This window comes from Anastrepha ludens, chromosome 2 (genome assembly GCF_028408465.1).
Source record: "Anastrepha ludens isolate Willacy chromosome 2, idAnaLude1.1, whole genome shotgun sequence".
Taxonomy (NCBI): domain Eukaryota; kingdom Metazoa; phylum Arthropoda; class Insecta; order Diptera; family Tephritidae; genus Anastrepha; species Anastrepha ludens.
The window spans coordinates 67,122,275-67,266,453 of NC_071498.1; the positions used below are offsets into that span (position 1 = coordinate 67,122,275).

Genomic DNA, 144,179 nt, shown 5'->3' on the forward strand with positions numbered 1-144,179 from the left:
TATAAATTTAGAAGAGCATTTCACTAATTCAATAGGCACCAGATGTGAAGAACATTAAATCGGTTTTACTGCTGGTAAGAGTGGATTTAGAAACATGAAATGCATTTAAATTTTAAAATAACTTCTTTAAAACTAAAAAAAATATAGAAGCTGTGGCGAGATGGCACTTAATATACCTAAGGCGAATTGATTTTTGTAATAATTAATTAAGTAGACGTTAACGATGAAGTTTTTAAATAATAGATCCCTTTAAGTTACCCCGAGCTCCGCCTCTCATTTTAGGTACCCGTCTTTTCATTATCAAACTTTTGGAGGCTCAGTTTTTGGCACTCTCTAATAGCAGCCGGTTTTTATGAGAAATCATTTTATGGCACAAATGCGCCCGGAGGATTGCCAATGGAAGCCGGGCGTCGAGTAATTAAGGAAAAATAAAGGATTTATCCAACGCACGTTTTAGATCTTCTTCTTCTTGATTGACGGGATACCCGCTTAAACGACTTTGGCCGAGTTCAACAGATCGAATACTTTCAGAGCGAGAGCGTTTGTATACAATCGGACGACATGAGCCAACCAACGAAGGCGCTGGATCTTTATGAGCTGCGCTATGTCTATGTCGTCATAAAGCTCATACAGCTCATTGTTCCATTGCCTACTATACTCCGAGCCACCAACGCGCAAAGGTCCAAAATTTTTCCGCAAAATATTTCTCTTAAACACTACAAGGAACACCTCATCGAATGTTGCCATCTTCCGAGCTACTGGGCCATCCGATAGGACGGGCGTGTTGTAAGCCTTGTAGTATGTTCGTTTTTTTCGTCGAAAGTGGACTTCACTACGCAATGTCTACTTAGTCCAAAGTAGCACTTGAAGGCAAGAGGGATTGCCATTGGATGTCAGAGCGAACATTATTATCGGTATTCATGCTGGTTCCTATATAAACGAGGTCTCTCACAACCTCATTTTAGATCAGGTTCCTTTATTTACTCTAAATTAAAATGGGTTTGCAATAATTAGACTTAGACTAAGTTAACTTAGGTTACGTTAGACGCGCTGCTCTTGAAAATAACACTCTCAGTGGCTAAACTGAATGAGCATTAAGCATTTTTAGAAAAATTTCGAGTATGCGTTTTTATAACCCATTGAATTTAGATAGAATAAAATGCAAGTTTCAACAGACTCGCAAATTACTTTGATTTTTCAAAAATTTTTTTTTTTTTGGCAAGCGTTGTTGGGTATTTTCTGCCATATAAAAAAATGTTGAGCTTTTGTTATATGGAGAAATTCTCCGAAATTTCACCTCTTTCGACAGTTTTAAAACTATTAAGTGTTACCGTTTCTTCTTCGATTTTGAAGAATCAGCCCAGATTGGAGGAGTTGAGGGAAGCTAACTGACTTCTAGACCTCTGCAGCGCACCTCTCTGTTCTCTTGGTTATGCCACTAAATGCAGCTGGCTAACCGTTGCAGCAGTTATACGTAACTTATTTGACTCCTTTTGAAAAGTTTCTTAATAAGGCCTCTAATAGACGTAAACCATGCCCACAAGCATGTGCTTTGAAATGTCCAATTACATGCCTAGTAGTTAAATTAATGAATTTTCTTGTTATTGGCGATAACTTAATTACGTGAACAGCAATGCCTTGTAATCGCAGGACATACTAGGTAATCGCTTGCCACTTCAATTACTTGCTTTGTGTAACGTTTACTCCCACAACTTATTAGGGGGCGTAAGGAGTGCGTGCGTGTGGTTTGTAAGGAGGTACTGAGCTGTACGTAATTTAATAATTTATGCCTTTATATGCTGAGTATTTTTGTATGTAATAATATGAAGGTAATTTACAGCTTATTATTAATAGGAACAAGTTATTTCGTGAGAATTGAGAATTAGGAGGCATAATTTAAAAAACATATGGTTCAAGCAGCTCACAACGTCCGGGATTAGCCCACGTATCCTCTGGGTAGCTTCCGAACACCCGTTCGGGAGTGAGCTAACGTGGAAGGCGAAGCATTCCAGGATAGCTGGTTGTGCGCTGGGTTTGGGACCCGCCACTTAAAAATCCCCCCCAATGAAAAGAACTGCAAAGCCTCGAATGAGACCTCCCTATACTGATGGCGACCCCTGCAAACGAAATAAGGAATATGATTTGAGCGCATGCACCTGGAATGTCCGGTCCGTTAATGGGGAAGGTGAATCTGCCCGGCTGGTTGCTGTCCTCGTGAGAGTAAAGGCTGACATCACTGCCATCCAAGAGATGCGATGGACGGGGCAAGGTAAGAAAACCATAGGACCTTGCGACGTCAACTACAGCTGCTATTTAAAGGAGCGCAAATTCGGTGTCGGATTTGTTGTGGGCGAGAAACTTCGTCGCCAAGTACTATCGTTCACTCCGGTGGACGAGCGTCTCGCAATAATCCGCATCAAGGTGCGATTTTTTAACATCTCGCTAATTTGCGCCCACGCCCGACGGAAGAGAAGGACGATGCGGCCAAAGATTCTTTCTATGAGCGCTTGGAACGTTCCTAAGAGCGCTGCCCCCGCCTCGACATAAAAATCGTGCATGGCAACTTCAACGCCAGGGTGGGTAAAGAGGGAATTTTTGGTCCCACAGTCGGAAAATTCAACCTGCACAACGAAACATCCGGTAACGGACAGAGGCTGAACGACTAAGCCGGGACCCGAAACATGGTAGTCTGCAGCACCAGATTCCAGCTTAAGAAAATACACCAAGCAACGTGGCTGTCTCCTGATCGGAAAACGCGAAACCAAATCGATCATGTTGCGATAGATGGTAGATACGCTTCTGGTGTTTTAGATGTACGTACGATCCGAGGAACCAACATCGACTCGGATCATTACCTTGTTGCAACCAAACTGCGCACACGCCTCTGTGCAGCGAAAAGCGTACATCTGACTTCACAAAGAATGTTCGACATCGAAAAACTGCAATCACAACAGACAGCCAGAAGATTCGCCACTCGACTCTCACTCCTGCTCTCAGAGAGTACTGCCCAACAAACCGGCATGCACGAGCAATGGAGCAACATTTCTCGTTCTCTACGTACCGCCGCCGAAGAAGAAATCGGATACCGGCGAGCCCGAAAAAACAGTTGGTACGGCGACGAATGTCATGCTACCGCAGAAAGAAAGGATGCTGCAGAGCCACGCTGCGATCGAGCGCAACGCGAGCCATGTGGGATCGCTACAGAGAGCTGAAAAAGGAAGAGAGACATATTATCCGACAGAAGAAACGAGAGGCCGAAATACGTGAGTGCGAGGGGCTTGAGATGCTGGCCAATAGGAACAACGCCCGAAAATTCTACCAGAAAGTTCGGCGGCTTACAGAGGGTTTTAAGACCGGGGCGTTTTCCTGTAAGAACAAAGACGGCGATCTGGTGACTGACGTACAGAGCAATCTTAAATTATGGAGGGACACTTCTCGAACCTGTTAAACAGTGACAGCTGCGCATGTCATAGAGAATGTGAAGATCGCCATACCCCAATCGTTGACGACGGAATTGTCGTTCCGTTACCCGACCATGACGAAGTGAGAATAGCAATATCACGGCTAAAGAACAACAAAGCCGCGGGCGCCGACGGACTGCCGGCTGAGCTATTCAAATATGGCGGCGGGGAGCTGGTAAGGTGCATGCATCAGCTCCTATGCAAACTATGGTCGGATGAAAGCATGCCTTCCGATTGGAATTTAAGTGTGCTCTGCCCAATCCATAAGAAGGGTGATCCTACAATCTGTGCCAATTACCGCGGGATTAGTCTTCTAAATATCGCCTATAAGGTTCTAGCGAGCGTATTGGGTGAAAGGCTGAAGCCCACCGAACTGATTGAACCTTATCAGTGTGGCTTTAGACCTGGAAAGTCTACCATCGACCAAATATTTACAATACGCCAAATCTTGGAAAAGACCCACGAAAAGAGAATCGACACACATCATCCTTTCGTCGATTTCAAAGCTGCATTCGACAGTACGGAAAGGAGTTACCTGTATGCCGCTATGTCTGAATTTGGTATCCCCACAAAACTAGTACGGCTATGCAGGGTGACGTTGCTCAACACCAGCAGCGCCGTCAGAATTGGGAAGGACCTCTCCGAGCCGTTTGATACCAAACGAGGTTTCAGACAGAGTGACTCGCTGTCGTGTGACTTCTTTAACCTGATGTTGGAGAGCATCGTACGAACCGCAGAACTTAATCGCTCAGGCACAATATTTTATAAGAGCGTACAATTGTTGGCGTATGCCGATGATATTGACATTATCGACCTTAACAACTGCGCTGTTAGTCCTGCCTTCTCCAAACTGGATAAAGAGGCAAAGCGAATGGGTTTGGTGGTGAACGAGGACAAAACGAAGTATCTCCTGTCTTCAAACAAACAGTCGGCGCACTCGCGTATCGGCACCCACTCCACTGTAGACAGTTATAATTTCGAGGTTGTAAAAGACTTCGTTTATTTACGAACCAGCATTAACACAGATAACAATGTCAGCCTTGAAACCCAACGTAGAATCTCTCTTGCCAACAAGTGCTACTTTGGACTAAGTAGGCAACTGAGCATTAAAGTCCTCTCTCGACGAACAAAACTAACACTCTACAAGACTCTCATCATGCCCATCCTAACGTATGGTGCAGAAGCTTGGACGATGACAACATCCGATGAAGCGACGCTTGGAGTGTTTTAGAGAAAGATTCTGCGTAAGATTTTTGGGCCTTTGCACGCTGGCAACAGCGAATATCGCAGGCGATGGAACGATGAGCTGTATGAGCTTTACGACGACATAGGCATAGCGCAGCGAATAAAAATCCAGCGGCTACGTTGGCTGGGTCATGTCGTCCGAATGGATAAAAACGCTCCAGCTTTGAAAGTATTCGATGCGGTACCAACTGGTGGTAGCAGAGGAAGAGGAAGGCCTCCTCTGCGTTGGAAAGATCAGGTGGAGAAGGACTTTGCTTCACTTGGTGTATCCAATTGGCGCCGGTTAGCACGAGAAAGAAACGACTGGCGCGCTTTGTCAAACTCGGTCAAAATCGCGTAAGCGGTTATCGCACCATTTAAGAAGAAGAAGAATTTAAAAAACATTGTTTCAATTTTATTGATCACTTATAGTTGCCAATTTTCAGTAGTTTACGAATTCATATCCTCAAAGCATCTTTGTCAAGTGAATAATTCCTAGACGGTACCTTTTTTCATTTCATCTTTGACATTTGTCAAGCAGATAGATGTACCTACAATTTTACACGATAGAACAACGCTTTAAAATTATTGAATCTTATTTTGAAAATGGTCGACCTTTAAAAACAACATATCACGAAATTGGTGATTTTTTAGTGGAAATCATCATCAGAATGAGTCGACAATTCAAAGGTTGATGAAAAAATTTCAAGAAACTGGTTTTCTCGAGGATAGAAAAAAGACTGGCAGACCAAAAGCTGGACGTTCTGTTGAGAATTTTGCTGATGTAGCGCGAAGTGTTGCTGAACAACAATTCATGAATCAACTATTTGGCTGGTTTAACCTGTGGACCTGCTTTTGGTGGACATTTAAATTATGACATTTTTCACACAATTATATTTTGAATAAAATAGTGCAACCTAAAAGAATGTAAATTTGTATATGTTTTATTTTAGAAGAACATCTAGGCGCGTTTTTTGAAAGACACTTTTGTGAATTTTTCTGAAAATTTTGTTATTTGCAGGCTGGAGTATAATAAAAATTAAACTAAAAAATATTTTGAAAAAAATTAATTAATAATTTTGAAAAAACATTATAATGTTGAGATTTAGTCAAGGTGCAAAATTTTTGTCTAGAGTTACTGAAATATGTTCGGTTCTTTTTAAATTTTTTAAGTATATATTTTTTGGATAAAATATATTGGGAGGTTGAACTAGTTTTAAAGGTTTTTTTCGAAGATTTGGGGCTTTATTGTGAAAAAACGGTACAAAACCGACCTGATCCCACCAAATGCAGAGCATGATTTTCTTGCCGTGAATATTCTGCTTGGCCGTCGACGTTGATGCGTGGCCGGGCAAACCCCATGATTTTTTGCGTTTTGGGTTATCGTAGTAGATCCATTTTTCGTCGCCAGTCACCACCCGATGCAAAAAACCCTTCCGATTTTGTCGCTCGATCAGCAATTCGCACGTAAAAAATCGCCGTTCGACGTCGCGCAGCTTCAACTCGTACGGGACCCAATGTCCTTGCTTTTGGATCATTCCCATCGCTTTTAGACGCTTGCAAACGGTTGATTTATCAACGCCCAATGATTCAGCAAGCTCTTCTTGGGTTTGGCACGAGTCCTCGTTTACCAATTCCCCCAATTCCGCGTCCTCGAACTTTTTGGGCTGGCCAAGACGCTCCTTGTCTTCGGTGTGAAAATCACCACTTTTGAATCGTCGAAACCAGTACTCACATGTTGAAATCGACGGAGTATGGTCTAGGTAGGCCTCCTGCAGCAATTCACGGGATTGGGCTGTATTTTTTTTTTCAAATTGAAGCAGAAAAGCAAAGCTTCCCGCAAATTGCGTTTCGACGGCACGAAAGTTGACATACTCGGAGCACGAAAACACTGCGTTGTTTATACTTCAGCGAAATGACAGATACTGATAAACAAAGCCTAGGGATGAGGCTTTGTCATGAATATATATTCAGTATTGCCAACGCGATAAAGAGATAAATAGCGCCATCTGTGTGTCACCTTTAAAACTAATTCAACCTCCCAATACTTTTTAAAAAAAATTTTAAATTTATAATTTGTATGTATTTTTTTTTCAATTATGTAAAATAAAATTTACTTTTTAAAGATTTTTTTTTGGACAAACAATATTCTTTTTGTTAAAAATGTATCAGAAAAAATTGTTTTGTCGTTTTTGAAAAACACGCCTCTAAAATTTTTTTCATATTTTGTTTCATTATGCTCAGTAGTCCTTGAAAATTTCATAGTGAGATTCCGTAATTTTTCGAGTTATATTCCAAGCCGTAGAGGGTAAACGAATCGCTCAATGATAAAAAGTAGTGCAAAGAAAGGCTAGTACGAATTTTGTTAAAAGTGAACTATAAACACAAAGCAATTGAACAAAATGAATTTTTTTTTGCTATACTGGCATATTCATTTACCGTTTTATGTAAAATTAAATTGAAATTGCAGAGAACAGAAGGTAAACTAACAGCAAATGAACTATCTCGGAGAATACCGCGTACCAAAAATATTGGAGAAAATCTCCAGCCTCAGGTTAAACTTAGATCCTCTCAGATATATGGGTCTATGAATTATAGTGGATTATTATTGTGGCAACTTTTCTGGATGGAAAAGCTGGGCAGTCAATAATTTGATAATAATAAACTCTTCATACTACAAATCGCAATGCTACCTTACTACGAGTTCTCAATTGATTCAGAAGAGTTTTGCCATTGTACACAAACTTCGGTAGAGTCTTAAGGCTTTTGGAGTAGCCTGACTATCTGAGATGATAAGTATTATTTGCGAAAATTCGCCCAAAATATGGTTAGGTAAATTGTCATTAGCAGAGTTAGGGAAGTTGATACCAGTAAGGTCTCGGAGACACAAAAGATTCCCAGTGACGGTGTTGGTTGTTTCCTTTCTATACGAAATGTGTAAAACTGTCTAGCATTTGCTATGTGGGAGCAATGTATAGGACCCCCAGAAAGAAAAATTATCAAAAATCAATACGATTTTTGAGCCATTTGAAACTTCCGAAATATTGTACAATGCAATATAAAATTAAATACGCGATTTTTTTTCAATTCTGATAAAAAGGTGTGAAATTTTGATGACAATTTTTTAAATATTTTCTTAATTTGCAGAAAGGTTTTTACTTAAATTTATATGGTATTTGTAGGAAAATGAACAAAATTATTAAAATTAAAACAGAAACACATAAATTGTAAAAATAAGTCCTAGTACTGTAGTGCTGTAAAAAAAATTATTTAAATTAGGTAAGAAACAAATAAATTCTCAAAACTTTTCAAAAGTCCAAGTGCTGCAGTTATTTCACTCAGTGTATGTGCCCCACTTACTTGTCGCTTCTTAATTCTATATTTATGTACGAAATGCCAAAAAAATGTTAATTAGATAAATTTTCGACGAGGTCAATCCTTCTTACTTACGTTCCGTTCCGTTACGTTACTTACTCATCTATCAACTTATGTAGGAATCACATGAAAAGCAATACATACCTGAAATGAAAAAAATAGTACAATTGAATTAATATTTTCAATGACTTCATTATTTCTACTCTTATACTGATATATAATTAGTAAAAATAAAATCAATAAATAGAAAATCTTTAATATAAAAATATAAAGAAAATAATTTTAGATAGTTCCGATATCTATTTTCAGGGCCAAATGGTGTCATAAACGTTTATTTTGCATACGATCAGGCAGCTGGCATTTTCGATCAAGTATCCACTGGTCAGCAACCAAACACTCACACCCAAGGCAAGGTAAGCAAGCGAGCTTTGATATGGCGCCATTTCACCGTATGCGGTTCACTAAGGTCTGCAGCGAATATTTCTTAGTTGATGCAGCTACAAGCAAGTTCTTAGAAGCAAACGACTCGTTATATAAATATACTCATTTTAACATTCCCAAAACTAATTGCTATGCTAAGTTAGAGACCCACCTCATACAGGCAAATAAAAATAACGAAAGTACCCTCATGAAGATTTCCACAAACGACACAAGGAAAAAAAATCCGTCGAATAGTAAATTACTCTCTACTGGCTCTTTATCCAACTGTTGAAGTCCTGGAAAAACAGAATACTGGCAGGAAATAAGACAGAGGGGATATGGCTGCACGATAAGTGAAGCTAATTGTGTTTCTTCTAGATGCCATATCCATGTTGACACCGGTGACTATCATTATTATTGAGCCCTAATGCACTTACAACTCTATTGTGGTCTATTGTGCTTGACCACGAATCTACAATTGTAAGCTTATGTTGAATTTGCTATGCTCCACGAGGAGATCAGAACAGCAGCAAGCAAGTAAGTTGAATTTGTGCTCTTCCACAGATTGTTTGTTCCATATCACCAATAGATTTAGTGACGCACCACCTAGGCGTACGAATTTTTGTCTTGCGAGAGCTGCACATTCACAGAAGATGTGCTCTAGAGTTTCATCATCCCATTCGCAAAACATGGCAGACGTTTGTTTCTACTGATTTTACAGGGTTTGATTGAAAAGAAATGAGCCTTCCCGCACGCAGCGGCTGCCAAGCGATCAACCTAATCGGCTGGTGGGGGAAATTGATCGTTGGACCTTCCCCTTCCACTAGAAACCGGTCCCAGTTCGCTTGCAACAGCAGTGCAATCAACATCGCTCCGCGCGTTAAAGCTATTTTAAAAGTGTGTTAGGATTTTGCAGTGGCGAAAATGCAGCGGTCGTTGGAGCAACGTTACTCGATCAAATTTCGCGTAAAGCTAAACAGTTTGTACCTCCAGGAAGCTCTGTAAACGTGGCATTTTACAAAGAAGTGCTCCTTCGGCTGAAAAACCGCGTCGCCCGGATTCGGCCCGACCTCGTCAACAATTGCACCCTTCATTACGACAATGCGCCGGCGCACACCGCCTTCCTCTGCACCCCTGCATTGGCCAAGATGGGGGTTCCGGTGCTTCCCCACCCTCCCTACAGCCCAGACCTGTCCCCTCCTGACTTCTTCTTGTTCCCGTGCCTGAAAAGAAAGCTGAAGGGGTGGCGTTTCGACTCCATCGAGGCGATCCAAAAAACTGTAAGAGCCGAATTGAACGCGATTTCGGCGGATGAGTTTAAAAAATGTTTCATGCAGTGGAAGGACCGCTACCAGCGGTGTATTGACGCTCAAGGGTAATATTTTGAAGAATATTAGTTATATAAGTCAAAGGGTTTGATAAAACTGCTTAAAGAAATAAGGTTCATTACTTTTCAATCAAACCCTGTAGTTTGCTGAAATGATAACGAAGTCTACGTGGCCCCGTGTAGTATCCAGTGAGAGTTCCTAAGTTCTCTTCATTTCAGTTTAGAAGCTTATTTGATGCTCTTTTGGACGGAAGGGAAAACTGTTTAGCAGCCGATGTTCTGGACTTCCCATCTAGTGATTCACGAATGTGGGCTTTCATGGTCGTTCATGAACCTTCATGTGATCTTTAGTAAGCCACTACTTCGTGAGCGATTTATCACGGCCTACATCGAAGCTTACTTCAACATCAGTGAAGTTTATTTGAACGCACGTTCCGATAAAGACGAAGAGTGACGAGGCCAACCAGCATTTCTATAAATGCCTGTAAAAAACTTGCAAGTAATGCATTGTTACTTTAGTAAAATCGTGAGTAGGCCACTTCAAGACTGGTTGAGCGATTGAGGTCCCACAGTTGGGAAGTCACGTTCTAAAGGAAATACCGTCCGTACACAATGAAAATCGAATGAAGGACTTCACCGCAGCTTACAACATGAAACGGCATCAGATATCAGCATCGAATCAATCCTCCAAATAGATCAATTTGAAATAGATCGAATGTACGCTTCGAGCATGCAGATGCATGGTTGTTTTAAGGAACGCGGATAAAAAATAATAATTGGCGCACCCACTTTTGTTAGGTGTTTGGCCAGTTCCCTCTCCTATTTGTGGCGTGAGTCTTGATGTTGTTCCACAAATTTTTTTTTTTTTTTTTTTTATTATTATTTACATTGTAACTAGTTAATAAATTATAAACTAACGAACAATTTGGATTTATTTTTGTACAATACAACTAAATTAAAAAATACTCTGCATCAGGCTTGCAGGGAAATGGGCTACTGCGTGAGTTGGTGCGGTTTTTTTCGTTTCAGCCTTTCTTTCCATTTAACGGGGTCAATTAGGGCTGAGGCTTCGCTATTTACATGGTGGCGTAGTCTTTCCATATGAGACTTAGCGTTGATGTTGATCGAAGTGGCAACTGATTCGATGCCAAGGTCGCGTTCGATATCGGTGTTACGGACGTACCATCCACAAATGGATGGACCCACAGTTTAAAGCCGTCTCCGAATAGTAGATGGTTTTTTATGAGAAATTTTTTCATTGCAGAAATACACTCGGAGATTTACCATTGCCTGCCGAGAGACGAGTATTAGAAAAAGATTGTCTATAATTTTTTGGTGTTTCATGCACGGAGATTCGAATCTACTCACTCCCGAACGGTAGTCACGCACCAACAAATAAATGTGGTTACGGCGGCCGGCACGCGGACAGCTCTGTGCAAAACTTGCTTAGTGCTAGGCAGGACGTTGAGAAATAGCTATCAAAATGACCAGCTGAGAATATTCACCCGAGTATAGCTACACTCTTCATCACCCACTTATAAACGAACATTTAAGTCCCTTCTCCCAGCTTTCGCTACACCGAGATTTTTGAATATAAAATTCAAATATAAAATTAAATAGGAAACTGGTTTCAAAATATCCCCACCTGTTTATGCATAAAAGGAATCAGCTTGCAATGTTTTTTTAATTTCTTTATAGTCCATCCTATACGTCTACTCTTTGTCTTAAATAGCATCAATGCCTCGTTAACAACACTTTCTTCCACTTAAACCTTGATTGGCCAAAGCAGCAACTAGAACGGCAAATAGCCGACAATTGGCCGCATGCACCAACACAAACAAGTGTTTAAGACAACGGAAAATGGCTAGCCAATATTGTGTCACAAGACAGTTTGTGATGAGAATTTTTTATGGCGAAAGCAAAGTAAAAAAGAACCGAAGAACTTTAAATGGCAATGACATTTGCAATATTTACTTCTATGGAAAATTGAGGTAAAAACTTACAAGAATATTGCCCGGCTGCTGCAGCGCCTGCAATGCAATTTTTCCCCTAAGTCAAAGTTTAAAGTGCAATGCACGCGAAATTTCTTGGCAGACAGCTGCTGGCAATCGGACGCATACAAACATATACGTATATGTGTAATCCTTTTTCAGCTTTTTTTACCGTTTTGTGTAAACTGTAAACAACTAAATATCGTAGTGCAATGATGCAATCATTCGTAAAAAGGATATGCACTCTAGTGGCATTGCTTGCCAGCAAATAAAAATTATGGCGCAAAACATAAATAAATTGCCAAAAAAAAGTGGAAGCAAAAAGTGTTGAATTTTGTTTTGGTGCTTGTATTGCTTTCATTTGATATTGTATTTGCTGACTGGCATTCGTTTGGCAGCCAATGTTGCATGTTGCCGACTTTATTGAATTATGTGGCAGGCAGTGTTGCATGCAATGTTATGTACCACAAAGCAATAAATAATAATTGTTGCAGCAGGAGCAAATCCGATTGTGCTTCTGCTCACATCAATATACATATGTACATGTGTTGTACTGGTAAGGTTGTTGTTGCTGCTCAATGCTTAATACTGATACATACCTACTTTTACATATATACATATTTACCCAGCATGGGGAAGACATTATTTTATTAAAGATTTTTTATTTATTTGGAAATTTCAACTTTCATTATTGAAATGGTAAATATTCATAAAGAATTTAATGTTTTTTGATAAAAGTAATATTGTATTAAGAATGGAAGTGTAAAATTTAAAATTGTATTTGATAATGGTAATAAGAAAAATAGTAGTAAAAGGTTACGCATTTAACGACTAATATTTTGTAATATATTGAATAGCAGGCGTAGGAAGAATAGTAGTGAAAATTTAACGTTTATATTACTAAAACATAGTACCTAAAAATAGTACTGAAAAATAGTACAAAATAATAGTACCAAAAAAGTACTACAAATAGATCTAAAAATAGTACTAAAAAGTAGTACTGAAAAATAAAGCAACAAATAGTACTAAGAACAGTACTAAAGATAATTCTAAAAATAGTATTAAAAAAGAATACCTAAAAATTATACTCAAAAATTCAATGTCTTAACTGATAATATAATAATAAAAGAAAAATTCTTCAAAATATTTAAATTCTAACAGACGTTTTAGTAAAAGGTTATGTTTTAAAAAATGTGTTTAATACGTACTAATATATTAAATAGTAGATGTAGGAAGAATAGTAGTGAAAATTCAATATTGTGGTCGATAGAAAATGATAATAGCGGTAGGAAAAATACTACTAAATTTCTTAACTGATAATGCAGCAACAAAATTAATAATTGAAAAATAGATGTAAAAATTTTAAATTCTATTTGATAATAGCAAAAATAAAAATAGTAGTAAAAATGGTAATAAAATATGCAATATTTTAACACAGAATAGCAATATTTAAATAGCAGTAAAATGCTACATTTTGTAGCTGGTAATATTTAGTAAAATATAAAATAGTAGTAAAATATAAAATATTTTAACTGTCAATGTAACTGGTAGAACAAATGTTACTAAAAAACAAGAGTAATGTTTCATCAAATGATATATTAATAAACATAAATTAATATAAGAAAAAAAGCAATAGTTAAAGAGTACTTAAAATTAATAATTGGACTGGTAATGAACAATTTATTATTTTAACTGCATACAAATAGTAGAAATCGTTAATGATAATATCAAAAATTTAAATGAAATGACAGAAGTAATATTAAAAATGGTAATATAAATTAAAGTAATAATAAAACTAGTGCTAAAAATCCTGCAGAAAAATAGTAATATTAAAATTAGTAGTAGTAGTGGTAAAAATACATTTAAAAAATTTTGGCATTCACGTCAAATGATTTGACTGGTAATACTAATACTAGAAAAGCAGCTTTAATTAAATGTTCGACATAAACGAACAAATGACAGGAAAAATCGAACAAATGACAGGAAATCAGATTTCTAATTTTCTCGATATTATATTGATGTAACGGGTCACCCTGGCGTAAATATTCTTCAACGACTTCCCAGAAAAATTGAAATCGCTTAAACAACTCCAAAGAAAAATTGCCTGGGATAAATATTTATTTCCTTACTCTTATTTCAACACATTTTATTATTATTATTTGTTACTCTATTATTGAACTTAAGGGGTCTAGAGCTCAAAGCCTTAGGGTGTTTCCAGGAATTTTTTTCACAACACAAAAAATTAAAAACGATATTTACATTCTTTAGCTTTTTATTTAACTTCTTTGACATACAAAAATTTAAAAAAAATTTTAAATTTAATAATTATAAAATGGCGCTGAAGTTGACCCTCCCGAAAAATCGGATCTGTACGGTGTTGTCCAGTTTGGCTCTTCTATTTATATGAAGCACAAAAACCAAAAAAAATTATTAATCAGTATGACTGTAGTTATGTCTCGTACTAGAAAAAAAGAGAGGTGTGTGTGTCAGCTCCGACACGCGACTGGAGTTTACTCCTTAAGAACGATTACCGTGATATTTAAAAATATATTTAATATGCAAAAGGAGTAAATGAAGACCTTTTCTATGTCGTTGCAATGTCCACTTATAATAGCACTACAAATATCAAATAGGTATTTTTGATCCGTACTTAAATCTTTTTCATTGGATATATCTGGTAGTGTGAATATAATTGGTTTATATTAATTGACGAAAGAAAGCTTCTCACAATCCTTCAATTTTTTCTCTATTTCACCGTTAAAGCTTTCAGACGTAGAGCCATCAATGTTTTCAAACAAATGTCTAAGCGGTAGTTCATTGGCGTGTAATTGGCAGATGAACCATTGTAAGGGTTTTTGAAGACAATCTCCTCCAAAGGTTCAGACGATATCACTGGTATATGTAGGTTCTCAACGAACGCACAAGCACTAGATAGGAAACGGAAATAAGCACCAAAATGTGGGCAGTGTTATTTCTGACTAGAAATTAGCAACCACAAGGAAATATATATTTCCTACAAGTTTGCACCAACAACCGAGCGCTACAAGGCAGGCAGTGCTATTTCTCATTGGAAATTAGCAACCAGAAGGAAATATATATTTCTTACAAGTTTGCACCAACAAAGGAGCGCCACAAGGTAGGCAGTGCTTTTTCTCACTAGAATATAGCAACCACAAGGAAAAACTCAGGAAATAAGATGAGTAGGGAAGGGGCATTGAGAAAGGGCAGTGCGTCACTTCCGTCAGCGTACGCCAGTGATTCACACGATTTTACTACCCATATTTTTTTCATACCGTGGGCCTTATATATCGTTTCTTAAGGAGTAAACTCCAAAAATTGACAAAATGGCGCAAAATTTCACAGGTTATTTTTAAGATAATATACTTTCGAAATATCGAAAAAACAAAAAATCGATTTTTTGAAATTTCCAGCCCACCGGCACTCTTTAGAGGCAAAATCAAAAAACCACTCGAATGCGAATGAAACCTATGGGTAACTGTTTTGCAGAGTACTGGTTTACTGAAGCGAGAGGTTCTGTATTCGAAAGAGCAGACTTCATACCAAGCAGCTGGTGGTCGCTGTTTGCTACCTCCTCGTTATTTGATGAACACACCTTGCATTTTGAAAATATAATTTTTAATTTATTATTATGATTTATTTATTAAGTCGATTAACCTACATTCTTACAGTCAACGATTAGCACAAAATAACTTAAAACTAAGAGAGCACGGATTCACATTACGGCGAAAATAATGCAGGGGTGGCAACATCCGCGAAATGCTATTTTGTTCTAAGTGAATTTGACAGGATCAGCTTATTTGCTAACGTAATACTATTAGTTTGGGAAAAATAAACCCATTATTCTTGCATAAAATTTATTTCAGTAAACTTCGATTCATTCTGTGATTTTATCGACATTTTCAACGACATAAGCATAAGGCCGTGCGAGATGCATTTTTAATATTAAAAATGCCTGAACGGAATCGACGAAACAAAAATTCCACGTAATTAGCTGTTCCAGTATCAGCACCATAAACACCATTCACATCATTTACAATTTCAGCGGCCTGGCTTGCATTTTCGCCTTGCGCCTTTATAAAAGAAAAACACTAAAATTTACCGAATTTTCTCTTTGTTGACTTCCAGTGCCAACACCCTGCAACTCACAGCTGAGTCGAACAAACAGAAAACAGCGAAAGCATTTTTTAGCGTGAAATGTCGCCTTTACAACGAGCATACACTTTAAATTATTGCGTCGATAATATACCAGATATCGATCACTACAGTCATCTACCGATAAAATAATGGATTTGTTTTTGTTCCAGAATTCTTATGGTTTCAAACCATGATTTTGGTAAACCTCTATCCTTTTTTCGTATTGAGTTTGCTAACTTAACCTTGCGACCCGCACTTTTTCGGATTTCCGGAGCTAAAATTCATGGTAGATGATCACAGACAATGGAACTCTATGTTTTGTAACATTCCTAAAATTACAGTCCAATTTCAGTATTGTGAAGTAATGGAATCTTATTTATGCTATGTACTGTATGTACACCACACGGTCACTAACTTATGCGACTCCAGTTTTCACAACTAAAAACATTTATTACCCATTTTATGCCAAACCAACTGAGACACTTTTAATGAAAACATAAATTTGTAAACCCTTTTTTTAAATCCTTTTTCGCTGTTTTTTTTTTGTTCGTACTCTGTGCGTTTGAAAAAAAATTATGAAAAAATCACAACGCATCGGCACAGAAGTCTGCAAATACATTCAAAGTTACAAAGTGAACATTAAAAACGGCAGCAAAAAACTGCAAAGTTGGTTGAGTGCGAAATTAGTAAAAGAGAGTATTGAAGGCATAGTACGAAAGAAATAAAATGAATATAGTAGGAAAATAATTCTTAATTGAATTTGTGCAATTCTCCGCATTGCTGTGCACTTTTTGTTGTAATTTTTTGAGTGCAGTATTTCTTTCCCTTGACTTCGCAACTTTTCAACTCCTTTTTTGAGTTCGTTGGTACTCGCACTCGTACTCGCACAGTTGCTTGTTACTGGGAGGAATGCAGGAGGGGAATTTGCTACAACTACTTCAATTACAACACCAACAATGCTTGCAAAACTGCCAACAATTTGTAACTGGTACAAATAATGCAATTGACCCCAATTGATGTTGGCCACAGTGATGATGTAGCTGCTAATGCTCGTTATGACGGTGCACGATGATGATGATGGAGTTCTTGATAATGGAAATTTGTGTGTATGTATGTATATGATAATACCGCTGCAGCTGACGCTCCGCTTATAGTCATTATAGCGTGTATGTGTGCGTGTGCTTGCGAAACGTAGCCGAATCATTTGTAAGGGATATTCGCCTCAACTTGCCCCGATGATGAAGTTCATCGCAACTGAGCGAATAAGTAAATAGTTTCATGAGTTTGTGCTATGTGTATGGCTATGACTAGAGCTCCCGAGGGTCAAAGAAAACGGACAAAAGTCAACACTTTGTTACAAGTTTTTGATACTTCCCTAACTAAACGATCGCTAGTGGTCCTTTTCGTGGTACAATAGAATGCATAAATGGGTTAAAACTACTGTGCAAAAAAAGGTAAATGAGTACAAAGTAAGTAGTGAGTCGGAAAGAGAGAAAATGAAAAAATTCACAAACTTTTAAGTGCAAGAAATTATCACTGAGGTCAAAAGGGTATTATAAAATATTGCAGTTGGTCGTGGAATGGGTTGGCCAACTAATTGGTTTGCTGATATTTGATGCATGGCATTTAATAATGTACGAAATTGAACGCAAATATTTTGAAAATCTTGAGAAAAAGTTAATTGGCGAAGCAAATGAAAGGAAAATGATAAATGAACTGATAAAAGCTGAATATAAAGCCGAGGAAAATTTACAATTAAGCTACTTGAATTTATGGTCATGATTTTATGAAGCATAAGTAAGGTTTTGCTGTGCGTATCGACCGGCACTATTGAAAATATTGAGTTTGTAATTTTAAATTTTTAGATATGACATGATGACGTATGTAAAATACATATAAATCAAGATATACATATTTTATTATTTTTTTAATATTTTTATTGGATCGCTTTCTTTCTTGTCTGTTTAGTACAAAATTTAAAGTGGATTTAAACTACATATTTAAAAAAATTTATCCACTTAGCCCTCGAATGCATTTTAATATCAAACAAGAATAACTCCGCTAGGTATACGCAGAGGTCGGTATATTAACGTGGAATAAAATATCATCAGAGTGGAGAAATCACTAATGCCCTGAAACTATTCGATGTGATATCTGCTGATGGCAGCAGTGGAAGACGGAATCAACCTTTGCCTTGGAAGGAGCCGGTGGATGTATCACTTGGTGTGTCCAACTGGCGCCTGAGAAAGGAACGACCAGCTTAAACTGCCTTGTGAGATCCACGTGTTCTTGGCACAATTACGTTCAAACAATTGTAGTAGGTTAAACTCCCACCTATCTAGAATCGACGCCGACATACTCCGGCATGTGAAGGTATTCTGCGCGATACCAACCACCTACTCACATGCCCCCTTAAACCTACTCACCACCTAATACCGTTCTTTCTTTGCAGGCAACCCGTCGAAACAGCGTGTTTCCTGAGATATATGGAAAAGACAGTGACTATACCGTACTTTTAGGGCTAGGACGAACTGCTACAACAATAACAACAACCAGCGAGCTTTGTTAAGCTCAGCCAAACCATTTAAGCTACCATCGTGCTGTTAAAAAAAAATTACTTTGCAAAAAATTTAGTCGCTCGATAGTGAGTGTCAGATTTAGCAGATATTCAAACAATTTGTTACCGCTTCTGTGGTTGGTATTTTAGTACTGATAAATATTCTGATACGAGGGTTGCTTTCATATTTTGAGCCTTTGCAACACGAAATGTGATATTTTTATCGAAAACCTTGATATTTTTTAGCATAAACTTACATATGAAATTAACTCGGGAAAATTACCGTGCGATGATTTATTACGATTTCCGTCTTGGATTATCGATACAGGTGAACATTGATCAACTTACTTAGGCATCTGGCGTCGATCCTTGCAGAGTGAATTTCGCAAAAAGCAGCCCAAACACGGTTGTGGCGCCAGAAACAACCGATGCTGTGCATCAATTTATAACGTAAGATCGTCATGTGACAAAAAGCGACATAGAGACACTCTTGGATATTAGTGGGACTAGCCGACTTTCAATATGGCATAGACATTTGGTTGTCAATAAGATTTGTTCTCGTTGGTACCGCATTATTTGACAATTCCTCAAAGAAGAACTCGTGACGCTTGGTGTAAAGAAATGTTGAATAAATTCAGCCTCGATGGTGCAAAGTACGTCTATGATATCGAAACAGGTGGCAAATCTCGAATCCATGCATATGAGCAACGACAGTATAAATGTCCCAAGACGAGTTTAATCCAAAAAAAATTATTCGCAGAAAAAACAACCTGGCCGCCTATTTTTTTCAGAAAATTTGGTCATGTCAAAACTATACCACAAGAGAAACTTACAACATTCAAATCTGAGTGATACACAGCTATTGATGAAATTTTTAGCAGCATTAATCATCCTGCATCGGAAGAATCATCTTTCACCAAAACAATGCGAGCTCTCACATATCGACCTACACAAGAGAGGTCTGCCTTGTAGCCCTGATTAGGCACCTATTGATTTCTTTTGAAGCCTTTTAACAGCTAATTTTGAAGGTAACCACTTCTGAGTGGCAAAAGTGCTTTGAAAACTGATTCAAAAAAATGCAGGATTGTTTTAATCTCCAAGGAAAATATTTTGAAAAACATCAAAACCATTTTTAATATTATTTTACCGTGTTTTCTTTATTGAGCGCGAAATATAAAAGGCAGCCCACGCATGCACAATATTGCTTTAGGTAGATAAAATTATCAATTAAAGGCACGACAAGGAAAGAAAAAGCGCAATCAGGTTCGATTCATGTAATTTCCGGAAAAGGATTTAAATCGATTGAACATTTCCACACACATATCGAACTAAAAATGAAAAAATTATCATTTAATTGAAGAAATAAGTGAACGAACCTGAGGACCCGATTTGCGTGTCTTGCTTAGAGGAGCCGGCCAGCATTTTCTCTCTCATTTTGTCCTGCCTTTGCTAGAGCAAGGCTACAAATTTTGGGTTCATGATGGTGGGATGCGTAAAATTCATTCTTTCAAACTTGAAAATATTTTCAGATTTGCCAAAAAAAACTGGACAGTTCTCACAGTACTAGCTATCTCTGCCCTGACAGCCCTGTCTCTGTCTCTATTCTATCATATCTCTGTCTCTGTATCTGTCTCTATTCTATCCTATCTCTTTCTCTCCTACCTCCTTTCCTCCTTTTACTTTCCAGAGCTTTGAATATAGGGCGCTTTAGCCTGAGTGTTTTGAGAGTTACCATTCTGTCGGTGCTTTTTGTCCCGCCTCTTTCAAATTTCAATTTTCAGGAACTAGATGCTTTGAAGTCACAGACAAAGAATTTAAGACCATGTATATTTTGTTTTTTGGTTTTTTTTTTAACAAAATCAATACCTGAATTTCTTGTTTCATTGTTACGCTTCCGTAGACACATGTTTTTTTTTTTTTTGTGGCGTAAACGACACGCTGGGATAAGTTGCATCCAGTTCATAAACTTTTTTCCACAAACCGAGTTGAAATTGTTATATACACTTGTTTTCTTGTACGTATGTAGATAAAAAAATTTATAGAATTAATAGAATTACAGATAATTAAAAAACATGCCCGGATTTTATTCACATAAAGAAAATGTTTATCAGAAATAGAAACAGAAACCACATCCAATCAAACATTTTGTGGATAGAGTGACTCACACCCCTGTGTCTGACCTTGAGCGTACAAAATAAAAATACGAATACATAATATTTGGAGATCATTAAAATAATAGCTTGATTCACCAAGCCGGAAATGTGTTTATAAGTTCACAATTATTCCACCAGTAGATGCTGTAATGCCACAGATGTGCAATTCACTTCTTCTTTACGGTCTTACCTTGAACTGTCAGAACCAGAATTTCTTTACTTAAACATCAGCTAAGCCTCCACTCTTTGATTGCAGAAGTAAAGCGAAAGGCAACATACTTATGAAATCAATAAGAGTTAGCGGTTCCTTAAAAGTATTTACTGCCAAGGGCGCTTTCAACATCGTTCCATTATCCAATCTAGATTCCCATAATTTAAACCATCTCAAATATCTGGTACCAAAAATATGTAAGTAAGTACATAACCAAATACGTAACCTTTCTCAAAAATATTTAAGCGAGTTATTCGCTACCACAAACTTACATATACACAAAAGCCACACTGAGGCCAGCAGGGTCCAAAATTATCTATGACAAACCGCATTTTTACCCTCAAAGTGAAAAAAGGTAACCAGAATATTTTACACTCTTTCACTCTCTCTCTCCCATTTATCAATTCATACGGCATGCAACCCGCTGAGACACACCGAAAAAGGTGCCCGCAGTGAAAAAGGGCCAACGTGGGTTGCACTTGGGTCGCTTACGGTTACGAAAAGGTGCATTTGCGGTTAGCAAAAGGTCAGTAATTTACTGAAAAGGATAAAGAAGTGCATAAAATTTGAGCAATAAGATGAGGCAGGAAAGCAAAAACTAAGTTTGGTTAAATGCAATGGGACAAAATTGCAAATTTTATAGTTTTGGGTTTGTTGGGCATTTACTAATGGGCCCCACAAAACTTTTCACCAACGCCTAAGGGACCAACTGTATGAATTAATGGTTGAGGTACCTTTGCTCGTAAAAATCGTAACGGAGTGTAGGTGCACAATTACAGCAAAAAGGAAGGTGAGTAAAGTATTGCTGTAAATGCCTGCGGCGGCTTGGAAATCGTTTAGAAATAATAAAAAAAATATCATGCAATATTTCATGAGCGAAACTTGAGTTTGTGCTCTATTGTGGGGCGCCTGATTTTTTAACGGCTAACATTTAAGACTATTCGCTGGAGTTTTAAAATTTAATAGCTTACCTTTTGACACTTCTGGTATAGTCGATAAAAGTTTTGCAATAAATTAGCGAAACAGCATCGTTTTGCGACACAAAAATGCATACATACATGCCCACACAAATATTTTTCTTAATATACCTAAATGAGCGCGTGATTACGTAAAGCGAATTAAAAAAATTCATTTCAATTTATTCACTTCAACCATTTTTCCAGCCTACCAGCAAACAATTTAATAAGTTCATAGTTGGTGAGCGGAAAAAATGTGTAATGCAATAATGACAAGAAAATTGTTTCTCCAAACCCAAATTTCAGCACTTAGAACAGTTATTATTCAAATAGTATTTTTATTTTTTTTATTTTTTGGTTTTTCTTTACACCCGCACGCAATGACAGTTTGTCACTTCAAGTACTAATCAATCACGTGAAACTTCGGCCATCAACCGGCCACACGAGTCCATCAACTAAACATTGAAAATGCGTGGGTAAGAAAGAGTTGGCGGTTGATGGCGAAAAGCTCGAAGACACTAGACAAGTTTTACAAAAAATTTTGATGCAAAGAGAGCGCAAGGGAAAGAAAGAAAGAAATCGACTTGAAATAATGGAGATAGATCGGCGTGAAAAGACCAAATGGTCGGCTTGTCATGTGCACACATGAAAACAATGTAATAAAAATAGACCTTGGAAAATCAGAAGAAAAAACGTTTGACCCATGCGCCATCCCAGGCGCGGCGAAGTGAGACGAAGCGTGTCGAGGGAAAATTGATAGGGTTGAGTGGGTGATATTTGCTTAGATTGCAACGCGCAGTGTTTCATTTGCACGTTTATGTAAATAGAAATTCAGATCTTAATGGGCTTATTTGTGGTTTTATGAAACTCTTCTCACACATTAGAGCTTCGGCACTCTAAGGCATATGAAAGGTGGAACAGTTTTTGAGTTTAGGCAGGACTACAGCGGAAGTACTTTGAGAGGAGGTAGCTGTAGCTGAATGGGTTTGTGTATGACTGCCACTAACTCACAAAAAGGTCGTCTAGCTCGGCTAATCCGCTGCTTATGTTTTTCTGCTTCTGCATTGTTCGCTCATGTTCGCTATAAATCCTTGTTACAGGGAATTTCTTTCAAAAGGCTGGCCTTGTTCAGAAGCAGGAATATCTAGCGCAGGTCGTCTATTTGCTTCGGCTTGGGATGGTGTTAGAGAGGCGTTAGCTTCTTCGATGTTTCTGACTTTTTCACCAAGAATTCGCGGGGACGAATATTGAATTTTGTTTATTCGTCTGAAGGCTTCCATATCTTCATGTCCAGGTATTCCTCTCTGTTGCAATGGGATATGTTGTTTACTTGTCGGTATCCGCTTCAAGTATCTATCTCTGCTCGATGCACAGTTGCCGCATTATCGCCACGTTTATCTTTACAATGCAAGGAGGCCGTGCAAGGCCCTCATGAGCTATTACGTTCACGCGACGTTGCTTTGAATGTGCTTGAAGACCTGCCACGGGCTTTACATGACAGAGGTGGTCTACAATGTTAACCAGGACTTCACTCCTGTTTACTGAGGTAACCGAACGTTGTAGCCGTCAACCCAAAGCCAACAAATCCAAATCGTTTGTAAAAAATCTAAACCGTTTCGTTGCCAGGTTCATTGTCTAAATCTCAATCCACGTGTGATGGTGTGGACACAGGCTCCTACTAGAAGAGCAGACGCTGACCAAGGAGCCACTCACTGTATGTCAGACGCTTATAGAATGTTTCATGTTCATCATCGGGCTTGCTATATTTTGTACCGTGGCCTATGTTTCAGTCCCTCCTTGTCGGGGGTAACTTATTTGTTAAAACTTATTCGCAACTAACCTGCTACTAGAGGCCTTCCGGCCTACCGACCCTCATGTTGCTTAGAACCCAGATTAGCCGTACGATCCCGAAAGAGCGCGGGCATCCGGAAGTCCGAAACTCTTTGTGAGTTTGAAATACCAAATAATACAAGAAATTTTTCTAATAACCATCGCCGCTCGCCAGACAATGGCAAACCTGCGAGTGATTTCTGCGATGAAAAAGCTGAAGCAGTAATGCTTAGCTGTTGTCTTTGCCGTAAACCAAGTAGCCATTAACATGCCTGCCGAATATTTAGATCCATGTTCTATAAATGAGCTTAAATCGTTCCGATCCGTTTGGATATATTTATGAAATTGTTATTAAGCTACATAATGAAATTTTGCACCCGCTGGAGATAAATGCGTTGCTGCGAGACTACTATTCGGAAGTACACGGATTGGAAACTTTGGGCACGAAACATCAAAAAATCCTCATAAAAAACCATCCACCAATGGAGACATCCATCCATTTCTGGAACAACATCAAGGAGAAGAAGGAGCTTGGCCAGACTAGGTTAAGTTAGCCAAGTTGCTTGCCTAAAACAGACACTTGGGGTCCCTAAGGCCCATTGTGATACCTGCATATATGTAAATATGCGTGAAATTTAATATGAGTCGATCTACCTCTACACCTGTATTCATAAGAATAGCAGCGTAACATATTGCAAAGTTTTGATTTATTATTTTTTATTTTATTTTTTTATTAAAATATATTGCAGTTAAAAAAAACCATGTTGTACCTTAAACTTTCGGACTTTGTAAAAATTAAATAAAAAATCATCAAAATTTCCAATTTCGAAATTTGTTCTAGAAAAGTTCTGTCTATGCAGTTATTTATCCTATTAAATTTTGGTACAATAAAATGAAAGCCTTAAGTAGCTCAAATCCGCGTTAATTTTTAATAACTGTTTCTGCTGATAGGGATGCGCATTATTTCCATATAACGAATGCGCGGTATTGTTTTTGAAGTGAAACTTCTTTACGCGCGTCAGAGTATAATTTCAAGGCCGCGTCACACGAGCTAGCGTTACGAAAAACCGTCACGAAATGGCATACAAGCAATTCTCTTTCTCCGCTTTGTGCGGTGCTTCGTAGTCTCACCACTCTGTAGATACGTACTACAGAGTATGCACAGACATTATACACTAATCCTATGCCATATACTGCAGCCTACGGCCTATGTTATATGGTGACATTCGTATACACGCGCTTGCGCAGGGGCGAAAAGACGGAGACGCCTAGACACGTAGAAAACAACGCGGATTTGTGTAGTCCACGTGCTCATCAAAATTAGTATTATTATTAAATAATATTTAATATTTAAATATATATTCAGTGAAAGTGAAGTTAAAATTTGCAAATTAAGTTCCAGTTAGAACAAGCATGTATTGATAAATTTTAATAAATATACTATACGAAGAAATTAAATATCAGTATATTGCGATAATGAAAGATCTATCTTACACAGTTCACAGGTACTGTTGAGGATAAAACTGCTGTGCCTTACTAAACCCGATTTGACATCACTAACTTGAGTATTTGTAAGTATTGAATCCAGTCATGGAAAAATGTAGTGTGGTAGTTTTTCATGAGACTTGGTTGTGTGAAGACGAGGAAATCAGTTTACCGAATTTTAACTGCATCATCCAGCGTACTCGTAAAAGAAGTAATGTTCGAACCGGAGCAGTCGCTATCTACCTCAACAAAAATGATACTGTGAATGTCCTCATACCACACTTACGATTTACCGCTGTAAAGTTAACATCAAATACAGCTATAGCAGAAGATGTCGGTGATATTTGTATTTCTGTGTGCCGTGCGATAAATGGACAAAACATAGTAATTGTGGGTGTCTACATAACTCGGAATTCACATATCAACGACATTATCGCATTTTTACATGGTTTCTTATTAAGATACACTCGTGATGGTGGGAAACTTCTTCCTCAGCGCGACGATCTGAAACCTCTCATATGAACTGGAGATTTCAATGTAAATTTTGCATCCGACACTTCCATGAAATTAATAGAATTTTTAAAACATCAACTGAATTTACAAATGAGTAATGGCCGCTATATTTCAACAACAAAATCAGGAGCAACGATAGATGCCGTATTTTCTCTCTATTTCAGTTACCACAAACCGATTGTATCTACTGCTGCTATTGCACCATCAATACAAAATGTACAGGCTATTGAAGCACCGACTAATGTACAAATTTCAGAAATAAATGAATAATAATATTATCCACTATTATTGTATGTAATTTTATAAAAAATCATTTCAATCCTCATTAAAATACTTAAATTTAATCCAGAAATTAAGAAGTTTCACTTGAAATATGCGCACGCATGGAGAGAAAATTGGCAACATCGGCAGATGTGTGTTTATTGTGAATACTGATTTAGATAGCTTCACTGTACGGGGTAGAGAAATTCAAATTTTATTTAAAATTTCAGTAAAAAGTTTCGTTTTTGTAACGCCATCTCTCTGTTTGTTTTAAAATATTTTTCCGCCCATTTTTTGTTTATTTAAAAATATCTTTCTGACCATTTTTCTATTTATTTAAAAATATTTTTCTGCTCATTTCTCCATTCAATTTAAAATATTTGTTGCCTTTTTATTTATGAAGTGTTTATCAAAAATACACCACTGTAGCTTTCCACATGCTTATTGTGTATACAAATGCATGTATGTACGTACACCCAACTAGCCATGGGCTCGAGAGGAGGGCATTGGGTCGAACCGAAAGCAAATCTAATAAAGTAACGCAAATCAAATCAGAAACATGCAAACTAAACTCAAATTACAATAAACGAAGCCCACTGAAAAGGAAAGGCGAGAATAAATAAAAACAAATAAAAGCTAAAATATCCACATCTGAAGGTCACACAAACGCATACACACACACACACACACACACACACTTGTGAAAGACGTAAAAAAGATGTACAAATCGAAATAGGGAGCCAGCGGGGCAAAATATGCGAAAACAAGCAAACACTTTCATACTCACCAAAGTTTATCCGCCCTCTGCAACAAATAAATGGGTAAACAACAAAAAGTACACATCTCGTTTGCGGACAAGTAAACAATAAAAAGGATATAGCGAAAGTTGAAAAGGATATGCAACAAAAATGGCAAATGGAAATGTAGGAGTGGAAACAATCAGTTACAGCCGTTATTGAAAGTGTAAGTGCCGAAATGAGTAAATTTGCACGAAGCTGTCATAAAAACGACCTCGCATCTCGAGACATGGTGAATGAACAATACGGTATATTATAGCAACCGGACGATCGAGCACTCCGTTAGCCACTGTCCTCGAATCGAATCGTTGATAGGCGCCTATGAAGTGCCTGAAAAGGGTACGCAACGGCTTATTTATAGTGCCAGAGCACTTCTGCGGGCGTACTTGAAGATTAATAAATGAGGAAGTGGAGTGAAATCGGGTGAAGTGAGGGGGTTGAGTGTGCCTGTCAACGATAAATAACCAATTCATCATAAAAGTACTTACAATGGAAGCATGTGGCGGATTTTGCGGAGAGATGAGCAGCGGAATATTGTTGTAGATAGTTTAAATATGTGTAATAATTTACATATACCAGTAGGTATGTATGTGTGCGTGGGTAAGTGCAGGGACGCATATTGCGGTAGTTTATGGGCATTTGTGCAACTTATTGTGTAAAATTTGCAGTTGTGCGGCTCGATGATTAACGTGAAAGCAAGGCCAGCGCGCAGGGATAAAAAAGAGCAAAAGAAAATAGGGTAAATAAAATGCAACACGATAATTTGAAACTATTCTATAATACGTGAACTGTGTTAGTCTTCAGTTATAATGCCAAATAGTCAACTATGTGGAACTACGTGCCGGCGCATGATATTGAAACGAAAAAACTATTTAACCGAATCATCTGAAATTTTAATATGTTATTCACAACATCAATCGCTATCGCCCGTACTAGAATCATATTATTATTTCAATTATTTCGTTTGTTTTTTATTAAAAAACTGAAAAAACCGATTTTTAGAGGGACAAATCGAAAACCGCGCCATTTTGCCAATTTTTTTTATATTTTTTTTTTTTTGCTCTAGTACTGGACAGGGTCAACTTCAGCGCCATTTTTTAAATTATTAAAACTAAAAAAAAAAAATTATTTTTTTAAATTAAAAAATTATTTTAATAAAAAAAAACTTAATTTTTGTATGTTAACGAAGTTAAATAAAAAGACTAAAAAATTTAAACAAGGTTTTTCATTTTTTTTATTCTAAACAAAATTTCTGAAAATACCATAAATTTTCGAGCTCTAGACCAGCGGGACGCCTGAAAATACCAGAAATTTGGATCGAATGCCTAATTTTAGAGATATTTAAAACAACTAAAAAACAAATAACAAATACAAATTCAACTAAATAATATTTTTTTTTTGCAACACAAGGTGGCGTAAAATTAATCACACTATCGGAAGATTTTTAACTTTTGCAAATGGCGTCGTTCGTGAATCATATTAAATAGTTGTGAACTAGACAGCTGAAGTGTACAAAGAGACAAGCAATGGAGGCGTAACTCAAAACCATTTTTTTTTATTCAGTCAATTACGCAAGTTCTGCGAAGTTGCCAGAGATAGTCTGGTCATGGCGGTGGTGGATTAGAGCCACCCTGACGGTTTCATCTCTCCATCAAACTGGAAGATTGTGGAGAGAAAACTTCAGTTAGGCTACCTGGACGTTCTGAAGCGGAACCCAGGGCCCCCTCCTTTCTGCTCTGACGCGAAATGGTTCCAAGCAAGGGTCAAGTTGATCGCGTGCTCAGATCAACGTTCTGTCAGCCTGTACAGCAAGGCCCACAACCGACTCGGCGAGGTATGGCTCGAGGCGAATCTCCAGCTCTTCAATAAGAGCGAAATTCCCAATAAACGGGAACAAATTGTGGGACATCAAAATTCGTTTTAGAGGTATGGTTCCTTCGGCAAAGTTTCTTATTTTGAACCCTAGAATACGATTTTCACAGAGCAATGAGCGATTTTTATATCGACCCGCGCTACTATATAGTCCTACGGCGCACAGATATGAGGCTGCTCCAGTCAAAATAATATTCAACTTCTGATTAAATTTTTTTAAATATTGATGAAAATTTTTCGAATTTTTTTCAAGTTTGGACACCGTGACCATATTAATGTCTTTGTTATAGAATGAACTATAAATTTATAAAAGCAATATCAGAAATTAAAAAGTAAATTAATTAATAGTCAACTTGTCAATATATGGTGCTTTCAAAATTTTGTCCGCACTCCACTGCAGACATGAATATTTCTACATGCTTAAATTGTGTATATGTACCTACACTAGGGCGGGTCAATTTGTATAAACCAACTTTTCTCGACATCGTTCCTAGCAGATTCAGATTCTTTATACAATTTTAAGAAAAACAGTCCACTAGAGCATAGCTCTAAGGTCAATTTCGAGCAAACCAAATTTTGAAGGAAGCTATATTTAATAAATACGAGGAAGCTATGGCGAAGAATATGAAGATAAAATGTCTATAAAGTAAGTGCATCTCCTGTTTGTAGTAAAAAAAATCATTCGATCGGGCACGAGTTTTTTATGTTTTTCAAATGCATTTTATTAAAATCTACCAAGCGGTTTTTAATTTACAGTTCAGTTTTTGTTTTAAGTATTTGAATAACTCGAAAATTATTCGTCGGATTCACTTCAAATTTTCACACAATATTTTTAAGATAATAAACTTAAAGAAAATGCAAAAGAATCCAATTTTTTGAAAACTTTTTACTACCCCAAACGCCTTAAGTCTACTCTGCTGAACAAAAGTAGCTTTTCACAAATTCCTCTGTCTGGAATTGTTTCGCTTTTCGATGACCGATAGAATTTCGCCAGTGTTCGACGAATTTCTTCGTCTCCCACTTTCCGAAAAATTCGTTATTGTGGCCTTTGTAAGTCCACAGAAAGGCACAGGACCAATTAGAGGCATGTTTGTAGATGGTCAGCCATTTCATTTTCATATCACTTATGCCTAGGAACCTAATACTACTATGTTGAAGTTGCCTACAAGCTTTGAGAAGATTCAGGCAGTCATATACCATTTTGAGATGATTATAGTTGATATTAGATAGATAGAAAGTCGTTTGACTATCTGAAAGTATGAAAGTCTGGGTTCTTCTCATGTTCCTAAGGAGACATTCCCTCACATATGTCTCAATCGCATGTATTTCTGCCTGAAAGATTGTAAGATAAGAATACTTGGGAATTGATTTTTTGAACTTAGACCCATTTGATTCCCGCCCCTTAACTAAAGATAGATCAGAATTTGGAAGGGTGGGACCGAAATTGTCTTGGCTATATTGGATTTTTAATTTAATTTTATGTAGAACCCGAATCTTCTATGAGCGATGTGGAGAAAATGTCCAGTCACATACACGTAAATATGCTCGCACACATATGCTGCCTATATATAAGCTTTTAAACGCCTAAATGTACGCTACCTGAAATCATCTGCGGCATTTAGAGTTTATCTACAATACGTGCCGAGCATATAAAGCAATGCGAATAAAAAGAAAAGAAAGAATTATCGATATTTCAAAGGCTAAGTAGAGAGTCCACACCCATACACATATGTATGTATATGCATAAGCAAAAGTTTACAGTTTGTATGAGTAACACAAATCATATAACAAAAACCAACAACGCCAAGATAACAAAAATCCAAGCTCTATTTCAAGCAACGATGTCAATAACAACTTCATTAGCAATGGCGATAGTACGAACGTATTCGATAAACAACAAACATTTTTGTTCCCTAAACCAGTTGTAGCAATGAATTTAACAAATGAAAAATTTAACAACATTCATTTATGCAACCTAGCAAAAATGTTCTCAGTTGCCTACTTCAAGGCGCCAGCAAGCTATTTGAATGCTAAGGTGCTGCATTTATCCAGATTTGTTTACCAGCGTTCGAGTCATCTATGTATGTATTTGTGTACATCTCTGCGGACGATTTTGCGAGATATGCATGTAGGTGTGTGTGTTCCACTTCCTCACTTGCCTCGATTAGTTGCGTCTTCATTTATTTGTTTTCGTTACGTGCATGAAATGGCTTAGTGTTGCAGCATCCTTTATAGCGCTTTGCATCCTTTTGCTTTTCTTTTATTTCATTTTTCGTGTTTTTTCTTTGGTTGTATTGTTTATCTCGATGATCTCCAATTTTCAGTTAGATGAACGTGTGGCAATCGTAAAAATGTGACATGAATTTTAGTATTTAAAATTTAGCTTGTCGTAAACTTTTATTGATAGAAAAGTATTTGAAGTCCTATCGATGCCGAGTTGATTGTGCCTTAAACGATATGCTGAGAAAAACAACTCAGCAGTTTCCTACTGGTGCGGCGTCGCGTATTTACCTTAGAAGTTACTTGAAATATAGAAAAAATTTCCTATGTCAGCCGACTAAATTGGAAAACGGCGTGAGCTGCTTTCAATTCATCAACCACCTGCTGAGTAGTAAATAAAACTTAAAATGTTCCTTAAATCTCATCTGGTTTGGTAGCACTGCATTAATTTCGCTTTGGCAATCTCTTCTGTGATTTCCATTGCTTTTCAAGGCATCTCTTTAAAATATATTGGGAGGTTGAATTAGTTTTAAAGGTGACACACAGATGGCGCTATTTATCACTTTATCGCGTTGGCAATACTGAATATATATTCATGACAAAGCCTCATCCCAACATGTGAGTACTGGTTTCGACGATTCAAAAGTGGTGATTTTCACACCGAAGACAAGGAGCGTCTTGGCCAGCCCAAAAAGTTCGAGGACGCGGAATTGGGGGAATTGGTAAACGAGGACTCGTGCCAAACCCAAGAAGAGCTTGCTGAATCATTGGGCGGTGATAAATCAACCGTTTGCAAGCGTCTAAAAGCGATGGGAATGATCCAAAAGCAAGGACATTGGGTTCGGGGGATCGTTACCGACTGCAATTGATGCGTTTAAGCCGGGCATTGAAAGAAAAACGGCCGGAAACGGTAAAAAGGCACGACAAGGTTATTTTGCAACATGACAACGCTCGGCCGCATGTTGCTCAACCTGTCAAAAAATACCTTGGAACGCTTGGCTGGGAAGTGTTACCCCACCCGCCGTATAGTCCAGACATAGCTCCCTCCGATTATCATTTGTGCCGGCATATGAGTCTCGATTTGGCGGACCAGCGGTTCTCCTCGTACGAGGCTACCAAAATATGGGTTGAGTCACGGATAGCCAAGCAGCGGCCAGAATTTTGGAGAAACGGCATCCGGAAATTGCCCGAAAGATGGGCGAAAGTTGTAGCTAGCGATGGCCAATACTTCGAATAAAATATTTTGTACCGTTTTTTCACAATAAAGCCACAAATCTTCGAAAAAAACCTTTAAAACTAATTCAACCTCCATAATAGAAAAATATCCCTATTTCTACTTGGAAGCACTGGCGGAAGCATATTGCTTGTAAATTAAGCGACTATAACCAAAGTCGCTTTATCATCACCAAATTATTTCTGTTTGTTTGCTTAAAGTTACTGTTAACTTCACAGCCGTAGAAAGAAACGTAAAATTTATGAGCATCGCGTCGGAAGCAATTGGCAAATTTTGGTAAGAAAAGTATTTTTGAACAAATTGATACACATACAATACAGTGTACTCTCTCCTAACGGGCACCTCTTTTAAGTGGACAAATCCTTAAGAAATTTTTTAAATACTTTTCTCTCGAGCGAACAACCCTCCCAAAACATATTGTTAACTTTTTTTACACTTTTCTCATAAGCGGACAAATTTTTCAATTCTTTAAGTGTCCGCTTAAGAAAAATATAAAGCAGATTTACTTTCACTTTTTTGCGAAGACGTTTCAATTAAAAATATCACATCTTCGGAGTATTCGAACTCTGGCACCCCACTGGCAACCAACTGTTAGTTTTCGCTCAATTTTAAAGGAGATCTGCATTTTAAATAGGAGTAAAAATGTTGCCAGCGTGTTGCACGGTGTTTTCAGTGCTACTACATAGTTCACGGCAATGCAATATGTATCGGTTTCTTTTCCTGTGAAACGCGAACTTAGTACTATGCTTTAGCAAGCAGCGACTTCCCTACCAAAATAGTAAATGGAAAGCGGCATTTGTCATGTAAGGCAGTATAAGACAGAAATTATCTTACGTATTGTTGGTCGCCGTAGCCGAATGGGTTGGTGCGTGACTACCATTCGGAATTCACCGAGAGAACGTCGGTTCGAATCTCGGTGAAACAAGAAAATTAAGAAAAACATTTTTCTAACAGCGGTCGCCCCTCTGCAGGCAATGGCAAACCTCCGAGTGTATTTCTGCCATGAAAAAATTCCTCATAAAAAAATCTGCCGTTCGGAGTCGGCTTGAAACTGTAGGTCCCTCCATTTGTGGAACAACATCAAGACGTACGCCACAAATAGGAGGAGGAGCTCGGCCAAACACCCAAAAAGGGTGTACGCGCCAATTATATATATATATATATATATTGCTGGTACCAGCAACAACAATGCCAGCCTTGAAATCAAGCGAAGGATAACTCTTGCTTGCTAACTGCGCAATTGAGTCGTAAAGCGCTCTCTCGGTGAACGAAAAAAACACTCTATAAGACACTCATCATCCCGGTTCTTCTGTATGACGCTGAAGCCTGGACAGTCAAGCCATCAGATGCAGTCACTCTAGGAGTTTTCGAGAGGAAAATTCTTCGCAAGATTTTTGGCTCTGCTGGCATAGATGACGGTTACCGCATGAACTACGAGCTGCATGAACTTTACGAAGATATTGACATAGTGAAACGAATCACCTTGCAGCGAATAAGGTGGCTGGGTCATGTCATCCGTGTGGAAGGAACGGCTCCGGCCAAGAAAGTGTTTGAGATTGTAATTAGTCGAGGGCGTGTCCGTTGGAAGGACCAAATTGAAGGTGACCTGGATTCTCTAGGCTTAGGAAACTGGAATGTACGGAAAACAGAAACGCCTAGCAAGGCATTACTCGGCAGGTTGTAACGGGTTGTTACGGCCGATTAAGTAAGTAAATAAGTAGGCGCCGGTATAATATCTTCAAATGCTAAAATACGCTAAATCATATCTCAAATCAACAATTCAATAAAGTCGAAAGGGAAAAATTGCACACCAACTCTTCGAAAAGCAGTCATAAATTTGCAAACGACTGGATTATTCTGCAGATATTATGAAAAATTATGAGTTGAAGTGTTCTGAATTATTTTGCTGAGTATAAAACAGCAGGAAACGTTCCAGAAAAAAACAAAGCGCAAAATACTGGCAGCCAGATTGATAAGATGATCAATTGTGAAAACAGGATCCTAGGAAGCGTGCTGCTGACATCCAAGCAGAATTTTTTTTCACCTAGAAAAACACAATAACGCTTCGAGTGGCAGAAGCAGGGCTGTAAGGTCGATTGGAAGGAAGTCGGTAGAAGCCATTGGTAACAGCACATTTCCTATACTCTAAATCAGTGGCGTTATATTTTATTCAGCTATGAAACGAAAAAATTAATAGAGTTCGTCCAGACGGTAGGAAGAACATGCGGCGTCCAAAACGTGCAGCATTCGTCCCGAAATTCATCTCACCAATCACAAGGTACGGAAGAGGCTCAATAATGGTGTGGGGCTGCTTTTCACGGAACGGTGTCGGGCCAATTCATCATATTAAAGGTAATATGGATGCAATCAAGTAAGTTCATATATTTCAAAATGAATTTACCGGCGGTTTGGAAATTTTAACAAGACAAGAATCAGAGGCACATTTCTCATGATGCAAAAAAGTTTTCCGGAGAACATTCGATCACAGTTCTGGGCATCTTCAAGTGCCGACTTAACTACAGTAGAACATCTTTGGAAAGACGTAAAGAACGCGACGCAATCAGTACGCAGAAAATCCCAAATTTGGATCAGTTATTTGAAAAGGCCAATGCAGCGTGGGAATCCATTACTGTTGAACGTTGCAGCGATTTAATAATGTCAATGTGAAAGCGTTGTGCGGGAGAATTTTAGGAAAACGGGCTTTCAACAAAATCTTAATGCATACTTTTCGCTTTCGCCTGAATTTTCTATGATTTGACTATTATTTTGCTTTGCTCTTAAGTATTTTTCACAAATGAAATTCGCTTTGTATTAACTTTTGTACATGAAGTAAAAAAAAAATATGTTTTTCTTGAATAAAATGGCTAATTCAGATTGCAAGCATTTAAAATTTATAAAATAAAACTTAATACTTAAAATATTAAGTGATTTTATTGAAAGAAGTCTCAAATGGAGCGAACTGGGCATCGTTCTTAAGTATTTTTCAACGGCTGTATATATTTTTTTCCTTGTTCACTCCACCCGGGAGCATAGAGCCTCGACAAGACTCAGTCTTGCTTTGGTTTCGTTAATCTGTTTTTGATTTCTGACAGGGTAGGTGATTAGCCTGCTACCAGTCCCACATTTTTCTGACAGAAGGATCGCACAGATGGTTAAGGAATTCGCTAAAATTCGTTCGTCTGCGCTATTACCACGATTGCCGGCTTCCTCTTGCTGGCGCCGCTAATGCAATGCCACTGACTTTGCTTGTTTTAACAGTCACAGTGCCAATAATGCACTGACTATTATGCGGGACTAGGGATACCTACGTTTTTCGGGCTGAGGAATGAATTTTCTTTTTTGTTCTTTTTTGAAACATGGGGGATTCTGCTGTTTCCGTGACGCCGCAATATTATGGCGGATTCTTATAGAACTCGACAAAAGAAAACGAAATGAAGGAGTAACATTTTTTGATATCTCGCTTAGTATTCGAGATATTGAATAAAAATACTGTTGATTGGGTAGTCGGAGTTGGACTGATGAGGGTTTTTTTAGCGCGGGATATCGAAAAATTGTACTCCTATAGTTTGTCTTATCTCGCCGAATTCTATCGAAACTGAAGAAAAAAATATTATTACTACAATATTTTTTTTTTTTTATTTAATATCTCGAAAACTAAGTGAGATATCAAAAAATTGTACTCCTTCATTTCTTTTGTCGAGTTCTATAAGAATCCGCCATTAAATTGCGACGCCACGGAAACAGCAGTATTGCCGAAACAGGGAAAGTAGATAAATTTGGAATAGTGCGAGGACCGTACTTTACGTGGAACCCACAACCTCTGGGATGGCAGGCTAGGGCACTTATATGTATATGTATTTTAACCTTAAAAATTTGAAAATGTTTTTATTTTAAAAATATAGTAGAAAGTTGTACCACTTCAAATCATCCACTGAACCCATTTCTTGCATTTTTATTTTATTGGCATGGCAATTTATATCTAATAAAATAATTTTTTTTTTAAATCTGTAAAATATGAAATTCCGTAATTATAATATATATGTACATACAAATGTATGTATTTGTATTATATGAAATTCAATTAAATTTTAGTTCGTTGAAAATTCTTATACCTTTTTAAATGAATGCAGAAATGCTCACCCCCCACCTGTCCGATTTTCTTTGTTTTCTATTTGACGTCAACGTTCATTGCTTTCCACGTTATGTACATACATACACATACATGCATATATACACGGTATACAAATACATATATTTATGCACATATCTATATTCATATATACCTCAATTGCAGTTCTTCTGCGGACATTCAACAACACTTTGATTGTCAAAAGTATTTCAAGTGCAACTGAAGTCTGCTAAGATACTTCATCGTTTCCTTGGTCTAACCTTGGGCTCAACATTTTCCCAACTACTTTCTTTACTTTGATATTTCTACTGGCATTGCTATCGTGTTTTTTTTCGTTTTCTTTTTCTATATTTCTGCAGCTTTCGTAAATTTTGGTAATATTTATTTGCTGATTCCCACACTCAAGTGCTCATATTGTTGTATGTATGGATGTATGTATGAATGTGTACAGTGTGTTTCACATGAATATATGCCAAATGGGTTTTTCATTGAAACTTTCGAGCAAAATGTTATACCAAATTTCAAGCTCTTTGGCTTATCTTCTAAACAAACTTAAAAATTGTCACTGAAAGAATTATTTATATAGAGAAGCATGAACTGTTCTAGGTAATTTTTTTTTTGTTTTTGTCAGTAAGGAATGGTGTATTTCTACAGGTTGGCGCAAAATTAATCACCCTATCGGAAGATTTAGAATTTTTGCAAATGGCACCGTACGTGAATCATGTTTGAAACTTGTGAATGAGGCACCAGCAGCCTACAAAGAGGCAAGCAATGCACCGCGTAAAGGTCAAAATAAAGATATCCATCACTCAAAATAATTTTTTTTAATTATTCAAAAATAAAAATTGCAGGCTTAATTTTGCATTATCTAATAACAAATAAAAATTTCTTTTTTTTTAATTCTGAATAAATAAATTTAGATATGTCTGATGTGTTGGTTCTGTCAAAACCAAATTTTCGATGCATGTACTGAAACCAATTTTGTTTTTTTAAAGCGGTCTCAATGACTCATACGTTTGAATCAAAATTGGCAGCTAAAAAGGTAGCTTTTAAAATTTATCCAACGTACTTTGTGTGGAAGAAAATGCATGACACTGTCAGCGAAAAAATTGCCAAAAATCAACGGTAATTTGGATTCAAATATCTATGAACTAAAAAACTCCATACTCGAAATCTTTGCAGAATTCTGATTAAAAAGTATTGGTATTTGGGAACTATTATATTTGGTAATGGTGGCTTAAGAGAGGGCATCAAAAACCGTATAAAAAAGCGAAGCAAGCTTTCGGTGCTCTAAATGCTTTGTGGAACTCCACGATTATCACAAAAATAAAAGAATTTAACTCCGATGTGAAATCCGGTTTTCACTAATCGTTGTCTCCGCAAAATATTGCGAATTTTCTTACCCGAAACGATCTCAAGCACTGGCCTGTGGAATCGTTATAATCAGGCCTGAAAGGGAAGTGGAGCTGGCTCGGGCACGTGTTAAGAAGAGACCAAACTACCATCACCCGCAGCACAATCGACTGGAACCCTCAAGGCAGCCGTCGTAGAGACAGACCATAACTGACCTGAAGGAGGAATCTGGCAGCTAACATATTGAAAACCAACGAAACTTGGCGCAAAATCAACCCAAGAGAAATACCCCAAACTGGTGAAAATATCACACACCTATTTTATTGTGCAAGAGTACATTTGTATATATGTCTCAGGTGTTTTTTAGGTGCATAAGAACTATCGATATCGAAACCTATGGTTGCAAGTCGCTGTGCTGACATTTCTGTTCAGTGAGGTTTGGCAAACATCATGAATTGTTTAACGCCAGAACAAAGCTTCCAAAATATGGAAATTTACTTAAAAAAAAAATAAATCTCTTTGTGATGTTCATAGAGTTTGTCGGTCCTTATTTCGTTCGAAATGGAGTAGAAGCTGCCGTTACGGTAAATGGCGTACGATTTATTGGAAAAAGTTGTCAAAAATTTATTATAATAAAAAAAACTATAATAAAAAAGATTATAATAACAAAAATGTAATAAAAAAAGATTATAATAAAAAGAAATTATAATAAAAAAAATATAATAAAAAAATTACAATAAAAAAAAACGAATTAAAAAAAACTAATTATTAAAAAACAATTAAAAAACTAATTATTAAAAAACAATTATTAAAAAAAATTATAATAAAAAAAGCATTCCAAAAAAAAATTTTTTTTGTATTATCATTTGAAGTTCTCATCTCAAGTTCTCTCAAAAACACCCGATATATGTATATATTTTCGCCATAGGCCGCACTCTATTCCAGTCAAAGGGCATGCGTTCGTTCGGCCATATTCTGTACAGGAGTTAATACTCCACGCCACAGTACTTCAATAGCTAAGCCAGCGGCCACTTGACTCCCGTCGCTTTGTTATTTTGTAGCGGCACTATATACTTCTGTTCATATTGCCGCTCATTGGGGTAACGTCAATTCTGTCTTCAAAAATTGAGGTCCGGGATCTTCAACTCCTTCACGATTTCAACAATTCCTACCATTTAGTAAGCAGAAGAGATGTTGTCTCTGCCATCTCAGTCATGGACATCAATCACCAGGTTTTTATTCATCCTTATTCTTACAAAGGATCGCTCGAATTATACAAAATTTTGAAGAAATATATTTAAGAAATTAACATTTTTAATTCAAACCTTACCTAGATTTTCTATGGAATAGTTCCAAAAAGCACAATTATCCAAAGCAAATTAAATCAAAACAATTTAACTAATATTCAAAGCTCACTTCACTGCCAGTTTTATTAGCAGAACGTAAACTTCTTATGTGCCTCAATGTACATAACATAACATTACATATCAACGCATAAGTGTGAAAATATCCTTTAGCGTCCTTCGCAGCTTCACACTAAGCTCTGTAGAAGAAGTAAGTACACAAATCAAGCGAAAAATTAAATAAATCTTCTCCACTTTTCCGGTTACGCTTTTGTTGTGTATACACATACATACATACATGTGTTGGTATTTATAAGCTTTTCTCGTACTTTTATTAGTCGTGCACTCCCACTCAACACGCCCCTATACAGACATATTTATTGCACACACACTTTCGATTCTCTTATTGTTGTTGTTATTGTTATTGGTTTGGAAATTTTGTTCTTGTGTAATTGTTAGTACTTTCGTTGGTTTCATTTTATTTGCCCCTCCTTTTGTTTCGTTTTTATTTAAGTACTTGTGAAATGACCATAATTTATTTGTCATAGAAAGGGAAATTTCGTACGATTTGCCCCGCAGACTTCCACAAGCACATTCTTTGTGAATTTTTGGCATTTTTATTTGCTCCCATGTGGTATTTTTCATAGATGATATTTTTCCTTTATTTTGCTTCCTTTTTTTCTGTGTTGTATAACAACTCCCCGAAAATCGAGTGAATAAGTAAATATTCTGTTCGGTAGACGTGTTCGTTTTCGTGCACATAAATTCCCCTTTGAACAGTTTTAATGTCCTCTTGTGTGTTGCGGTTTGTTCGGCTACACTGTTGGTATTTTTATGGATCCTCCTATCTTTCCAATATGCTTTATGTTTGTATTCGTATACATTCTTATTTTATCCTAACACTTGTGCCTACGGCTGCTGTATATTTTACATGTATGTTTGTTTGTGTTGCCACATAATTATCTTGATAGAGTGCATTTAATTATGTTAAATGGCTGATATTAATTGCGGCAAAATCTTCTAGATGATTGAGGTCACGCCCTAATTTGCATGCGAAAATTTCTGCGAGTGAAGGCTACGAAATGTGTGTGTATGTATGTATGTGCATATGTAAATGTGTGTGTAAATGTGCAAACACACAGGGGGAATATGCAGACCGAATGTAATAATTTGCCGCTTCTAGCAGCAAATTCTGTTTTAATTTGTAATTTTAGTATTATTTTTTAAAACTCATTAATTTCTCAAATTAAAACGCGAAACAACGTAACTGCAGTGAAATCATCAAATATTAAATACTGTATGGACTCAGCAGGATCCGCCTTATCCTAAAAAAAGGGGATACGCGTTATTTTAAATAAAACTTTAAAGAGAGAGGTAGCACAGCTCAACGACACGATAAGACTCTCTATAACCCTTTAAACCTGTAAAAAGTCCTTAACCAAATGTTGGGTGAAGATCTCCAGTACTAGCGTTGCGTTCATATTATCGTCGTTTCGATACATTCTTCTATATATACATATCTGGATTGGTGGCATAATGGCCCGCCTTGAGCTGGGCGGTTGGAACCCCGATGTATAGAAAGCAGAGGTGTGGGTAACATCACACCGTTAACCGGCTCTCAGCTATTTTGAAGGCATTAGCTGATTGACTGACGTAATAGGGGGCCTGAGAGCCCTTTGTGTCCGAAGAAACTGAGATTGTGTGAACACAGCCTTCGCTCATGTTACTTCGTTGCCGTCTGAAGAATGAGTGACTGTACGAGTGTGTATGTATGTGAATACGTGTGAAATGAGCAGGAAGAATTCTGCCACCGAATACCCCATGACGTTGCAGCCGAAGTTACTCGCACAATTTTGCCTCGGATGGCCAAACGTCGTAATGTATCATCACCGTTACCTTCGGCCTGAGTTCGCGCAGACACATACATATGTATTTGCAAGGGAATGGATTTCTAGCCTAAAGTTTTATTTACTGACGAAACGAAGTTATATTATATCTGGAACTGATGGCCGAGCTGAAATATAGACGAGGAAAAATGCGGATATGGAAATGAAAAATTCGACACCTACTATCAAGTACGGCGGTGAGAGCGTAATGGTTTGAGGAGCTATCCCTGTATCTGGCGTTGGAGAGATGACCTTTATTGAAGACACTATGAACCGATATAAATATAAAAACATGTTGGAGTAACATTTGAGGCGGTCAGTTGAATGCTGGGGTCTAGGGCAAGGTTGGGTTTTCCAACAAGACAATGACCCTAAGCATAGTTCACTAAGTGTCAAATAATGGGTTTTATTATATAATATATTACACACCCCGTCAACTTAGTGCACCAAGGCAGATTCCGGACTTAAATCCGATGGTGCATGTTTGAAAGCTTAAAGAGAGAAAATCTCGACGAACTATCATAACTGACGCAAAATGGGAAAATTTGACGTGATAACGTCTTATAATTCGATTTAGCCGGCTGCACGCACGAAAAAATGTGTCGTTACCTTACTCATTCGTCGTTACCTTGCTCATTTGTCGTTACCTTGCTCATTGTCGTTACCTTGAATGAACTGCAAGCGAAAGCGCGGAACCAACGACAAAGCAAACGAACGGCAACGTTCGACATCTTGCTTTCTCCTACTAAGTGAGCGTATATATGTATGTATATGCGCATATGTACATATATAAATTCACGTATTTGTATTTGCATATGCCTTCTTATTGATTATTATTAATTTGATTTACTTGAAGAATTTAAAATAAAACCAAGTTTGTTAATAATACCTCTTGTTTTAATGTTATTATTATTAATTTTTTTATTATATATGAAGGAAAAAATGTATGGTAATATTTACCACATACCTTATAAGATATGTTGTATACTAATATATGTACAATATATAAACATGCATATACATATACAATTTCGCGCAATTTTCAAAAAGAACAAATCTATATGTAAAGATGCATACAAATCATATGGACATATCAAATATACGAATCTATTCCGTACGCAAGCAAATGTAAGCTAATGTGCTTGAACTGCAAGCGAGAGCGCGGAACGAACGACAAAGAGCACAATCGGCCCCCGCGTTCGGCAACGTTCGACATCTGGCTCTGTCCTACTTGAGTGAGCATATATATGTATGTATATGCGCATATGTAGGTATATAAATTCACATACTTGTATTTGCAAATGCCTTCTTCCTGTGTGCATGGTAATGAACCATTTCTCTGTTGAGAATCGGACGATGATAGAAAAAGTAGGAAATGAAAGGGAGTGTTTCGAGTATAAAGTGTCTTGAAAAAGGAAAATCGATGATGGTGCCTCTTAGTGTTGTTGACTTATTAACGTCTGATGCACAATCGAAATTGAACATATCTTTCAAAAATTTGATAAATGTTTCGTCATTCCATTGCGATTCCATTTACCTCCTCTCTATATCCATACAAAATATCTATCAAACAAATAAAATAAAATTTTTTTTTGAAAAATGAAACCATTCCATCAGTATTTTCTTATGACGTTGTCACGTTAAACTATCGTCAGTGAATCGACTTTACAGACAACCTCTTTTTTTTTATTACTTAAGGAAAGAACTTCGAAACTTTGAAAGTTCTACAGAGTCTAACATAAACTCCTACATAGCAGCGCGGCTCACCCGTAAATCACAAATTGAAGCACTCTACTCCTGTTAATGCATACAACACAAGGCAAGAGTTATGTATAGATGTTAATGTGAGTGCCAATGTTCATCTTGGTGTTAATGTTAATGCTAGAGTTTATTCTTATGTTAAATACCTAATATCAGAGAATGTTAATGAAATATTTCAGATAATGGAAATGTACAGATAATGGAGAAATATTGCAATATAAGGAATTATGTTGAGTTCCCACAAATTCATATTTCCGTACAACAACTAACATTGCTGTTAGTACTTACATTCTTTTTATTTATTAAACAACAAATAGTACACTCACACAGTTTTTTTCAAATTTTCTATAAATATAAGGAGGTGGAAGTGTTGTCTGAGTGACACAGTCCACACCTAATTAGTACAAAAGATGCCATTTTGATACCCCACTTGTAGAAAAACTACTTTTTATTAGTCGAACTATATTGATTTAATTTTGAATCTATCAATATCGTATATTTTCTTTTCTGCAATTTCATTCAAGCTAACCATCGAGAATTCCCCTCGCATTCTATGTCGCAGAGCGCTCAGACTTGGGCACTCACACAGATAGTGAAATACTGTTTCCTTAGATTCTTCTTGATTGCAGCTTCTACATCTATTGTTGAACGGCCACCCCATCTTCTTAGCATGGTATCTCAATGGCAATGGTAGTTTATTGTTAACGATATTCTGAAAATGTCTGGATGAGGCTTTCTTAACAACTCAGTTCTGGATTTGTTGAAATTGGGCCACGTTTGTTTAGTTATTTTGCAGGGGTCCGTGTTTGTCAGTGGCCTTTTCCTGGAACAGCAAGAAGATCTTCCCTTTGCGCACTCCATGGGGACAGCCTACTTCTACCGCACCGGATTCGTTGTAGAATGCGCTCTGTCTTGCCAGTTCATCAACTTTCTCATTTCCTTCTATGTTCCTATGGCGAGGTACCCAAATGAGACTCATGTATCTCGTGCGCGCTAAATCATTAAGTTCTTCTTTGCATTTTCTGACGATTTTTGAACTGGTTATAGGTGACCCTAAAGATGGCTGCTTGACTATCTGAAAAACACACACTTCCAATAGTTGTTGTGGATGGTTTTTAATTATCCTGTAAGTTTCCCTTGTACATCACGTACTACGTTTGTTTGGGATCGCCTGAGAAGACCAATAAGAGTTTATCTTAATTATGTGAAAGAAATTCCCAACTCGAAATACCATAATTTATGTTTGACTATCAATATGAACAAATATAAAATTTCAAAAATACCTTTACCAGTAAAAAAAATTTAAAAGAAACCATCGTCTTTTTTGTATCACTTCCAAGTATGTACTTAGCTTTCCTAGAGAGAGCAAATTAAGCTCCTTAAAACCATAACAGTTTCTTGACTTTCTGGTTACCCATAAAATTGTCGCGCTTACCTACTTTGAGCTGTCAGCAATGTAGACCTTTTAAATCCTATTTCGTACCCATAACAGAAAGTTGAGTCAACTCTGCTGACGGATTACGTACTAGTACACATACTAGCGTTGACTGATAAACTAACAATCATTCGTTCGAGTATATTTTAAATCCTTCTAATAACATTGCGCTCTCTCCAACGGTAGTGCTCAGACTATAACGCACCTATTGCACCCAAAACGGCAATTTTTGAGATAGTTTTACTAAAAACCTCACAATACATTTATTGGCTGTGAAAAATGCTTAACCCATAAACACACAGCCACACAAGCCGTTCAGCGACAAGCAGTGCCCCCTCAGTGTAACAAAATAGTTTGGAATCTTTCCTCCTCTCTAGTCTGCGTATTCATATGTGTGTGTGTATATATGTATGCAGAAATAACTTCATAGTTGTGAAACCGTTTTACGATTTGGCTTTCTCCTTTTATGCTACCGTAGACAATAATAAATTCCACTTGGATATCGTTAGATTCATAGAAAAATGGGAAACGTGCGCACAACACATAAGAACCGAAAAATTTAAGCGAAAGTTCAAACAAAGCAAATAACAAAACACCAAAATGTGCACCTTACCACCCACTGTGCCCACCGAGCGCAGCAGTAGCCACCAAACAAAAAAGGGCAAAGAATTTGTAAATGCTGGCAATATTTAACAGAGAATCCTTTGCAAAGGAAAATACAAAAAAAATGTATTTGAACTAACGGTTCTTCATAGCGGCTGAAAGGAAACAGATAGCATTAGGCGGAAAGTTACGACGTACGCTTAGGAATGCCTATTGGTTCACAAGTCAGCTCGGTTGCATTATAAATTTTTACTATGCACACAAGCGTTAAACTTCAGATACGCATAGATGCACAAACATATTGATAAATACGCACCAATGCACACCAATACATGCACGCTGGTATGAAACCTCTTTACTTTTCCCGTTTGTTGCGGTAATGTCTGTTTTGTTTTGGGTTCCGTATATGTTTTTGTTTCTTATTTTGAAAAATTTTGCAGAAAAGAAAAGAAAATTGTTCTGTTTTTTTTTTTGGTGTCATAAATTTGCTTTTTCTTTAAAGACTTTGCAATTCTTTTCTTTTTTTAAACGAGTTCTGCGGTTTGTTTGTTTAAAAGTTTTGGAAATTCTGGGCTACTACTGTGTTGGTGCGTACACACAAGGTGAAGTCCAAAATAAACAAGTCTGAGCTAAAATAGAAACGACAGGAGCTTCGTTCTGTTAGCTTCGAATTTATTTGTTCAAAATAGTCCTCTCTGGCCTCGATACACTATTTTGCGTGATCTAAAAGCTTTTCGAAAGAGTACTACTGTGGGCAAAAAGTAAGGTGAATTTGGTTGTAAAATGAAAAATCTTTATTTATTGTTGTAAATCAATTTCATCCCCTTCAAAATAATCCCCTCTCGATGAAATACACTTATGCCAACGATTTTTTCAATCCCCGAAACATGCCAAATAGTCCATTTCCGGTATAGCCATCAGCACCTTCTTCGATTCAGCTTTTATCTCCTCAATCGACTCGAAACGCCTTCCCCGGAGTGGTCTCTTGAGTATTAGGAATAGCCAGAAGTCACACGGAGCCAAATCAGGCGAATACGGTAGTTGCGGAACGATATGCGTGGAATTTTTCGCGAAATGGTCACGAAGAACGAGTGCAGGGTGAGACGGTGCATTATCGTGATGCAAAAACCAAGAGTTGTTGGCCCATAATTCTGGTCTTTTTAGACGAATTGCGTCACGTAAACGACGCATAACGCTCAAATAATATTCCTTATTAACAGTTTGGCCAGGTGGAAGGAATTCATACTGCAACACACCACGAAAATCGAAAAAAACTATCATCAAGACCTTTATTTTTGAACGACTTTGACGTGCTCTTTTCGGTCTGCCCTCGCCTTTAGCATGATATTCGCTTGATTGGTCGGTTGTTTCAGGGTCGTAAGCATAAATCCAAGTCTCATCTCCCGTAATGATGCATTTGAGCTTGTCCTGATAGTCTGAAAGCATTGTTTCACACACATCAACGCGACGACTTTTTTCCAAGAAACTGAGAGTTTTCGGTACCAAACGAGATTTGACTTTTCGTAGGCCCAAATGGTCTTTCAAAATGGTTTTCACAGATCCTTCTGATATTCCGATCATATCAGTAAGGTCTTTAACAGTCAACCGACGATTTTTGAGCACTAACTCCTTCACTTTATTGACGTGTTGGTCATCTGTTGACGTCGATGGTCGTCCGGAGCGCTCCAAGTCATCAACACGTTCTCGACCCTCTTTGAACCTCTTTGAAGTCTTTGTACCACTTATAAACATTTTTCTGCGACATGGTCGAATCACCAAATGCCTTCTACAACATGCTAAACGTTTCCGCAGCCGAAATTTCATTCCGCAAACAAAATTTGATGGCACTTCTCTGCTCAATTAAATCAGACATTGTAAAAATCGAAAAATGCAGTCTTGGTCGTTTGGTAAACACAAGCGTAAATATATTACTGATAATGACATTCACATGGAAGTTGGCCCAGATGTTATTAACAGTGCTGCCAACTCATGAAAAAAATAACTAGAGCGAAATTTGAATCCCGCGAAGTTTGACAAATAAATTCATCTTACTTTTTGCCCACGGTCATTGACCGGAATATCTCTCAGGATGTCGGTACAAGCCTTTTGAATGGCCTATACGGACGCAAAACGTTATCCTTTCATGGCCAAATGCAACTTTCCGAATAAGTGGAAGTCATAGGGAGCCATATCAGGCGAATACGGTGAGTGAATGATGGTTAAAATGCGATTTCTAGTCAAAAAATCACAAGAGTGGATCGGTGACATGGTGCATTATTATGCCAAAAGCGCTGGTATCCTCCTTCGCAGTAGTCACGGCGAATTCAACAACAAAAACAAACGCTTCAAAACGCCAATATGGAAAATTGCATTGACGATTTGATAAATTGGCATGAACTCTTTGTGGACAATTCTTTTGGAAGCGTAAACACAATTGAGCATCGACTTAATTTTTGACTTCGCCGAACGCGATTTTTTGGGTGGTGACTCGTCTGGGGCCTTCCACTTTGACGCATAGTTTCAGGTTCATATTGGAAACACCACGACTCATCACCAGTTACAATATTGTAAAAGAAGTTCTCCTCTTTTCTCGCCTCTTTAATGAGGTCTTTAGAATGTTGAATTCTGAGCAATTTTTGGTACTCAGTTAACTTGTGCGGCATGAAATGTGCACAGACCTTTCGTAAGCCCCAAATCAGTTAAAATCAATAAATCGATGTTTTGGAGATATTCAATTCCGATTCCATGAATTTCAAGGATGAGAATTTCGATGGAGTTTTCGGGATTACGGGCCACCCAAAATCGTCCGTACGTTCATTGTCATTTATGTTCTCACAACTATCTCTGAAACACGTAAACCACTCATGAACTCTAGCACGAGATAGACAATCATCTCCATAAACTTTTTGCATTAATTCAAATGTTTCGGCAAACGTTTTACCGATTTTAAAACAAAATTTGATATTAGCTCTTTGTTCGAAACTCATTTTTGAACCGATGACAAAAACAAACTGACTCGCTAGACGCAATAACTTCGCTTCCACTGAACCGAATGTCACCCAGCTTTCACTGGATGTAACTTCCAAAGCATTAACTCATTAAAAAGATGGCGCCACTCTTGTTTATTTTGGACTTCCCCTTGTATGTTTGTATGTAATGTGAATATTTGAATTTTGTCATGGTCTCTGCAACTATTACTGGAGCCTCAATTGAGTTTAATAAAATCTATAAATTTGTTGAGATAGATTTTTAATTTTCAAAATATCGCCTATTGAAAATTTTGCATATTTATTATAAATAGTTATTTATAGTTGTTTTTTAATGCCTATTAACCTTAAAATATGTATACTTAGCCAATAAGTATCTATTATATTCCTTGGCTTTATAAATAAATAAATAACTACGTACTTTTAGCGGTTTTCTTAACATAAAACATTACTGAAAGTTTGCTTCACATCAATACTCTTGACGAAATTAAAGTTGCACTCCTCTTTTCTAGTTTTTTTTTAGTATGCCCTGCACTCAGAGGTATGCAAAAGCTATGTAAAGCCCCCGAGCGAAGAACATCTCTTTCATATTTTAGTTTTTCATTTCCTCCTTTTAATTAAACTTTCGATTTTTGTGAAGCTAAAACATTCCACTTCACTCCCAGCTAAGCTACTATTTCAAGGTAATATTTCGTAATTTATCCGTTCATTATCGAAAATGGAAATGGAAATGTACTAGATAATAAAGTACAATAAAATGTTGAGAAAACTGGACCAGCCGGTTCAGTAAAATGAAAAAAAATATAAATTGTCAATCTGTCACTTAAACTACCGCAAGTAAACCCGACCTGCATGCGGAAGAGTATGCAAAGGCTCATGACTTCATCGAGCGAGGGCTCGCCTCTGTCGTAATTGTAGGGGCAAGACATCAAAAAATGTCAAGGTGCGCGCAGCGGCATTAGTGTGCGTATGTATGTGTGTGACTGACTGACTGCATGTCGACATGTAAATTATACTTATCTGAATATTCAACTTAAGTAAGCTGAGGTTAGTGATTTCATGAGCGCGAATTTGTGCGAAGATAAATGGCATGAAAATAATTACGAAAAGAAAATAATTACAAGGAGTTTCAAAATATGAAAGAAGCGAAAGATACAAAATAAAAAAAAGTAAATATAGAAGTAAAGAAGTAGCCTCGTGTGCACGATGTTAGGTTTTTAAATTTCAGGCATAATAATGAAAAATTAGCATTCATTGGTGATTGCACACGGTTTTAGTGGTTGTCAAAATATTCTCGATGACAATCAATTCAAGTTTACATTCTTTTGAACAAATTTTCGAGCACTTTGAGCAAATGCCTTTCCAGGTCGTTTTTTGAATTGTTTGATATTCAACGGGAGCATACTTTTTCTACCACAAGGGGATCATGCAAAATCTTATTGATCCTCATCATATGAACGCCTAAGGATGCACCAGTCCCATGCTATGTGGCATGATGATCTTGCACAAGCATTTTGCGCAATAACTGATTTGGCAGGATCTTTGCGGAGTTCGTTGGCGACCGAACAGTGACCACGACAAGATTCATTGTACCAGTTTTTTACGGACGCTAAAGGACGTTGCTTGCTCGCTGTATAATAACTTTAGTTCCCAGATGCATTCTTGTCTTGTTAATCCGCGGCAAAAATTGTGCTAAATAATAGCACGAAAATGTTCACGGCCCAGTTCCATTTTGTTGCCGAGATGAATTCTTAAAGCCACTATAAACCCCACTAATATGGCTTACACATCAAAACGTTCTGAATGTGTTTTTGGTAAAATTTGCAAACTTTCCACTAGAAACACCAGATGGTCCAGTGAAAAAATACGACTTTTATTCAACCAACGCTTAATTGATTTGTTAATAATGAATGGTGGACCATCATAAATGTATGTATGTATGTTAGAGTGTCCCAAAAAAATTAAAGTGTTTTTTTTTTAACGCATACCCTCTTATTTTGTTTGAATGGTTTCAAAACATCCAAAAATAAAGTTTCGTCTATTTAGAATCGCGGCAACCCGTGCCGAGTTGAGCGGAAACCTGTCGGTACTTGTATAGTACGGCGCGCGTGAACTGTCGGATTAACTGCATGTAATTACTTGTTTATTTTATTAGTAATCGAGTTTTTTTCGTGTAGCATGTCAGTGGAGTTACGAAGTTCCAAAAAGGAGATATTTCTAATAGGGGACGTAAAACATCAAATCACCGGTTCTAAGCTTCCCTCTAATGGGCAAGTACTGGCAGTTTTGTTCTTTAATATTCGTGAAGTGAACTTAAGTGTCAATGAAAGTGCAAATCTCACAATTCGTGAGTGTGTTATTTATTGGGAAAAGGCACGTATACCGACCGGATCAATATCTAAATGTGTTAAGAAACTAGTTAACTTATACCAAGTTTGGAGTGAATTGCAAAAAAATGCGAAAAAACTCAAGAAGTGTTTGAACAGCGTCGAAGGGAGTTTTTTTCAAACTTAAAGAATTTGTTTGACATTGCACATGCCAATGCTCTTGAATCGATTGCAATAAATGAAGATAAGATCTTCTTGCAGCGCCAAAGAGAACCAGGTCCGCCCGGTCACTTAGCCGGAGTGGACAAAAAACTAACAAACAAAGAGGAAAGGACGCGCCTTAGAATCATCGAGGAGGAAAAGCGACGTGCTAAAAATTTTTCATCCTTAGCCCCATCAACATCGTCTTGCGAACCACCACTAGAAAAGTCCTCTTCTGATTGTGAAATAATAGAATTAGAAGAAAATAGGCCCAGCGCAAGAGAAGCCTCCTCTCAGCCCGATAAAACTTCTATGCGGAAAAATATCATAACTCCCAAGTTAGTTGCCGCATTACACAGGTGTCAGTTAAGTGTGAGGGATTCTGTCTTTATAATTGAAGCTACTATTGAGGCTCTGGGGCACAATACGGATGAATTCCCTATAAGCAAGCCCTCCATCCATAGAGTTCATACGGAAATGAAGCTATAAAAATTGATATTCAAAACAAGGTCCCGGACACGGTAACTCTCCACTGGGACGGAAAATCGCCGCCAGCTCTAGATTCACGTAAAAGTAAAGAAGAACGCCTATCGGTAGTTATTACGTACGATAATAAAGAACAAATTATTGCTGTTCCTAAATTGGATAGCTCGACAGGAAGGGAACAGGCAGACGCAGTTTGGGATGCTATTACGAACTGGAACCTTGAAGACAAAGCGCAGATTCTCTGTTGTGAAACTACTGCTTCTAGCACAGGCCGCATAAATGGAGCATGTGTGCTTCTCGAACAAAAGCTGGGTAGAGAAGTGCTTATTTTTGCTTGCCGTCATCACGTTTACGAATTAGTACTTAAAGGCGTGTTTGAAGCGAAAATCAGTCAAGTAACTACAAGCCCAGACATCCCATTATTCAAGAAATTCCGTGAAAACTGGAAAAATATCGATCCCGAGAAAAAACAATGCTGTACAGAAAAGCTATCTTGTTTTAATGTTTCGGAAATTGACAAGCTGCTAGAATTCTACAAAACTGAATTAACCAAAGAAATCATTAGATATGACTATCGCGAGTTAATTGGGCTTTCAATTATATTTCTTGGCGGAGATTCAAAGAAGAAATTTAAGATTCGGCCTCCAGGTGCTATGCACCAGGCTCGATGGATGGCGAGAGCCATTTATTCATTAAAAATATCGTTACTTAGCTCTCAATTCAGAATTTCAGACAAGGATAAGGCAGCTCTGTTGGACGTATGTCTGTTCATCATGACATCCTACGTAAAACCCTGGCTCCAATGTATTTTAGCAGTAAACTCGCCGTATCAGGATTTGTGTGTTTTGAAGGCCATGAAAAATTACGAAACAATAGCATTTGAAAAGCAGCTTTGCAGAAGTTTTGCCAGCATTTGTGGTATTTGACAGATGAAGTATCTATTCTGGCTTTATTTGATGATGATGTCGATCTAGAAACTAAAGTAAGAATGATTGCTAACTTAACTAGAGAAAACCCAACAGCCCACAATAAACGCTACATTGCATCCAAAGAAGAACTCTGTGGCCCACTTTTTGGTACGTTAATTAAGCTTTGATTTTGTTCTATGACTAAGTTTGCTAATAGGTATAATTGAGAACTGATCTATCTGTTTTAATTTCAGAGAGAAACATTGATGACTTCGTCTCTGTTAAAAGCAAGTTTCTGTTTAATCGACTCCAGATTGACGACAGTTTTCTGAACAAGTGCTCCTCTTCGTGGTCAAATGATGATTCCTTTCTACAGGCTAAAAATAAGCTGCTAGGACTGAAATCAGTTAATGATACGGCAGAAAGAGCGGTTAAGTTAATGCAAGACTTCCATGGTTTGATCACTGTTCAAGAGGAGCAAAAACAATGTTTATAACGTTGCGTACAAGAACACAGACAGGTATATCCCGACTGTAAAAAGCAAACTTTGAAAAGAAAATTTGATGATTGATGTCCCTTTTAATAATAAAAAGAAAATAAATACGAAATATGTTTTTTATTTTTATTTATTTAATTAATCTAAAAATTCAATTAAACTTTTCTCTATTGTGAGCCTATAGCTTTCATACTAACTTTTAAACTTAAAGTTTGCCATCAAGTCGGCACGGGTTAATGACATCCGATCTCAATAATATTTTATATTTAAGTTTTTAGAGTCAAATGGAAAAAAAATAAAGGGTATGCGTATTGAAATTCCGAAAAAAAAAATTCCCCCTTGTAACCAGGCACACCCTTATGTATGTATATTAGGGTGCTTCACCTTTTTCGATCAAATTTTTTAATATTTTAATTTTCATTTTGAGCTTTAACAGTTCTTTTTTTTTGGGATTATTTTTTGGAAAAAATATTTTTAAATTAATTTTATTAAGAAAATTCGATTTTGGGAGTTACTTTTAAAACAGTTCAGCTCTTACAAAACTTAATATTTTTCCGATATATTTTGGCAACATTGAATATTGTACTTAGTCCTGCCATAAGTTCTGTTGCAAGTTAAGTCCGTTATAGATAATTATAACCCTTTTAGTTATTTAGCCCTTTATTAAAATTAGTTTTATTTAATCACGCAAATATTAAAATACAAAAGTTTATTTTCATTCGAAATGGTCATCGTTTGCCTTACTTACAACAAACGATTAGGCCATTCAACCATAACAGCATGCATGGTTTCCATTATATTGACGTCGCTGCTCGAACTAGATGATGTTTGCGACTCTCCGAATTTCTGTGAGGTCTTCGACAGGCCATGTTCTCCAATCCACAAATTAGTCCAATAGATTCAGATCTGGACTTCCAGACGTCCAAGCTTCTGCGACTATGAATCTAGGAATATTGTTTTCTAGCCACTGCTGGTTGGTTTTTGCCTTTTGGGAAGGAGATGAATCTTGCTGTAAGATCCAACGCTCTCCATTGAAGAGAATATTGCTCAACTGCTTCACCACGCCTTCTAGGACATCCTCCTGCAATACTTTTCCTGCGCTCTTAACCACCTTTTCGCAGAAATGAAGACAAGACATTAACAAAGACAATCCCTACCAAACCATTGCGAAGGCTGGATGGCGGCCATGCTGAACATTTGGAACAACATTTTTTGCGGCTTTAGAAGTTTGAGCATAGATTTTATCGGTTTGCTTATTAAAAATTATCTCATCTGTGAAAATAATATTTTCATGGCCTTTGACCTTCGAACCCAAGTGCGCCGACAAAAGATTACCAGTTGAGCGCCGAAGGCTTTCATGTGGAGATTATCTTTAATTAGTCTTGACATGGATCTGGTCGATACATTCATTTCCCTGGGCATGAATTTCTGCTTTTTAAGAGGGCTTCTGCGAATTTTTTTTCGCACGGGTTTTATGGGTGCACTGGTTCGAAACACGCGAGGACGATCACTTCTGTTTCAGTCTGTCACTTAAGACGTTTGGGAAAAACGATTACTCATTTCGAAAAACGAAACATTCTTGAAATATTAGGTTTTTTCAGTAGTTCGTAAATCGCATTGGACTTTTACCACACTGTTGGAATGCAATCATTGCCCTGCGATTTCCTTAGCTCGCCACTCCATTGTTAATAAGCGAAATTTGCGGCGAAACTGAGTACAATTTATGAGTAGAGAATGCATACGAACAAAAGCAAAAATAACGCAACTTTTTTCAGCGAATTCGTTCCCGCCGTGTGTATTGTAAAATTTGTCACAGGATTTGTGGCAAGACTAAGTACTTTTGAATGTGTGCAGATTATCCAATCTGTTGATAAGATCTTTCAGCTTCAGCTCTTCTATTATCTGAAGTGGCTTTTGAATTCCCTCAAAGTTCAACTGTAATGAGCCGACCCACAAGTGTACGGATTTCAACCTAGCCTAAAATTACATATGAATTTTTTTGGAGGAAATAGGCTTGAACAGATCATCAGGAGACATTAGTTAGACATTCGTTTAGTTGATTCGAGAATACACAATTTTTACTCCAGTTATGCGCTACATAAACCAAGCATGCATGGCCAAATCGGTTCCTCAGGCCACTTCAAAGTTTCCCAAAATCTCACTCTGCCACTCTCAATATATATATATACATATATAATTGGCGCGTACACCACTCTAAATAAGTACAAAAATCGTATAAATTATGAACGAAATCGCACCGCCCTAATACACCAGTAACTGAAACAAAAATTACATCTGCTACTAAGCTGATTATTAAAACCTGATTTTATGAGTATTTAAAAAATTTTGTTTACATTTCCAAACCGTTGCATTTTTACATAAAAGAAACATATACATACATACATACATACACTTATATTTCAAATGCAAATGCCGTGCTTTTTACGTGACTTCCACTATCTCAGTCAGCCATCTAACGTCATTGACCATTTAGCAGCGCTGCCTTTGCATTGTTGTTTTCATTATGGTTTGTTGCCGAAATCATCTCTGCTTTCATTTGTTACGTACACATATTAGCGCTTACTTTGAAAATTCATTATACAAACGCAACTTTTTTTGTAAACTTTCTTCTTTTTTTTTTATTTTGCTTTCCAGCCGCGTAGGCCGACTAAAAAGAATTAGTAAAGCAATCCGATTGAGTTTTGTGTTTGCGAATTTTTCGACTCAAATGTTCAGTTAAGAAAATTCTATTTTTGGCAAGTAGTAAAAAAATTTAGCTAAACTGGTTCTGACATTTTCACTGACGAGATTAACTGGAAGAAGAGGATCTACATTCTGAACAAAAAGTGAAAACACTCAATTTATATACTACCAGCGTGCAGCTTAAGCGGTTGGAAGTAAGGAGCAACATCACAAAGCGAATTGATTTTGTGATTGGGCACTAGGAAATGCCTGCTTGGATATGATAAGAAGTCCAATGATAGCATATGGAGCGATAGCCTGGGCATCGACAGTGCGAGCAGCGCTTAGCATGCACCACGGGTGGATGTGGTGATGTGGACCTGCCCTATAGTTGCGATGGAGGTGCTGCTTAAGCTGACACCGCTTCATATAGTCATGCAGCAATCAGGAACCAAGGAAGGAATCGGGAGAGAAGAAGTGAAGTCATCTAAAAACATGGAAATGCTGACGCTGCAGCTCTCACTTACTTAGTTATCCTGAGAGGATATCACTGAATTCAACAAATTCACGCAGAAGTTCAGAATTGAGCTGAACGATAAGTTAAACTGGGTTAGAAATGCATTTGAAGGAGTGTACTGGTACACAGATGGCACGAAAACACCAGAAGGAATAGGCGCTGGAATATGTGGTCAAGCATTTTGCGCCGATAGATAGTTTTCCAAGCATCTTCCATGCAGAGAAATGTATGACATGTGCAGAGATAAACTTAGACAGAAATTTCCGGAATGAGCGAATTGCCATTTTGAGCGACAATCAAGCGACACCCAAGGCTCTATTAACTTGTAAGATTAAGTCCTCAGTGTTCCTTGAGTGTATCGAGAAACTGAATCTATTAGGAATGCACAAATGCATTCGGCTAATTTGGGTTCTAGGACACAGGGGTATAACCCGAGGCCTTTCTTGCAATGGGAAAACACACCATCAAATAGAAGCTTAAGATAAGGGAGGTTTGCTGGCACCAAACTATGGGGCTACGCCAGGTGAAATCCTTATTGGTAGGGTACAGTCAAGGATACACTGAGAATGCTCACGGACATTCTCACAGGCCACTGCAGACTCCGTGGTCATCCGCACATGATCAGGATATGGTCCAATGACTACTGTTATTTCTGCCATCAATCATAGCAGACTCCAATGCACCTTCTCCTTGAATGTATTTAGCGCTATAGCGCGGAGAAGGTTGAGACCTCTCGGCCAACTGCAGCCAGCACATACCAGAAAGGCACACGCGCTCAATCGACCCCAGCTCTATCCCGATTCTTTGTATTAACTGGGTCTAGATGAGTAGAGGACACAAAAGAACATGAAGTCGAACAAAACGTGCGTACCTCGGAGAATTCTATTGCAAAATTCCAAATTTTTTTGTTGGAAATAATCACTTGAATGAGTTGACAATTCAAATGTTGGTGAACAAATTTCAAGAAGCTGGTACCGGCAAGTACTGGCAAACCAGAAAAATGCAAATAAGCCAGCAACGATTCCAGAGCTGAAAAACAACACTCAGATCGAGGTTGTTGAACTCAATGCGATAATGTGTGAACCAGTCTTTGAAAATTTTAATTCTCGTATGACAGCCTGTAGACGTGCTTATAGTGGACATTTAATTATATAATTCTTCACTTATATTTGTGAAGAAACGTATTTTGAATAAAAATAGGGAAACCTGAAAGAATCTAAATTTTTACATGTTTCATTTCAAAACAACATCTAGGCGTGTCTTTTGACTTTGCGTACTGCAACAACTTTCCTTGCATAGAGAGCCATATATGGTGTGATTTTTTTATGGTAAAATAACACAATTTTTTCCAATATATATAAACAGATCAGAAACAAATGTATGATCGTATTAATGATATTTAATTTCCTTTTTTTCACCATAAAGCAGATGCCCTGCCCTGTAGAGCATTAAAAGTAAGTTCTCTCTTTGATTTCAACGTCCAAGTTTTAGTGTTTGCGAAACCAATGTATCGAATTTTGACGTTACTGTTCACAAATATTCCGACTACCTTGTACAGCAATTACTCCTAAACCATTACTTACTATTTCAAACTAGTTTTAATTAGCAAATTTGTTCAGCAAACAAAAATTGTCGTATCACGTGCTTCCTACAAATAATATTTCATTGTCAAAAACCAAGTACGAGTACCAATTTAGAGACCAAACATTACATTGGCCATTAAAAGCAGAGCAAATTACTCAACCCTAGCTGCCACTTCTACCTCTCTCTTTCTGCACTCACCACACATTTATTGGAAGTCATTAAAAACAAGGACGAAAAAAACCAAATAAATCAGCTACAGATTTGTTAAATGCATTTTTATTGCAATTTTCGAGGGGGTCAAACCCGTTCCTATTAAAAGTTGTTTCTGCCTATAAGCAAAACTTCGCTCTACCACCAACGGCACCTGCAGCAGCAACGCTCTCTTCGCAATACTTGCAGACAACAAAAAAAACATAATATAAATACCTCCATGGAACCAACAATGATACGAAACTGTAAATGAAATCGAAAATTCATAGCACGTAACGCTCACGAGGCCATGTAAAAGCACTAATAAAGCCGCAAGGAAAAGCAATCGACAGTAAAACAATTCCAATAAGAACAACATCAACAGCAGCAATAAAAGTGAAAACAAACAGAAAAGGAGTAAAAATCCCACTGACAATGAGTAAAGTTGTGAGAGTGAGCGGAAGAAAGCAGCGGCATGAAGCGGTCACCATCACCACATGCAGTTCAACAATATTGATGGGATTACACGTTAACAACAACAACTACAAAAACAAAACGTGCTGAAATAAAAACAATAACAAAGTTGATAGTAGCAGTAGTCATAAAAAATAGTACTTAGTAGTTACAATAATGTAAGTATGTAGTCGTGTATGCTCGAGCTTTTAGTAAATTTGTATGGATTGGTTTGCCTGAGTGTAAGCAGCAGTTATTGATGCGCATAAAACTCGAAAAAGGGGAAGTGGGCGTGGTTGCATGACCAATACTATATTCTGTGGGCAATATTGCCAATGTTGCTGCAACTAAATTTGTGAACCTTTTTTATATGCAACTCATTCGCATGTTTAGTACGATTTTTATGGGCAATGCAATCAATTTTGTGCCAACTAAATTTTGTCTTTCGATTTTCATTGTTGTTGTAAATGTTATAGCTGCTGTGCACAAAAAAATTGGAAATGGCCAATGTGAATGAATACCAAAACGAGCGAAAAAAAAACAAAAAAAAAACCCCAAAAAATGTAATAAAATATAATTTAATGCATAAAAATTTATAAAAACGGGAGCATGCGAAAGTGAGTTTGCATGTATGTGTGTATGTGTAAGGAGCATATAAAAGTGATAATGTAAATCTAGAAATCTAGTGGCGGCCGCCGTAGCCGAATGGGTTCGTGCGTGACTACCATTCGCAATTCACAGAGAGAACGTCGGTTCGAATCTCGGTGAAACACCAAAATTAAGAAAAGTTGGTTCTAGTAGCGGTCGCCCCTTAGCAAGCAATGGCAAACCTCCGAGTGTATTTCTGCCATGAAAAAGCTCCTCATAAAAACTATCTGCCGTTCGGAGTCAACTTGAAACTGTGGAACAACATCCATCCCCTCCATTTGTGGAACAACATCAAGACACACGCCACAACTAGGAGGAGGAGCTCGGCCAAACACGCATAAAGTGTGTACGCGCCAATTATATTTGTATATATGATCCGCTCTTAGTAATATAGGCTTGGTTATTGAATAAGAACTTCCGTAATATAGTCTATCGATAGCTTGACTGGTACAAAAGTACTTCGATTACCAAGAGTTTTACGATACCGATTTCTGACTATATTAATACGTAATTGAAAAAATTTAAAAATAATTGAAAATCATCAAAATTAACCAAACTATTATGTTAGTCATGTAATTAAAAAAAATATTCATTTATAATTTTATTATTTATTCATTATTAATTTATATTTTTTTTAAGTAATTAATTATTAATCAATAAAAATGCGCAGAAAAGGATACCTAAAAACACACCCTTTATTGTAATTATTTTCTTTTTCTTTCTTTCTTTTGTTTTTGATGACTTTTAGACGTTTGTCACATCTAAATCCACTCAATTATAATCTCCCTATTTGATTTTGAGTACAACCTCGTGCCTTCTGGATGCGGCAAACATCCCAAAAAATTAAAACGCAATTCAGTTTATGATTAAATAAATAAAAAAAAACAATTAGTGACAAGCATACAGCCCAGAGCTATTTTGAGCTTATCGATTTCCAGACACACTCCACAGAATTAACTGCAACCACTCATGCACTTATCCAGCCTTGATAGAGTGCATTTTTGTTTGATATTGGCATGCGTTGCGGCGCAATGTGGCTTGTTGACTCTGTTGACAGGCGTATTGACAGACAACTTGTCAACAGAACTTGTGCTGCTAACTAGCTGACATTTTTCGCATAATAGTACACGAGGGGGGCCTCAACGCTTACTTGGGTAATCACGTCACACGCTGAAAAAAAGTAATAGCAGCAAGATAAGCAACAACAAGCACTACCTACTAATAAATACCTACACAGACATATGTATGTATGTATGTGTGCACAATACGTGTATCACCAACGAGCAATCAATCAAAACTATCAGGAACAGTTATCATTTGAACACTGCGACAAACGTATCTGTATGCCATTGGATTTTTCACACCACAACCTACGCCGCTGCGTAAAATGATGCTGTACACACCCTAGTACATGAATACCGCAGCATAGCGTCTATCAACACCACTCGTCTGTTTATTTTTTTTTTTTCATTTGCTTTCGTCCCACTCTATTTCTGCAGGAACTCCCAGCTCTAAATTCAGCATTCAGCATTGCAGCTTTCACATTAAACGGCACTTAATCGCTTGTTTATCCTTTACAAATCCTATCAATGCCATCGATAGCACTTCATGCGCAATGCAAAACACGGAAAATCAACAGAATTGCACAAAGTATAATTGTATGTGTGTATATGTATACGAGTATATGAGTGTGTGTGCAATGGCCGTATGATGATGACCCAATTGGAAGTTGACTACTTCACTTCAAAGAAACAATTTTTGATAGAAGTACTTTTTTTACAGGGAAGCTTTCGATAGGTTATATTACGGAAATACTTACTAAATAACCAAGCCTAAGTTAATAGGATAAGATTACAAGTTCTTGATAACTAAGTCCAAGAGTTAAACTATTCAAGCATAGACTTAAAGTGAACGTTGATGATAAAACTTCAAAATCAACTGTCTATGAGACTAGATTATGGTGGTTACACTCTCCATAAGTGTGTAGAGACCTGAAGGCCTATTGTAATAAAAATAGTTTGAACTCAAGATTCCCCTCTAAATCCCACTGTGATAAAACCACTCGCGCATAAACGACAAAATACTATGGATAGCTGCGGATTCCAATTCTGCCAAACATTCAAAGACGTACGAGTTTGGAGAGCAATATCATGTTTGGACGAGAGCAGGACAGCTGCAGTGGAAGTATTCAATATTGATGAGCGACCTAGTTTTGTGCTCTTTCCTTCAAGGCCAGACCTGTTTGAGGATAAAGACATGCCCTCATACTGAGCAGAGCGGCCTCATTTAAGATCAACTCTCGTCCTAGATATTACAAACGTAATGCAATTTCCAATAATGTCTCTGTGCCCAGAAATCCCGACAACGTTGGTGCTGCACCGTTTAGCCAGCTCAATTAGAAAAGGCCTACATTCGATTGCCACTTTGGATGAAATACCCTCTATTACTGTAGGGATTTCACAACCGCTTGACTGTAAGAGTAAATAGTAATACTACGGACGAGCCCCTGACCCAAAATCTAGCCCTATTTGCAGCTATTAACTCAGCTTGATAGACACTGCAGTACTCAGATAGCCGTAGTCTAAGGTTCAGCTGGAAAACTTCTGCGTGGAAGTCATTCTTGATCCTATTATTTACTTTTGAACCGATTGGTAATGGGTCACTCCGAAAACACTCTAAAAATTGGAGCTAACGAATGAGTTATTGCAGTGTCAGGATAAAATAGCGATTAAAAACGTAAGATTTTGCGAAGAACATTGAAACTAATCTGCTCGATTGATTCAGAACAATCAATGTTTCCACAAACCAGATCCAGGAGAAACAGCAGCAACTCATGGTTCTTGTTCTTTCTAATGACTGTAGGTTTCTTAGTTGGCAGCGAGCAAAATAAGTTGGCAGCGAGCAAAATAAGTTGGCAGCGGGCGGAAGAATTAAGAGGCTGAAGAACAAAATAAAGGAATTTTTTTTGAACTAGTCTAATATTCTAAGCAGGATTGTTGATAATTGGGATGTAGAAGATTGGCGCATTTTATAATTTGAAGGTACTAGTGAATTAAAAAGAATTTTCTTGGAATAGGGGTACTTAAAGTCTCTTTAAAAAAGTTGCGATGATGTTTTGCAGCACTAAAAAGCAGTTGCATGGGCTGTAATAATTACCAATCGCTTTCATTTTTTTAAAGTTTCACAGTATTTATTATTTATTATTAACAATATTTTTTTCCGATAGCCAAGCCGCGTTCAAGGCTCCGATGACGCCATAGTGCAGATCCAAACTGGTCAACTCCTTTAAGAAGGAGATCAAATCTCCGGGGCTGTCTGATCTGGTTCCAGGTCATAGGAACATATAGGGAAATGAAATTGCTGATGACCTTTCCAGGAAGAGGTCGACTGAATTGGTGTGAGAGCTCTCCTATTCGGTCATCGGCATTCCCTTGACTGTTGTTAAAGGGGAATTGCACAATTTATTTCTCAGAATAGCGCTAGACATATGGAACTCCATTTCTTCATCTGCTGTTTTGAAAACCCTTTGGGTCCCAGTACAATTGATAGAAGGCTCAGAAAGTCCTGGGGACTCCACGCCATTCAATTTCCAAACTCGTAACTGTGTTTATCGGTCATTGGATGATCGTCTCACACGCAGAAAAGCAAGGTTTACAATTAAGCCCCCATTTTAGAAGCTGTGGAGACCTTTCAGAGAAGGAGACTGTTGAGCACTTTCTCTGTAAATGTTCGGACTTGGCAGCTAGACGATTAACGTCACTGGGTGCTCCCTTCATCAACAACCTGGGGGACAGTGCGCCAACCTAGGTTAGGTTAGGTTATGGTGGTAGTCCATTGTGATACCACTGTGCTGCACAGGAACCCCAACTACCTTCCTTCGTGGAACCATTTTGTGGCTCTTATGAAACGTAGAATTGATCCCAACCCCACGCCAGATAGCTCTGTACGAGAATTAAAGTAGTAGTTACCTAGACAACCTGCTCTGATTTTAGGTAGGGATGGAGAATTGCAAAGGAAGTGCTCAACTGTTTCTTCCTGTACACCAACCTAAATCCCATCAGTATTTTATTACATCAACAGCTCCGGCTGGCTGTAGATATCTGCCTGTTGAAGGTCTCATGGGCGCTTTAGTGCTACTTGGTTAGTGCCAGAGTGGTACTTCAACCATTTCACCTACCTATCTACCTAACAGTATTCAGGTTATTTTTTTCCATTCATGTGTCCAATATGCAAATCTCCACACCTCCTGCCATTTTTTCTACATTTTTTTTTTTTTTTGTCGGGACAACTAGCAAGTGCAGCACTCAGACATTAATTGAGTCCATTGTACTACACTTGGATTCCCTTTTAATTTTCTTTAAATCTACCCGATCTCCGAAGAAATCTGAGAAGATCTTGTGGTGCCAAGGAGCCAAGATGGTCGCTTCTTAACACATCAGTGCCAAAGACCTCAAACCTGATTCGGGCGAAGGCGGGGCAGACACACAGGAAGTGGTCCGCCGTCTCATCCTCCTCTTCACAAGCTGGGCAGAGTACATTGTCTGAGATGCCCAACCTTTCCATGTGCTTCGCCCACAGAAAGTGGCCCGTCATCAGTCCAACCAGCCGTCTGCACTCCCCTCTGCTTAATGACAGAAGGGTTTGCGACAGTCGATCGGACATGACAGGTAACATCAGTTTTGTCCATCTGCAGCCTCTCTCAGCCTGCCAAGCTCGCTTGTGGGTAGTAGTTACCCATTTGCTAACCGTGGCCGTGATGGCCGCAGAGGGGAGTGGCAAAGCGGGCTCTGGGCCAAAGAAGTTGGCTTCAGAGCCCATCTTAGCTAAGGAGTCAGAGGTCTCGTTACCCGCGATACCCACGTGTCCCGGGACCCATGTTAGCATCAGGCTATTATGTCTACCGACATAGTTCAGCCTGGATTTACCGGACTTCACTACCCCTGATGTGGTTTGAGGGCTGTCTAAGGCCATAAGCGCTGCTTGGCTGTCGCTGCAGACACTTATAGATCTGCCTCTCCATCGTTTTTCCACAACAAAGTTCATCGCTTCTTGAACTGCATACACCTCCGCTTGAAACACAGATGCATGCATTCCAAGAGCAAAGTGCAGTTTTGTCCCGCTGGATTCCACGTAGGCCCCAGAGCCGGAGCCATGCTCGGTCCTGGAGCCATCCGTAAAAATGCGAAAACAGTATTTGCCGGGCTCATTTTCTGAGTCTCCCCACAACTGAGCCTCTGGTAGCACTACACTGTATCTCTTTTCAAGTACGACTCTTGATGGCATTGAGTCAAGGGGCATGGAGAGAATCGTTGGATCGATGTCCATGCCTTCTCTGTGTTCCAATGCCGGACAAGGGCCGTACCAGTTCCCACTGTGTTTCAGTCTGCAGATGGCCTTCAAGGTTTTTTCTACATACCCAACAACCAAATATAGGATTTCCTGCTGGGCAACCACAAGGACAAAACACCAATCAACTTCACATCACAAATGAAGTGCCAATAACAACCATGGGAAATGCAATAACGGCTGCAATCCAACACGTACTCAAGCCATAGCCTAGTTTGAGCAAGCTTGTTTGTGCAAACAGCCTGGCTGAGCCGCATTCACAATCCCATTTTAACTCAATTCTACTCTCAACTTAGCCCATTACGCGTGTATTTGTGTGTGTGTGTCTGTGAGAAAGACACTTTGTACTTACGTATGCATGTATGTTTATGGATTTGTATGCGCCACTCGAAAATTCAAATAAATCAAGGACATTATTGGCAACCCTCCAGCGCTACTGCACAACATCGGCATGGCTTAAGAGTTTCACATAGACTGACTCTTTGCGATTTACGTATTATTGTTGCAAATATGTATGTAGGTAAGCAAGCATGTGCATAGTCACGATGGACATTGATCGGTGGACAAATGTCATTGCAATATTTCGTTGCCATTGTCTATGTCATTCGTTATGGTGTGAACAAATTAGGCGGTTTATTTGATATAAGCGATGCCGCGTGCAGGCAAACAAGTCAAGAACTATTGCATAAATAAACACATACACAATGATGGGCAACGCACTACGTTTATAGAAGCATACATGCATATGTACATGGCTGCATGCCCTTCGCCCTTATAAGCACCCCGCTTTTTCTTTTTTAGAACAACATATTGCTTTCCATAGATATTATCCGCTTCCCTCTATAGTTTCGGAATTATCTAGATTTTCCATTTGTTCTCCCCTTTTCAATAATGCCGTCACTTTCATCAATACTTTTGACATAATCTCATTGCTTTTTCTCCTGCTTTCGCAGTTTGTTTTAGCATTTCAATAAACCTTTCTTTTTCGCTTAGTATGACTTATCAGCGCGTTGCATCAATCATCAAATTTGATTGTCAGAATTTTTTATCGATTTGTGAGAAAATTATTAATTCAAGCAAATATGCATAACTAAATGCACTGGTGCGCACATCCGAATTTGTACATTTACATATATGTGCGTAAGTATGTATTAGACATATACGTATTTGTTTACGCTGTCATTTGAAAGCTACTGCATCACATAATCGCATATGCGCATAAGCAATGGCTTTCATGCTCAAAGAGGATACACGTCAGAAGGGTTTTGATAAAATATACGCATGAAATATTAATCATTTGTGTGTACATTTACTTATATAATGGCATACGAAAGAAGAGAATGTGGAAAACATACATATGTTTGGGTAGTATGTAAGTGCATATGTGCTTATATGTACATCGGCAATGCAGGGATTAGCGCGAATTCGGCGATTCTGTAATACGTTGAAAGCCTGCACTGAGTGGATTAAAATGGCTACATTAAGTGCTAAATTCATTCAACTACCTATGTAGTGCATTAGGAGGGTCCAAAAAACAATTTTCTTCCTTAATGTTATTCTCTGGTATTGGTATTCGTGCCCGCCCTAGTCGAATGGGTTTCTGCGTGACAAGCATTCGGAAGTGCACTGGTTCGAAAGCCTGTGCACGAAATACCAATGATGGCGAAAAAACAACAAGTCGCACACCACAAAGAAATGGAGGAGCTTGACCAAATACCCAAAAATGGTATAAGCGCCAATTACATATATCGGGTGTCTTCTAAGAGCTTGAGAACTTGAGGTGATAAAACAAAACAGAAATATTATTGGAATGAGTTTTTCATAATGCCGCCACTTCGTAAACAGATTTGTTGTTTTTTGCAAAATAAATTTCTACAATTTGGAAGTGATTCATGATGTCTTGCCAAACCTTACTGAACAGAAATGTCAACACAGTTTGCCATTTTCGGCTGTCAAACCATAGTTATCGATATTCTTAGTTCTCATTCAGCTAAAAAACACCCGACTCATATAAATATTCATATGAAGGTTTAAATTAAGTTGTTTACCCATTGTAATACCTATGTCAACAAAGTTGTATATTTCTTCCAAACTGCAATCAAATATTTTATAAGAAGTCGGGTGTTTGCAGTAAATACCGCGCTGAGAAGTGAATAGCTGCATTTCATAATCATGGATTGGCCTCAAAAATTATCTATCAAGACTCAATATTGTTTTAAAAGTGGTTTTTAAGAAAAAAAATTCAATATGCGGCTGTGCGAAGAAAGCATTATGATGCGAAACTGTTACTATTTTCATTTTTGCTATTTGTAGTTTCCCCACCATAGCCGACTCATTCCGTTCGATCTCAATACATGTTAGTTTACAGCATTATGTTGACAACTGCTGTTAAATGTTTCATGGCGCTTTAGTAGTACTGGAAAATAAACTTATGTTTAGTATACAGATGGAAAAAAAATGTTTCCGAAGAACAAGACTGTTGCTAGTTATGCAGATAATAACAGAAATATTTTAATCTTTTTTACTTCTACTAATAATATTTATCGGTATTAAATTAATCAATCCTGACTCATTTCATTCGATTGCAATGCATGTAAATTTACAGCTTTATGTTAACACTTGCTGTTAATAGCGCTGTGAACAAATAAATAAAAGTAACCGAACGAAACATATGTATATTAGCTTCAGTATTCAGCATCTCTTAAATTTCAACCACAATTTTTATCTACCATGAATTGTGGAAAACAAAAAACGAAGTTTGATTTTTTTTTTTTTAATTTTCTTTGTACATTAAATTCGGGTCAAAAAGGAGTCAACTGTTCATTTCAAATCAGGTGTAATTTTATATTTACTTTTGGCAAAACGCATCACAACGCAAAGTGAACTTAAATTCTAGTTTAGGGGTCATTCGTTTTTTTTAGTTTATCTCGTTAACTTTAAGAATATAAGCTTTTGGATCACAGCCTCAACCTTCTAAAAATGCAAAGAACTTAAATAATCACTTAATCAGGCCTGCAGGAGAGCCAACATAAAAACGCGCTAAAAATTCAGCTTGTAAGTGGAATGGCTTGGAGTCTTATAAAATTAAATTAGTAAAAGAATTTAGATTAAAAAAAATTATTTAATAAATTAATAAAAAAATTCACTTAATATTGAAATAAGAGTAGATAAAAAGTTGCGTTAAAAAAACGCTATAAGAGAACTCCAAAGGCATTTTTTCAGAAAAAAATATAATAATTATTCCATTTTGAAGAAATAAATCTCTTAATTTTCAATTTGCTTTGGCCTTCAACCATTTAAATATAATATATAATAAATGTAATATAAACAAGCAACAGTTATAGCATATAGATATATATACCTACATATAGTAATGCATATAGATAGAGATTACCCAAAAAGCCGCAAAAAACTAATTAAAATATATAAATGTATTCGATGCAGTGTCTGCTAGTAGTAGTAGAGGAAGGAGAAAGCCTCCTTTGCACTGGAAAAATCAAGTGGAGAAGGATCCGCCTGCATCAGATGTTTCTACCTCAATCCAATCGCTTAGACGAGTATTGCGGCAATAAAGAAGATGCAGAAAACTCAATGTATGATTCGGTTTGCAAATATATAAATAACAATATCGAAATCAATAAATAAAAATTCAAAATAAATAAATAAAAATATCGAAAAAAATAAAAAAATTCTCTAAAATACTGAGTACTTTTCAACTTCATTACTTACACAACTTTTAATTAGAAACGATTGTATCACCATAATTGATCTTCGTCCCTCATCTACTGACTTGACATTTTACGCAATGCTCTTTCCCCCACCTAATACCAGCCGCATTCCGCAACATTTACCTTTCCAATATCTACTTTTATTACTTTTTAAGAACTTACAAGACCGCGCAAAACAAACCGGATGTATTACAAAACTTTCACCAACTTGATTAACTGCGACAAGGTGCATGGGAAATAGATATTTCAGGGGGATAGAAATTGCACAAAAAACCTTAAAAGATGCAAGAAAGCGATGAGAACAAAATGATGCAAAACTAAAGTTCCGAAGAGCAAAATTAAGATGGAAAATTGCGTAGACAAAATGTTAAAAAAAGAGAGTGTGGGGAAAAGTGTAATAATAATGAAAATAAAAAACCGCGCATGCATGTGTATGCGTACAATGAAGGCGACACACGTGATGAAAAGTTATAAAATGGATAATGCAGTAGAGCCAACTTAACAGCTAAATTAAGTTAGTAAAAGTTATATCAAAGCGAGAAAATGCGAAAGTCAAAGGGCTACAGTTCTTGAGTAAGGGTTAAAATGTCGCAAAGTAAGAGAGTTAAAAGCGCAGATAAATTTCCATGTAGCAACAAAAACCGGATATTCACATGCGACATCAACGAAGATGAGCTTAAACTATGCAACTAGTGTTAGAGAAAGACAAATACAACGACGACAATGCGAAGTAAAGGAAGAAAATTAAAGCTGCAATGTAGGGGTGTGTATGGGTGTGTGTGTGAGGGTATTGTAACCATCCAGTTTTATCGTGAAAAGCCACGCGCAGCACAAATACATATAATATATTTTCCCAACTGATCTCAGCTGCATGCAAAAGCAATGAAGCAAAGTAAACAGTTTTAAGGCCACTGTGTTGAGAATGTGTCTAAAGTGACTTGGAGGGGAAGCAAATGGAAATGTGTGCACGAAAAGGACGCTGATATACACGCTGTAAATCGTAACGAAAAGTAGTAAAGCTTAGGTGAAAAACTTAGGTTGAAGCATCAAAAGTAAATACAAAATAACTAAAACATTTGAGGTAATGAAGGATGTTCTTAGAGGTTTGATTTTATAGTTAGTTCGCAAAGCTCTTTGGTAATGATAAATGTAATGATATTAACAATGGTAGGGATGATGATAATGGTGATGATAGTGATAGCGCATGATAATGAATATAACAATGATAGCGGTAGTCGTAATAGTAATGATAATGGTAATGATAGTGATATTGGTGATGATAACGATAATTTTAATGATAATGATATTGAAATGATGTTCATAATAGTAAAGATAATGATTATGATACTAGTAGTGATAACTTGGGAAACTTACCCTACTATGTGAAACAACTTCGGAGCTCACGAGGTCATGAGAACAAAATTTTCAAGACTAGAGTAATGACACATTGCTTTTGAAAATCGGATGCCAACTAACTAAACTTAATAAAAAAAAACAATTTCGGTGGCTTTAAAAGAATCAAAAATAATTGTATTATGATGCTGCAAACCTCTGGACAAAAGCTGTAAATATAGGGATGGCGTCTTCCTCCTCTTAACTACCCAATGTAAGACGTACTCTAATAAGGTTGTTGTTGTTGTTGTTGTAACAGCATAAGCATTCCCCAAACATACACGGCTGCTGAAGTGACAGTCTTTGGCCGGATATACACTAAATCCGGTCGTGCTGGTGACGTAGAACCGACTGTCGTGGGAACACTTTAATAAGACCAATGCTAGCGATTCGCTAAAAAAGTACTTCGCACTGATTTGTCACTGTTTGCTATGCGTGAGAAGAAACTTATAGTGAGATCATTTTAAGACTTTAAGGGGTTACTGAGGATAGTCGCAGCTATTAACGAAAAAATATTTAGAAAAACCTGATGGGAGATGGTTTTCAACAATGGAAAGCTGAAATCTTTTTCGCAAACATTTTCAATAAAAAAATTAATTTTTTTCTAAACAATCTTTTGCAATAAATTTCATTTTTTTAATATATTTCATCTAAAAAAATATTTTTTTTATTAATTTTAAAAAGAACCGAAGATATTTCACTATAAGAAGCTCTACAGAAATTTTCAACAATTTTTGAAATTTTTTTTTTTTTTTTTTTTTATACAAATAAACCTATTTTTAGAAGAATTGATGACAAAGTCCAAAATACTTGGATCACTTGACATGGAACCGCTCAGCTGTGAAAACAAAATGTCTAATCAACTGACTCAGATGAGTTGGCTTTATTGTGGATCTGTACAATACAATTCGTGGTGGCGCAAAATTAATCTGCCTATCGGAAGATTTATGATGTTTGCAAATGGCGTTGTACATCAATCATATTCGAACTAGACAGCTGCAATATACAAACAGAAAATAAATAGACCTAGTAAAGGACGACCTAAAGGTGTCCGCCACTCAAAATCATTTTTTCTTTTTATTTGTCAAACAAATTAAAAATATATATTTTTTTCCACCGCCTGCTGCAATGATTTAAATAAACTTACGGCCCTATTCTTAATATAGCTGATATCACAAATGAGTCATCTTAATTTTGAGATTTTTTTTGTGATAGTTCTTGTGACTGCATTCTTGAAAAACTGTCTGGAAGAAAAAACATCATAAACTACACCGTACCTGTGTGAAAAGTGATTTGCCCGAATAATGCGGGTTATGCTTCTTCTGACCATGTGGCCATGCAAATAACAAAAAAAAGGAAAAAAGTGGTTGGTGTAATTCGCGAATTCGTGAGTTTTGAGCTTATTTTTAGGCCATTAAATTTTGGTTTTTACCTGTTTAAATGAGCTCAGAATTTATAAATAATAACCATGCATTAATAGTCATGAAAAATAATCTCAAAGACAAGCTTTACAAGATCCAAAAGGTGCATGATCTCACACCAAAGCAGCAACAAGTCAGACTTGAGAGAGCGAAGGAGTTGCTTTGCTTAGTCGAAAGCGGTCAATTTCCGAACATTGTGTTTTCTGACGAGACATTTTTTTAAATTGAGCAATTCGTAAACTCCCAAAACGATAGAATTTATTTTACCGACCGTTCATACGAGAATTAGAGTCATCGATTGGACACCAGGAGGCAGCACCTGCCACTGGTAATGGTTTGGGCCGTTGTAACCGCAGATGGGCGCTCTCCAATCGACGTAGACGTTTCGACCATAGACGTTTCAACAGGACTTGGCACCGTCTCACAAAGCTCGAATGAACCAAAAATGCCTAAAAACAACGTTCCGAACTTCTTAACGTCCACACAATGACTTTCAAATTCCCTAGACGCGAATCCGATGGATTATTCTCTTTAGGCCATTTTGGAGAGGAAGGTCCGAACTAAAAGATTCGCCATGGGCCAAAATACCTGCAAGTTACATTCGGGGAGCTTGCGATTCTTTTTTGGATCGTCGCAAAGCCATAGTCAAGGCAAAAGGTGGTCATATCGAGCAAAAGTGAAGTGATTCTTAATTTTGTATTATTTTCACACATTTTTTACTTTCAATTGAATAAAAGTAATTTTCCAAACTAAATGTATGGCCTTTTTAATTGGTTACACTTTGAGTGCCGGACCCTATATATGTATTTGCGTGCATTGCCTTTTCGGATCCAACGCCTTCATAAAAAACAGGCAAAGCTCATTTACATTTCGCACTAGTTCGAAATTAATCAGAACTAGTCCATAAAAAAATGTTGCAACTGTAATTGAGAAGTATCTGCGTACCACCATTTTTATTGGCTTTAGTAGGTGTTTAGTAAAAATCAGGAGCTCAGCTTATTTGCACGTCCACTTTATTCAAAGTCCAAATTAAAGAGAGCGACAAATGGGCGAACAGTAAACAGCAAAATAAAGAAGCATAGATAATAGCAAAGGAAACAAAACTACAGGGTAATTCAAATGACATAGTTTAAAATAACTTCATAATCTTAGACATCCTCCCCGGTTGAAACGTTGGTTTCAATGTGATCCTCCAAAAGAAGGCATAGCTTCTGCACGGCCCGGGTGCACGAACCATGTGCGGTTGCCAGTGTAACATTTCTGACTGCTCCGTCGGTGCCTGGGTGGAGTTCAGTGACGCGTGCTAGTCTCCAATGAGTAGGTGGTAGATTTTCGTGGCGTATTACCACGATGTCACCCAGTCTTATGTTAGGAACCCGTCGTTGCCACTTTGTCCTCGCCTGTAAAGTTGCCAAATACTCCTCATTCCATCTTTTCCAAAAGAGCTGATGCATCTGCCGTAACCATTGCCAGTGCTTCACTCGGTTGGCAGGAATCTCTGAAACGTCTGGCTCTGGGATAGCTATTATTTGAGATCCTATTAAGAAGTCGGCTGGAGTTAATGCATACTTGTCATCCGGGTCATCGTGCAATGGTACGAGTGGGCGAGAATTCAGACAAGCCTCGATGCGAGTCGCCAACGTCTGTAGCTGAGAGTACCAAAGTGCTTGCGTACCCACTACGCGTACTAAGTGCCGCTTTGCAGACTTCACAGCTGCTTCCCATAGGCCTCCTTGATGTGGAGCGCTCGGCGTTATAAAATGCCACCGGGTACCCAAATCAGCCAGTGACTGAATACTCCGTTCCTTAAACCAGGCGGCTAAGTCTTCCTTCAGAACGCGGTTAGCTCCAACGAACGCAGTTCCGTTGTCGCTGTACAAGTCCCTACATGGACCTCGCCGGCTAACAAACCGAGTAAATACGTCCAAAAAAGCCTGTGTGGAGAGATCATCAGCAACCTCAATATGAACAGCCTTCGTCGCCGTACAAACAAAAATCGCCAAGTACGTTTTCACTGTAGTCCGCGATCTTTTGGTCCCAATACGCAAGTTGAACGGGCCACAGTAATCAACACCGGACGCAATGAAGGGTCGAGCTGCCTGAACCCGATGCCGAGGTAGCGAGGCCATTTGTTGTGTTAAAACAGCTCCCCGGTTGCGACGACATATGACACATTTGAGGATCAGACTACGTACTGCTACTCTCCCATGAATAATCCAAAAGCGACATCGAAGAGTTTGAAGAGTCAGCTGAGTTCCGCCGTGAAGAGTGTCGATATGTGCCTGTGTAATAAGCAGCCGGACTAGCCCCGTTGACTTCGGAAGAATGATTGGGTGTCTATGTGCCTCGATTAACGCAGATTTCGAAATGCGGCCTCCAACTCGTAGTAGTCCGTGGTCATCTAGATAAGGATTTAACGGGAGTATACTACTAGCAGTGGGTAATGCCGACCCACCCTGTATGCACCTAATGTCTTTCGGAAACGCATTCATTTGATCGATCCTCATAAGCCATTCTAACGCCGTCTCCATCTCCTGGGGGTCAATCGTGGAACGGCGAAAACTCCGACTTCTAGGAAGCCACCTCAGTATTAACGCCGTAGTATGTATAAGTTTTTTTAACGAGCTGAATCGATCTGTAAGCGGAATAATTTCCCCGTCTAAACGTCGCGTTGTCAATGTTAAATTAGTGACTGTGACGGCTAAACACTGTACCCTTCTCTCGCTATTCACTACAGCTTCATCGCAATCACGTAGTTTAGGGTGACAGGTGGGATCTATTGTGTCATCCCGTAGCCAACTGGGACCACTCCACCATAAATGGTGGTCCAAAAGTTCTGAAGCAGATATGCCTCTACTAGCGCAATCCGCGGGGTTTTGCGAGGAACGTACATAATGCCATTCATCCCTCAAAGTTAACTCTTGTATTCGCCGGACCCTATTTGATACATAGGGTTTAAGCGTCTCAGGCTGTTTTCGCAACCAACAGAGGGTGATAGTCGAGTCTGACCACAAAGATGCTACTTGGTCGACTAATCCTAATGCACTTCGGACGTTTCGAAGAGTCTCAGCTAGTAACTGTGCCGCACATAGCTCTAAGCGAGGTATAGTGGCTCCTCTTAGGGGTGCCACCTTGGTTCGGGCCGTAATTAAAGCTACGTGAACGTCCCCCTGAGAATTCGTTGTTCGAGCGTACACCACAGCAGCATATGCCTTTTGGCTGGCATCGCAGAACCCATAAAGCGTGGTAGTCGACCCTTCCTTCATCCCAAGCCAACGAGGTATCCGAAGCATGTTGAGAGCAGTAAGGTCATTGCGAAATGTTAGCCAAATTTCTCGTAATTCCGTTGTTAGAGCAGTATCCCAATCAATACCTGCGGACCAAAGAGTTTGAATAAATATCTTCCCCACCACCACTACGGGTGACAAGAATCCTGTTGGGTCAAACAACTTCGCCACCTCGCTGAGCACACTGCGCTTGGTGTATACACCGCCGGGTTGCTTGAGTTCCACGTTGAACAGCAGGATGTCGTCGACTGGACTCCATCGCAAACCTAGCACAGAGGCCACTGGTGCATCAATAGGGCATTCCGTCGGTGATAAGCCCTTCCCTAATGGAATCAATACGGCGGCGTCATTAGAATTCCACTTCCTTAACTTAAAGCCTCCAGCTGTCAGTATGGTGTCGATATTCGTTGCTAAAGTGATAGCACTGTCGACGGTGCTACAACTGGTGAGGAAATCATCCACGTAGAATGATGAGAGAATGGCTTCTCGCGCTTGGATGCCCATATTGCGATCGTGAATCTTGTCGAAGCTGTCGTACGCACACTGATGCATAGCCCTTATCGCATTATGAGGACTGCATGCCATGCCATACGTGACAGTAGACAGCCGGTAAGTAATTACTTCCTCTGATGGAGATTCACGCCAAAGTATACGCTGAAAGTCTCTGTCTTGTGCTGCCACGAGAACCTGGCGAAACATCTTCTCCACATCGGCTGTGATCGCGATGGCATAGCGTCGGAAGCGGAGGATAATGTTGATTAACGAATCTTGAATGGGGGATCCAACCAGTTGGATATCGTTAAGCGAAAGCCCGTTGGAGGTAGGAGCGGATGCATTGAACACCACTCTAAACTTTCCCAATACAGCATGGTGGGGAATATAATAGCATCCGGATTGAACAACTGGCTGAACAACTCTTTCCATATGGCCAAGGGACTCATATTCCCTCATAAACGCTATATATTTTGCATGCATGTCCGGATCCGCAGCCAGACGTCGCTCCAAACGCGAGAACTGACGTCGAGCGTTGACGTAAGAGTCGCCTAACGGTTGACCATCTTGACGGAATGGCAATCTCACAACATAGCGTCCGTCGGCCATACGTTGGTGTGTAGTGGCAAAGAATCGCTCGCATTCATCATCCGAGCTCTTAGTTGTCACCGGTACTTCTTCGAGCTTCCAAAAATTACAAATGAGATCCTCCAAGTAAGACTCGTCTGTAATCTGCGCGCAATAATTGCCAACTGTTGTACTAGAATGGCCCGGAACGGACGCTGTCCCAAATACAACCCAACCAAGTCGGGTAAGCTGTGCGTGAGGTTCATCATACCCTCCATGTATGACATCCCCTTCTACAATCGAACCCCAGACATCAGCACCAAGAAGTACATCAACATGACCCGGAGTACCAAAATATGGGTCTGCCAATTGGAGATTTGCCAAATGTCTCCATTGCCCAATATCGACACTAACCGCTGGTGTAACTGAAGTGATCGAACCAATAACCAATGCATGAATGTCCAGTTCAAATTTAGAAAAAATGCTTTTTATCGTAAATCGGACGCTACCCTTGGTCCTCGAACATGCAACTCCACTAATTCCCTCCACCATAATCTCACACTTGCTCCTATAAAGACCCAACCCATTAGCCAAACATTCCGAGATCAGGCTTACTTGAGATCCAGGATCGCATAATACACGAGACACCCGTTGCTTGAGATCCTTGCCGATGACGTTAGCACGGGCTGTAGCTAATAGAACAGTCTGGCTTCCCCTCTCGACACTAGTAACGATTGTATTGCTTGCTAGTCATAATGATGGTGGATTGGATATTATGTCTGGCCTAGCCACAGACGAATCTACCTCGTTGCTTGAAATAGGTTGTTGTGATTTGTGACGGCAAAAAATAGTATGATGTCTGTGGCCGCACTGGCGACAGTTACCAGAGGAACAAAGCTTGGATGAATGCCCGGACCGCAAACAGTTAAAGCATAGGTTCGATCGCTTTAAAGCTTCAAAACGTTGCTCTGGTTTCAAGGCTAGAATCACCGGACAACGCATAACCTTGTGTGATCCTCTACAGTGTTGACAGTTGCCATCATCAGTTGTGGCGAGGTTAGACTTTAGAAGACGGAGTGTGTTTTTCTGCTTTGACGAAGAATGCAGCACTTCATGATGATCCGCTACCGGGCAAAGTTCTGTCGAAAGACTGTGCGCTCGTTTTTCTAAAAATGCCAGCAACTCATTTAAAGTGGATAGCTCGGTAGGGGAGCAATTCATGCACCATTCTCGCTGTGTGCGAGTAGAGAGTTTAGAAACCACAATGGGGACGGTAAGGGCATCCCATTTGTCGACAGGTAACTTCATTACCGCTAACGCTCGCAAGGACTCGTTTACCCCATCAACGACACCCAGTAACGCCCTGGACGTATCCTCAGTCTGTGACTTCATGTTCAGAAATCTAGCAACGTGGATCTCCGCTAATTGCTTAGGGTTGTCATATCGATTTTTCAGCGCCGTCCACACTTCTTCATAGCCACCCGAATACAAACTTCCAACCAACGGAACCGCCTCTGCCTTAACTGCCTGGCGCAATTTCCCCAACTTGTATGCCACCGGCAAATCCCGCTGATGAACCAATGTCTCAAATGCATCCTTAAATGCAAGCCACTTATAAGCGGATCCGTCAAACGATGGTATACACAGCGGCTCTAATTTTAATTCCATTGGCGAAACTTTGTGCGAATTGTTGGCAGGCAGAGATTCACCCTCCAACTCCCTTCGTCGTTGATTCAGCGTTGCGCACAAATCTATGTAGGCAGCTTCGGTGGAGTCCCACCATCCTGAGTGTACCTCTAAGTCCTCCTCCTTGGCTGCGCCAACCAAAGCCTCATGATTTGTGAGCATCCGATCAAAATGGACGGCAGCAGATTTTATACGCTGATCAATTTGAGTGACATTGAGGTCACCAGCCTTCGCCTCTTTCGTTTGGTCATACATCCGCAAAATAGCGGCCGCATGGAACTGGCGTAGATTTAACTCCGACATGTTCCAACCTCGAATAAGTTATCTGCAATTATCCAGGAAATCAGGCCTAATCCAACGCGAAGCCTTTGTGCACCGTAATCGTGCGAATTAAGCTGATGTTATAGTGAATTTATCATACCTCACAGGAGGCACCAAAAAATGTTTAGTAAAAATCAGGAGCTCAGCTTATTTGCACGTCCACTTTATTCAAAGTCCAAATTAAAGAGAGCGACAAATGGGCGAACAGTAAACAGCAAAATAAAGAAGCATAGATAATAGCAAAGGAAACAAAACTACAGGGTAATTCAAATGACATAGTTTAAAATAACTTCATAATCTTAGACAGTAGGTATTAAAAATAGCAACATAAAAATAGCAATAGTCTTTCATGTTGGCTTAAAATGCTAAAAACGCAAATGCGACATGCCATCTGCTAGTGTTGACATTTGACATCTGAATACACTTTTTTTTTTTTATACAAACATTTGTATGTAGAAATTGTAAATTTTAAACCGCATTGAAATGTGGTTTGATTATTTCGTTGTTTTCCAGCAATGTGACGAGATTTATTATTTTTTTTTTTTTAAGAGAAGGGGATGTGATAAAAACGGAGAGTTTTTCAACAGTAGAGAGTAAAGACTATGCGTGTGTGGGAGTAGAGTATACGAGTGTGAATCAATAAGTCTATGAAGATGAGCTGTGGCAATGGTTTACTGAATTCTGATGCCATCGTAATAGCATAGATGGTGTTGAACGTTCTCGTCACCCTAGTGGGGTCGGTACACCAGAAATGGTAATATACAACATTTTCAATTAACAGTTTGGTGATATTCGCTCGCCGTATGCCGTTTCGTTATGGTAGACTTTAAGAATAATTCATCACAATACATCTGAGGCTCATGAAACAGCCAAAACATAATGGCTGCTTATGCTGAATTGAAGCTGTGGAAAGCTTAGGGAAGTCTGTCTGCGTGTGTACTCATTCAAACCCAAGAAAGGGGTAAACGAACGCATTTGGCGAGTAGAAAAGTAAGTTGCGAGCTGCTCTCTCACCAGTTGAGCTCCCCTGTGACTACTTACTGCTTTCAGACATGAAGAAATGGTTGAGCGGATTGAGTGAAGAGGTTATCGATGACATAAATGCTTACCTAGGGGGCATCGCGACATTGTATGACATTATTTGAAGGATATCAAGAAATTGTAGAAGTATAAGGAAGCTAAGAGAGTTAAAGGAATATCAAAGAAATGATTGCCCCGTACACTTCTGCTAGGTGTTTGGCCGAGCTCCTTCTCCTATTTGTGGTGGGCGTCTTGGTGTCGTTCCCCATATGTTCCACTTTTTGGCGTACTATATTAAAAAATGACACCCTGTTTTCATTTAATCCAATTTTCAGGAATTCGTGTTAATATAAAAACGAGGGACTATAAGCGGTTTATGCCCACACAAAAACACCTGCTGGTGATGCAGCTCATTGAATGGGGAATGTGCCTGCATGTGCCTACACATACGTGCATGTACTATGTGTGTATACTCGCTTGCTCACAAATTTTTTATTTTGCACCTTCTCTTTGCTTGGACAATATTTGCATTGCAAACCGCAAAATGGGTGGGCCAGCGTTGGATTGTTTGTTGATTTTGCTTTTTCATTCAAGTTTTTATTTCCTTTGCCATTAAAAAAATGTACTTGATTAGTTTCATTACTTTTTATTTAATTACTATTGTAGCTGGTGACTGCGGCTTTATTTGCGTATAAACAACAATAAATTAGACAGCATTCAACGGTAAGTGAAACAATTTGTGATTTTAGTTGGCAATTTTTAAATTTAAGGGAATTTTAAGTATGGTGGAACATTTTTTATTATTGTTTTTTGTAAAGAGTTAGTGAGAATTAATAAAACTCACAACATTTTACCTTCTTAGAATAATTTTTGAGGTGCCAAATTAAATTTGAAAAAATATACGATGTATGTTTGATGTGAGTCGTGAGGCAGTGGATGGGAGTTGTTGGCAAAAATGGCAGGGTCGCTGGAGCGAAATGCCATACCGACGGTAGACCATCACTTGAATCCTTCTGTACGAAGTTGACTGGACAGACGACATAAGGCTGTCGATTTTCACTATACCCACATATTGACAGGGCACAGTTGCTTCAAATTTTATTTACATCAATTCGGACATGAGGACGACCCATACAGCGCAGCTTCTGTGCAAATGACTTAATTCATCTGTACTATTATTATAGCACTTTCGCCTTAGAGTTAGGCACAACCTAACCTCAAACTAGATTTTGTTATTCATTTAAATTTCTTCTTGAAAATTTACTCAAAAATATTATTGGTTTAAGACTAGCTTAGCCTTCGCTTTGATATATGAAAATATATATGCACATATTTTTTACAATTAATATGCAATGTAATCCATTTATAATGTCCATCCACACTGACCAGCATAACTGGATTAATCATAATTTTTTTTTTAATGTATTGTAATTAAATTATTTTTTTTGTAATGTAGTTCAAGCTTTAAGCAAATCATATAAAACGAACTTTAAAATTTATAAAAATACGAGACGCAGAAAAAAATAAACAAATTGTGGTCTAAGTTTCACGCTTTTTATTCTGAATTTTTAGAAAATTGCTGGGTATAGATTAGGCCCGTTGCCATTGCTCTGTGAAAATCATATTCAAGGGATCAAAATAAGAAACTTTGCCGAAGGAACCATACCTCTAAAACGAATTCTGATGTCCCCCAATTTGGGTCGAACTTTTTAGTTTCTTATCCAAAAATTGTGATATTTTGAAATGATTGTATGGGGAACCCCCCAGGGAAGTTCCAGGGGGTGTGCCACTGGCATGGGTGGATCGGCCGTCCAAAGTTAGTGGGGATCGGTCATACATTTGGACTCGATTGGAGCACTCTAAACGGGTCAAAGTGGGATTTTTCGTTCGACCCATATTGGGGGACATCAGAATTCGTTTTAGAGGTATGGTTCCTTCGGCAGTGTTTCTTATTTTGATCCCTAGAATACGATTTTCACAGAGCAATGAGCGATTTTTAAATAGACCCGCCCTAATAATATTAATTAATAATAATAGATATTCCATATAAAAAAAATTTCTTGAGGAAGAAAATGAAAAAAAAACTTTTGTATAAATTGCACTTAATAAAAAAAATCTTAAAAATCATCGCGATTTTTTAGCTGGTTACTAAAATTTCGTGAGTCAGAAAAAAAATTTTATTTTGAAAGAAATTTTTATGAAAATTTGCTACATTTTTCTAAATTTTGAATAAAGTTTGAACGTTTAATTTATATAGTTTTGGTTAAAGTATAAAGAATATTTAATGGGTGGTCAGAGGCCCCTTCAGTCTACATATTTTTTTAAATAAATATTTGTAAAAGTTTTCGCTGTTTGTGTAGAACCCGTTTCTCCAGAAGTCCTTTGCGGTGATCATCACAAGTCCTTTGAGATTCATCTAAAATCGATCGGGCAAGAGAAATTAGTTTTATTAATAGATAATCTTATGCCTGATCGAAGCTTTTTTCAAAATTAACAATATGGCGGCCTCAGGAAATATTTATCAGAAATATTAAAAAAAACAAAAACCGAGAATTAATTGTTTAAAAAAATACATTTTATTGAAATCTACCAAGCGGTTTTTAAGTTACAGTGTTCACCAGTTCAAAAAACATAATTTTGAGAAAAATGCATTTACAGTTTTGCTATCGGCTCCGAAGCACCCTTTGTTAATCGTTGAATAACTGGAAAAGTATTCGTCGGATTCACTTCAAATTTTCACACAATATTTTTAAGATATTATACTTTAAGAAAATGCAAAAAAAAAACATTTTTTTTGAAAATTCTGACTACCCCTAATCCTTTAAAACAAAAAAATTTTGCTAGAGAAACAATGTAAATAAATATTAAAAAAAAAAAAAATTCATTCATATTTTCCATTTTTCATAATGTGCCGAAGAGGAACTGATTTTATAGTTCCAGTACAAAAGTTTGTAAGGATCTATTTTAATATATATATTATTGTATACATATATACAAAATACAAGATGTCACAAGATTTATAATTTTTGCAAATGGCAAGGAAAGTAAATCATTAATAAATAAAAATTAAGCAGAGTAGCCAATTTAAAAATCAAAACTGTGTTTTAGAAACATCGATCATTTTTGAACATCCCTATTATCAGCAAATAGGTACCATCATTTTATATCTAAGAACGCTACATGGCATCTAAGAACGATTTTTAATTTCCTATATATATTTAAAATATAAGCAATTTATAAGTACATTCATTTGAAAACGCTCTACTTGGTGCTTTATCTACGTGCTAGCCAATAAGTTTACACGTTTGCACTTTTTCTCACACTTTCCTACTTTTGTTGTTTCCCTAAACCCCAGAGAAAAGTTTAAATATCCGGCTTGTAATTCAGCCAATGTACTTTACAATGTCGCTTCCACACAATCAATCACGTATTTACAAGCAGGAATTACCAAAGTTCCTCACTGAGCCAAACGCATGCACACACCCATACATAGGCATGCATTCCAACGGGGCCTCAGGCAATCAATAATTGCATGTGACAACAATGTTAAAAGTTTAAATTAGTTTGGTCCTATCAAACCTCAGCTGGTGGTTTCAGGCGCCCATTGAGGTAATTTTCTTTTCCATAAGAAGATGGTCAGTATCTGATGGGCAGTAATGCTTTTTTAATACCCAAAAAGTTGGTTTTCGATCTTTGGCCCAAGGTGGCATAGAGGAAGGTCAGTTGATTGGCAGTTTGAGCTGGAATGGAACGATGTGTATGTATGTATGTAAATATATGAATAGTCTGTGAATAGCTTGTGAATGCTAGTTTGTGAAATGGAGTGAACATATTTTTTAGAAAAAAGGTTGCATAGAAATGAAATTTAAAAACTAAGAAAGATAAAGAAAATTGTAAGAGCACAGGATTGGCGCTTAAAAATTAATTTAATTGTATGCCAATATTTTTGAATGGTGAATAACAGAAAAAACTTTTAGAAAGACATAATTATTATATGTAGAAACAGCTCTGTACTATCCTCATCCCCAAAACAAGATGTCCGCAATGGATCGTCGATGATGCCTATTGTGATCATACTTCGTCTCCATAAATTGTGCGCCGTAATTAGTCTTAGCAAGGCTCATAGCTCACTTCTTCGCTGCCTGAAAAGGAATTCTGCTGCCACCCGGGCATGCATTTTCAGCAAAACTTTGGTATTGGTACTACACAAAGTAAGGAAGGCAACAACCGCCATGAAAGGATGCAAGGGCGCAATTGGCAAAAGATAATAACCTTTCGCCTAGAGTTCTATTTTGGTCCTACAATACCATAATAAAGCCAATCTTTTTATATGAAGTCGTTGTGTGGTGGAACACGTTGGAGAGGATGGCATCAGTTAAAAAGCTGGAGAGAGTTCACAGGTCTGCGCTCATTGGAATCAGTGAGGCGCTTCGAACTACTCCTACTCTAGCGCTTAATGTAATGTTAAATGTGGTACCTGTAGACATCGTAGGCAGAATTGGCGCTGCAATCAGACTGAGGCGTTCGGGCTATAGGCTCAACCTCACTTATGGACACTCAAGCATCCTTAGAAACTTTGAGCTCACACTGAACTAACTGAACATGAAGCACCACAAGAGCGATTAAAAAAATATAGAATTTATTGAATTTGAGTTTAGAACGAAGAAATTCATGTTGGTGGACAGAAGCAAAACCTTTTACCTTTTTTTGTTTTTCATTAATCCATTTGCAAAAGCATTCCATGGAAAATACAATATCTTCTTGCCATATGTCCATAAGGGGTAAATAGTTGAAATTTTCCAATTAAGTAAATTCCAATAAAAACTCCCAACTCACACTCACAATCAGAAATCAGAAGCCTGTACTTTCGCTCTTTATTAACCCACTAAAATACCACCTGAAATAAATGAGGAGGCTCACATTCTGCAACCAGTTCAAGGCCAAATCAATCAGGTAGCCACACAAGTCGACGGCCGCGCATTTTTAGCCAACAAAGGCAATAACTGAGCGCATCAGACATTCCGTCACCGTAATTGGCACACCGGTCATGGACAAAGCCAAGACAAGTTATGCGTGCATGTATGTATGTATATGTACATGCAGCCATGTTTTCGTACGTAAGTTTGGTTCGCTCTTTAATCGATGCCATATATTAACAATAAATTATGCAATTTCTAATTTTATATGCAATTTTGCAATGACTGAATTTGTTGTACCCAGACGATGCCGCGAAAAGAAAAGAAAGAGCAATAAAACATACATACACTCGCATTCCGTCTTTCCCCCGCTCTCGCAAATTCACTCCACCTGCTCGTGCGCTCTGTTACGTGCACTTAACAAAAATGAATGTAAAATGAACTGCTAGCAAAGGTGTAGAATTCCATTTCAGGTGTTCTTTTCAAGTGCAACAAACTTCAAAGCCTTAAGTGGAGAAAATATCTGCTGGAAGTGCTGCCACTTCAAACTGTTGCTTTGCTTTAGTGTGCTTGCTCTTGCTTTCGTGGCTTCGAGCTCAAGTGTGCAAAGGAGAGGAAGAAGGGGAAACAAATTATAAACAGCGACCTGGAGGTATGCATGCGCATCTAAATTCAGAACAAACAAATGTTGGCTTTGTAAGATTCGCTTTTGTTACTTGGCATTTGCAGAGGAAAGCTACGCATAGTGAGGCAAAGTTATAATAGATTTTTAAATGGAGTTAGTTGGCTTGTCTGGGCTGGAGAATACAACTTTTAGCACGTCTTAGTAGCAAAAGCGAGAAAGGAAATATTTTTTAAACAATACGTGATGTTCGACAATAAAAATATATTTTTCACCTATAAAAGAAGAAGCGTGGTGTCAGACCCGAGCTAGAAGGCAGAAGGTTCAGCACTGGAATACCGTACTAGGGTAGCAACCTGTTGGCAGGCAATGCGAAATGAGTCGGTGATTTGCAATATATTAGTGGGAGATACATTGCACTTTCTGCCACACTACGGATCGTGTTTTTCTTATATTTGCACGAAGCTCGACAAGAACGTGGAGGTAGGGACTAATAGGGAGCTTCAGAGTTTTGGAAAAAAAACATTGCTTAGAATTTGAATTACCAACAAAGACTTTTCGAGAGATAAAGGTGTATAGCAAAGAGAAAAGAAGTATAGCAAGTGGAAAAAGGAAAAAGATAGAGAAAGGGAAACTAACGTTAAGTCCGTGATGCCAAATAAATACGAGGGCTACTTTAATAATTTGCGACTTTGCAACACTACGTGTGATAAACTGTAATTCGGTATTTCTATCGATAGCTTTGGTATTTTTTAGGATAAACTTATATATAACGTTTTTACTCCCGAGCTTTATTTGTTCTTTTTTCAGTGAGTTAAAAAGAAAGAATTAACTCGTGAAAATTCTTATGCGATGATTTATTACAATTTTCGTCGTGGATTATCGAGCCTGGAGTACATTTTTTTTATCGAAAGGCTCTACCCCGTCAGTGTGGGACCTTAACCCGAACCAATTCTCTCACTTCTTAACTCAGTTCCTCTCGGGCCACGGATACTTCCGGAGATATCTGTACCGCATGGGCAAGGTAACCGATTCCAAGTGTATATACTGCGAAGCGCTGATGCGGCTCGCGGAAAGCAATGCTCTGAGGGAGCAGATTGGCGACATCGCGCCGAACAATATAATCAGCAAAATGCTCAAACGCGAGTGTAACTGGAACGCGGTAAAGAAATATTATGCATCGAGAAAGTACTACGAAAAAAAATGATTGACTTCGATATAGTGCAACAAAACGAAGCCGCACAGATAGAGACACAAGAAGATGAGCCCATAGCATGAAAGCTGGCTACAAATATGTTGGACTCATACATGGGTTAATAGAATTGGTCCTTTTTGGATGCCGTCCTGGGCCTTCTCGAAGTATCATAATATAGAAAGCAGTTCCGGGAAGGGTGTCTCGCCAGAAGGAGAGGAGTGATCGTTTTAGTGGCCACACCACACGACGCAGTAGACGACGGTCGCTATAAGTGCGAAGGCATTTTCAACTCTACATCACTCACCAAAACAAAAAAAGAAAAAAAACCTCTCACCGTCAATATTGATCCCCTCCCGTTGCTACAGTTAAGTAAATCGTCGGAAGGCGGTTGAGCACTAGGCTCTACGTCAGTTACTCTTCACAGGCAATCCGTCAAAAGTTGCATGTAGTTTATCCTTCCCTGGTTTTGTTTATTTATGAAGTGAACCACCCCAGTGGGGCCTGTCCGTCCCCTCCTTCCAAACTTGTCACACTTCGACTTAAGAGTCCATTTCCTTGTCTAGCGTCTGTATGGCTGCCGCTGACCTCGTTCACGTCTGCGCGCTTTAATGCATGTTGCATATCGCTGATTGCCGAGTAGATCTTATACCAGACATCTTATTGAAGACATCATGATGTCGACTATGTTTTCTGGTACTAACGGTTCTTCTGATAGTGTAGCTAAATCACCTCTGATAGTCGCAAATTGTGGGCATGCGAAAAGAACATTCTTCCTTTTCATGGCATACTGGACATAAAGGCGACTCACGTGTCCTGAGGCGGTGTAGGTACTTCTGGTAGCAGCCTTGACCTGTCAGGAATTTTCTTAGATGGAAGTTAAGCTCACCATAGCTTCGATTTAGCCATTTTTCGATGCTTGGGATTAGCGTATACGTCTTTCTTCCCTTTATTGATTTCCCCAACACTCCTGCAATTTCTCTTTTTATGATATCTGATATGTTAGGAGTACATTGACCAACTTGTTTGGCTTTCGGCGGTGAAGCACAACATTTAGTCACAGTGAAACGCTTGTACGACGAAATCCAATGTGGCCGCCGATTCTTTGCGACCTTGAATTTCGTGAAGGTCGTCTACAAGCGTCGTCATTTTGGACGTATGCACTTCTGAGGGGCAAAAGTGCTTTGAAAATTAGCTCAAGCGCATGCAGAAATTTATGTACTCCCATGGAGAATATTTTGAAAAGCAGTACAGCCATTCATTACTGGGCACAAAGTACAAAAAGGAACCCTCGTAATAAACGAAGCTTGTTTTATTTAGTGACTTAGACCATTTACAAAGTTATGGCACAATTGCTGATAATTCATGCATCAAATTTAAAATAAATAACTAATTGGAGCGTACACCTCGGTTAGGTGTTTTGCCGAGCTCCCCCTCCTATTTGTGGTGTGCGTATTGATGTTGTTCCGTAAATGGGCCTACATCTTTAAGCCGGCTCTGAACGGCAAATGGTTTTTTGATAAGAAACTTTTCCGTGCCAGAAATGCACTCGGAAGTTTGCCATTGCCTGCCGAGAGGCGACCGCTATTACAAATTCTTTTTTTTTTATTATTTGGTGTTTATGCACGGAAGCTACGCACACTCGCATGATAGTCACGCACCAACCATTCGACTACGACGGCCGTCAGGCTTAATATACTCTTCGCATTCAATCACATAAAAACAAGACCTTCTTCTCCTCTTCAAGTGCTCTAAGGTTACTTGTTTTTGCTATTTCTTTTACTAGGTTTTCAAATTTTTTGCTCCCAATTAATTACTTTGTATTTGACACCTCTCAACCTCTGACCTCATTAAGTTATTACATATTTCACTCAGCACTACGTAATTGTTATTTTCTATGTAGGCCTAGTTTTTTCATCTAATTCTTTCCAAAAAAGTTCTGGTGCAAACTAAGTTAAAAAAAAATTGCTGCCTCTTAACTTTTGATCTCATAAACTTTATTGGTATCGCACTCGCTCAGCACTAATTTCTGCCCTCCGCCAGTCACTACATGAATATGTATGTGCGAATGTATGTACAAGCATGTTTATATGTGTATGTACTTATACAAGCTGCTGCACCGTTCCACTAACTACTATGTAGAGTTGCTATTGCCACTTGTTGCTACTTTACACGTTCATAAACCAGCGCTCTCACTCACCAGCGTGTCTCACTCTCCACCCAATGCTCACATTTGAGCTAATGCACTGCATAGACTCTCTGTGGGTAAAGTATTGGCTTTCAAACACATGCATACATACATACATACGAATGTACACTTTGTTATGCATCAAGCCACGTTTTCCACACTATAAAGCAAATACAAATACATTTTTTCAATGCCGGCCGGTATTTTCGATAATTATACACGTCACTGTCGAAAGAGGTAAGAGAGTTACAAAAAACGCCAAGTAAAATGAGCAAGCAAAATAAAATGAACTCGGTTCCCCAGTCAAGTCAGTCAACTAGCCAGTCAGTAGACAGTGCAAACACACCACAATTTTGGAGGCAAGAGCGACGACAAGGCAGTAGCAACGTGGAAGTACATATTTATAAGCAGAAAGCAGTGCAGTGCAAAAAAATGTGCGACAGACACGTAAGTAGACGCACGAGATGACTTTGAAGAATGCAGACGCTTGGCAATTACCAAGCGCCAACGGTGCAGCACACTTGATAAATATAAAGAAATAAAAAGAAACAAAATGCTGCAGACACACAGCTCATAAGGAACAACGAAGATATGTACATATGAAGAATGGCAGTAGGCGAAACGTGTGCAGCTCGGATGCAGCCGGTGGTCGAGGCTGTTTTGCACACCGACAATGCCAACAAATGGCACAACCAGTTGGTGTGGCAGCCACAATGCCGACGTTGTAGCTGTTTATGTTGCAGTGCAACGGCAGTGTGATGGCTATTTTTATGCGCATCTAATACAAAAATAGATTTTCAAATATACCAACACGAAATGGACCAAGTGGAAATAATGAACAAAAAAAATTTTAAATGGGCGGCGCACCATTTCGAATAGATGCTGGTGGCTAGTCATGTGAAAGAGGTACATACGTCTGTAGGTATGTATGTATAGGAAATCGGGGAATATTTCACTACAAACAATATTGACTAGACATCATTAAAAAGCTAAGTAACGCTAAGCCTAAGTCATTTCATTACTCGATTTATTAGTTTTTTACTCACCAATGCTAAGCGGTGTGCCAATCTTGCCGGAGACATTCAAAAATTTAAAATCGAAATGTATTAAATTTTTGCGACCAAAAAACGACATTGAGCCACTGCCGTCACTGACACTATTCGCTGGAGGAGCACTATTTTTCGATGATTTCTCCGCCGATGTTACAGGTGGGCCAAGTGTTGTTGCAAACGAATGTAATTTCTCCATTAACGTTGTAGCATTGAGTGCACTGTAGGGTGGGCCGGCTGTGGTGGGTCCTGGTGTACCAGCAGCAGCGGTAGTTTGTACCGGACCAGCGGTAACAGTGCACAGCTTACTAATGCTCAGTATGCATGTGATAAAGATGAAATTCGACGAGGTGAAACTGAAGCTGATCAGTTGTTGGATTTTGCTCTGGTAGTTGCAGCTGCTGTTGAAGAATTTGCTGATTTTCGGCGGTTCGCTAGCGTTCGAGGCTGCGTTGGAGGACAGTGTTGCCATTGTATGTGAACGATGCAGTTGTATAATAAATGTTAGCTATGCTTTAAAGTGTTTATTTCTTTAGCTCAATCGGAGTATTTTTCAATTTCAATTGGTTTTAAATTAGGTAAATTGTTGTAATTAAGTTATGTAGTTTTGAATTGATTTGACTTTGAAAGTAGAGGATTAAGCTAACACTAGATGAATGTGGAAGGGAAATTATTTATTAAATTTTATTTTTCTTTTTTTGAAATATTTGTATGCTGTATAATAATTTTTATTGCGTACTGGTTTGCTCTGTGGGAAAAAACATTATTTGCAATGCGATATAAAAAAATGTATTATTAGTTGCTATCGCTTCGTCTTTGGGCGATATAAAAATATTATATGTAATTTGCTACGAATTTCCATCAATTTGTGCGCTATTCATTGCTTATAACTTCATGAATTGTAATTTTAAAATTGTTGTAAAAAAACTTTTTTTTTTAATTTTTTTTTTTAATGCTTTAAATTTTAAAGTTGTGGTAAACAAATTTTTTTTTTGCTATTGTTTGAATTTGTATTTTGCAATTTTTTTTTTGTTGGTATTTTATAATTTTTGTTTTTATTTTTTGTTTTGTTTATTTTTTTTTTATTTTGCACTTATATTTTGGCTTCGTTTTTTTTTTTATTATTAATAATAATTTCGTAATCTGCACAACACTTTCTTGCTTTACATCTTTTTTTTAACAAACACCCATTTTAAGAAATATCATATTTTTAATATTGCGCGCTTTTTATGCTTTAGAGCTCATACTAACCGAGCCGGAAAACTATTACTAACTTGAATGCAACCTTTAATTCTGTACGTTTTCTCAAGTGACTGACAAAAATAACTTCTCTAAATAAGCAAGTCAAAAGCAATTCTTTTTTTTTTATATTGGGTCGAGAGTGCTAAAAAACATTTTTTGTTTTTGGTTTCAATTTAATAAAGCGAACATTAATGTTAAGCGATACCTGAGAAAACGGTGCTAAGTTTTAATTTTACTTTTATTTCAATATCATTAATTTTTATTTATTTTTAACTTAATTTTCTTTTATTTCCTGTTTTTATTCTCTCCAATTACGCTTACAAAATAGATGCCCAGCTCACGAAATTTTTTCAAGACTTCACTTTTTCCTTAAAACATATTTTTTACACTGATCTCATCTATCAACAAATGGCTACGCCTAATCTGCCGAGTTTTCTACCCAAACTACATTTCAAATGAAAACCTCTACGCGCGCACAAACTGTATGCCCCTCAACTCAGAAATCAAAACGGGGAAAGTGGAACTGGATTGGGCATACGCTCCGAAAAGACAACAACACCGATATTGCGAAAATGGCGTGCGAGTGGGAAATCCATAAGCGAAAAGAGCGCGTGATAGACCAAAGATGACATGGGTGCGAACGGTACGTACTGAAAGCGCGAGTTTTGATTCCTGGAGACAAATAAGCAGTTATGCATATGACGGAAGGCGTTGGAAGAGGCTAGTGTCCGCCTTCTGCTCTGACTAACAGCGGAACATTTTTAAATTTGTAGACGAATTTTGAGCTACACATTGTAATTAATTATTGAATGCATTACTTCGAATTGTTCCAAGGAATAATTGATAATAATGCCCTGGTTGAGTTCAGCTAATAAAGTCAACAATATTTTGACCAATTCCGGCTATTTTCTATTTATTTTTTAATTTATTGCTTATACTTTTTTCACATGCATCTATCTAATAAATAAATAATATAATCTATATTTCAAACTTTGTACAAAAATCATAAAAATTCAACCAATTTTCACCAGATATCCAACCTTTTTATTCAGAATGACATCATATGTGCAAGGCCAAAAAAAAAAAACAAATCAGCTGTTCTACTGTTATATCCTTTAATAAAATCGCCTTGGAAGATACAGTGAAACTTTCCCTAGCGGACCTCTATTAGACGGACATCTCCCTTGGGTGGGCATTTTTTCCTTTACCAAAATTTAAGTATAAATTCTTGAACAAATTACTCTCTCTCTCGCTCTTAAGCGGACACCCACTCGGACGCACGTGGACAGTTATTTTTCATCAAATTTACACCAACACCTCTATTGAGTGGCCGCGAACCTCTTATCAAAGGACATTAAGATTTATTTTCATAACAAATCAAACAAAAACCCCTGTTGAGCGGACGCGAACTCCTCATAGAAGAACAAAATATAAAAAATTTTAGTGAACAGTTACTTACATAAATACTACAATATACCAAATGGAAAAAGGGGAATTTCGGTATAAAGTGTAATGTTTTTTCATGAACGCATTTAGTTTGGAGGAAAACAATTTGTTTGTCCGGGCATTAGCCAGTAGGAAAGTTTAACTAATCAAATCTTCCAGATAAAAAACAATTAATTCAGTAAATTTGATTTGATCATCACTGAGTCTCTGTAAGTCCGATTTTCCCCATTAAGTTCAAAATGAAAAACACAGATTGCGCTTATCGTCAAAAACAACGAAATTATTTGGTCAAAATGGATGTTTAGAGACAATGACTTGACAGCTTTCGAATGGTTAAAAAATTGGAAAACTATTTGCACAATAGTTTTCTTTTGAAAAAATAAAAAAAAATCGACAATTTCCCAGACCTTTTATGTAACGATTCTAATATCTAGTTTTATATATTGTAGTTCAGTGAATGAAATGTAGTCTTTACTTTTATATCCATCGTTACTTTATATTCTGTGTGTCAGGCCGGCCTTCGCTCGAATCAGGGTTGAGGTCTTTGGCACTGATGTGTTAAGAAGCAACAACCTTGGCTCCTTGGCACTACAAGATCAGTTTTCCTCGGAGGTCGGGTAAATTTAAAGAAAATTCAAAAGCGAGCCCGAGTGCAGTACAATGGCTTAATGTTGGCTAGTTTGTCCCGACAAAAAAACAAGCTTTAAATGAATTAAGTACTTAAAAAATGGATATTTACATTTGCATATAACTTTAGTTTATTCCAGTACTCAGTTAAAAAATCAACAAGTTCTGAAACTGACGGTGAGTGTCCGCCCAAGGGAGGTTTCACTGTATACAAAATAGAACAAGGAAACGAAAAAATCACCTGACAATCAGAAAAGTTGTATTCTTTTCAATATGAAAAATATCAACAACCAACAGAAGTCAGTAGTAACAACAAAACTATGACCAGAGTAAAATCAATAATTAATCACTGCGGGCCGGTTATTCAAAAAAAAAAAAACGCTAAATGATGAGAAAATTTTGCAAATTAGAAATTGTAAGCACTCAAAGCAAAATAAGCAAACAAGAGCTGAAATGAGTGAAATTTATACACACACATAAATAAGTACGTATTGTAATATCTGACAATTGGCAACACACTTATGCTAAATCAAACAAAATGGCATAGAATATTCATTATTTGCATATTTGTCTGCGAATTTCCTGAACGCGCAAATTGCAAATCGATTGATTCCATTGCAGAAATTTGCAAGAGAAAAATACAAAACAAAAAAACAACAGAAACCACTCTTCAAAGAAAATGTGCAAAATGTATTTATCACACATATGTACATACACACACATACGCACATGTATAGGAGATATTTATGTCTGTACGCCGCACAACGAGCGAAAACAAGTTAATACGGCGACGCAAGCAGCAAGTTCAGCGAAATTTTTGGCCAACATGTGAACGCCAATAAATGACCAAAATAATTATCCAACATAAAAGCGAGTTAAATGCAAGAAAGACATATAAATAAAAGCGTAAAAAGTAATAAAAAGAAAAGCCAAATAAACTCAAAACGTATGCAGAAGGCAGGTAGAGAGCGGAGTCTTGTAATACAAATTCGTGAAAAAACGCATGCAAATGAAATCGCTTAGTGTCTAGCCAAATTGAAGAACTGTGGCTTAAATGCAGCGGAAAACCGACTTAAACGGTAAAAGCATACAAAATTACTGTTAACCGGCATAGCCAAATATTTTTGTTTTCGTGGAATTTCAAGTGTACTTTTCTTTATTTTAATTAAACTAACAAAAAACACCTGTTTTAGTGTTGGAAAACTGAAGAAAAACGCAATTTGCCCTGTTATTTGATAAAATGCGTGTATGGCGCCGTTACACATGTGCGCATACAACAACAAATCACTATACGTAAGTGCCAAAGCGCGCACTTACTGCTGACGCGAATGTCAATAAACGCTTTGAGGAATTGTTGTTATTCAATTTCTATACTTTTAGTTTTTTATTTTATTTTATTATTTTTTGCTACTACCGCGTGTCAGCAAAATCGATTGATTTTAAGCACATGCACATTTCTCACTATTAAATTTAATTCATTTTTTGCTTTAAAACATTTGCCCTTACACCATTCACACTTTAAATATAAAACAAAAGGCATGTAGCATCAACAACAAATCACACGTTTTGTATTACCAATTTTCGTAATTATTTATTATTACGACTTCTTGCACTTGAATATACAATATTTTATTTTTCTTATATATTTTTGTTTCTATTCTTATATGATTTGTATTCTCTCTGGCACACCGAACTGTAAATTTTGTACAAACAATTACACACGTTACGCACCCGAACCGAAGAAATCGCCGTCGTACACGCAATTACACGATCGACTTCGACACGAGGACGCACAACAAACGACTAAAAATTGCAACTTTAAAAGTCACACACCAAACGTCAGATCGATCGCAACATAAACGAGCTGAAAGCAAGTAAAATGAAAAAAATACAACAAAAACAAAAAAAACCAACCAACCGATCAACGAAACAAAAAACACAGGCAAACTCCAATAAGAAAAAGAACACACGTTGTCACATGCACTTTTTCGCTCTTCACAACCTTACAATTTTTTCCCCACTTTGACGCTGTCCCATGCTACTGGTGACTACACGTTTTGTATGCTAAGATCTTTGCGCCTAATGTGCGCTCACCTGTTGGCCATCACAACTACACAAGCACACGTACGTTCGTATATAAAAGTACACATGGGAGGCGCGCTCTGAGTAAAGTATACAAACAACAAAAAAAGTAGTCACTTCTAATAATCGCAAAGCTCACAATACAACAACTCTATTATACTGCTATCGAATCACAGTGAGTAAAGTAAATATCACATTTACTTGTGCCCATATCATAGAGCCATCCACATGCACGCGGAACCAGCACAAGTCAAAAGCATTGAATTGTGTTTGCCTTGTTTATAACACTCTTGCCGTTTAATACGCTTTGCTGCTCTTTTTTTAAGAGATTTCGCTACTCTCGAGATATTTATTTAATATCGTTAAAGATTTTTATACTCTACTACATAATATCGTAATATTTTCTTGAGTCAAGCTCGAATGGTAAAAAAGTGGCGGCATTAATCAGAAATAAGCAAATGGCAAAAACTTTACAGTTCCTGAACGGAATCTGGTTTTTACATTACTCTGTTAATTGATGAAAGGAATCAATTAATTGGGCTCAATTTGAATACTTTGGCGGATGCACGCTTTTTATCACTAACCCGTGTATGTAAATATTCTACAGGGAGAAGGTCAGTGATAAGTGGAAATTCTACGGAACAGAGGACCGATTTTATTACCATGTTATTCAAAAACTTTACGGAAGTCTGACTTTATTTTATCTGAAATTTTTATTGATTTTAAATATGAATAGAGAGCAATTTCAAGTAGCTTCAAGCCATTTAAATATCGATTTTACTTGAAATTATTTATTTAATTTCAGAGTAACGAGTTAACTTAAGATTCACTGTTAGTTTAGACTAGTTAGTTTAGAGCAGAACGGAGAGCGATGTTACACCTCGTTCTTGTCGACCATCTTTGGTTGATTTGTAGGCAGTTAGCCATCCAGATTGAAATAAAGCAGAGAAAGTGAAGATGGCTTGGCCATATTCTTGGGATCCCACCGAAATACGCATGCAAGCACTCGATTGAAACCCGCAAGGCAATAGAAAAAATGACGCCTCAGGTCCACTTGAAAGAGAACTCTCGAGAAGGAACTTAAGGCTGCAAGGAAATCTTAGAAAAAAGTCAAAGTCATCACGACCGTTCGAAACGCTTTTAGAGGCGCTATGTCTCATGAGGGAGGACAGGAATTAAGAGGAATAAGAGTTTAAACCTAACTTTTCTTAAATAAAGTCATCCAATGATTTAAGAGTACAGCTGCACGCCAAATAATTAGAGACATACCTTTTACATGCTTATAAAAAGTTTTCGAATGTTTAAGAAATATAAAATTAGTAAATTTTTTATTTCATGTGAGACAAATTAATTATTTCGCATCAATTTGACTGAATCCAATAATTTTCTAACATACTGTATAAATCACCAGGGGGTTAGAGGGGGAACTGATGCGAACAATATAGTCACTCCTCTCCAAATGGCAACCTCTACCCACCGTCCAGGACTTGATGTCCTGGACTTGGTACTCCCTGTTTTCGCTAACGAGGGTCTGTCGACTGGTGACAAGGCGGTATAACCTTGTCAGCACTTAAAGCTAAGGTGTCGAGGTACCCGTGCCGAGAGCTGCATGGCTGGTAGTATCTAAATAACCAGTCTTTAACGGTCCCCTCCGATGCCCAGGCAAGGTCGATTGTATTAGGTGCCGGTTCTGCCGTGGCGGACCACCCCTTCCGTGCCTACTCGTGGGACCAAATAGGGAATAGAGTTAAACATAAATAAAGAAAAAGAAGGAGTTAAGGATAAAACTGAGAGTGTGCTGGACACGCTCTCTGAGGACGATCTACTGGCCTCCAGAAATAAAACGATTGTCGAGCCATGTACGAGAGGTGCAAGACACAGCACCCCGCTTCTCAGACCAAGCATACTTCAGTCGGCTTCCAAAACGACCTCTGGTGAGGTAATCAAGGCGGCCTCTGGAAAGGTTTCCTGGGGGCCTCTGATAAGGCCGGCAGGTCGACCCCTGGCAATGATGCCCCGATCACCACTGCGAAGGTCACCAAAATAAGAAGTCATCCGGTGCCCTGCTTAAGGCGCGTTACCTGAGGGCGAAATTCGTTCTAGCAAAGACTGCCAAGAATGAACAAGCCGGTAAAGCGCACGACGGGACGTCGAGGACCGCGCGAACTTAACCAGCCACAACAACAGCCTAAATCGGCACGGAGCTCGGCTAAACATAGCCGCTCACAGGATGTGAGTGGACGCAAGGCCAAAAGGGATCGAGGCCAAGGGAGCTTTGGCCTCAGGCTGGCCAAAGTGAAAGTCTTCTCCTCCTCTGTTGCCCTGGATGATGACTTCAAGAAATTGGGGAACATCACTGAGAAACTGCTCGAGGATCTGCGATTATCTGGGGCGGACGCAGATTCTGAACAGGGGGAACAGTCGTAAAGGTAAGCAACACTTTTGAACAGTTTTGAAAAGTAGTTCAAATTAACCTTCGTCATTCTAAACCAGCCACCGATAACCTACTAGTCACCCTACGAGACATCGATATCTGCCTGAACCTTGGAGCTGGCAGCAAAAAATCATGGGACTGATGGACAGATCCTATGACTTATTTTATGTCCAAATTGATGGTAATCCTAGGGTCTGTATCCTAGTTAGGAACACAATTAATGCCTTTTTGCTATCAAATTTCAGTTCACCTGACTGGTCAGAGTGGAACCATCAGTGGCAGTTGCTTCTGCTTGGTGTCTGCCATGACAGATCGGCGCCTCCAGAGGAGATGCAACATTTAGTGGATAGTCTCCAGAACATCCTGATCGGATGCGACGCGAATGCCAGACACACCATTTGGGGCAGCAGCGGTATCAATAAACGGGGTGAGTCTCTATTTGATTTTATACTTAGCCGTAATTTACTTATTTGGAACAAGGCCAACACCCCAACTTTTGTTTTCCCTTCATCGGAAACATTAAGAGGTTGGGAGGAAGTTCTTGATATTTCTCTTTCGACAAACTCATCTGCTGTTGAAAATTGGACGGTCTCCCGGAAGAACTCTTTTCCGAACCACAGGATGATCCTCTTCGAAATCGATTTCGTTCGGGAAACCTTGTTACCCCACAGGAAACCTAAAAGAACTGACTGGTCTCTTTTCCACAGGGTTTTCTGCAAAAAAATTGAACAAGAGTGAGTTTTTGACTACCACTAGGAACAACTGGACATGCCAGTTAGACACTTAGAGAGGTCCTATCAGACTGCCTTTAAAGTGGCCTGTCCAGTATCCTTTAGCAAGAAAGACTTTCCTCTCTAGTGGAGTAAGACGCTGACCGACTTGAAAGAGAAGGTTAGGAGAGTCTTCAATAAATGTTATCAAATAAGGAACTTTCAAGATTGCTGAGAAATTTTGAAAGAGTATAAGAAAGCCATTCGAGATGCGAAGCGCAACTCTTGGAAAGAGTACTGCGAATCCATTGAATCCGTAAAAGACTCGGCCAGACTCAGAAGGGGCCTATCCAAGGACCACTCTTGTAAAACTCTTGTCAAAAGAGAGAATGGGGAATGGGCTGGATCTGCAGGCGAATCTTTAAAAATCCTTATTGATGCCCATTCCCCGGAAAATTCTATTGCTCCAGTGTGTAACGAAGGCGCAAACCGGCAGGAAGGGTTACCTGCGATGTCCCTGACACCTTTCCTGTCCGTCAACAGAATTAACTCAGCAATCGAGAGCTTTTCCCCTTTCAAATCTCCAGGTATCGATGGTGTCATGCCAGTAATGGTCCAGAAGACTTAAACTTTGGAGGTTCCCTTTCTTCAAAAGATCTTTCTGGCGTGTATCTCGCTAAACCACGCTCCTGCAAGCTGGAAGAAAACCAAGGTGGTCTCTATTCCTAAGGCAGACCAGGTCCTGGCCAAGGACTTCAGACCTATAAGTCTTACCTCCTTTATTCTCAAGGTGTTTGAAAGAGTTATCGACACATCCGAGAGCACTTTGAAACCAACTTTCTCCAGTCCAACACGCTTACCTGAAAGGGAAATCTACCGAGTCACCCTTACAAGAGGTAGTAGAGACCTTAGAGAAATCTCTGGAAGGATAACAATTCACTTAGGCAACTCACTTTTTTCACAAAGTTCGCAATGTTTTTCAAGCAAATTTTTTTCTTTTTAATTTTGTATAAAAACATAGTTCTTTCTACAACAAAGCAATACATCTTAAAATTTCAAACTGTATATAAAAATAAAAAATTATTAAATTTTCTACAAAATTTCCAACCTTTAACTTAGAATTTTTAATATTTTTTCTGGAATGCTGTTTTATATACAAATACATAAATTTTTCTCTAACTTCTATTGGAGCATAAAGCGTCAACTACTCTACAACGCCATCGGATACAGTATCGCGTCATGAAAATCCGAGAGTTGCCATTTCGGATTCGGTTGATCTTCGCCAGGTTACACTCTTCCAACTGTACGCCCTACTTGTTGGAACGGGTTCCATAACGAGTGTACGTAAGGCATGTTTGGCCACGTTGTCCTCATCCTTTCGAAGTGTATGACCAACCCATTGCCATTTCTATATATCTTTGCACTTCACAAGCAATTCCGAACTGATTGATTGCCTTAAGAATTACTGCCCTCGGAATTACTTACTTTTCGGTGCCAGAAAAATACTGCATACTACGACTCATGCATCGCAGGCAGCAGTTGATGAACGTTTGGAAGCGTTTTATGGTTGTCATTGCAACTGGAGCCACAGAGGCGTAAGAATACCGAAAGCAGGCCTCCCTTTTCATAGTCTTTGCTCAACATCTATATCAGAGCTTCCACTAGCGTCAACGATGCTCCCAAGGTAGCAAAATTTCTGCATGCACTCGAACTGCTGGCCGTCAACATCCAGTGACTCCGAGGTGGTACTGTCGAGATGCAGTGTTTTAGTTTCAGCGACATTCATCTGTAGTCTAGTTAAACGAAATTGCAGATACAAAGTCGTTGTCATAGCTTGAAGATCAGAAAGCTTGGGTGGCAGTAAGCAGATGTCATCGGCATAGACCAGGTATCTTAGCATGGTATTGTCAAGCTGCCAATGAATGCCATGCCGATCTCCAACAGGAAAAATAGAGGTCATGAAGGTCACCAACTTCGATAACCAGAAGTGAAAGAATTGTGGACAGGATGCACCCTTGCCACACTCTACTCTCAACTCAAAGGCTTAGGCAGTTTTATAGCTCATCTAATTCTAACGCAACAAAATGCACGTTTGTAGTTGTTGAAGATTCCTTTTGATTTTTATAATTTCTTTTTTTAATATTTTAATTTTTTAATTTTTTTTTTAATTTCTGAGTAAAATGTTCGAGCTTCTGATAAAAATGATTAAATAGCTTTAAGAAAAAATATTGTTTACTGTTTAAAAAACAGAACGCAATAAAGAAATGGATTAAAAACACAAAACATAAACAAAATTTTTTGAACTTTGTATAGACTTTGTAATTTACGAAAAAAAATGTACATCAAAAACGTTGTGAGTATGGTAAAAAAAATAACTGTGCCACAACTTTTTTGAATGGCTGTACATATTTTAGTCTGAAATTAAATAAAAATTAATCATTTGGAAGTTGGGTTCTCAATAAGGCATTTTTTCAGTACTCAATGCACCGAAATGGACAATTAAGAAGATGTGGCGCAGAGTTCACAGCGTCAACCAGACGATATAAAACGCCAGTACCTAAGTACAGTGGTATTCAGTGTAAAGAATTAGCTGCCGGCGGTAAAGAAATTGCTTAACGAGCTGAAAATCTCAACCCAATCGCTGGTTAGATTCATCTCGGGGTTATGAGGTCGAAGTGCAATTCTCCAATAAATCTAATTTAATCTCGGGTCATAATCTATATAACCAATATATGCCATGGTTACCAGAAGCATCAGCGATAACCCAATATCTCCTTTCGGTAGAAGGATAACAACACAGAATTTCTTTCTGCCCGGCATTCGCTAAACTGAGGATGCATATTTCAGGGTCAGATGTATTAAGAAATGATTATGTACAAACATTCTTTATGCGTGTATTATTACGCCTCTCTCCCCGTTTCTCCAACCATAATTTATGTCTTGGCATCTACTTAGCCTACTTGGCCTATTCTGATCCATTTCTAAATTCTTTCGTTTGAAGATCAAAGGGAGGTTCCTCGATTAATTATTCGAGTTGAAGATCTAGTACTCATCTGCCAAAACTCCGCCAACAAAAGCAAACTTATTATTGCTATGTTTCATTATTTTTAACTTTGTAGTAGACTTACAACCTCATCTACAAAACAAACCTCATCAGTGCTGCCCAGTATGAGGCAACCTCTGGATCAGGTCGGTCTACATAACGCAGGCCAACAATAGATGCATCACAGAGCCTACTTTTGAGGTAAACAAACAAATCTGGCCTATACTGAATGAAAACAGTACTAAGTCCCTCAGCCATCTCGAACGATCTTCCATTAGTACAGTGTTTCCTACCGGGCACTGCCTAATGAAACACATACGCAGGGTATAGGATCTTTAATGCACGAGCAATGGATCGACGAAGGAAAAGGAAAGTGTTCAACACTTTCTCTCTTACTGTTCTACTTTTGCAAGAATGTGACGTTGCTGTTTAAAATCTATTTCCTTAAATGTTTGGCAAATATACAATACGCAGCCAGCCACAATATTTCATCCTTCATTAGAGAGACGATGAGCACTTCACCACATTGAGGTGAATTAGAGGAGGAAACTTGCGCCCAAACAAGCGGCATGGCAACGGACCTTCAGACCTAAGTGCGCCCGTGAACAGCCTCAAGCAGAGTGGCAACCAACGCAGTCGCGACGGTAACTAATCAAGGATTTTTTTACTAAAGATTTTTCTCTAACATAATTTAAGATTTTTGGAATTTTTTTTCTTCTTTTTTGTTGCTTCTTCTGCTAAGACAATAGTTTAGCGTTTTATAATTAAAATCCAGTGTCCTTTAGTGGAGAAATTTTTTGAAAAGTTTAATTTCCAATTTTGCGGCATGTCTTGGATCTGCTCGTAAATTTTAAACGTATTTTTCTCGCGTTTTCAAATTGATTGAAAAACTCTTTTCTAATAGCGGTCACCCCTCGATAGGCAATGGGAAACTTCAAAGTGTATTTCTACCATGAAAACACTTCTCATAAAAAACCGTTTGCCGTTCGGAGTCGACGTAAAACTGTAGGTCCGTCCATTTGTGGAACAACATCAAGACGCACACCGCATATAGAAGGAGGTGCCCGGCAAAACACCTAGCAGAAGTATAATCGTTAATTATTTATTTATTTTTTTTTAAGATTTTTCTTCAACATAATTTTTGTTTTTAATTTTTCTGTTAAGCGTTTTTAAATAAAATTTAGTTGTTCTTTTTTATGGGAAAATTTTTTTAAAAATTTCAATTTTCGATTTTGCTGCAATGTCTTGGAGCTGCTCGAAAAATTTTAAACGCGGTGTCCTCGAAGAATTTTTTTTTTCCAAATTAAACGAACAAATTACTTGAACATTTTTGCATGGATTTATTTGAAATTTTGCAAATAGTTTCATAATTGCACTTACATAGAAATGCATAGCCATTTTATTACCGAATATAAATTTTCTTGTTTCGCACTTTTTTGGTCAAAAATCTGTTTGAATAAGATATTTATTTTTTTTTTAAAGGATATAATATATTCATAGAAATGTAGAATAAAAAAACAAAGAAACCCGTCCGCCCGAGAGGGATTTAAAAAAATTAATTTGGAAGATCGGCTCTCTCCTCGCTCTTTCGCGTTAACAGGCATCAGTCCTTGTGTCCATTTGACCACAACATCGCTTTATTTTGTGCAAAAAATATGACATACTATGAATAATTTTTTCCCCTCTTTATTTTTTCCAATATACCTATTTCGATTTGTTTTCCATAAAAACCCAGTAGTATTTTAAAAATAAATCTACAAAACTCCTTCAAAGTTTCTTTCAATTGTTTAAGTCTTACTTATATTTTCTTTTATTGCTTGAAGAAAATTTTTATTTTGAGTTTTAAAAATTAAAAAAATATGTTTTAAATAAACTTTTAAAAAACTAAATACTGATTCTTCTTTAATACTCTCGTAATAAGCCATTAAAATTTGTTTTTTTTCTGTCTGATGTAAACCTTTAATTTAAATAAAAAGACTTCAAGTTTCTAAGAATTTAAAGTTTGAAAATAAAGTTGAATATTTTGTCTTTTGCTCGAATATTAATTGCTCGAATTTAAAAAATTAGTTTTCTAAATATTATTGTTTATTTTTCCTTAAGTTCAATTATTAGCTCATACAAGTTAAGTAATTGGATTTCGGCGCACTTTTTTCTAATATTTTTTACTAAAAACATACAAAAATTGAGGATAAGCTGACATATAAATTGCGAACCGCGCACGAAAACGCGCAAAAGCAAGTCGAAACTGCAATAGAGAAATCGAAACCGGAGTAAAAGGTGTGCACGATACGAAATCGCTACCGAAACTAAAAGAAACAATGGCGATGACACTGACAGCACAGCTGACAAGACACAATAAATGTACGACCAATGGGAATTTGGCAATGGACACTTGGCACTTGGCACTTGATGCTTGTGGGAAAACATATTTACACACACATACACACACAAAGGCAGGGGCAATGGCAAAGTAATACAGTCATTGAGGGGCAGTGATGGCTAGCAAGCAAATCAACATATCGACAGAACTAAAGCGAGAACAAAAAAGACCGCTGCTGCCACGTACAGTGCACGCAATAAATCCCTAAAATGATAAGTGACAATCAGTTGTCCAGTACTCGAATCACAATTATGATCAATTAAATTCGATTAGCGGTTAACAGGGGCCATAAATATATATATCAATATGTGAACAAAGGTGTACATGTGCGTAAGTATGTGTGCGTGTTCGTTATTGGAAAATATGCGAGGCCAATTGTAAAGGTGCTGATGATAACAACAAAGGCGGAATTACTACTGCGTTTCGCTTGATAATGAACGAACTAGCTGGTGGCCGTCATAGCCGATGGTGTGTGGTGCGTGATTACCATTCGGAGTTGCACACGTTCGAATCTCCGTAAATGAAACACCAAAATGATAGCAAAAGTTTTTTCTAAAAGTTTTTTTCATGTATTTCTTCCATGAAAAATCTTCTCATAAAAATCGATTTCCCGCTCGGTTTCGGCTTAAAACTTAGGTCCCTTCAAGACGCACGCCACAAATAGCCAAACACTCAATAATAAGTGGATGCAGTGCGTGCGTTTACTTGCGCATGTCAAAAGGCAGTAGATATTGGACGCGATCCAGGAGAATATAGAAAACATTATATAATATAAAAAAAATGCTTACAATGATCATCCCCGGTAGATTAAGAGAACCTCTGAGTGTATTCCGGCCTTGAAAAAACTTCTCATTAAAACTTGTTTGCCCTACAGTGGGGACATATAACTCTAAGACGCTCCATAAATAAAAACAATAAAATTTAAAAAATATGAAATTAAAAAAATAGATAAATAAAAATAAAAAAATGCTTAATGTAAAAATAAATCTTCTCCATATTTGTGCCAGTGGTAAGAAGGGATTTTAACCCGCTACAGCCTTTCGCTAAAAAGGCAGACCTCAAAATGGAGTTTAAGCTTGGTCTAAACACTTTTCAAAGATTTAGTCAGTTTCTTATCATAATCAGTGCGGAAGAGTGGCAGTAGCATCGGCACTGGCAGTGGCAGTGATAATGGCAATGGTAACTGAACGCTTATCTCCTATGTCGTACTGTATGTTTTTATGTATGAAAGTGAATGATAAGTGTGGATATGGTGTGTGGATCAGATTAGGAAGGTACTTTTTTCAACAGGGTTTCTTTGACAGATCACGCGTGACTACTGTCAAACGAAATACATAATTTTTTTCAGTATACACCAACATTTCATCATGGAAAGATTAACGACTCAAAGTTTACAAATCGTACCACTATATTACGAAAATCGATGCTCTGTTAAAAGTGTTCATCGCGCGCACAGGTCAACTTATGGTGTACAGCGATAAACAAAATTGCACTACTTGTGCTGAAGAGCAACTCGAAGCCTTTTAAGATTAGCCAGTATATCCATTAAAAACAACCGTTTGGTGTGGCCCATCGGCCCATACTTCTTCAAAGACGACGCTAGCGCCAATGTAACAATGAATGGCGAACGCTATCGCGCCATGATAAACGACTTTTTGATGCCGGATGTCAGAAATTGAAGCCCACAACATTTGGCTGCAAAAAGACGGCGCTACTTGTCATACAGCCCGTGAAACAATGGATTAACGAAACGACGACGCAGGTTTCGGTGAGCAATTTATCTCTTGTCTTGGACCTGTGGATTGGTCACCAAGATTGTGTGATATCCCATCATTCTACTTTTATTTGTGGGAGTCCAAAATGCTTTGTGGCAGCTTCGATTGAGGCATTGGAAGTCAACATTACTAAAATGAAGCCAACAACACCAAAATGAAGAAAAAGTTTTTCTAACAGCGCTCGCCCCTTGGCAGGCAATGGCAAGCCTCCGAGTGTATTTCTGGCATGAAAAAGCTCGTCATAAAAAATATCTGCCTTTCGGAGTCAACTTGAAACTGTAGGTCCCTCCATTTATGGAACAACATCAAGACGTACGTCACATATAGGAGGAGGAGCTCGGCCAAACACCCAAAAAGGGTGGACGCGCCACTTATATATATATATATACATAAAAAAAAAAAAAATAATGGCACGTACACTTCTGTTAGCGCGTACACTACATAGGAAAGGGAAAAGAGCCTGAGCCCGAGTATAATCTCAATCAAACTTTTCATATCTACCGACCAAAATAATCTATCACTGTACGTATGACTCCAGCGCAGCAGCACTAGCATTGTCTTACAGAGCGCACCTTAGCCATCTATAAAATCGCCGATAATAGACGGCCAATTATGCAAATAGCCGCCCGCTCACAAAGCAATGATTGTAACTACAAATACATACACACGTATGTTCGTTAAGCGTTTGTATGGATGTGCAGTAATCATTTGCACTCGGACGCGCGCCAAACAGTCAATTTTTTCTCGAATATTTCCCTGCAATGCATTTTCGATTCTAAGTGTTTACATAGGCGTTTCCTTTTTTTGCGATTTTCCCACTGTGCATGTATTTAATTTATAGCGTTCACGCAATTGCGGTGCATGAATGGTCAATAATTCAAAAACACGCACTAATGCCAAGCAAGCACAAACACACATACACAAAATACCATTTGTTTAGGCAGCGCTGCTCCTGGGTATTGGCACACCTCTGGGGTGGGTGGCTGCTCTTGACAATCACAAGTGACACTTATCAATTTACGACGCGTTAAACGCACAGCCGAAGAAGCGGTGGACTTTGCGACACAATGCGAAATTATTTTTAAATTTTCTCTATTATATTTGAACAAAAAATGTTGGGTAAAATAAATATTTTAAATTGGGTTTTCTCTTAATTTTCTTATATGTATATAAATTTTGTATTTTTTTCGCGATTATTTATCAATTTAAAACGCGTTAATAGCACAGCCGAAAAAGCGGTGGGCTTTGCGACTCAATGTGAAATTATTTTTAAATCTGCGCTATAATTTTTGGACAAAAAATGTTGGGTTAAATAAATACTTTAAATTGGTTTTTTTCTTAATTTTCTTATATTTATATAAATTTTGTATTTTTTTTTTTTGCGCTTTTTTGGGCACTTTTTGTATAAATTTTCTCAGTATTTTATGTATTATATTTCAACACTTTTTTTCTTCTGTGCTCTCAACACAGAAAGTAGAAATCGCCAACAGAAGATAAATTTATTTTTATTTTTTTTCCTAATAAATTTATTTTTTCAACAGTCTTCGCGTAAATAATTAGTCCTTTTTTCAAATTTCGAGTATTTTAACAGAGTATTTTTCTAAAACGATGTAAACAAGATGACATTTTTTTAAATACTGAACAGCCAAGTCATTAGTATTCACAAGATGTTCCTGCTTTTCAAAAAACAGAAAAGTCAATAATTAAAACTATGTGGGAAAAAATTGCGATTGCATTTGAGATAAAATACAAATTTTCATCCAAGAGCAAATATTTTGCTAGAGCTGATGTCCACATGCGGAAAAAATGAGAGCTGCTGAATGAAGAGCGCGAAATTTTGAAAACTTAAAATAGAAAATGCCTCGAGCAAAATTTGTTTAATTGAGCGCCAATTGTTGTCAAGCCAGTGTTGCCAAAATTTCGATTTCAAAACGCACCGAATTGAGAAAAACAAAATTTCATTTAAAAATTGCCGTAAAAAAGAAAATTCAGTAACTAAAGTAAGAAAGAGAAAATGTGAAACTATTTTAAAAATATTAAAGTCTGTAATATATCTGATATATCTGTGATATAATAGAAAAAAGAAGATAGCTGGATAGTGGCAACCGCGCTAGCCATTTCACTTTCGCTGGTACTATTGTAGCTTTTTCGAATTATTGCTACCAGTTTCCAAACTGTAATTATTATTTTTTAACTGCTTTCAGTTCAATTCAAATTTAGTTTTAAAAAATTATAAAAATAACTAAATTAATTGCGCATTTCAAAGCTGCTAAAATACTTATAACTTATATACCAATTACAGAAAGTCGGTATACAGTTTTTTAACTTCGAAGTACCATAATTTATTTTTATATATGTATTAGTAATGCGGCAACGCTGTTAGTGCGTTATGAACTAACTGTGAAACTTCAAAAATCGCAGTATCCGTCAAAAAATTTGAAGTATCTGTCAAAATTGTTTTTATATCATTAATTTGTAATAATAATTATATATGAACCACTCTAACCTTCTGGTGATAAAGCAATCTCTATTTCTTAAGCAAAATAATAACGCCGGCCGATACGATTTTCGAGTCTCCCTGCTGAATGTAAAATGTTGGTTTCCTTACTTAACTAATAGAGACAAAAATAATTATTTTGAACGAAGTCTACTTTCCCGTTGATCTTCAAGTTCAATCCGTTAGTGCTCAGAACGCTATTAAGTTGTAGGAGGTTGGCCTCTCGAGTCAATCTCCTATAGGAGATGATAGCATTTAGAGGCAGATTTCTCCTTCCTTATCTTTACTTCGTACGTATCATCCACAAACTGGGTTTTGGGAGTTGTGCTAGATCTATCAAAACAGGATGGATTGGAAGGAGGCGAGAGCCTCTTTCCATCGCCGAATCCAAAATGGCACCTGCAGTTGGAGCCAATAATTCAGTATCCTTTAAACTGCCGAAAACTAGTAGTGTTTTTCAAGCAGAAGTCCTCGTGTTCCTGCAGGCTTGCAAAATGCTTAGGAATCGCTATTAGGAGGGAGGCATATATATCTCTTCCGATAGTCAGGCTGGGTCCAAGGCCCTGTCGTCGCAATGTTGCAGCTCTCTTCTGGTCAAATCCTGTAAGAAGGAGATCAATCGTCTCGAGCATGCAGGAAACTTTTCTCTTATCTGGGTTCCAGGGTACAAGAACATAGAGGGAAATGTCCCCATGTCAGACATCGGTGTCTCTTTGACACTTATTAAATCGAAACAGCACAATTACTTTCTTAAACAAGCACAAGACAGATGGAGTTTTATCTTATCCCGCTTAAAGTGCTGGAGATCCCACACCATTCATTTTCCAAACTCATAGTGGTTTTCACCGATCATGGGTGATCGGATCTCATGCGAAGAAGCTTAGACTTCCGTACAACCCCCATTGCAGAAGCTGTAGGGATCTGACAGAGAAAGAGACTGTTGAAAACTTTCTTTGCAAATGTCCAGATTTGATGCCTAGGCGCTTGAGATTCCTTAGCGTCACTTTTTGGGATAGTCTCGAGCAGTTTTACAATCTAAATCTCGTTTCTCTCCTCCACTTCATCAACAGCACTGGATGACTGTAGATGGTTTTTCTTCTTTTAAGTTCTGTAACTTTTCGGAGGTGGGATACTTGTTATGTACCCGTGATACTCTTGCCGTCTTACCTACATACCTACCTACTTTTGTAGAAACAGGAGAAAATTTTTCAATTTTTTGGAAAAAGTAACAGATTTTTTCATATTATTATTATAAATCACAATCAGCAAATTTTTGCTGAACTTCGGAGCCTTTTTAATTCAAGAAAAAATATTAATAATAGCATAAAAATGTAAATCATCAAAAAACAATTTCAAAAGTTAATACTTCTGATCATTTTCTTGTGTTTATATTTTCACGTATTTTTATTTATTTTTTAATTTTTATATTTTTTTTAATTTGCATATTTAGTCTATGGATGTACAAGAAACAAAAGCAGACTATAAAAGCTGAAAAATTGGCGCGTACACATCTGTTATGGCCCTAAAGTTTTTAGCCGACTTCGAACTGTAAATGATTTTTATGACAGAATACACTCGAGGTTTGCCATTGCCAGCCGAGCGGCCACCGGTAGTAGAAAAAACTGTTCCTATTAATTTGCCGATTCATGCCTAAGATGGTGACAAATATCTAATGACTACAAGTCTCACAAAATCAAATGGAATAAGAAAAATAGCAAATTCAAAACTTGTTAACTCTACGCAAATTCCCCCAGTGGTTGAAGCGAACTTCCAATGCTAAATTATTTTAGTTTCGAATGATTTATTTTTGCGGTATTGCTTTTAGGAATAGATAAAAGAATAAAATATAAAGCAAAATAAAAGGGGAAATATTTGCTGTTTTACACTTCTCGATTTAAAACCAAATTGCACTACGAGGCAACCCCTGCATAAGCAATTCAGAAACACAGACATATGCGAAACGATCTCTAACGATTGCGAATGAACAACAACGATCTAAACAATCTGGCCCATCAGCGACAAGAGCAATCGACAAGCAACAAAAAAGAGAAAATCTACTAACTCTCATAATTTGTCATTGATACCGAAATTATTTCTCTTATGCAGTAACTGCCTCCTGTTAAGTTGTTTATATTTTTAACACATTATCTGTTTCATTATCGGTTTGAATGGCGATAACAAATAGAGAACACCTTTTAATTGTAGCAAAGAACAAAGCAATTCTAAACAGTTATGAGAAAAGTTATGACGGTTAGTTTTTTAGAAATTGCGACAGGAAAAAGAAAATCATCACTTTAGAGAGACGCACTTTTGTTGAGCGAATCGTTTCAGGAAATGGGTCAGTCAATAGGCAGGCATGAATCCCGCAACGTAAATGCCTATAAAAAGAGAATAAAAAATATTATTATTATTATTGATTGGCTGTTTGTACACTGCGACCTGAAGAGATCGATTGTGCAGGAATGTAGCCGACTCAAAGAGCTGTAGGCTGTTAATAAATCCTAGAACTGCAGTAGGCTTAATTTCTACGAGGAGGTTTGGATCTATAGCCCCATTTCCCAGGTAATTTAGATTAGTGGGCAGTCGCATAGAATATGTTCTGCTGTTTCTTATGCCTCTTTGCATGAGTCTACAAGAATCGTTTTCTAACACACCTATCTTTTTCATGTGCTAATTACGTATACAGTGTCCTGTTAGTAGTTCAGTGTAAAGTTTAATGTCTTTTCTGCTTAGGTTAAGGATTGCTTCTGCCTTTATCCGTTCTAAATCTATGAGTCTTTTCGATTGCCGCATGCCCGATTGAGGTCTCCAGTAGTTGCTTAGGTCTCGTTGTTCCTGCTCACGTAGAAAGGCACTTTTGAAGCTGTTCTTTAACCCGCAGAAAGGTTGAGGACCTAGGAAAGGAATGTTTGCCCCCTTTTTCGCTAAAGTGTCCGCAATTTCATTCCCTTCATGCCCCTCATGTCCCGGAATCCACATCAAGGTAACAGAGTTTCTTGATGTTAGGCTGTTGAGGATTTTAAAACATTTCCAGACCAACCTTGATTGGAATGAGAAGCTATCCAGCGATTTTAGAGCTGCTTGACTGTCAGAGAGAATGTTAATATTGGCACCGCGCGTGCCTCTCAATAGACATTCTCTGGCACACAGCTCTAAGGCGTGGACGTCCGCCTGGAAAATGGAGGTGGCTTTTCCCAACTGGTAAACCTTATTCAAAGCGCACGAAAGCTCAAAAATCGGCTGGAAAGGTTATGGCCTCGGTATGTATGCGTGTGGTAATATTCAGCGACTATCTTGAGAAGGGAAATACCATCAACAGTGAATATTATTGGGTTGTCCGCAAAGTAATTGCCGATTTTACATATAACGGCGTTAATAATTGTTTTGAACAGCTCGTGACTATTTATTTTAATTGTTTTCTTTTGACAGTTATTAGCTGTCACTTTTAACTTGCTTTAGAATAAAAGTGCGCGTAATTTTGTTTATATTGGTGTGTTTGGCGCAAATTTGAATATGGAGCCCACAAAAGAGCATTTTCGTCCCATTTTACTTTATTATTTCCATAAAGGAAAAAGCTTAGAGAAGGTGGCTAAAAAGTTGCGTGATTTGTATGGTGATAAAGCCTTAAAACAAAGACAGTGTCGAAATTGGTTTTTCACTTAAAGATGAGCCACGTTCGGGTCAGCAAAGTGGCGTCGATGAAGACGTTATCAAGGCTTTAACCGACTTGGATCGTCATATAAATTTGCGCGAGATTGGAAAGAAGTTAAATATACCAAAATCAACCGTTCATGAGCATATAAAGAGTAAAAAAAAAGGTAAAAAAGCTTGATATTTGGGTACCACATGAATTGAAAGAAATTCATTTAACAAAACGAATTAACGCTTGTGATATGATCTTAAACGCAATGAAGTCAATCCGTTTGTGAAACAAATTATTACTGGTGATGAAAAATGGATTGTTTACAATAACGTCAATCGAAGACGATCATGGTCCCAACATTATGAAGCGCCACGAGTCACTTCAAAGGCTGATATTCACCAAAAGAAGATTATACTGTCAGTTTGGTGGGACTGGAAGGGTGTGGTATATTTTGAGCTGCTTCAGAGGAACCAAACGATTAATTCCAATGTCTTCTGCCAGCAATTGGACAAATTGAATACAGACATCAACGAGAAGCGACCAGAATTGATCAATCCTAAAGGTGTCATATTTCATCAGGACAACGCTAGACTGCATACATATTTGGTCACTCGCCAAAAACTGAGAGAGCTTGGCTGGGAACTCTTGATACATCCACCATATAGCCCTGACCTTGCACCATCAGACTACCATTTGTTTTGGTCTTTGCAAATCTCCTTACTGGTAAAACTTTCGGCAATGATGGTGCTATAAAATCGCAATTGGCTCAGTTTTTTGCAAATAAAGGCCAGAAGTTCTATGAGCGCGGAATAATGAATTTGCCGGAAAGATAGCAAAAGGTTATCGAACAAAATGGAAAATATATAATTGATTAAAGTTCATTCTAAGTGTTAATAAAAATGTATTGTATTTACTTTCTTTTAAAAAATCGACAATTTCTTTCCGGCTATCCCAGTATATCCCTGAATAAAGAACCTGGTATTTTATCTATAAACATATGGCATTTTATATTTTTAAATTCAAGTCATTGTTATCACATTTCAGCTGTTGTTTCTAGGAAGCAGAGAATCCACGCGGGGTGTCAAGCCAGCGTGACTAACACAACCTAACGTATAATTTTCCGAGCTCATTGTTTTGCATTTTTGTAGGTCAGCCTTCTCACTTCCCTTGAACGAAATATTATTCAGTTCCTTACACTTCGAGTCCCACTGTTATTCAAGCGGTAGCAACAAACACAAAGCGAGTAGTTAACATCGCGCGATTGGACGAGCCCCTTTTTTAGTTCCACACTGTTATTGTAGGTAAATTAAGTAGAATTTTTTCTCGTTGCCGTTTTTTGTTTCTCGATCTTTCATTTGTGTTTTTGGTTTTCGTTTTACTTTTGGTTTTGTATTTTTCTTATTTTTTTTTTAATAACAAACACGCACAGGAAACACGTGTCTCTCTACAGGTACTTGAATCACTTCAGGTAGTAAAGTTACCTGCTCGATGCAACGACACTTTACTGACGCACAATTTCATGAACGCACTCACGCTCTTGCGACTCTGAGTCTGCACGGTGGTTTCACTAACTGTTGTGTGCCGCAGCGCCGTGAACTCTCACTTTCTGTTGCCTCTTGCCAGTGCCAATAGATCAATGGAACGCGTTCTTCCGCTATTAGCCAACCCACTGAGCCTGGACCAGTATTTCGCAGCTCCTGCTTCTTCTTCTCCTTTTACAACGTTACCAAACTGCCGCTGCTGTTGTAATGTTACATCAACTGCTCTACGCGACGTTAATTCACAAACGAAATATAACTGGCAAATGAAATGCCAAAAATACCCGGTGAATCTAATGGTGGATGCTGATACTGCCACTGCTGCTACCTCTGCGACTGCTGTCGTTTATTCTGCCGCCATTGTTGGTATCGAGCCGCCGCTGCTTATGTTGCTGCTCGTTTTGCTGCTGCTGCGCCTCATTGTGCACCAGTGGTAATAGCTGGCTGCGACAACCGTGTAAGAGCGTAGCTGCACGGACAGTGGCATTTCACCACCATTCACCGCATCATCATCGCCGTCAACATCGCACACTTCTTATTCGATGCGGTTTGTCTGTCCGCATACTTGTTTGTATGCTGGTGCTGGTGCTGCGGCCCGCACCGTCTTCTAAATTCGTTCATAAAAAGGTAGCGCGCGCACTCTCCCATATCAGATCGCCGCAATCATTGTTTTGTTTGCTCATTCGGCATTGCTTCACTGTGCAGTGCGGCATGTGTGTTGCACAGTGGAACCAAGTGGCAAAAAACGAAAAATTGGAAAAAACGTATGTGGCCAAAATGTTTTTAGGAAGGCTCATGAAGATAGGCAATATTGGAAATATTCATACAAGTTTAAGTTAGTAGTGAAACTCAAAAGTGAAGGGAAAAAACATAGGCAACAATAAAATAGGTGAACAAAATTAATTTGTTTACTAATTGGGATTTTTGTTTGCTCGAATAAAAACGGATCACTAAAACTGACACAAAAATTCAATTCTATATAAAACTTTCATCCAGACAAAATTTCATCTAAACGTGAAACTTTGGCTGTTATACTTAGTAATGTTGCTTACTCAGTTTCTCATGTTCTCTTCAACATAGTTTTTACAGCACTAAATTTTCTAAAAATAGTACGGAGATATGTAACAGATTTCGTCCATGAGATCCTTTTTTTTTTTTGTTTACGTGTTTTATGACCCAGCACAAGAAAAAGTAGAACACCAATGGATTATTTCGAAGGTTTCCCATATCAGGACTTCGCTTACTAACAGTAAAGGAGCTAGAATGTCTCGTACCATCTAAATTGTATCTTTCTAACGGATCTTTCGAGCTTTATTGTTGTTGTTGTAGTTGTTCACAGGATCTGCCAGTGCGGTATAGTCACCGAACGTCATCGTCTAACACACATACATAGCAGTAGGCCCAAAAAATATACTGTTTGGACGGGTTGCGTTCAGGAGGAGAGAGGTGTTACATGCGTGAGTTTGAGAGGGCATTTGAACAGGTGGTTAGTATCATCCAAGGTAGCTTCACATGTCGGACATATATTGAGTATGTCGGAGCCGATTCTGAATAGCCTGTTACAATAACCAGACCGTAATTGGGGATGCCGTGCCAGTAAACTAGCCTTGTCTAGTGCGCTGAACCTTATCTTAATAAAACGCGGTCTTGTGAAAGACTGTACTTTAATAAATATTCGCTAAAATTAATCAATTCCGATTGGAGTGACTAGGTGACTTGCTCCCTCTTCTAAGACTAATTTTAAAGCCAATCTCGAAGCTGTCTACAATTTCTAAACTATTCGAGAGTATGGTGAAAGAGAAAATGTATTTTGTATTACACTTACCAACCAAGCGGTCTTTAGTAAACACTGCATTGACACGTTTTTTACCGAGCTGCAAGTTGATTGTATTTGCACTGATTTTTCTAAAGCAATCGGCAAAGTATCCCATTGCATTCTATTGCTCAAGCGAGCCATGTTTGAATTCCACTATAAATTTCTAAAGTGGCTGAATTCCTATTTAAGTAATAGGAGCCTTGTGGTCTCAATCTAGGGGGTTTCTTCTATTCCCTTTATTGCACTCTCTGGCTTGCCTCAGGAAGGTATCTTAGGACATCTACTCTTTGTCCTTTTTATTGGGTTGAGGAATAATTTCGTAGCGTTTTTACCGAATACTTTTATTTAAACAAAAAAACAATAATTATATTTACAAGTTAATCAATTATATATTTGCTGTTGCTGTTTGCAATCTACACATCTCACATGGCACAAGTTTTCCGAAAGAACTTATTCCATGACAAAAAGGATATTTAGTTGGAAATGAAAGTACCATAAACGGTGTGAAGTGTTTTTTATCATCTCTATTGAAACTGTCACAGGAAAGCGTATAGAATTTTTTCTCATACCCTTCGTCTGATAATTAAATGGTACTAAGCTATTAAACACAGATGAAATTGAGACGGTCTAACCCTGCTACAATCTATTATGATTGGCAGATGAGTGATGAAGGCTGGCCCGAAAACATGGTCTAAATTGGTACGGCCTTGAATATGGGCATAGAATGAGGTGAGTTGATTCTTCACTTATTTTATTTTTATTTTTACTCAAAATACCGGATTTTAAAGACTGAATTAATGTCGTCACCAAAAATGGCGTAAGATTTTTTCACAGTCACTGCCCTGGATGATATTAGAGAGAGAGAGAGAGAGAGAGAGAGAGAGAGAGAGAGATATGGCTGTACGATGTCACAATATAAATATACTATTGAAACTTTCTTCCTGTTTTGTGATAAAGTTGCCTAATTAAACAGTTGTTCCTCATTTATATACTTTGCCACAAGAAAAGGGGAATTGTATCCAATCAATGTAAATAAATATGAAGTTAAGTTTGAAATAAAAGATTTATTAGAACTTGACTGTACAAACAATATAAAACAAAATTCAATTCAAAATAAAAACTAAAAAATATCCATATGTTAGGAATATGTACATACTACTCGTAGGTATATTGGCTAAGAAAAAAACTAAGACAAGAGGACTAAGAATTGATACATCCTTACAACAAAAACATCGTTAAGTTAGAAAGTTGCCAAACTATGGCAAAGCCAAATGAAGAGTCCACGAATTTCGCTCTTTGAGCTTCGGAGAAAACTTCGGTGGAACGAAAAGTAAATTGAATTATTTTAAGAAACTTTCAGGGATTACTGAGCACAGTGTTAGCTATTAAAGAAAAAATAGGAAAAAAGTATGAGATGGGTTTTTTCACAAATTAGAAAAAAATTTCCAAAAATTTTCCTAAAAACTTGTTTTCGAAAAAAATCCATTTTCCGAAGATAGATTATTTTTTTCCGAAAAGTAACGAATCAACCTTAAAAACAAATTTTTTTTCATACTAAGTTAAGGATATATTACAAATAGTGAAGATATTGGACTTTAGAAAATTTTCAACATTAAAGAAATCTGAACAAATAATTGAATCTCACTTTGAAATTTTCAAGGATTACTGAGCACAGTCTTTGCTATTAATCTTAACTTAAAAGTAAGACATTTTTCTTCTTAATTTAAGGGAGGTGTTTTCACAAATGCCAAAAAAAAACAAAATTTTCCGAAATTTGAAAAAAAAACAATATATTTAAAGGTAGATTTTATACTAAAAATTAAAAAAAAATTCAAAATTATGTATATACAGTAGGTTCTGTTTTTATGCGGTAGATACGTTCCGCAAGAAACAGCATAAAAAAAGCTACTAGTTCTATAGTAAAACTATAGATACGTTTCAAATGCTAAAACCGCATAAATCTGAAATAATGTAATAAAATCGCATAAAAAAGGGCACTAGTCCCATATTATTACTATAGATACGTTCCATAGACCGCATGAATCTGAAATAATTAAATAAAATCGCATAAACAAAATATTGTCTCTTTGAAAATTATATCTTTATATATCTTCCATACTTGTAGGGTTAGCATTTCTGATGTAATCTGTGATGAGTTTTTGCTTAGCTGGTTTAGAATCTTGTTTATATGTACAATTCCCGATAGGTCGACATGCATTTTGTAATTTAAAAAAAACCGCACTATTTCAAAACCGCATAAAAAGAAGCCGCATAAAAACAGAACCTACTGTATTAAAAAGAACTGAAAATATTTGACTTCCAAAAGATTTATGCCAAATTGTTTAACAATAAATCTCAAAGGTTAATCGAATCCAACTATGAAACTTTCAGAAATACGCATAGTCTCAGCTATTAACGATAAATGTAAGAAAAAAGTTTGAGCGAGATGTTTTTTCACAAATAAAAAAAAACTAATTTTCCGAAAATTGTCCGAGAAACTTTCTCAAAGATAGATTTTGTACTAAAAGATTAAAAAAATTTTCAATTATTAATATATTAAAAAAAACCGAGAATATTTGGCATTAAAAAACTCCATACAAAAAATTTGAGATAAATCTAGAAATTATGTTTTTAATAAATGACAAAAAAAAATCCTGGAAAATATGTTTCCAAAAGTTTTTTCCGGCAAAAAATTCTTTGAAAGTTAGATATTATACTAAAAAATTAAAAAAAAAACATCGAAATTATAAATATACTAAAACGAACCGAAAATATTTAATTAAAAAAGCTTTATACCAAAATTTTCAACATTGAGTAAACGGTTAATCGAATCCCACTATGAAACTTTCAGGGAGCACTGAGCATTGCCTCAGCTATTAATGAAAAAGGGATGGAAAAAATCTAAGGGAAGTGTTTTTTCCACAAATGACAAGAAACAAAATTTTCCGAAAATTTCCAACAAAGCTTAGGTACCTTTTAAAAAAAATAATTCCAAAAATTTTGAGGAGGAGTTTTTTAAAGTCAAGTATTTTCGGTTCTTTTTAATATACCTATAGTTTTAAATTTTTCCACTTTTTAGGATAAAATTTATCTTATGAAAAATGTTTCGAAAAAATCAAAAAAAAATTGTATAAGCTAAATTTTGACAAAATCTTCAGCATAGAATAAATCTCAAAATTATGAAATTATTTTCAAAATTTGTTCACTTTACTTCTTATTATACTCAAGCCTACAAATAAGCCCATTTTCAAAAAAAATTTAAAACCATGTCCAAAATACTTGGCTCACTTAGCATAGAATCGTGCAATAGAGCATTTGTTTGATATGAAAAACTCTTCAAATTTACATAATTGATGCTTGATTTAGACCCACTGTATATCAGTGTCTTTTTTTATATGTGCCACCATATGCGATTTGTGATCAACGAAGCATTCATTTTCCTTTGTGCAAATAGAAAAATCAACCAGTACAATAATACAAACGAAAGCAACAACAAACGGCACAGGACATAAACAACAAATCCGTAACACCAGCAAAGCCACAATCAAACGACTAACAACAGTGACACAACAACAACGCAAAGGCCCAAAAGACTACAAACATTGTGATTGTAAAAGTAAAAGAGACACAAAACTCACCGCACATACGCGACAGAAGAACAAACAACAAATGCTGCAACAACAAACGCAAGCAGCAAGAAAAAATCAAAGAAGCAGTGGCAGTGGCAGAGGCAAAAGCAAGTAAGCAAAGAAACCGAATTCGAAATATGTCCAATAAGGAAAGGAAAATAAAGTGAGAAAAAATAGTGGAAAAATGAAGTGAAAATTTGGCTGCGAGCAAAGCCGGGGAGGGTGAGAGGCAACAACTTTGGCGGCAAATACTTTGTATGATGACACAAACGGCTATTGTTTTTGTTTGTTGTTGTTTTTTGTTTGTTGCACTGAAACATATTGTTGTTGTGTTGTGTTTTTTCTGCTCTGCTGTCGTTGCTCATTTCGTATGTTTGCGCAGCCCTTTCGTCTGCATCGGCATAGGTATGTGCAAGTCTGTGCGCGCATATGTGCTCGCGTGTGCCCTTTTGATTGCCCTATGTAATAGCCATAACTGTGTTTTTTTTTTATTATTGTTTACTTTTATGTTGCTGCTGCATTGTCATTGGTGTCATCATCAACAGAAGCAGCAGCAGCAGAAATGCCAGCATAATCAGGCAAAGCCAGCAAGAACAACAGCAGCAGCCATGTCCTAAATTTGCGTCACTCGCACTGCAAAAACAGCAACAACAAAGAACGGTCTTTCACTCGTCTCATAGTTGAATGCGCTGACAGCAAGAATACCCCCGACGACGTTGACAGTTATGACAAACAGCAGCGCCAACAAGAGAACCAAACTAGCAGCATAATAATCGCTACAAATGGTCGTCAAAACTAGCAACCAATATCCAGAAGCTGCCAGTCACCCGACGACCTCACGTCAACCGCACATCATACGTGTGTATGTATGTGTGTATGGTATTCCTGCCAACCCCACACAAAACGTTCGCCGCCTTCATTATCGTTAGCGTCATTAGCACCGATCAACAGCCATATAAGGGCCATCAACATTGTCAACAGCGACAGAGAAGTGTTCACAGCGTCGTCGTAAGAACAATTTTTAATAGCTGTCACTTGGCAAATAATGGCGAATTTTTACTCCAAAAAAATAAACAAAAACAAAATCAACTAACCTTAGAAATCTATAAAATAATACTACAGTAAATATTACATATACGAATAGCTATACCGATAAGTGTGTATGTGGCTGTGTGCTTGCTGCGACCCCAACATGTCTACCGCAAAGCGCGCCAAAAGATATCCATCGCCACAACCACCGGCAAAGTTGTGACCGCCAACAAACACTGCCGCCAACTTTCCATCTGCTTACTACTTGCCCCAAAATGCCACAGCTAGCCGAGGTTTGCGTGGCCAGCATTTATGCCACTACCATCTTTTGCGCCCAATAGCTGCAGTATCATTATTCCCTTATGCTCCCATACACGCATACATACACATAAAGTGAATTCAACGAACCATTCACTCCTGCAGCCCACAAATCTGCAATCCACTTACAGCCATAATAGCCGCGCGCGCCACACAGCTGCCACACTACATATTTGATCGCTGCTTTATATTAGCCAGGGGTGGCAGGAGCAGCAACAGCGACGACGGCAGCCTCATCGCATCACATCTTCGTTTATGGCGTTGTTGTTGTTAACAGTCGGTCGGCCACCAAAATTTCACCAACTTTTCGTTTAGCCTGCGGCCGCGTTTGGCTGTTGGTACAACTCCTGAGGCATTTTTTGGCACTACTGACTCAAGCCGTACTCACTTTTGCTGGTATCTTACGCGTACTCCGCGGTATTTGTGCTGTTAGACTCACTGCTGGTACTTAGTTGCCATAACTGGTGTCGTGTTAGCTATGTGGCTTTCACTTAGTGAGCTCATATGCAGAGAATTTATTGACAATACAGGATGATTGGCGCCCTATGTTTTGTATTTTCAAGCGGTGCATTTTAGGCGAGCTCTCATAGTGTGCCAGTAGAAATATTTAAAAAGAATATAAATTTTGAAGCATGAAATCAATTGTCATGCCCTTTGTCTAATTGGAAATCTTAAATCAAACTAAGTTTAGTAGAAAAGTAAAGCTGTGAAGCGCAAAGAGTCCGCACCTCGCCCGCCGTTTCTTATTTTACTAAACTATCCTCACAGTTACAAGCAAAGATTCTTAAATATTTTAACGAACCACCTCAATAAATATTATGTTATCTCTTGAACGGGCGAACTTGCTAAGGATCTACAGAACTTAAGTTATTTTGGTGTTCTTGGAAGGATTTTATTATTTCGTTTACTACTCAGTACAAACAAAACTTTCCATTCACATTCCATCAGGAGACAGAGCCTGGAGAACATGTGTATGGATGGCTTGAAGTTGGGTGGAGGAATAATCTGCGAAGAGCTTTCCATCAAACTCAAGGTTAGGTTACCGGATCACTGCTGTGTATTCCAACGCGTGGTAGGCGCGGTAGCTAACTGTCTGGAAAGTAAATATCTACTCCGACAGCCAAGCGGCAATTAGAGCCCTGGGTTCGATAATGGTGTGCTCCAAACTGGTGTGAAAATACCTGGCTTCTCTCTGCATTCGAATTCTTTCATAATTCGACTACTCATCTGGGTAACAGGTCACACGGATATTTCAGAGGCTTTCTCTCTAAATTAGAGCATTGGACTCACCTTGACTACCTGTGGTCTTCTCCTGAAAAGGTGGGCTTGGCGTCAGCTCAGCGAACGATGGGCAAGTACACAAAACTAGCAAGAACGTGAGATCTTTCTGGCCACGTGTGGATCGGAAGCGCTCGATAGAACTTCTAATGCTAACAAAGCCTCAGCTCTCGAATTTTGTGGGTGCCCTTACTGGTGTGGGAATATTTGGCATCTCTTTAGACTGCATCCGAATTCTTTGATAATTCTTTGATACTTCGTATCAGCTCAGCTGGACAAGCACACAAAAACTTGCAAGGTCGAGAGGTCCTTCTAGCCACATGTAGGTCGGAGGCGCTCGAGCGAGCTTCTAATGTTAACAAAGCCTCAGCTCTCCGATTTCGTGGCCAAATACAACCAAAAATTAGACTTCTTTCGGTCTAGCGCTCTTTCTGTTCTGTTCTTCTCTTTTTTCCTCGGCTATGGTAACACTAAGAACGATTTTGGCTTTTCGCCCCAGACCCTCCTCGGCAACCACTTAACCGCACGTAACAAGATCGCTCAGCTGTTTTTAAACATGGTCACCTACCAGGTCCCGAATTAAGTTCCTGAAGTTTGTCAGTAAAGCGCAAGAAAACTAAATCACGGGCAAAAATTGTGTTACCGAATTTTACACTAATTTCCCTCAATGCTTCCAACGTGCTACCCTGATAGGAAGTAATAGTTAATAGATAGTTAGTAATCGTCCGAAGCAAACCCGTTCCACATCGCTGATACATCTTCCTTGATCTTCGGTACTTCGCCACCATAATGAGCTCCCGTATTAAAAGAGGAAAATACGTGGATTAAAAGAGGAAAATACGTGCTCGCAGCTGCTCCAAGACGCTCACATAGTGCTCTCTTGTTAGGTCTGTCTGATAGAAAAATGTTTACGATAAGTGAAGACACAGATGTCGAAGAAGACAATCAACGCTGACTTGAATTTGAATTTGAATTTATTTATTACTAGTATAATAATACATTATAATTTACAATAAACTGTAAGTCCTACAGAGCCTATTAAAAGTCTGTTCGTAGGCTAGTAGCATTTATAATGACAATCTTACAAACTAAATATAGCATTTAACAAAATAAGTTTTGTATGTAACATACGTAACATACATTTGACTTACTAACTAACTAACAACAAACTTACTTATATCTAGCGGTTCTATGAAGAACATAAAATAATTTTTTTTTTTATTTTTTATTTTACAATGAAATAGCGCGATATTAACAAATATCATAGGTGTAAATTTGTTTTTGTTAACCAGATTTTTATATCTTTTTTATTTTTGTCGTTAATTACATCATAGGCTTTAATATTTTAATGCTATGGTTTATGTAACATTTTGAACCAATACGTAATTTACATTTTATGTGCTCAATTTGTCTATTTCTAGTATTTATTACCCTTGATAGAAAAGAATTCTTTAAGTTATTGTAATTTTGTATTAAAGCTGAAAAGTAGAACAACTTTTTTATCGAAAGAATGTTGTTAACCTTTAAGGAATTATCTGTTATTGAGTTTTGTTTGCTCTTAAATATTATTTTTAATATTTTATTTTGTACTAATTCAATCCTATTTGGTTCAGATTTGTATGCACCTCCCCAAGCTACGATACCGTAAGAGGTGACTGACTCAAATAGGGCAAAATAAATAGTTAATAATTGTTCTTTGTTTAATATATATTTTAATTTGGCAAAAACAAAGATTAAATATCTATTCCGCTTTATTAAATAATTAATTCGAAAAACCCATTTTAACTTATAATCAATTAAAATGCCAAGATATTTAGTGCTTTCAACCCGTGTTATTGGAATACAGTTACATTTACTGTTAGAATCATGATTATGCATAAATATATTAATATTTCCAGGTACAGAATCTTTATAAACTCCAAAAGATAGAAATACCGTTTTATTAATATTCACAGATAACTTGTTTTGACACATCCATGTAAATATTTTATTTGCAATTAAATTTGCATTTAATTCAGCCTCCTCCCAAGTATCGCCACTTTGACTAAATTGTATAGCACTATATATTTCAATTATGTATATCAAAAATAATAAAGGTCCTAATACTGTCCCCTGAGGGACTCCAATATCCACAATCGTTTCACTACTAACAATACCATCTACCTTTACACATTGTGTTCTGCCAGTAAGATAATTCTTTATAAGATTCAAGGCGATTCCACGGATACCAATATCGCTTAATTTTTGTATTAGAATTTTGTGGTCAACCGTGTCAAAAGCCTTTGCTAAATCTAAAAATATTACAATAATTGGTTTACTATTATCAAGATTTTTATATACAATATATATTCAGCAAAATGAGCTAATGCATCTTTTGTTGATTTTCCTTGGCGAAAGCCATATTGATCTTTATTTAACACGTTATATTTGTTAAGAAAGGAAAGTAATCTTTTATGCACTACTTTTTCAAATATTTTTGCTACATTAGAAATTAATGATATTGGCCTATAATTAAATTCAAAATACTTTTCTTTAGCTTTGTGAACTGGTATTATAATTGCTTTTTTACAATGATCAGGACAAACTCCTGTTTCTAAGCATATATTGATAATGTTAGCTAGAGGTTTTATAATGAAATTACTTAGTTTTTTTAATACGCTTGTTGGAATTTCATCTATTCCGGCTGCTGTATCATTTTTTAATAATTTTATTATTTTTTTTTATTTCATCTGGATGAGTAGGAAATAAAAATATTGAATTTTTAATCAAGACCCTTTTTTTACCACATTTTTCACCTGCATATTTGATTTTATTTGCCATTTCTGTGCCTACACTATTAAAGTAAGTATTAAACTTATCAGCTATATCTTGTTTTTCTGTTACTTTTTCATTTCTTATGAGTAAGTAATCAATTGAGCTTTTTTCATTTTTCTTTTTATTAGAGTTTATTTTATTATTTATATAATTCCAAAATTGCTTATTAGATTTTAGATTGTTTAAGCAATTTCTTTCATAATTATATTTTGCAATTTTTAATAGTTTATTTAATAATTCATTATATTTTACGTATAATGTATGACTTTTTTCATCATTAGGGTTTTTTCTCCAAAGATTGTAGAGCATTTCTTTTGTATTGCATGAAATAACTAGACCTTGCGTTATCCATTTACTTCTTTTAATATTATTATTAGTATTTTTTTTTTTTTTTTAACATTGGTTGCTCTGTGCATGATATATTGTATATTTTCAATAAATAGATTAGTCATTTCATTTGCATCATTCATATATTCAAATAGATTCCAATCAATTTTTTAACTATTTTATAAAGTTTTTCATAATTTAAAACGTTTGTGATTACTTTATTAACAGAAATATTTTTTATTTTTAAACCAATAGTAAGAAAAGTGCAATAATGATCTGAAATATTGTTTTTATATATGATGGTTGAGATATCATTTACTTTTCTACTGATTTTACCGAAAATATGATCTATGCAAGTGCCCCCGTTCTTGTTTGCTCTTGTTATACCGTTAATATATGGCTTAAATTCATTAGCGTACATAGAATTTATATATAAATCGAGGGGTTCTAAATTGTCTTTATTGCTTAGTAATACATTTTTTTGGCTAATATCAATATTTATGTCCCCAATAATAAAATGATTTTTTAATTTTTTTTTTTTTTAAAGATAGTTATCTAGATCATTTATAAACTCTTTTTTATCAGTGCTCGGAGATCTATATATAGAAGTAAATGCGATTTTTATATTATTTTCACATGTAATTTCCGTACACAATGCACTTATTTTACCTATATTAACTATTACAGTAGATTCTTCTATATTTTCTTGAATGTATATAACAACCCCATCTGCTGGACTGGTTTCACCGCTACTATAATACATTTTATATCCATCAATTTTATATAGATCAGGCGCCTCTAATCTCCACGTTCCACTACATATAATAACGTGTGGTTTAAATGTCAATTGTTCAAGGAAAACACATAATTTCTCATATTTACTATTTAGGCTTTGTATGTTTAAATGCAACAGTAGAAAATCTTCATTTTTAGTACATTCTAACAGCTTTTTGAAATTGTTAATTTCAAACTCATTGGAGTACATTTTTATTTATTTAAAGGGTTACAAGGGTAATTAGTTTTATCAATAACTTTTTTCCTTAATCTTATGTGTGATTCGCATGCAGGATCATTAGCACTATGTTTCTCATTTCGTTTCACTTTTAGATTAAATTTTTCATTTGCATAGACGCAATTGACGCATTTTTTTCATCCTTGTTATTGCAGTTACTAGCAAGATGATTGCCAGCACATATGTAAATAGCATTTTTCAGTATTCCTGCATTTTTTTTCACTGTGATTATAGCCGGCGCATTTCTTACATCTGTTTATATTGTAGTCGTCGTAAACATGACACCTTTCATGTCCCACATATATTTGTTTATTTTTCATAACGTTTTCGTATGTATGAGGATCAACTTGTATTATTGCTATTGTGTCGCAACTTTATCTCCGCTTTTGTTAGTCCCAAACTTTTCCATCCACTGCAGACCTCAACTTTAATATCCAGGTGTTATCTCCAATGATTATCCAGCTCATTCAATTTATGGCATCGCTCTGAATTCAAGGCAACAATTCGATCGATTTTCGGAACTACAAAGGGCAAACATCTACTGGCGGACGGAGAAAGCCTATTCAATGCGGAACCTGAAAAAAGTATCCTTACGTATTGGTTCGAGCTTACTTTAAGCTCAGAATTTATTTTCAAAGCTTAACCTTTGGTAACATAAAATAATCTGACTTTCCAGGATACCCTTGGAGTCAATTCCATTTCAAGATCCATCATCATCATCTAGGCATGACGGGCCGTATTGAACCTTGGCATCCCTCAATACGTTCGACCAAGAATATCGATCCTTTGCAGGCATTCTCCAATTTTTTAGGCCAAAGATCTTGGCGTCGTCATTAACGATATCCAGGTTTTCCTTGGGCGACCCCTATTAGAAGACACATACGGCTAACTATTGTAGATCTTTTCTGCAATATCGTTTGGGTCCATCCTCAGAACATGTTCAGCCCACTTAAGACGCTGAAGCTTGACGTTGTCGGCCATTTGGAAGTCATTTAGTTCTGCTAGGCATTCATCGCTCTAACGTAGGCGATAATTGACGTGATCTGTCCGCATCGGTCCAAGAATGCGGGGTACAAATTTTCACGCAAATGTTTTAAGCTTGCTTTCATCTGAGTTAAGGACACACTCTGTATCTCAGCAGATAACCGTAACCAAAAATAACTGTAATTGCCAACAACTATTTTATATTGCACACATACTTTCAAAATAATGTTAATACGTCTGCAAATATGTGGACTAGCAGACAAATGCCAAAATTACCGTGACAATTACAAACATAAACGACTCTTATGAATTAAAGGCATACATACATACATACGGGTTGTCTAAAGGAGAACAGCAAAAATAATTCCTCCAAGCTACCAACAAACAAATGTCACATTAGGCAGGACACTCACAGGATGCGCGGCTGCTGTGACGGCGCGCAAAGTGAATACAAACAAATACGGTTGAGCGCATATGCAAGGACAGCAACAATCGCGCTGGAAAATGATGATGGTATGCAACGGCCTTTGGTGGCATGTGAGATGTGCCAGTGTGGTACTATGTGGCAGTGTCGCGAAACAAACAATTTCGAAAGAGTTTACACGAACACACAAGCACACAAAAGAATCTACTTCATCATCATCATTATCAGCAGGCCACCATCAGCGCTACCATAGGCAACAACAATAACATGAACTACAGCAACAACAATGGCGAGGAAATCATGCAGAAGGCAGTAGCACTGGCTGACAGTAGCCAAATTTGCGGTCGATTTGAGAGGTTCGAAAACAGCAGATGGGTTCCGAGGGGAGCAGTAAGATAGATCGCCATCGTTATGCTGTGTTATCATATGACCAGAAATCGGCTGCTGGTTCAAAGGTGCTGCGCATTGTAGTGATTTTTGTTTTTGCCATTGTTCTTGTTTTTGTTGCCTCACACACACACACACATGGTCAGTAGAGTTGGAACAGCAATTTGGTAGTTAGTCAAGCATGCAGTCCACCACTGCGACAAACTCACAACCGCGGAATTTGCAGTAGCAACAACAAAGACAGTATCAACTGCGATTGCAGTAACAACAACACTACAAAAACAACATAAACAGCTTCACCCATCGAAGTATGAGTAACTGACGTCATAGGTCGCAACTGCTCCAGTAACCACTTGTTCCCACAGATTTTTTAAAGCAACAATATGAATTGTCAGCGCTCACTCTTCATGCTGCTGACTCTCCTTCTTCCTCACACGCCGCCGACCACTTTCACATATTAGAGCTATCATCACTGCTGCAACTTGCCGCTACGCTATTTTGACGGTGTTTGCGGTTGTTTTTCGTTGCGCCGCATCGCTTGGGACTTGTGTGAGGACTGCTAAAATGTTTGGAAACAAATTCGTTGCTTAATGCGAGTGTTGCGCTGTGGGCAGCGACGAGGGTGCATTTACCAATGTGTGTAGTGTTGGCTGCTGGGCTGCTTTTGCTGCTAAGCTTGGTTGAGGCAAGCAGTTCTGACGAAATTCTGACGATGTACGCCTTTGCCCAGCACAGCTTTGCTGCTTCCTGAGCTGAAATGAAACTTTTTTGATGAACTTTCAGTACGCTTTGATTTGGTTACCAGTGAACTCTGTTTGGACTTTTCCTTTGCAGTTAATCACTTGTTTGCTTTTCTGTGGCTTGTGGCACTATATGAAAAAGAAAAGAGTGAACCCTACTTCAGCGAATTGTCTTAGCCTGCTGTACAAACACAGGATTAAATAGTTCAAAATATTGAACCAAAAAAATAAATAGAATGTGGGTGATGAAGATAAACATGTGAACTGGTTTTGAGCTTTTTAAGTTTTTTTTGCATACGGGGTTGCGCATTTTCTACCATAATAAATTCATTTTTATATGGCGCAAAGTTAAAAAAATTTCTTCCATATTCACCCCAGCGAAATACAAAATTGCGTACCCAGAATTTTTCCAAAAATTCTCAAGAAAAAGTTGGAAATTTTGTGGTTTTTTGTTATACACAAAGAAAATGTTATTTAAAAAAAATAGTTCAAAGTTGGTACTTCGTCGCACTCCTTTTATTTTGAACACAAATGTACTAGGTTGTTCAATAAGCTTTGCGGTTCGATTAGGAAAATACAATTTTATGATTTGAAATCCCTTTATAATTTAGTATAGACTTCGCTGAACATCAATACACTGCACAGTGGTTCCGCCATAAGACATTGGATGAAAATAGTCATGTTAAAATTATGTAACAATATTTAGCTAAATGTTAGTTCATTAGTCATAGTAACTTAGAGTACAAAAGAAATTTCAACTGCACAAAGAATTCACTTATAATTGTGCCTCCAAAGTAAGAGAATTTGAAAAGTGATAGTTAGCGTGGTCTCCGCTCCGTACTTACGCAGTTCCGGGAAGTGTTATTTTTCTAAGCATTACTGTGTTTATGACCTGTTGTACAATGGAAATTCAAGTTGAAGGTATGTACGACATGTTCAACGTTTTGTTATCTTTTTTAATTATTATTTAATAGGTTTTCAGACCGTACGAAATACGTACTTTAAAATTTGTCTTTTTTTATAAGAAGTTTGTAAAGTTTTAACTAAGTTCGCACGAATCTGCACAAATGAAACATATATTAAAATATTTTTACGTATTTCCTCTTTAAGGAAAAATAATTTCCAGCTGCGATGACCTGCGATTGCGCTTGATATAGGGTCTAATCTGTACCTATGTGTAGGATTTTGAAAAATGTGATTCTACCAAGATTGCTAATAAAGATTTTTTTTTTGTTTTAGGTGTAAATTTGATGTGTTCATTTACGCGCATGCATATTCTGGACGCGTGGTTATGTTACAATAGCATTAAAAATGATGTTGATAGATGTCGCCACGTACTGAAGAACATAATTCAAGCTTTACCAAACTCTGAGAATTTAACCTTAGAAGACGTTGAAAATCGTGTTTCTTGGATCTGTTCACGGATTTCTCGATACTGGAAAAAAGTGCAAAGATCAAAAACAAGGATGATTGCCAAGTACAGTAATTGGTTAACTGAAACCGAATTATGTGTGTTGAAAAAGCGGGAGTCGAGCGAGGTGACAAACTCTACGAATCCTTCTCCGTGCGGACACAGGCAGAGACACAGAAAAGATTTTGAGGATTGCAGCAAGAGGACAAAGCTTCGGATCTAGCTAATGTTGATAGTTCCGCTATTCATGCAATACTAAGTAATTCAAAGCTATCAAATTCAAATTATTTACAATTCAATACGGACGAAGTTTTGTCTCCATTTAATGAGACAAAACTCACCAAACATCAGTATTTGTTATTAAGAGACTTTATTCATTCAAAATTGCGTAACGCTTTACCATCTTATAAAAAGTTCTTGACGCAAAAAAACGGTGTTACCCAACAGGAATTGGCGTTACAGAATCATCTGCCGAAATTAATTTACAATGTTTGTTGGACCGGACTTGCTCTCGAATTCTCGAATCTCAAAAACCAGTATTGGTAAATATATCTGAATCAAGTTGCACTGAGTATGAATTAGTAGGTAAATGGGGTTTCGATGGCAGCACTGGACAGAGCGAATACAAGCAAAGTTTTTCTGATCCGAGAACGGAAGATGGAAGTTTAATTGTTACATCTTATGTACCCATGTAATTAATTTGTAAATCGATTACCTCTGACCCAGATAAGATAATTTGGAAAAACCCTCGCCCATCCTCCACAAGGTTTTGTTGGCCTATACGTTTTCAATTTGCTAAAGAAACTAAAGCTCTTTGTGTTCAAGAAGAAGAGCATTTTAAAAAAGCTATTAGTGACTTGAATCCGACTGTTGTTAAAATCGATAACCACAGTTATAAAGTAAGTCATTCTTTACAATTAACTATGGTTGATGGTAAAGTGTGCTGTGCTCTTAGTGACTCATCTACGAGTAAATGTTATATTTTTGGTGCGACACTTAAAGACATACGACATAAATAAGAATAAGTTAACTGGCATCAAAGTATACTTTATGCTCATCCTTTCGGAATTTAATGTTTTTTTCCTATTATTGTTTATAATTTAAGATTTATGCAAAACTTTAAACGAAACAAAAAAATTGTATATAAAAAATGTGTGTACCTAATTTTCCTTTGACTTTTTATATTAATTATACAATATATTACTTTATTATATATTATTATTATTATATCTTATATATATTCTTATTATATATATATTACTTTTTATATGTCTTGATGTTTTTTTAACAAATACAATAAAAACATTTCTCAACTTAAAAACGTACTAAAAAGTCATTTATCACGCCAAAAGTTCTTATGACCGCTCTTCCTACGCGGCAGGACCACTGTGCACTGGTTCCAACGATATTTCAATTTATGAATTCCATCCCTGAAGTGAGAATCTACAAGGCCTGCAAACTACGTTTTCACAGCTGTTATGACCTCATCGTTGGATTAATAACGCCCTCCACGCATGAAATTTTTTAAATATGGAAACAGGTGGAAGTCGCTAGGGGCCAAATCTGACGAATACTCGTACGACGAATGCTCCAACAATTCGAACATTTTTATTTCATGGATTTTAGCCATTGTCAAAATGCTCTTGTGGCACGGCGCATTGTCCTAATGAAAATGATTTTTTTCTTTTGCAAAGCAGTTCTTTTTTCACTGTTTGTTTTGATTTAGGATCACGGTGATCGACCTAAAACTCATCCATAGTGATGAATCGACGCATGCAGCGTCCTTTCGAAAACGCTCTGAATGTTGCTAAGAAACTTTCTTTCGAATGTGTTGTTGTTCCATTGTTAGTGAATGCGGCACCCATTGTGCACATGGCTTCCTGAAATCCAATGCTTCAGTCAAAATATTGCATACACTACCCAATGAGATGCCTAGGGCTTCTACTAAATCTCTTTCAGTCACTCGACGATTTTCCAGTACGATATCCTGTATTTTTCTACGATTTCTGGTGTTGTTGCTTTTTTGGGACGTCCTTGACGTGGACCGACTTCAAGGCTTGCACAATCACTTTTAAATTTAGCAGCTCATTTATAATTGATATCGAAACTTTTCACTTTCACTACACTTTCAGTATTCGTTCATAAACTTCCTTCGCTTAAGACTTCCAAAAGTAAAAATTCAATTAATGCACGACACTTGATTTTTTCATGTGTTTTCATTTTGAATGTAAAAAATATGTACTGTGACACGTTGATACTATAATAAATAGCTTGTAAACAAAGAATGAATTGACGGTTTGAAATGAAACTTCACACATTCATATGAAGAGTATACGAGCATAACAAAACAATTTTACGCTAGTAGCAAAGTCCTCTCTTATCAAACCGCAAAACTTATTAAAAACCAAGTATTTTACTAACATTTTATGAGCCATGTTATCAAATGCTCAAGAAAATTTCTAAAAATTCAGGTTGAAATGTTTAAAACATAGTTAAACATTTATTGAATATCTCTAATTTTTGATTATATATTTTTTATATTATTTACATGTTTTTGTTTTTAGACAATGAGCTATACTTTTCTACATTTTAGGTTTACAACTCTCTAATAAACTGGAAGATCTCAGTAATGTGGGATCAGGGATCTTCTAAATGAAAAATACAAACTGAATTTAGGAGAGATAAGAAAAAGTTCCCCGCGCGGCATCGCAAAGGGCTATAAGTCTGCGTGTATCCCACAGTGGCCAACCGCATCAACTACACTTTTATAAAAAATAATGAACATTAAGAAAACGAAAAATGGTTCAAACTGATCAAAATATTGAAGTGCTATCAGTTGTATTTATTACTGTATGTATTTTTTTTTTTGTTAAAAATGATACAAAAACAAATCCGGTGTAAGCGTATCCAGATTTGCTAAAAAAATTTAGGTCATATCATAATAAATTTGTCTATATTTTTTATTTTATTTTATTTATCATAAAACTAGTAAATTGTTGCATCACTTGGTGCATTCCATAAATGTCTCTTAAATTAATTAAATAGCTTTAAGTAAAAAAATGGCTTAAAGTTTAAAAAGCAGAACGTAATAAAGAAAGGGATTTAAAAAAATGTAGAGAATTTTTCTTCCTAAAAAATTGCAAATTCCGAAAATCCCGAACTTATACCGAAACTATTCCGGTATTACCGGGATTTGTAATTTCAAATTCTAATTTCACTCAATGTAAATATTAAAAGCGTTGCTGTCTTATGCACGCTCACTTGTCTATTCAGGTATAAATACCTTCCTGAGTGTGTTAACATTTACTCAAGTTTTCCTTAACTCACAAGACCCTCCAAGGCTTCGTCTACTTAATAGAGCAATTGCTAGGAATTTTTCTTAAGTACCTAAAATCCCGGGAGTGCTGGCAAATAGTTCAAAGAATGAATTGAGACAGAAAAGAATATGGATGATGGATATAATAAAGCTTAACTAACCAACAGGAAGAGAATTTCCCGTGAATCTAATTACGTTCCGTGAAAAACAAAAATTAAGGTATTAAGTCAACGAACTTCAGTTTCCTAGAAAAAAAGGATAAACTTGTACCTACGGTCATAATTCTGAACGGATCAAACAGAGAAGTCATAAAACTCATAAACAAACTGACGCCCATCTGCTAATCTATTTGGCCATCTTAGCACGTCTTTCCCAAATAACCAAAGCGCGGATATGAAAAAATATTTATGTATATAAATACATATGTGTATATAAGTTGGTGTGCGTGCATTTCGACCCAGCCAATATTAATCCGTTATTGTATAAAAATACTGTTGCCAATATGAGACTGAAAAAACAAACAATACAAAAGGTTGAGGAAATTTTGTGAAAGGGTAAAATTCCCGCCTTTCAATTTTCACTATATTCAATATACACATGCATAGTATGTACGAGGTGTGTTCAAAAAGTATCGCGAATTTTGAATTTTCGTAGGTTAGGTATATTCGAATTTCGATTTTTTTGCGGCGATATGTTGGTACTCATGTCTCTCACTCATGCTGACGAGTTCGGCGATTTTGAATGTTCAGTTAATTGTTGACAGCTCCTTTGCTTGCACGTGTTTCGGCTCGTTTTCGATTTTTACCTATTCATGGATCAAAGAACCTGTATCAAACTTTGCGTGAAAAACGAAATTACGAGTAAATTATCCTTAAATCTCCGAGGCAAGATCACTGAAGAGATCTAGAGGAAAAGGAACAGAACTTTTCACTTCACTAATTTAATAAATTCAGACCAAAAATCCCTTTGTGTGTTCACCAAAATACGTTTATGGATGGCGCGATAAAGGTTTTCAGATCCAAGTTGCGTATTTTTATAGAATTTGATCATCCAAATTGTGGTAATTAACCTCTTATCTGATATGCGATTAAAATGAAAAATTAATTCAAAAAAAGTTGGCGTTATGCAGTTAAACAGGGATTATCCTAAAGTTGCAATAAAATTTGGTAAAAAGTTAGACACTTTTTACAATTTTAGTTAGACTAGTTCGTAACTACTTACTGATTATCGACGTTAGTTTACCTTTGTCTTAGACTACTTACTCAAAACCCTTCGACATAAAGCTGGTTTATCTACGTATTTTGAAGTATAATACACATTTTTTACATGTACGAGTTGGAGTTGGGTGTACGTAATGTAGTTCGAAGGAGTTCCTTGGCACTTCAACTCACTTATTGGCTTCATTTCTTTTTAAAATTATTTTGTGTTTATTTTTGGCATTATTTGTTTTAGCCTCCTTTTGTTGCTTTGTTTTATTACACACAATGCTTTTGTGCTATTGTATGTAGATTCGTATTATGCTTTCTTCGTGGAGATATTTTATGATATTTACTAGTATATGTGACAATGGCGCTGCGCAGGACGCCAAGTTTTCGGTAGTAATGCCCGACCCAGTAGTAATGCCCGTCCTAACGTATGGCGCAGAAGCGTGAACGAGAACAATATCGATAAGGCTTCCCTTGGAGTGTTTGAGAGAAAAATTCTACGCAAGATTTTTGGACTTGCATGTTAGCCACAGCGAGTATTGTAGACGATGGAAGAATGATCTGTATGAGCTTTACGACGAATGAAAATCCAGTGACTCCACTGGCTAGGTCTTGTTGTCCGAATGGATGCAAACGGATCTGAAAGTATTCAATACAGGACCAGCTGGTGGTAGCAGAGAAGGAGGAAGTCTCCTCTGCGTTAGAAAGGTCAGATGGAGAAGGACTTGGTTTCACTTCGTGTGTCCAACTGATGCCTGTTAGCACGGGAAAAAAATCACTGGCGCGCTTTATTAAACTCGGCCATAATCGTAAGTGGTTATCGCGTCAATGAGGAAGAAGAAGAATCGTATAGTTGATAGCACACAGTTTTGGGGGAATAATTTACAAAAAACTCAAACAGTTACTCAGATCTTAAAATCCCCACGATTAGCGAAGAAATTTAAAATATCAGATAGAAATTCTTCAAAACATGCAGAATCTTCCAAACCCACTTGCAAAGTTCTTGTGTGATTTAATAAATAAATATTACGTTAAAAAATCAGTTCACAAATCGATTAATAATCTCAGTAGAACTTTCAACTATTAAAAATGCACGGTTACACTTATAGAAATATGCAATATCCAAAAACTTCGCTCTTAAATCAATTAAATGTAATCAAATTTTTAAATGCCTCCATTAAAGCCCCTCTCAGTTAGCTTTTAGACGCCGCTGTATAAGATATTCAATGTGAATTCTTAAATTCGTACCGTTGAAAACACTAAAACAATAGTAGCGCTTCTTCCCCAACCCCAAAGAGCATAAACCGTCAGAATCTACCCACAACAATAACTAACTCCCAATACAGCTACAAATGGCTTATTGAAATACACTCATATATGCGCAAATTTCGTAAACGTATCACATCCGTTTTGCTTTCCGGCAAAAATTTATGAAATCAATCGGCACTATTCACTCACAGCCACTTTATCACTTCCAAGCCATAACAACGGCAACAACAGTAAAAATACTCGTATATGTACTTAATGCAAAAACAAGAACAATTCACAACATTAGTAGTGATAAAAGCTGCGACAGCATTCGTATACGTACATATGTAAGTATGAAAGATTGCAAGTCGATGACAGTTAGGTAGGCTAGCGATTGGTGGCATAAAATTCAAACACAAAAATGTCAAATGCGCCGGAAAGCGTAACGAATTTGGGGTGGGGAAATGAGAAGGCAGTTAGGGGCTGCTGCGCTGCTTTGCAGCTAATGCACAACATATGGCTGATGAGCGAGTGAAATGGCTGACATAACATTATGAAGATGCGAATTGATGATCAAAATTGCAATGCAATAATAATGAACTTAGACAACAACAATAATAAAAACGTGCATAGTGTTAAGAGCATGGCGAACTATACACAAACAACTACGTTTTGAAGGGGAGACTTAACTGTGTGAGAAATTTTGACAGCCACAAGGCATGGCACAGAAAACTAAAATAGGGTGATGAAAGAAGAATTTAAGAAGCAATAGATACCGTGTGTCACATGTCAATGAGCAGCGGTAACATTAAAAGCATTACAAATGGGGGAATAAAAGCAGCAAAGATTTCTCTAACACGGCGGCAACGAAGGTGACGCTGGCATGCAGTGATTGGTTCTCGATTGATTTGGTAACACGAACAACAAAGCACTTAAATAATTCCCTGTTGTAGAACTCTTTCTAACCCTTTGGCGCGTACATCCTTTATTAGGTATTTAGCCAGGCTTTGCTCTAATTTGAGGTGTGCGTCTACATTTTGTTTTACAAATTAAGGGGCCTAAAATTTTAATCTGCCAAAAAATATTTAGACGTAATTTTTATGAGAAGCTTTTTTAAGCAAAAAATGCACTTATAAATGTGCAATTACCAGCCGGCAACCACTATTAGAATACAGTTTTTCCAAAATTAATTAGCTCATATCCACAGTGAGTATCTAACCTCAAACCACTGAAAGGTAGTCGTTCACAACCCACTACCCAATATCGATATCCATAGTACGACTAACATATGTAGGTATATAATTGAGTTATCACCCTCTGAATGAATTTGCACAGAATGTAAATAAAACAGTTTCTCTCAGGAAAATTTAATAACTCTGGCCACGAGAACTACTTCCATTTTTGTCACATGCGAATGCTTCGGGTTTTTGAAATTATCTCGAAAACGAAAAATTTTTCAACATCAACTTTAGCACTGAGTTAAGCTATAAGTTTCGACATTCGACTTAAAGGAAATGCCCTAATGTATCCATAAGCACAATTGTAGTTTTTTAGTTTTCCTAGTCTGAGATATAACCATTCAAGATGAGAAAAAGTTTATTTTTTTTAGATAAGTATACAAAAATTGCCATTCATAGATATGAATGGATAGCGGTAATTTTAAAAATAACAGAAATCGCGATTTAAAAAAAATCGTGAAAATAATAAAATTTGTTATAATTTTGTGTAAGAAAATTTCTCAGAGAAAAAATACAATTATACTCATCTTAAGTGCTGAGTCTTGCAGTTCGGAGCCTTTGGGGCCGTCCACTTTTAAAAACTTCCCTTTTGTCTTGAAAATATTTATTTTGAATTCATTTTTTTTTTTCATTTATTTACTTAGCAGTTTATTAGTAGAATAAAATCACTAAGAGAACTTTTAAAGTGCAACAGAGATAATAAGTAGAATGAAAATAAAAAAATGTGCATGAATATTCTTAAAACAAATGCAAATAATAAAAGCTACTTGAAAGTAAAACTAATTCCATTATTGCCAATTTCCATTAGCTGCAGTAACCTCCTCGAACGGGGTCCGAAAGCAATTGCATGTCTGAATCAAATTCTCTTTATTCAAATTGACTATAACGGTATTATTTACAACCCTCAGAAAAGAAATGGTGAAAGAGCAGAGTCTTGTTCTATCAATCCACGCTTTCACTACTGTCTGTAGAACATCGATATGTGCAGGTCGAAATCCTTGAGTAAAGAAATTCGTGGCATGACATGTCCTTTGTTACTCACAGCACCTAAAACCGTAATAGTGACTGGAAACTTCGTGTGCATAAGAACAGGTACCTCTGCAGGATTCGAATATAGCCATATGTCATTTCTGCGGTTGATCTTTCGGTTTTATTCAACATTTTTTTCTTTAGAAAGAAACCATAACATCTCAGGCGCTTCAGGGTGTTTAAATTTGTTTAGACTGCGTTTTAATCGACATAAGCTCGCTGTTCTTGCTTCGACATAAACTATCTTCAGTACATAATGTAAGACTTATACCGAAGATCTTCATGCACAACTCGACGGATGAAATCCTCAGAAACATTAAGCGCCCTTGCAAGGGCTCTCATTGATTTTGAAGGGTCCTCGCCAATAGTCGCTTGCACTTGCTGAATACATTCTGCAAATCCGACAGTGTCCTCGTTTGTTGTATTTTTGCGTTTTACAACAGATTCTATAACGCCGCCTGATGCTTCCAATTCACGGCGAACCTTATGAACGAGCACTTTTTATAAAATTAGAGGTTATTGTTACTGTTATTTGGACATTTAGCGCCGGTAACTGCATGTCTCTTCATTTCTTGAGTTCGTCGTCTATGTCTTATCTGAAAAAGAGCAAAAAGAAAAATAAGGGTTACTGGTTACGGGAAGTTATAAACACATATCTGGATGTCCTACAATGTCGCATGCACCCTTCATATTAGACCAGGATATATGATGATGCCTCGAATTAAAGATGAGGCAAAGTTCCTTATGCGGTCATTGAAGAAAAAAACTTAAAAAGAAGAGATAATTTATTTTTAAAATATTTAATAGGCTAATTTAAAAATGTATTTCGGGTCTGTGAGATTATTTAAATCACTGAATCAATAAATTAAATATGAGAGAAATACTGTTTTATCGACATTTTTTAGCAAGTACTCCCAAACAGCTTCATTTAGCCATATTATATATTTTGTAGATAACATTTTTTCCAAAAACAAATTACAAGTAATTTTTTTGTGGATTTCAATTAGATTTTTCTATTTTATGTTTTTCCACTTTTTAAGAAATTGCATTTAAATTTTTCCATATTATTTGAAATATTTCGTCACCTTCTGTGTTAACCTCGTATCTACAAAATCAAAATTTTCAGTAAATCGATAAAAATGTTTACAGTTACTTAACTTCTATGAAAAGTTATAACTTATTTGATACGATACTTATAGTAGATACGAGGTTTTTGAATTCGATAAAAATTCTATAATCATTATGAACTTGTATGTTTTGTTTTACGTAACAGGAGTGCTAAAGACTGTTTTTCACTAAATGTCTCTTCTTCTTCTTAATTGGCGCGATAACCGCTTACGCGATTTTGGCCGAGTCCAGCAAAGCGCGCCAGTCGTTTCTTTCTCGTGCTAACCGGCGCCAATTGGGCACACCAAGTGAAGCCAAGTCCTTCTCCACCTGATCTTTCCAACGCAGAGGAGGCCTTCCTCTTCCCTGTTACCACCAGCTGGTACCGCATCGAATACTTTCAGAGCCGGGGCGTTTGTATCAGTCAACGTAGCCAACGTAGCCGCTGGATCTTTATTCGCTGCGCTATGTCTATGTCGTCTAAAAGTCTCAATTTCGAAAAAAAATGAAGTCACGAGGTTAACACAGAAAGGGGACGATTTGTATTATTTATTATTGTTAATAACTTCATGTTTTTTGTGAATAAAAAATTAGCTTAACTCAGCTCAACGACATTTTGAATATTATACACTCATTCCGTAAAATTAAACACTGTACCGAAAAGTTCACACTTCGTCGTTCTCACTTGCAACCTCTGCGCATCGTCCCCGTATTTCGCACCACGCGCTGAGTGACTTAGCAGCTCCGAGCAAACGAACAGTAAAAACCCCTAAAACTGGCATAGCTATGTATGTAAGAACATGAATCGCAGCGCCAGCATGGCCCCAAGCTAGAGGAGTTGAACGTTTGACAACAGCAAATACCAACATCTGTCATTGTTTGACAATTTAACCGGCGGCTAAAAAGTTCACAGAGGCTGGTGCCAAAACTAGTAGCAGCTTCTCACCGACGGTCATTCGAATATAGGGGCACCGTCCACATCAGCCGGCCAATGAAGTTGTTTGGATTGCTGTAATTTTTTAATGTTGCACTTGTTGTTGCAATGCGACTGCCCTCTTTCAAGTGTGATTAATTGTAAAGGCAGCAGCAGCAGCAGCGGGAGCTAAACAGCGTAAAATTTCTGGTAATTCCTCGTGCAGAAAGCCAACTACATCAATTCTCCTCCCAGTGTGTGGCACACATCAGCTGGCGTGCAATTTCGCTGGCGCTCGAAGTAACTCGAGTAGTAGTGAGTCGTTCGTAGTCAATTCGACCGGTTGGCACATTGACGACAATCACATTGCCATGGATTTGCTGTTTTTCTTGTGACCATTCAGTTATTTGTTGTTATTGTTATTTTCTTATTTACACAACACATCGTTAGCCCTTACGGTCATTGGCCCCCAGCGGAACTAAACCATTGTTAACATTTTTTTATAGCACTGATTTTTATTTACACTGCCAAACACCCCAATGTTTGTGTCATACACTTGCCTGCTGCCTCATTTTCTTTGCTGCAGGTGGAACTTATCCACTTAACCTCACTCTCGCCACATACCAGCCAAAATCAACACTTAAACTGACGCCAACAGTGCATTGCTGTTTTTATGATGCTACTTCATATTTTGCGCTTCATTTTCCACTTCCCCAGCTGCGCTTCCTGTGCGCAGCTGTCCTAAATGCGATGCCCAGCCCCCCCACTCCATCATTTCGATGTATCGCTTTTTGATTTTGATTGCGTGCTTAAAGGTTTGTCTCTGACATTTGCTGTCATTAATTCTGCGCCCACTTTGTCATTTTTGCTGCTGCTGTCCGCACATACACACATACATGCATACATACATATATAGCTGCTCAGTCAGTTTGTTTCAGTTTTTTAAGCATTTTTTACATTTTTCAGTCGCCGGTTCATTTTTTTCGCTCACTCGCACACATTCCTTTTCTCTGTTGCTTCCCCTCACAACAATCAACACTGCCACTAATAATGTGTGGGTCTTCCACTCCTTTACGAGCACTCCCCTTCTTTACGAGTACTAGCATACTTCCGCTAGTGATTTGTTGTCTTTTTCCGCTTCCGCCGGACTCAATCAAATTTGTCAAACTGCCACATGGCGATAATCTTAACGCTTACACGACTCAGTGGCTGTTCGCTTTATCACCGTTTAATTCACAATTAATTTAGTCAATTTGTGTATTCTCACTTTAAATTTAATGAATTTCCTATGTAAATCCAATTTGGCAATCTCGCGTACATACACACAAAACCACGAGGCAACCGCAAAGAAATAGCGCCTCACCATCGCGATTTACCGGATCGCGTTGCAGGCGTTGCTGAAATTTCTGCTAGTATACCCAGCTCTTGTCATCGCCCGCTCTCTTCTGCCAATTGGATTCATCAACGCTAACATTCTCTCAGCATGTAAATTGTTTCGTCTTTAAGCGCCTACATACCTACATATATCTGAGTTTTTTTCTTTCTTTTTGTTGTTTTTTGTTACTGCTACACGATATGCTTGCGGCTTCTTGGGCTTTGATTTATTATCCCAACTTGTCTTAGATTTATGCTTCATTCATTATTGCCAATGCTAACAACACCAGCCCGTGTGTTTTATTTGTATGTATGCATGTACGTACTTTTGTTGCTTGAGCCACTTGCACCTCCATCACAATATCTATTATTTATTCTGTGTTTCAAAGTCTTTGATTGTCTTGTAAGAAAAGTTTTTGTTGAATTGTCTTGTAATTGCTGGTATATTAACGGTTTTATCGTGTCAATCAGTACCGTTCAAAGTGGCAAGAAATGATCCGCCCACCCACTCACTCGCTAACTAACTGCCATTATTTCTTCTTCCTCCACTGTTTACCGTTCACTTTGCCACTTCTCTTACTCCGCTTACTCTATTTATTTGACAAATTATCATTTACCCCTCAGATTTTGGCGATTCGATGCATAATTTGTGGTTTGATCTACAATAATTCAAAAGTATTACGCGTAGTATACCTGAAAATGCGAAGTCTCGTAAATAGTAACTTTCAGGTCTCACTATTTTTTATTCAAAAAAGTGCTTTGAATTATTAAATGTCCACCGTGAGCACGTCGACATGTAAAATCCGCCAAAGAGTCAATTCATGGATGCCAAATTTTTGAGAACGTCGAGATATCGATGTGAATTTTGCGATATGTTATTCCTAAGCATCATCAACCATTTTCATAATATGTATAAGTATATAAGAGGTGTGTTCAAAAAATAAGGTGAATTTTTTTTTTTCTCAAAATATATTTATTTTTTCATCAATTTGTATTTTATCTCCTACAAAGTAGTCCTCTCAGATACAGGGTGGCTGATGAATTTTGCTACATTAAGAAACTCAAATAACTTTTTTTTTAGTGTATGGAATTCATTTATTTTTTTTTTCAAGTTGAAGGTCATTAAATTTTATTAAATGTAGCTTAACTAGTTTTAAAAATAATTGAATTTAAATGCCCCCCATGCTCGTTGACACAAGTGCGGCATCTTAGTAAAAAGTTGTTCATTGCTGCTTTGAGAGTTGCGACAGGAATAGCCGCAATTGTTGCCCGAATGGATTGTTTTAGTTCATCCAAATTTGTTGGCTTTGTTTTATAAACTTCTTGTTTACATAAACCCCACAAGAAAAAGTCAGGTGCAGTAAGGTCAGGCGACCTGGGGGGCCAACGAAATTCGGAGTTTCTTGAAATCAGTTTATTGGGAAACTTTCGTCGCAACTCTGTCATAACAGTCTGGGCTATGTGAGACGTTGCCCCATCTTGTTGAAACCACTCAGAGTTGAAAGGAATTCTCTTTCGGCGTAGTTCTGGATAGAAAAATTCTTTCAGCATTTTCAAATAACGGTCTCCAGTAACCGTAACGGTGTGACCATTTTCTTCAAAAAAATAAGGCCCGACAATACAGCGTGAAGAAACCGCACACCACACTGTCACGCGAAGAGGATGCAATTCCGTCTCGTAGAGTATCTGTGGGTTAGAAGTACTCCATATTCGACAATTTTGTTTGTTCACATTGCCGTTTAAATCGAAATGGGCCTCATCAGACATGAAAAGGCAGTTTAACATGTTTTGGTCTTCTTCCACCATTTGCAGGATCTTCTGGCAAAATTCCAAGCGAATCGGCAAGTCTGCTGCATTCAGTTTGTTAACCATTTGAATTTTGTAGGGAAATAAGTCTAAATCTTTGTGCATTATTGTTTGCAAAGACTGTCGGCTGACACCAAGTTGAGCAGATAAGCTTCTTGTTGAAACCCTTGGATTGCTTTGTATAGCTGCAGCTACAGCAGCGATCGTTTCCTCCGTCCGAACTGGTGGGTTTCGATGATAAGGCCTTCTTGCGACTGTTCCTTGCTCAGCAAAATTATTCACCAGTCTCATTATGGTCCATCTGCTCGGGGGATCGCCGCCAAACATCCGCCTGTACTCTCTCTGTACCAAAACTACGGACTCCAGTACGTGATAGCGGCGGACTATCCAAATTCTTGTTTGCGTGTCCCAGTTATCCATTTTAATAAATTTTAAAGATCAATCTGCAAATTAAAACAAAAATGGAACAGATAACTTAAAAAGAAAAAAAATTATTCAATTTTTTTTTTGGTAGCGGCTTTCATCAGCCACCCTGTATAATACACTTGTGCCACGCGTTTTCCAATCCTCGAAGCAGTTCTGATATGCACTTTTCGGTAAGTCTTTGAGCTCACTCAGCGTTTCAGTTTTTATCTCCTCAATCAGTTTTTATTCCCTTCAATCTTGGGAACAGAAAAAAAATCGCAAGGACCAAATCTGGTGAATACGGTGGCTGAGGCATGATAACGGTCTTGTTTTTAGCCAAAATAATCTCTCACAAGCAAAGATGAGTGAGCCGGTGCATTATCCTGATGCAAAAGCCATGCATTTTTTTCCACAATCTCAGGCGCTTTTTTCGTTCAAGGTAATACTCCTTATTTGCCGTACGTCCTTGTGGTAAGAACTCCTGATGCACTACGCCAAGGTAATCGAAGAAAACAGTGAGCAAAACCTTGACATTTGATCGAGTTTTGCGTGCTTTTTTTGGTCTGGGCTCAGCTGGACTCTTCCATTGCGACGATTGGGTTTTGGTTTTGATGTCATAACCATATACCCATTAATCGTCACCAGTTATGACCCTTTCAAGCAAATCTGGTTCATCAAAAATTCCTGAGCGGTGCTCATGCGACGTAGTTTTTTGGTGAAAATTCAGCAGTTTTGGAAAGAACTTCGCTACCACATGCTTCATGCCCAAAATTTCCGAAAAGTTTGCATGGCATGAGCCAACCGATATGCCGACATCCTCAGCAACTTCTCTAACATTTTCTTCACTTTCTCAACATTTTCATCGGTTATTGACATGCTGGGATGTCCAGAGCGAGCGCCGTCATTCACATCTTCTCGATTTTCTGTGAATAGCTTGTGCCACTTGTAAACATTTTGAACCAGAGTACTCTCACCGTGTGCCACTGTCAACATTTGAAGTGTTTTTAATCAGTTAATTCCATTTTTTACACAAAATTTCATGCAACTTCATTGATCCATTTTTTCAATAGCAGAAAGTCGCCGAGCACGCAAAACACTTGTCTTATTTATGCCGCTCATAAACGAGTGTACCAACATAAAAAATAATAATCGAAAGTCGAATGTACGTGGCCCACGAAATTTGAAACCTTCATCTTATTTTCCATCCACAAATGGAAGAATTAATGCTCAGCTTTAATAGTCATATTTGTTTCGTTGTTGTATTTCGTTCTTGATTTTGTGCATCGTAGCACTGTAAAGTTTACTAATTAATCGCACAAGCGAGCTTGGCAAGCTGAGAGAGGCTGCACATGGACAAAACTGATGTTACCTGTCATGTCCGACCGGCTGTCGCAGATCCTCCTGTCAGTAAGCAGAAGCGACTGTAGGTAGCTGTTTGGACTGATGGCGGACCACTTTCTATGGGCGAGGCACATGAAAAAGGTAGGCATCTCAGACAATGCACTCTGCCCAGCATGTGGAGAGGAGGATCAGACGGCGAACCACTTTCTGAGCATCTGCCCGGCCACTTTGGCTCCTTGGCACCACAAGATTTACTCAGATTTCGTCGGAGGTAGGGTAGATTTAAAGACAATTAAAAAGGGTACCCGGCCGTCGTAGCCGAATGGGTTGGTGCGTGACCATTCGGAGTTCAAAGAAAACGTGGATTCGAATCTCGGTGAAAGACCAAAAAGAAGAAAAAAAGTTGTTTGTAATAGCGGTCGCCCCCCGGCAGGCAATGGCAAACCTCCGAGTGTATTTCTGCCGTGAAAAAGCTCCTCATAAAAATATATACCGTTCGGAGTCGGCTTGAAATTGTAGGTCCCTCCATTTGTGGAACAACATCAAGACGCACAACACAAATAGGAGGAGGAGCTCAGCCAAACACCCAAAACGGGCGTACGCCCCAATTATATATATGTATATATAAGGGGAAACCGAGTGCAGTACAATGGGCTTAAAAAAATGAGTCTCATCTGTTCCCCTCTAGATGCTGCACTTTCAATTAACTCCCGATAGCAAGCATAGAGCGGATACAGAAAGTATATCTCAAATTTTCTCTTCGTTTCCTGAATTTTGAAACTCTTGAAAACCGTAGGTTCATATTATCTTTAACTTTTGTCTACAATGATATTCAAGGTATAGTTGACTGCCCTTATCTCTTAGAAAGGATTTGTTGTAATGTTCATTTACATTCGTAACAACTAAGTAAACAAGAAAGACAACGGCGTTGTAAGGAGAATTTGCTTGTGAATAGCAATAAAATCAGCTGATTCTGTCAAACCTGCTGGGCGCAGGACAGCGGTTCGCGGATGTCTCCACCTTCTGTAGGAGGTGACATTATGGTAGGGGGGCTTAAATAACCTCTTGGAGAGATTTTTGCCGCTTTATTATTATTTATTTATTATTATTATTTATTTGCTTAAGCGTCGATTACGCGGCACATAGTGCCAAAGTTAATGATTTCCACTTATTTCTTGATTTCTATTTCTTCTATCGTTTGTGTTTTGCTGAGATTTTGCGTTTCTTGAGTCCAGGTAAGAACGTTGCGAGTTATTTCGTCATGCAGGCTGCTACGCCAGGATCCTCTTGGTCTACCCCTGCGTCTATACCCGCGTGCGTTTCACTCCAAAGCGATTGTTGGTATTTCTTGCTCTAATTTTCTAAGGGTGTATCCCATCCATGCCCCCTTCCTCTTACGGAGGAAGTATTATTGAGCAGAGGCATCAATTTACAAACGTTAGATGTTGACCAGAATTCACAACCATACAATAAAACCGATTTGATGCTAGAATTAAAAATACGTATTTTTGTTTTCCCCGATTTTTGTCATAAGCGATAGTAAACACTTCGGAGCTCAGCCGACTCAGCAAAGTATTAACGATGAGTTCTAGCAACTTCAGCTATCTCATAGAAGAGCATGCCAATTGGATAGTTAACGGTGATAAAACACTAGAAGTTAGGGATGATCGATTATAAATTGGAGCAAGCTTTAGTTGCCAATAAACGTTGGCAAATTCAGTTACTAAAAAGACAATAACTGGCTTCCAACGGCTACTAGTCATTCCATCCTGCTACAAAATGTTACATATTAAGTATTGCCAGCATAAATATAATACTTAGCCATGTGCTCATAAATACAATACATACATACATACATACATACATGCATACATATATACATACACACGAACAGACATACAACATACAAACCCGTTGGTATCTCTAAGCAAGTACGGCATTTATTAACACTTAAATCCTACCATTTAAAGCTTGGCTATCTTTCCGCAAATATGACTGCTCATTAAGCCGTCAACGCCGCTGCCAACACCACCACCACGACCATCAGCACCAAATGCGCCGTTCATCGATCTTTGTTTCTTGCTCAGTCATCGGTTTTAGTGTTCATTTTCCCTTTAACGTCTCGTTGAACACAATAATCGTTAGGATTTTATGTACATTTCATTAACCGGTCGTGGTAGATAGAATCTTCACATCCACGACGCACGCGTACTCAAATAGCTAAACATAGGCTATATAGTCATTCAAGTCCTGCAAAAACAAAAGCAAAAAGAGAACACACACACACAATGCCAAAGTTAATTAAACGAAAAATGGTAAAACCAATAGTTTCTATTGCATGTACTTTATGTATG

At 37.5% G+C, this 144,179-nt stretch overlaps 1 protein-coding gene across 15 annotated transcripts; it reads right to left on the reverse strand.

Moving 5' to 3' along the window:
• Positions 1-7,923: 7,923 nt before the first annotated feature.
• LOC128871699 (uncharacterized) lies at positions 7,924-104,573 on the reverse strand. Of its 15 annotated transcripts, XM_054113662.1 has the most exons (4): positions 92,148-92,419; positions 87,997-88,641; positions 87,255-87,905; positions 7,924-8,204 (listed from the first exon to the last, which is right to left on the reverse strand). In XM_054113662.1, the coding sequence occupies exons 3-4, from the start codon at positions 87,727-87,729 to the stop codon at positions 8,167-8,169; spliced, it is 513 nt and encodes a 170-aa protein (XP_053969637.1). In that variant the 5' UTR covers positions 87,730-87,905; positions 87,997-88,641; positions 92,148-92,419; the 3' UTR covers positions 7,924-8,166. The 15 variants fall into 15 exon arrangements, with proteins under 15 accessions (XP_053969637.1, XP_053969642.1, XP_053969640.1 ...); XM_054113667.1 differs by lacking the exons at positions 87,997-88,641; positions 92,148-92,419 and adding an exon at positions 103,926-104,573; XM_054113665.1 differs by lacking the exon at positions 92,148-92,419 and adding an exon at positions 103,926-104,573 and having other exon boundaries at positions 87,255-88,005.
• Positions 104,574-144,179: the final 39,606 nt, after the last annotated feature.

Excerpts from the sequence above, each read along its gene's own strand:
- LOC128871699 (XM_054113667.1), bottom strand. The coding sequence starts at position 87,729 with ATGGCAACACTGTCCTCCAACGCAGCCTCGAACGCTAGCGAACCGCCG. Across the intron at positions 8,205-87,254 it reads TGGCACACCGCTTAGCATTG|GTATGTATTGCTTTTCATGT; the intron begins GTGAGTAAAAAA and ends TTTTCATTTCAG.